Source organism: Pleurodeles waltl, chromosome 3_1, assembly GCF_031143425.1.
Source record: "Pleurodeles waltl isolate 20211129_DDA chromosome 3_1, aPleWal1.hap1.20221129, whole genome shotgun sequence".
In the NCBI taxonomy this organism is placed as follows: domain Eukaryota; kingdom Metazoa; phylum Chordata; class Amphibia; order Caudata; family Salamandridae; genus Pleurodeles; species Pleurodeles waltl.
In genome coordinates this window covers 266,209,122-266,353,300 of record NC_090440.1, presented here as the reverse complement: position 1 = coordinate 266,353,300, position 144,179 = coordinate 266,209,122, and positions in this window count along the sequence as shown.

The window sequence follows — 144,179 nt, the reverse complement described above, 5'->3', positions numbered from 1 at the left end:
ATTCGTATTATTGCGTCCAGTTCTTTAATGAATATCTGCATTACTGGCACCTGAATGGGTTCAGAGATTCGAAAGGCAACACCATAAAATACAGACTACTGTGGGGGAAGGTGGCAGACCTGAAAGAGACGCTACCTAAGGTCCATGTTGTGCATACACTTGGACACCAGCATTGGAATACACGTTGCTGGAAATACCTTGGCTGATGAAGCCGCAAAGTCGGCAGTGGCAGTTGCCACTGTAGCTGCAGTGACTCGTTCGAGTTCCAAACCAGACACAGACATTATGGCTGCCATAAAAGCTATGGTTGATGGTACGCCTTATCCTAAAGAATTTCCTAATAAATACCAATACTTAGTGGGAAGTATGCTAAACGCTGAAGTTAAAATCCCAGGCGTAGGCGTATGCGACATCCCCAATAGAGATGTAAGACCACAATTGATAAAGGCAGCGCATGAGGGGGTGGCATCTGCATATGCTGGGGTGGCAGCTACAATTTCACTATTACTGGCCCACTATTGGTGGCCTGGTCTCTATAAAGAAACCAAGCAGTATGTCCTTTGTTGTGACATATGTCAACAAATTTAAGTTTCAACAGGTAAGCGCCCGCCGCAGACACCCCTCTTAATCTCAAACAAACCATTACAATGTGTGTACCTGGATCATTGTGGTCCATTAACACCGGAGAGGGCATATAAATATATACTAGTCGCTGTTGATTCCTGCTCCAGATTTGTGTGGGTGTGGCCACCACGCTCGGATGACGCTCGGTCTGTTATTAAAGATTTGCGAGTCTTTATCGGTAGATATGCAGTTGCGGCATTCCATTCGGACCAGGGCCCTGCTTTTGCCTCAAGGGCATTCAGGGACACCATGGCTTCATTGGGGGTCCAGCTCCAGTACTCGCCTCCATTTCATTCAAGGGAAATTCTGTCGTGGAGCGATTAAACCGCGATTTAAAGCAATCCTGAACAGCCAGAGTCTTAGGTACGAGTCGTAGTTGGCTAACTCACCTGTATGGAGTTCAGAGAGCACTAAATAACCTGCCTAGAAGGTCCCTGGGGGGTCGTACTTCATATGAGTGCCTGTTCGGAACACAAATGTTTGTTCCAGGTCTTGATGGTCCTGGTGTGGTGGCGGCGGAAACACCTTTTGACATAAATGATCGTGTCACTGTTTTATAGGAATTACGGCAGTTCCGTGAAGATAACTCTTCTAACAGTGCTGCCTCCACAGGAATTAAGGATGTGCCAGTAACACCTACTGGCTGGATTCCCAAGGTTGGGGATCTTGTGCGTGAAAAGGTCGCAGTGAAAAAATAATTTGCCCCTTCTTATCGAGCACCAGTCCGTGTTGCGGATAGACGGAACCAGAACTGTTATTCTACGCCCGTTGCCAGGTGCCAAAGAAAATTGCTTTGTTTCTATTGACAATGTTAAGTTACAACATGTAGCCGATTCTACACAGCCGACCAAGAGGAACGTCCAGTAGTTCCTGAATCCCTCTCACTACTGGAGAAGACATTCCGCTTCAAGTTGTCTATACCAACACTGTTGACTCTCCGAGCTTGGGGAGGGTGGATTATGATCTCGCATTGGTTCCACTAACAACGACCAACTTAGAAACATTTGAACAAGTCACCATGACTACGAACGAGACGGATGGTGCTGTCTACAGTATACCACTGCGGGAAACACCAACTCCTCCATTGACTACGGCAACGTCTTTTGCACAAACTGCCTCTGGTTACTTTGCCAACAACAACAATGGTCTATCGACTTGTTCGCCTCTTCGACTGATGACCTGTCAGGTCCACGTAAGCTGATGGGTTGGCTTAAAGATACGTATTTTGTTCTTCCATGGAACTATATGTGGCTTTTATTGACAATGCTAGCATTTTTTCTTTGGATTGGGTTTGTCGTTACCTTTTTTCTGTTGATACATGGTCATTTTCTTCCCTCAAGATCAGCGGCTGAACAGGTGGAGGAGGTGTTGAAACCACATTTTTCATCACATAAGGTTCGAAGAGACTTGTCCTTTGTGAACATTTCTGCAGTACCGATTCCAGATGGGATTGTGTGGGATAAAGTAATGTTTGATATATACGGTCCCACTGAAATAATTCAAATACCATGGGCCGTATTTATACTTTTTGGCGCACAACTGCGCCAACGCAGTTGTGCGTAAAAAAATTTAACGCCGGCTAACGCCATTCCAAAGCGCCATGCGGGCGCCTTATTTATGGAATGACGTTAGCCGGTGGAGCTGCCTGGTGTGCGTAAAAAAAAATGACTTACACCAGGCAGCGCCGGAGTAGGGGAAAATGGAGCTTGGGCGCCAAAAAATGGGGCAAGTCAGGCTGAGGCAAAATTTTCGCCTCAACCCGATTAGCGCAATTTTTTTTGACTCCCAACCCCCATTGAAATGACTCCTGTCTTAGCAAAGACAGGAGTCATGCCCCCTTGCCCAATGGCCATGCCCAGCTGACTTATGTCCCCTGGGCATGGTCATTGGGCATAGTGGCATGTAGGGGGGCACAAATCAGGCCCCCCTATGCCACACAAAAAGAAAAAATATATACTTACCTGAACTTACAGGCAGGGGGTGTCCCTGGGGGCATGGGAGGGCACCTCTGGGCTCCTTCCGAGCCCACAGGTCCCTTAACGCGTGCCCTGACCAAGCGTTAAAAAATGACGCTAAAACGGCTGGACGTCATTTTTTTGGACCCACCCACTCCCGGGCGTAATTTTTGCCCGGGAGTGTAAATACGGCGCACATGCCTCGGAGTCATTTTTTAGACGGGAACGCCTACCTTGCATATCATTAACGCAAGGTAGGTGTCCACGCTAAAAAATGACGCAAACTCCAAGATCTTTGGCGCTAGACGGGTCTAACGCCAAAGTATAAATATGGAGTTAGTTTTGCATCGGAATTGCGTAAAAAAAAACGACGCAATTCCGGCACAAACAGAGTATAAATATGCCCCCATATGTGCTAAAGTTATCTATGAATGATATAACCATACCAGGCATTTTATCTGATGATTGGGATGTGAGGACAGTTGATTCAATGATGACAGAATTGCAATATTACACTGTCTATGAAAATGAAGATGTTTACCAGTTTAGAGATAATTATGGTGACATGTTTTGCTATAATTATTATGGGCACCACTTCATACATAAAGCCAGCAGTCCCAAAACAATATTTGGCTATGCGCAATGGGAACATTGCCCGACTCCCCCGCAAGGGAGTTCCAAAACTTATTTTGATAAATTTACGTATTTTTCTGGGCCTCATCAAAAGCATGCTGAGTCATATTATTTTAAGTTAACTCCGACTAAGGATAAACAAATGTTATTGACCAACACAAAATGTATATATTCGGACTACTTTGTTTCCCGGTTATCAATTGAAGGTTATGAATATTGGTAAAACAATATTGATTTGAAAAGTGTTTGGGAAACAAAAACTTGGGAAACTCACGGTAGAGAAACATTGTTTAGAGAATGTCTCATTCCCGTTCAAATTATTTTTTTTAATGAAACAGTAAAACAGACCAGTTGCTTAGGTTTAGCTACAATCAGAGAATTAAACATGCCTAGCATCCCTGCCCCTGCTCGATTTGATAACTGGTAGAAGCACACAAATTCAACTTTTAGTGAGCTTACTGAATGGGTCCAGAATGGTACATTTAACACTTCACTGACAAGTCCAGGAGGGTAGTTAGTGTGGCCAATAGATACCAAAGGGTGTCATCAACATTTTGTCACCTCAGGGGTTTCCGAACGAGTAGGTCTGACCCTCGCTATATATCACCAGCACATGCTGAAATAATTACAACATATAGGTGGTCATTGCAACCCTGGCGGACGGTGATAAAGCGGTGGTAAAACCGCCAACAGGCCGCCGGACGTTTTTTTTGCAATTATGACCGTGGCGGAAACCACCAATAAAGACAGCCACTTTAAAACTCTGACCGCCATGTCGGTACAAACAAACAGCGCAGCGGTCACCGCCAACAGACAGGTGGAGGAAAAAGTACCACCCACACTATCATGACAGGCCAATCTGCCACCTTTTACGGGGCGGATTCATCGCGGATAAAAACACGGCGGAAACAGGAATTCCGAAATAAAAATGCTCACTTCTACATACCCCACGAGGAACGAGGACACCATGGACCCGGAACTCCAAATTCTACCTGCGATAGTCTTCCTGCTCCTCTACCAGGAGCACGAACGCTGGCGGCGAAGACCACAGTGAGTACTGCACCTACAACATAGGGGAGGAAAAAAACAGGGACACATACACGCAACGCGCAACACCCCTACTCCCACCCACTACAACACACACACTAATGCATATTAATACATCACAGTTACACCCCCCAAACCCCCTGGAAGAATGCAAAGACAATAGAAAATGAGTGTAACCATTGTAATATATTAAAATCAAGTAGGCAGAAATATATCTATACAACATTTACAAAATATATACCAAGCATAGTAGTCCAGGTAGTGCTCCAATTAAGTCCATGGAACACTGGGACCACAAGGTATGGGCGAGGCCCACACAAGATCCCTGACCATGATGGAGAGAACACTGCAGGGGCATCAGATAGCAACTAAACAGGAACCTCAGGGGGAGGGAAAGGGGGGGCACCTCAGCCTCTTGAGTGCACAATGCAAATCCACGAGGGGGCCACATGCCCACTGACACATCCTGGGGAGTGCAAAGCCACAGTCTCTCAAGTCTCTACAGTGGGTGGCTTGCCCACTGTTCCATCCTGGGGAGTGCAAAGCCACAGTCTCTCTAGTCTCTACAGTGGGTGGGTTGCCCACTGTTCCATCCTGGGGAGTGCAAAGCCACAGTCTCTCAAGTGGATGACAGTCTCCACTGGTTCTGGAGGGGGCATGGTGCCCAGAGTGCTTCATCCTGCTAAGAACAGAGGTAGTGGATGGATCTCTCCACTGGTTCTGGAGGGGGACATGGTGCCCAGAGTGCTTCATTCTGCTAAGGACAGAGGTAGTGGATGACAGTCTCCACTGGTTCTGGAGGGGGCATGGTGCCTAGAGTGCTTCATTCTGCTAAGGACAGAGGTAGTGGATGACAGTCTCCACTGGTTCTGGAGGGGGCATGGTGCCCAGAGTGCTTCATCCTGCTAAGGACAGAGGTAGTGGATGGATCTCTCCACTGGTTCTGGAGGGGGCATGGTGCCCAGAGTGCTTCATCCTGCTATTTACAGAGGTAGTGGATGACAGTCTCCACTGGTTCTGGAGGGGGCATGGTACCCAGAGTGCTTCATCCGGCTAAGGACAGAGGTAGTGGATGAATCTCTCCACTGTTTCTGGAGGGGGCATGGTGCCCAGAGTGCTTCGTCCTGCTAAGGACAGAGGTAGTGGATGACAGTCTCCACTGGTTCTGGAAGGGGCATGGTGCCCAGAGTACTTCATTCACCCCATGACGGACTCAGTAGCGTCAGTGCCGTTGCCGATCATGGGCCAGCAGTGCTTGAGGTGGTGGTGCTCTGTCCAGCGGTGCTTGAGACGGTGGTGCCTTGTTCAGCGGTGCTTGAGACAGCGCTGCCCTGTTCAGCGGTGCTTGAGGCGGCGGTGCCCTGTTCAGCTGTGCTTTTGGCCCAGCTGGGCTTTTGCTGGCTGTCCTTCATGGCCCAGCGGGGCTTGTGCTGGTGGTGGCCTCCTGGGCAGCTGGGCTTGTGCTGGCGGTGGCCTCATTGGCAGCTGGGCTGGTGCTGGCGGTGGCCTCCTGGGCAGCTGGGCTTGTGCTGGTGGTGGCCTCATGGGCAGCTGGGCTGGTGCTGGCTGTGTCCTCCTGGGCAGCTGGGCTTGTGCTGGCGGTGGCCTCATGGGCAGCTGGGCTGGTGCTGGTGGTGGCCTCCTGGGCAGTGGGGATGATGGCAGTCTGCTCTTCCCAGACATGCCGGGTTTCTTGTGGCCCTTCCTCACCTTGGAAGGTGTCACAGCTGACTCCACACTCCCACCGGGACCCCTGGGAGCGGCTTTGGTGGCTGGAGTCTTCCCCCTCCCCCGCCGGGCACTGGCCAACTTCTGATGCTTCACAGGTGGGGGACTGTCTGTGCCGTGGCTCTGTGACACACTGGCTGCCCTGGTGGCCGGTGCACTCCAGATTCCGGTGACTACAGGCACCACTGGTCCCGGAGATGTTGTGGCTGAGGTGCTAGTTCGGGACCTAGGAGACGGACGGGGTGAGGGAGGTGTTGGAAAGAGGTCAAGGTTGGACAGGAAAAGTCTTTCTGACACACTGGGACAGGTAGCTGGAGGGGGTTTGGGAGTGGAGGAAGAGGTGGTGGTTGTAGGAGGTGTTCGTTTGCTGACTTTGGGTGAAGGTGCATGCGCTGGAGGCTGTCGTGAGTTGGATGGCTGTTGGGTGGGTGTGTGCCTGCGTTTGTGTATCTTGGGAGGGGGTGTCACAGACACAGTGGGAGAGGACACAGGGGACGTGTGAATGGTAGTGGGGGTGGTGACTGCACGTGAGCGAGGTGTGGTGGTGGGTGTGCTGGAGAGGGAAGTAGTGGCTGTAGAGATAGTGCATGCAGGTGTGAGTGTAGACGAGACAGGGAGGGAGGAAGGAGACGAGGAGGAGGGGGACACAGTGGAGGCAGTGGATGTTGGTGTGTCTGCATGTGTGTGATGCTTCCGTGAGTGCCTGTGGGATGTGTGGTGCTTATGTTTGCCTGAGCTTCCCTTGGGTGTTGACATGTGTGCATGCTGGTCTGTAGGTGGGCTTGAGATAGGCTGAGGTACAGGGGATTGGGTCTGGGTGGAGGAAGTTGGAGGGGGAGGCTAGACACAGGGACAGTGGCTGCCATCACTGCTGAGGCCAGAGTCTGAAAAGCTCGCTGAAGGACCGCCTGACCAGAATGAATGCCATCCAGGAATGCATTGGTTTGTTGCAACTGCCTTTCTACACCCTGGATGGCATTCAAAATGGTATACTGCCCAACAGTGAGGGACCTGAGGAGGTCAATGGCCGCCTCATTGAGGGCAGCAGGGGTGACAGGTGCAGGGCCTGAGGTGCCTGGGGAGAAGGTGATGCCCACCCTCACGGGTGAGCGGGCACGGGGCGAAGGCTGAGGGGCTGCGGGGAGGGCAGTGCTGGAAGGGGGGGTGGCGGCTGTACCTGTAGATGGGGGTGGCACAGATGTTGCCGCCACTACAAGGGAGCTCCCATCAGAGGACGAGTCCGTGTCACTGGTCTCAGCTCCAGTCCCCACAGTGGAGCTCCCCTTGCCCTCCGTCCCACTGGTGAACTCCGAGTCTGTAGTGTGGCCCTCCATGGCCATGTGGGATGCAGCCCCCTGGTGCTCCGGTGCCACTGCTCCTCCGCCTGATGATACTACTGCACACAAAAACAGGGAGACCACAAAAAGGGGGGGGACGACAGAAGAAAAAACATGTTGAGTGCATGCAGTGCCGCTACCGTTGGTGGACACGACCGACACAGAAGCCCCCTGCACTATGCCACGCACTTGGGGTCCACTCTTCAATCCCTAGGAAATGGCCTACAAGGCTATGGACGACATCTGCACACATAGATGACACAGGGGCCTGACTAGGTGTACTTGGCCCTCTACAGACGTGGGGTGGGGTGCCACATGGGCTGCCTAATGGAGGGACCTTGCCTACGGAACTCGCCCTGGCCTAGGGAAACCCACAGCCCACCTCCCCCACCCAGACCCCAACACTGCGCGCAAAATCAGCAGAATAAGAGTGTACTCACCCCCTTGTGGCTGCTGTGATGCCCTCAAGCGCCCATCCAACTCCGGGTAGGCCACAGCCAGGATCCTGCACATCAGGGGGGTCATGGTGCGATGGGCACCCCTCCCACGTTGGGAGGCCATCCCCAGCTGAGCCTCTGCCGTCTTCTTGCTCCAGCGGCGAATGTCCTCCCATCTTTTCCGGCAGTGGGTGCTCCATCTGTGGTAGACCCCCAGGGTCCAGACGTCCTTGGCGATGGCACGCCAAATATGTTTTATCTGGTGGGCGCTGACCTACATGAATTATACAGGGGGAAGAGAAACTTATTACCAACTGCACCGTCAAAGTGATTGGCCCCCATCCCTACCCTTGCCATGTGGCACATCCATTCACCGTTGTTTCATGCACGCCGCTCTCTCCCCCCTTCCATCTTACATCCAGCCCTCTCCACACAGGCATAGCCCATACATCATGCTCCCAGTGTACTTACCTGTTTGTCTGGGGGACCGTAGAGTAGCGTGTACTGGGGCAGGACCCCATCCACGAGTTTCTCCAACTCCTCCAATGCAAAGGCAGGGGCCCTTTCCCCAGACACTCGAGCCATTGTCTCTTCCAGACCGAGGTCACAGCAGCACTTGCAGTGTAGGTCCTCTCCTGTCGAAGATCAGGTATCGAGTGATTGCACAGACAGAAAATGGCGGTTACGTCCACGGCGGTGCGTACCGTCACCGCCGGCGTACATCGTCATTGGCTCCTGGGACCCATAGGGTCCAATGTTAACCAATGCAGCATTGCGCCGCGGTCTTCAACCGCCTAACGCAACGGTGTACAACACCAGCGCAGTTACCTCGCATCCCATTGTCCCACTTTAGAGGTCAGGCAGCCACCATTTCAGGGGCCCACATGGCTTCCTTTTCAACTGCGTCACACATACCTAGGCGTAGACTCAACACACATACAGGCCACTTTTTGAGTATGAATGTTGTTCTGTGTAAGCTTTGGGTACGTACCTCTGAGTTGTTTGACTCTGTGCTCGCTGTTGTCCTTCATAGGCACTGTCCGCTGGGACATGTGAGGAGATGGCTGCATCCTCCAGTGTACCGACCTTTGGTGGACCTGTCGACAATGGAGGAAAGACATGTCATTATAACATACAGGCTTGACCGTGCCACAATCAGGAACTGTGTACCCAGTTGGAGCCAGACCTGATGTCAGCTATCCTCCATCCAACAGGAATCCCCCCTCAAGTGCAGGTGCTGTCAGTGCTCCATTTCCTTGCAAGTGGGTCATTTCAAACAACAGTGGCCATAGCATCAGGGATGTCCCAGGCTATGTTTTCCAACGTGTTGTCCAGAGTGTTGTCTGTCCTTCTGAAACACATGCGGAGCTACATCGTTTTCCCTCAGGTGGAGGATTTGCCTACAGGGAAAGGTGTTTTCTATGCCCTGGGGCATATCCCCAGCATCATAGGTGCCATTGATGGGACCCATGTGGCTTTGCCCCCCCCCCCCCACAGGAGTGAACAGGTGTACAGAAACCGGAAGAGTTATCATTCAATGAATGTACAGATCGTATGTTTGGCAGACCAGTACATCTCCCATGTGAATGCCATGCTCCCTGGCTCAGTGCATGACACCTACATCCTGCGGAATAGCAGCATCCCTTATGTGATGAGTCAACTCCAGAGGCACCGTGTGTGGTTATTAGGTGAGCACCTGGAAGCTAGTCAGTGGGAATGGTTGGGTCTGGGGTTGTCCCTAAGAGTTAGTGTGTGTCTAACAGTTGTCCTTCGATATTTGCAGGTGACTCTGGTTACCACAAGCTGTCATGGCTACTGACCCCAGTGAGGAATCCCAGGACAAGGGCAGAGGAACGCTACAATGAGGCCTATGGGCGAACTAGGAGGGTGATCGAGCGTACCTTCGGCCTCCTGAAGGCCAGGGTCCGGTGCCTCCATATGACAGGTGGATCCCTATTCTACTCACCAAAGAAGGTGTGCCAGATCATCGTGGCCTGCTGTATGCTTCACAACTTGGCTTTGTGATGACAGGTGCCTTTTCTGCAGGAGGATGGTCCAGATGGCGGTGTTGTGGCAGCTGTGGAGCCTGTGGACAGTGAAGACGAGGAAGTAGAGGAAGAAGACATGCCTATTACATGTACTTAAACACTACTGCCTCTCTACTGTCTGTCGTTTTCACCCAGTGTATGGTCACTGAGTGTTCAATTTCCCTTATGATTTCACACATGTGGGTCCCACTGTGTGACATCTGCTTTGATTCCTCATGGACTAGAGCTGTGTGAGATAGGTATGTTGACATTACATTTGAATGAACATTTTGCCACTGTTATTGCTAATACACTATTTCAAAATCACAGACAGAGTCCAGATAGTTTTGTGCAGAGTCCAGTCTATTAGTCTCACAAGTACATTGTCCAAAGGGGCATAGGAAGTGGAGCTGGGGCAGTTTAAGTGACAAAGTGGGACAGTAGGATGACAATCAGGGTGGTCTCATTTCTTGGTGGGGGTCTTCGCATCGTCCTCTGTCTTGTTCCTGCAACTCAGGGACCGTTTGCGAGGTGGTTCTCCCTCTGCAGGGCCTGGGGTGCTGGTGTGGTGGTCCTGTGGCGGGGCGTCCTGTCCACTTGCGCCGGCGGAGGTGGTGGGCAGTTCATCGCCCAGGCTAGTGTCAGGGGCCCCTTGTTGTGCCACAGTGTCCCTCCTGGTGTTGAATACTTCCTTCAGCACCCCTACGATGGTGCCCAGGGTGGAGTTGATGGTTCTGAGTTCCTCCCTAAAGCCCATATACTGTTCCTCCTGCAGGCGCTGGTTCTCCTGAAACTTGGCAAGTACTGTTGCCATTGTCTCCTGGGAGTGGTGGTAGGTTCCCATGATGGAGGAGAGGGTCTCGTGGAGAGTGGGTTCCCTTGGCCTGTCTGCCCCCTGTCGCACAGCAGCCCTCCCAGTTCCCCTGTGTTCCTGGGCCTCCATCCCCTGGACCGTGTGCCCACTACCACTGCCCCCAGGTCCCTGTTGTTGTTGGGGTGGTGGTTTAGCCTGGGTTCCCTGTAGTGGTGGACACACAGCGGATTGACGTGTCCTGGGGACGGAGGCATGGGCCCGCTGGGTGGGTGCTGTGCTGATGTTTCCAGAGGGGGGAAGCTCTGTAGTGGCCAGTGACTGTGTGATGGGAACCGACTTGGTGTGGACATGTGTGGACCCTCCTGTCCGGTGACATTGGGTAGGGGTCCTGCAGGGGTATAAAAGGATGGTTATTACATCTGTGTGTGGCATGGTGTGCAATGGGTGGGTGACCGTGTACCCCAGTGCTTGCATTCCTGTGTGGGGGCTTGTGTGATGATGGTTTAGGGGGGTGTTTTGGCATGTGCAGTGGGCATGCTTTAGTGATGGGTGTCCATGCTTTGTTGTTGCATGCAGGGCTTGGTGTTGGGATGGGTGGTTTGTGATGTTGGGACATTTGTGAGGAGTAGGAGTGCTGGGGGTGAGGGTGAGGGTGGGGGTATGTGCTGGCATGCAGGTAGGGTGGGGGATGTAATAGTTAAGATTTGTCTCACCAGAGTCCATTCCTCCACCTACTCCTGCGAGGCCCTCAGGAGGCTGAATCGCTAAGACCTGCTCCTCTCATGTTGTTAGTTGTGGGGGTGGAGGGGGAGTCCGCCGCCAGTCCGCTGAACCACCAGGTGGTGTCTTGAGACCACGGAATGCACCTTCCCCCGTAGGTCATTCCACCTCTTCCTGATGTCCTCCCAATTTCTTGTCCCTGTCCACTATTCTTTGCCATAGCTCCATCTTCCTAGCAATGGAGGTGTGCTGCACCTGTGATCCAAATAGCTGTGGCTCTACCCGGCTGATTTCCTCCACCATGACCATGAGCTCCTCCTCTGAAAACCTGAGGTGTCTTTGTCGTGCCATGGGGTGGTGTAGGTGATGTGTTGGGTGGAGTGTGGGGTGATAAGTGTGCTGATATGTAGTGGTGTGTTATGTGAGGTGCGTGGATGTTCTGTCGGTGATGGTGTTGTGTGCCTGTGGATGCTAGTATTCTTGCTGGTGCTGTCTCTCTCTGGCTTTCGTTTGTGAATTGTTGTCGTGAGGGTTTGTGGGTGATGTGCGTGTGTTTTTTATATTGTATTGGGTGTGTGGGAGTGGTGTGTGTATGTGTATCAGGTGTGTGTATTTCGAATTGTCCAATGTGGCTGTGTTTTGGAGATGTGTGTGTATTTTGAGCGCAGCAGTGTGTACCGACAATGGAATACCACGATTGAAAGACAGCCGTGTGGATTCGTGGGTCGTGATAGTGTGGGCATATTTCTGTTGGAGTAACGGTGGAGGTTTTGTTTTCGCCAGTTTATCACTGACCTTTGGTGTGGTGGACTTGTGTGGGTGTCTAGATTTTGGCAGATTCTGAACTGTGGGTCATAATAGCTGTGGCGGAATTCCGCGGTCGCGGCGGTGTGTTGGCTGTCTTCTGCACGGCGGGAAGCTGGATTTACCGCCAATGTTGTAATGAGGGCCATAGTGTGGGAAAATTGTGCCAGAAATGGCTAAAATCATCCTCGCTAGATGCAGTTAAGACACATCTCACTCTCCTGTCTAATAACACTGACTTACAAGATTTTTTGTCAGGCCCGAAGGCACCACGTAGGAAGCGTTTCTTGTATGAAGTACACAATGAAATATGGAAACTTTCCCAACAAGAGGCTGCAGCACGGTTAAGGCAGATAGATCAGGATAATATGAAAAATGCATTAGCTGTTGTGGATAATGGAATTAACACCTTGTCCGACTGGATATATACAATTAACAACATTGTTTCTTCTGCTATAGACATTATAAGATCTGATATGTCTTCTTTATATCATGGACAGAGTCAGACCAGGTCCATTATGCAGTTGGGTTGGACGCTTCAGACATTGAAGGCGGGTCGCGTTCCGTGGCAGCACATCAGTGCCAGGGAAGTATTTTTTTCCTTTAATTTGACGTGACAACAACAACTAATGGCTAAGAAGGAGGCGACTTATGTCATGCTCAACATTGAAAAGTTAGAAAGATTGCCGTTCACCGTGGCCGAGATTCCCTCGGCAGAGTGATTGATACACGGGGTTATTAATTTGCCTATTTCCACATTACAATTTACTTCTTGTTTGAAGCATGTTCCTGTAGGCAGATATGAAAGGTTGGAAGATAGTTACATCCATGAGGTGTGGGACCTTCCGTTCTCGTACAAATGCCTCAATGGCATGAAAGAGGTCTTTCTTAGCGGTAGTGAATGTGAGACTTCAGTCAGCCATTCGATGATTTGTAAGCAGCTGTCCTTGCTTGGGGCATGTAATGCCTCGGTTGTGAACTTGGCTTGCTATCTGAAGGGAGTTCCAGTCCCTTTGATTAAACGCACGTTCCAGGTGCTTTCAAACGGCAGCTACGTCCTCCTCAATAGTGAAGACTGTTGTGGCATGCGGGCCGGAATAGTTTACGTTGTTTTGGTCACTAAGGTTGTTACTTGCTGCGGGAACGTGTTGTTTTCCCCCACTAAAATTAGGGAGGTAGCAGATATTTTGCCTCACATTGCTACTTCCAAGGTAAATTTTGACAAGTTAAGCAGACTGAAGGCTTTGTTGTTTCAGAAGCATGTGGCCCTTACATCTGCACGCGAGACCTACGCACTTCAGGTGGCAAGGTCATCGGTGGAAATACAGTCCCTGTTAAATACAAACTTTCCGAGCCACTTTGGTGAACTCGTGGGACGTATATTTAATGCTTCCAGCATGGCTGGATTGGCACACTTTTTCAAAGCCCTTGGTGTTGGATTTGTTCACACCTTCTCTTCCATATTCGGTTTAATATCTTCGTCTATTCATAAAATTTTCGGAAGCATTTTTTGGGGATTTCCGATAACTTTGGCTTTATTAGCCAGCATTTTGCTGTTGCTGTTGTTTTTCCGCAATGACTGTCCCGCCGCAACAAGGACGAATGTGGGAGCTCCCATCAGCGCAGCTGTGTCGTGAAGGCATGATGCAGCTCTTTGGAGCAACACTCCTGGAACATTTGGAGTGTAACTGGCCGCTGTCATTCAGACCGGTTTTGGATTGTGTGCAGCTCGTTTTTCGGTGCCGTTGGTGCTCTTTTGAACATGCACTGACCGTTTGTCTCTCACAGCAATGCCCCCCAGTGGTTGATGCTGATTTTTTGATGTTCTCGATGAGGGCTCATTACCAGACATGCGCTCTGCGGCTGCGTTTGCTTCAAGAGGCTGTTTACGAGATACCCTTCCTGGAGGGAGTTGATATTAACCCGTTCATAGGCACTGCACGGGATGCCGCCTTGGTTGATACTGGGGCTTTGGAACACACCTGCTCCTTGACGTGGATTTTTCGGTTTTGTCATCTGCCGAAGTGGAGACGCTCCTGCTTTCCATGAACACTGCTTGATTTGGACTTATTCTAAATTGACATTGTCCTTTGAATTTGGCATTTGGCCGCATGCTCATTTTTTAAATTGACAAATTACTATGCTTGTCTGTCCTCTTAACTTGTTGAAATTGAATAGGGTTTTACTTATATTTTAGTTTTGGGCATTTTTAGCTTCGGCTTAAACCACTTTCTACCAACAAGGGGAGGATGTAGTGTAGCCATTTTTTAATATAGCTTCATGCACGTTAGGTTAACATATTAGGCCTTTGTGTACTTTGCCCTAGATACATTTTATTCAACCTCGCACTGTTATTTTATAATAACCAGTTTTACGGTCTTGTTTTATTTCTTTCTATCACACTGTTTAGCTTAGTTCAGCACTGTATTCTCAAACAATGCATTCTTGCTCACCCTGTGCTTCAGTCAAGGCTACAGTCTGGTACATTGCCGGTACACGTGGTAGAAGATTAGTCTCTAGTGTTCATAGACAAAACGCATCCTTACGTAGGGGCATTTTCTTAGAACATCTGCGTGTTAGTTATAAAAACTCTTTCTAGTCCTAGTACACGTTAGAGGGAGATTCCGACCAGGAACCTACAACTAGATGCTGACTGCCCCGTTGCAGATGCTGATGCAGATTACAGGCCTTTGCTCAGGTATGAGGGTTGATGTCCCCCCGGGGGAACCTGAAAGGCAGGCTTAGAGCTCTACATGCTGTGCTCAGAATATAACTTAGAGAGGACCTAATCAGTTGCACTATGATAGCATTATTCTTGTGCTTCACTCTCATTGTTACTATTTTAATCCTACTGTGTTGTGTAGTTCTGGTTATTGCAGCTCACGCTTTGCTATCCAAAATGCAGTCGTTTTATTAAACCAATCTTTAAAACTCAAACTGCCTTTGTCATTTATATATGAGACCGCCCTGTGTATGAGAGAACTGGTTGGGGCCTGAGTTACCACGGCTTCCCTGGGAAGTACTAAGATGCCATGTGCTCGGCTGCCCAATTGTCTCTTCCCTTTGGGAGAGATGAGGCACCGCTAGTTAGCCAGAGCAAAACCTGGATTTAGAGTGACAAGGGTCCGTGGGTCAGACTCAGTCCCCCACTCTGTGAACGATCTTGCTGCTCAAAATCCAGTAGTCTCATTAGGAGAATGAGAGCCTACGCGACAGTCTGACCTCCATCTCCTGATCTGGCTGTAGAGATGAGGCTGAGGTCGACTGCAAAATGGCGTGCAGCATCGATGGAAATTCCTGGCCGGAAGTACTCCTCAAACTACGCTTGGCCACATCAGGCCCACTTCTGTGAAGTAGGCCTGATGTGAACATGTGCCTAAGTGTCAGAAGCACTGCCTTGAGGTGATTCACGTAGACATCATTATTATCATTAGGGCTAAAGATTGCAATGTCATCTAGATAGGGGGCACAGCAGTCCTTTAACCCAACCTGGCTGACCAACCTCTGGAAGATGGCAGGGGCATTATTTAACCCAAAAGACATCACCCAAAACTGGAAGTGGCCCTCTAGAGTTGAGAATGCAGAGCTCTCCTTGGCCCCCTCGGTTAAGGCAATCTGCCAGTACCCTGATGTCAAATCAAAGGTACTCAGGAGGTTGGCAGTTCTCAACATATCTATGAACTCATCTGCTTGGGAGGTTGAGGTGTGCATCAATCTGCGTTGAGCCATCTATAATCCACATAGAACCAGTGTTCTAGTGTAGCTCCCATTTGTGGGGCCTTGGTACCCACACCACTGAGTTGGACAAAGGGCTGTTGGAGTACTCAATCACCCCTACCTCCAGCACCCAGGCCACCTACTCCTTGGTGTTGGCTCTAACCTTGCCAGATAGCCTCATTCTTCACAGGCATATTGTCATCCTGTTTAGGGATCAGAGAGGGGTGAGAGGTTCACTCCCTCTACTGATCAATCATGCTCACTTGAGGAGAGGAGCTCCAGAAGAGATTCACTCTCTTCCTCCTCCCCTCCCTCTATCTGTCATCAATAGCATTGTGACCTTGGACTTGTCATAGTGGGGCTTTAGGTAGATCCTAAAGGGATCCTGGGGATCCTAGAGCTGGGTGTCCACCTGGTAGGTGTCCTCCCCCTCACACTCCTTGACCTCATATGGCCCAGTCTACCAGTCTTAAAGGGCCTGGGACTCCACTGGATACACCACCAACCCACCCACACCTTCAGACCAGTCTGAAAACTCAACCAGAGTGGCCTTCTGGTCATACCAGAATTTCATTACATTCTGGCTGGCTGCTAAGTTCTCAGTGGCGGTCTTCCAGAAGGGCTTCATACGGGTTGCTCGGGCCAACATGTAGCTGACTACAACCTGGGGGGTATCTTGGGAGCTTGCTTCCACTCCATCTTCACAAGGCTGAGAGGCCTGCTAACAGGGTGGCTGTACAGAGGTTCAAATGGTCTGAAGTAAAATAAATGTGCCAATTAGGTGTGGGAATATTTTACCATGGTTTAAGGAGAGGACACAAGTTGGCAGTGGCACAGTACACAGAGAGAACAAAAACAATTTAAGTAAAATAGGAGGGGGTAAAGGCAATAGGGTTGGATGGCAATCACCCAAGGGTGTCAGGTTAACATGTGCCCTCAGGAGGAAGCAGGGACAACTGCCCTCCATCATGGGAGCTCTCATCACTAAGCATTGGAGACCCTGGATGGTGTAAAACCATAAAGTCCATTCCCTGTAGAGAGATGGACGACCTTAACCGTTTAGGATTCCCACCCCTCACATGCATTATCCACCTTAGTTGTCTTTGGTCCCTTTGGTTAGTGCAATCTTCCTATACCCTGATATCAAATCAAAGGTGCTAAGGAACTTGGTTGCTCCTAAACTACAATGAACTCATCTGCTTTAGCAATGGAGTGAGCATGAGTCTTGTTAACTAGAGTGCGGCCTGCTATAGTTTACACAGAACCTGAGTTCTGTGATCTGCCCAGGGAGGAGGGGGTGTGAAGCCTTAGGTACCATGAGCACTGGGCTGGACCAGGGACTGCAGGGTGGTACAATCACCCCTAAAGCCAGAATTCTCTGAATTCTGGTTCATCATCCTTCATATTGGTTCCAGGTCTTGGAGGCAAGGTAGGAGAAGGATCTGCCTCAGGAGGTGGTGAGTTAGAAGCAGGGGACTGTGGCGAGGGCGGGGTCAGCAGAGCAGAGGAGACAAGTGGGTGTGTGAAAGTTCACTCTTTCATTGAGGTAGGCTGGTCCAGTGTTGTAGAGGGATTTATGGGCGTGGATGAGGACTTTGAAAATTATGCTTTTGCTGGTGGGGAGCCAGTGAAGGGATCTGAGGTGGGCGGAGATGTGTTCATGGCGTGGGAGGTTCAGCATGAGACGTGCAGCTGCGTTCTAGATCTGCTGGAGTTTCTGCTGAAACTTGACTGTGGTACCAGCGTAGAGGGCATTTCCGTAGTCTAGTCTGCTGCTGATGAGTGCATGGGTGACAGTCTTCCTGGTTTCTATGGGGATCCATTTGAAGATCTTTCACAGCATGCAGAGGGTGTTGAAACAGGAGGAAGCTATGGAGTTGATTTGCTGGGCCATGGAGAGAGATGAGTCTAAGATGATGCCAAGATTGCGTGCGTGGGTGGAGGGGGTGGTCCTACGGCAGTGGGCCACCAGGAGTCATCCCAAACTGTCTTGTTGGGGCCGAAGATGATGATTTCTGTTTTGTTGGAGTTGAGTTGGCTTGCTGTCATCCATTTGACGGTGTCGAGGAGTATGGCGTGGCGGTTTGTCTTGGCGGTGGTGGGGTTCCTGGTGAGGAAGATGACGAGCTGCGTGCTGTCTGCGTACAATATGATGGTGATTCCGTGAGGGCGGAGGATGTTCGCGAGCGGGGCCATGTAAATGTTGAAGAGGGTAGGGCTGAGGGAGGACCCTTGGGGGACCCCACAGATGATCTTGGTTGCAGGGGACTGGAAGGGAGGGAGGCAAACTTTCTGGGCTCTTTCGGCGAGGAAGGAGGCTAGCCAGTCCAGGGCCTTGTGTCGGATTTCTGCGTCGAAAAGGTGTGCTCTGAGGATTTTGGGGCAAACAGTGTTGAAGGCTGAGGAGTGGTCCAGGACGATGAGTGCGACGGTCTCGCCCTTGTCAACTCTGGTTATGATGTTGTCAGTGCAGGCGATGAGGGTGGTCTCAGTGCTGTGGTTCTTGCGGAATTCAGACTGGGAGGCGTTGAGTGTGTTGTTTTCCTCTAGGAAGTGAGACAGGCGGGCGTTCACTATCTTCTCAGCGACCTCGGCTGGGAAGGAGAGAAGAGAAATGGGGCGGTAGTTTATGAGGTCTTCTGCGTCTGCTTTGGGTATTTTGAGGCGTGTGCTTACTTCGGCGTGCTTCCAGGAGTCTGGGAAGGTGGTGGCATCGAAGGAGCTGTTGATTATGGTGCGAAGCTGGGGAGCGATGATTGGGCTGGCCTTGTTGAAGGTGTGGTGGGGGCATGGGTCTGTGTGGGAGCCTGAGTGGATGGAGTTCATGTTTTTTTCGGTTTCTTCACCGTTGATAGGGGCCCAGGTGTGCAGTTGGTTGGAGTGGGGGTGTGGTGTTGTTGGTCGTGTCAGTGGTGGTGATGGTGGGTACAGGGGGTGTGAAGCTGTTGTGTATGTCTAAAATTTTGAGGTGAAAGTGGTTGGAGAGGGAGTTGCAAAGGTTTTGTGTGTGAGTGGGGTTGATGTTGCAGGATTTGGGTTTGTTGAGCTCTTTGATGATGGTAAAGAGTTCCTTGCTGTTATGTGAGTTACTATCTATGCGTTCTTTGTAGTAAGCCCTTTTGGTGGTTCGGATGAGTTGGTGATGTTTGCGTTTGGTGGTTTTGAGGGTGGTGAAGTTGATCATTGAGGGTTCTTGGCGCCAAGCTTTCTTGGTTTTGCGGCATTCACGCTTGGAGGCTTGGAGTTCAGTGGTGAACCGGGGGCGGTCTTGATGTTGCGGGTGGTGTTGTTGATTTTCAGAGGGGTGAGTGAGTCTGCGCAGGTTGTAATCCATTGTGCGAGGTTGTGGGCAGCGATGTTGGGTTCGTTGGTGAGGGGGGAGTTTGTGCGAGCTTGGCATTCAGGTGTTCTGTGGGGATCATGTCCCACATATGGTAGGGTGTGGTGTGTTGTCAGTAGTGGGTGGGGGGTTTCGTGAAGGAGAAATGGACGCATTGGTGGTCGGTCCAGTGGAGTTCGGTGGTGTGTGTGAATGTTATGTGGTTGCTGGAGGAAATAATTGCATCCAGCGTGTGTCCTGCTGAGTGAGTGGGTGAGGTGACCAGTTGTTTGAGTCCTAGGTTCGTGAGGTTGTCCAGCAGGGTTGTGGAGTTGTGGTTGTGGGGGTTTTCCAGGTGAAAGTTGATGTCACCAAGGAGGATGTAGTCTGTGAGGGCGTGGGGGCTGATGGTGTCAGCGATGTCGTCACAGGAAGTGGGGCGAGTTCCTGGTGGTCTGTAAATGAGGGTTCCTCTGAGGGTGGTGTTGGCATTTATGTGAATTAAGAAGTGTAGGTGTTCTGCGCTGTCTAGGGCGTCGTGGGTGTCGGTGGTGATCTTGATGCTGCTTTTATGTATGATGGTGATGCCTCCTACTGGTTTGTTTAGGCGGTCTCTACAAGAGATTTTGTAGCCTTCTGGGCTGGCTATTGCTATGTCGGGTTCAGATGAGGGGTTCATCCAAGTTTCCGCGAGGAAGGCAATGTCAGGAGAGTGTGTTGTGATTAGGTCCCAGAGCTCGATGGCATGCTTGTGAACAGAACGGGTGTTTAAGAGTATGCAGTTGAGGTGGTTGTGGGGGACTGTTGTTGTTGCGGTGTATGTTGGTGTTGTTGTGGAGCGTGTTAGTGTTGTTGTGGAGCGTGTTGGTGTTGTTGTGGAGCCTGTTAGTGTTGTTGTGGAGCGTGTTAGTGTTGTTGTTGGGTGTGTTAGAGTTGGTATGTGGCATGTTAGAGTTGGTGTGGAGCGTGTTGGTGTTGTTGGTGTTTGTGGGGGAGCAGGAGAAGCGGCATGCATGACATGTGAAATGTCCATGTGTGTGCTTGGGGTTAGCTTGGGTGCAGACGGGGTGCTGTCCTGGGTTAAGGGCGGGGAGTTTAGTGGAGGAGTAATGTTGCCTTGGGGGTTGGGGCAGCGAGGGCCAGGGGGACTAGCGCTACGCGCGGGCTAGGCACTGCCGGGCGCGGCAGACGCGGATGGGCGCAGACGGGCCTGCTGTGCACGCCCACCATTAATAGGGGAAGGGGTGGGAAGGTGGAGCAGCTGGGAGGCGGGATGAGAAGGGCAATTGGGTGCGCGAGGGGGGCGGGGCCACAGGGGACGCAGCGGCAGGGCAAACGGGACCAGCGAGAGCTGGCTGAAAAAAAAGGTGAGCACAGCAAACGAAGCGGGTTGCAGAAGGGACACAGGGGCAGAGATACACAATGCCGAAAAACACAATGGGTCAGAAATACACAATGCAGAAATGCTTTTAGAATGAAAATGAAAAAACAAGGAAAATAATAGCAGAGCACAGCGAGATATGCCTACCACTAGGCACCAGGGATGAGGCGCAGGCGGGTGCCTGCGTGTGGTGGAGGGCCTTGAACTTCAGTCCAGGCGGCAGTCCGTGGGGTCAAGGGCATGGAGGCAGGCTGGTGGAGCCAAGTGGACTCCTGGCCAGAGCCAGGTCAGGGAGTCACCAATAACTGGCAACAATACCTCTGCTCCCTTCACTGACTCACCTTGCTCCTTGAAAGACAGTAGGTCTAGGAGAGGCTCACTCTCTTTCTCCTCACCAGTGCCTATCACCATGAACATGGTTAACTCAGACCTCTCAAAGTGAGGATTGAGGTTATTCACAAGTAATGGTGGGTGGGACCCACAGAATATGACTTTGCAGATTTCCGTGCAATTATAAAAAACTGTGCAGAAATAAGCATGTTGAGCTGCTTAAACTGTGATTTTGCACTAGCAGCATCACGTGGCACACCTGACGGTGCATCTACTCAATTTGATTTTGCTGCCGCTCAAGTAGATTTTCCACTTAGGCAGTAGCCTCTTGACTGTGAACCGTTGTGACTGTCAGCCTTGGAAAAATCTTGCATGATGCCTACCTAGCGACCACAAATTGCACTAGGGGATGCCAAATCGTGCTTACCAACTTACTGTTTTTGATCCGCATATAAAAAAATGTTCTGCCATATGGTGATTGGCCGAGTTTTGCAGGAACTCCATCTTACAAGCCTAACACAGCATCAACAATATTCTGCCAATTCCACCACCAAAATAGAATATTTTGCCCACCTCTATTCACAAGCAGTACCCTTAAGTTATTCCAGGTTCTCTGGAGGTTCACCAAGTAGGTGTCCTCACACTTCTCCTTGATTTCATAGGGTCCTCTCTACTGGTCCTCTAATATGCAGGGCTCCACAGGCTAATGGCCCACACTTTTGGCCAGGTTTGTATGACACTAGAGTGGCTGCCTGGTCATTTTATTTTCTTTAAAAGTATTTCATTGTTTTATTCAAACAAGATGCAAACATTTGGCATACAACAGTGGTTCAGAGCCTGTGGTCTGGGGACCCCTGGGGGTCTGCAAAGCCTCCTCAGGGGGTCTGTTAGTGCTTGGAAAACTAAATAATATTAACTGATTAGGACCCCAGCTTTCAGTAATGACCCAGTGGGGGTTCCCGGGGTTCCAATAATGATTCAGTGGGGGTCCCCATGTTCCAGTAATGAGAAACTGGGAGTCCACAGAAGTCAAAAGGTTGGGAACCACAGGCATACAATATTAAACATAAGTTTTCCATGTACATCGTACAGGTTTAAGGGGTAGGGGACCAAATAGTCCTGCCCACTAATAATGTGTGGTAGGAAGAGGTGCTGGGGGGGAAACCTGCCATTGTTGGTGTTTTGCCTCATGGTGGCCTAGTGTAATCGCTGGGGTGATGGCTGAAGTGGGTGAGAAACATTGACCAGTGGTGTGAGATGGGGCGGCCACCTCCTCTCTACACAGGACCCCCTCTTCCGCCAATCCCCATTTAGCCATGGCTTCTCTCCAGGCCTCCCCCGGGGGCAGGACAGGGGATCCCCAGTGCAATATGATCTTGCAAATTGCCAGCAGGAGAGCTAATGCTGCAAAGCAAGATTATACTTTATGTGTTTTCTTATGTTTGAAAATGCCAAGGGCGTCAGCCTCCCATGTGTTGAGGTCGGGCAGCTCTAACAATTTCTTCAGGGTATCGTGGGTGGTGGACCAGTGAAAAGTGAAGCGTTGGGCAGGCCTTGGGCATATGTTGGAGGTCTGCCTCCTCTTGGGGGCAGCGCGGGCATGCTAGGTGTGCCATGGGATAGTACTTGGTCGAATGGGCTGGTGTTTGGTACGCCTTGTGTAAGAGATAAAATTGAATATTCTTTAAACTTGAATTACGAGAGACTTTCCTGGGATGGGACAACGCCATCTCCCATTCCCTGTCACTCAGCTCCCTGCCTAGATCTGTCTGTCATCGGTGTCTGAGTGGTGCTATGGTAGTACATAGGACATCAATTATGGTGCTATGTAGCCAGATTAAAAAAGTGGCACCAAGGCCCATGGTGTGTATTGTCCCCATGACAGGGTGGTGCTGTTGGTCAATTTCCACTGGCCTCCATAGTGTCTGCATTGTGGCGTGCAGCTGTCCGTGGGTAAGTAATTGCCCTGGTGGTCTATCAATATTCACAGTGATTTTGTCAAACGTAAGTAATTGGCCATCTAGGTCCCCCACTGTAATGATATCCACCCCACCAAGCAGTGAAGGGAAGGCCCACCAGTGGTATTCTAGGTACATAGCATGGTCGTTCTCAGGACAGTGGTTGGACTTATAGCATACAGGTGCAGGCTATCGAGGCCTGCAGGGGCCAGGGAGAGGCGGGCTTCAGACGTGGGAATAGGAGGCTGCGTATAGTGACTATGTCCAAAGGACCTTGGGGGCCTGTAGCCTCACCCATGTATTGGCCAGCTGTCCAACATGGTAACGATTGGAACTGTGCAGCCAAGAAGTAAGTTTCAAGAACAGGAGCTCCCACCCACCCCAATCCAGAGGAAGCTGCAACTTCAAAACAGCCACCCTGTGGCCCTGCTGGCCCTAGACCAGAGTCCCCATTAATGAGTCCAGCTCCTTAAAGAAGGCGCAGGGGGACATCAGGAGGTTTGCGAAGAAATATAAAAACCTGGGGAGGATAAGCATTTTAGTAAGTGCTATCCTTCCAAAGGGGGCAAGAGGGAGGGTCTGCCGGGATGCCATTTGCGCCCTGGTGCCTGCTAATACTCAGTAGAAATTGCCTTCATAGAGGTCCACTGGGATGTGGTATAGGTGGACTCAAAGGAATCGGACCACCAGTGGACTCCACTGAAGGGGTGTGCGGCCTAACTGAACCACAGGGCATGGAGCTTCTGGGTGTAAAAGGTAGACCACAGACTTGACCCAGTTAATTCGGAGGCCTGAAGTGGCTGCAAATTCTACCAGAGTGTTGTATAGTGGAGTGAGGGGCATTTGTGCATTCTGATGGTACACCAGCATGTCATCCACATACAACAAGGTAATGTGTACCCAGTCGAGTAATGGGATGCCCCAATTAGTTACCCTCTTGCCACAGGCGAATCGCCACTGGCTCCATTGCCAGAGCAAATAGGAGAGGAGACAGTGAGCAGCCCTGTCATGTGGCCCGCTGGACAGGTAATGAGTTAGAGACCAAGTGGCCCAAGCAGACTTAGGAGGAGGGATTACTGTAGAGGAGGAGGGTGTATGCTAATAGACAATCCCTAATATCCATTCGGGTCAGCACCTGGAATAAGTAGTCCCGTGATAGTGTGTTGAACCCCTTCTTCACATCTAAAATGAGATCTGCAGCATGTGGGAAGGAGTCAATGATCTGATCCTGGATATGAAACAGGCACAGAGGTTTTAGGAGGTGTTCCGCCCCAGGACATGTCTGATCATACCACTGTTTAGTCACTTCCTGGATTTCTTCTAGGTTCTCAGTGGCTTCTTTCCATAGGTGTGTCATCTAAGACCAGAGAGCTAACATGTAGTTCTCTAATTCTTGAGGTGATTTGTGGGAGCTTGCTCACACCCCACCTTGGCAATGATAAGACTTTCTCTGATAGGGTGGCCAAACAGAAGCTCAGAAAGGCTAATGTTCACCCCAGTCTGAGGCATCTCCCTGAAGGTGCACAACAGACATTGTAACAAGACTTTCCACTCATGTCTCATATGTTCTGGTAGGCCCATAGTCATGCCTTTCTGGGTCTTGCTGATGCTTTCAACAAGCCCATTTGTTTGTGGGTGGTATGGTGTGGACAACTTGTAGGTTACCCCACACTCATCCCACATGCCCTTTATGAGGGCAGACATGAAAATTGTGCATCTGTCAGACACCATTTCCTTGGCGAAACCCACTTGGGTAAAGATCTCTATCAATGCTCTGGCCACCATGGATGTAGTCGCTGACCTCAGAGGGATGGTCTTGTGTTACCAGGTAGCATGGTTCACCAAGACCAGGATGAACTTGTTGCTTATGGCTGTCTTTGGGTCCAGCATCTCAAAAATATCAATTCTTACCCTTTTGTTCAAGGGAGCCTTATGCTTTACCCCTGACTTACCACTGGCTAGGCAGGTAACAAAGGACCAACAAATAAAATCTGTTTTGGTCCTCTCCTGGGCCAATAAAAGAGGGTGATCAGGCAGTCAAAGGCCTTAGACCATCCAAACAATCCTGCATGGTATCTCAAGTGTCATCTCTAGTAGGATGGCCCTATTGTACTTGAAGAACACCAACACTCTGGTTGTTACAGGCGCAGGGACCTTATACTCACTATACAGGAAACCATCCTCCAATTAAGTGTGGTGATCACCAGTGATCAGAGGTGTCACATTGGCCTGCACCTTAGCCTCTCGTCTGAGGCCCTCAGGAGTGAGTCACTTCCTCTGCACCTTTCAAAATTCTGCCTGGGATGATCATCCTACAGCTTGCCACTCTGCTAGCTCAGCAGGCCTCTCACAGCAGAAATGTCTCGCTTGATGGTTGCATGGCCCACCTTCAGGCTAATTCTCTCCCCAGATCATGGAAACATGTGGGGTAAGGTTTTCTGTGCCACTCCTCTTCCTGGCATCCACTTGGGGAAAAGCTTCAAGCTCAAAGTCCTTCTGACTCCCCTTTCAGGCTGCCAGGTACTGTGTGATCATAAGCACCCACTCAGGCAGTTCCAACATCTCTAGATGAGACCTAAGTTCTTTCTTTCCAGATACTGTGCTCTAGGTCATTCCCCATCAGACATTCCACAGGTATTGCTGGATGTCAGAGTGCCCGAGACCCCTTGCCCCTCACTCTAGGGGAATAAAAACTACTTGATAATGGCTTACTGGTGTCTGCTGTCACAGCCTGGTGGACTGCATTAGGGATAACCTACTCCGAAGACACTAGGTGACACCTCACAGTAGTCATGTTGGCTTCTGGGTCTCATAGAGCGTCCACCTTCTGCTGATTGATTGTGATATACTACCTATACTTTTCTGTGTTATAAGGTATGTGGTGTAAGCGCCATCTCTCTGTCACCAAAGGACACTAGGTCAACCTCAATACTCCGCTCAAAAATAACTGGGACCACCTCCTCCCCAGCATTACACCTGCAATTCTCAGTGTGGGCCATCAGTGGAGGGCTGTTTCCTGCAGGGGCAGGTGGCCTCTGATTATGTGTGCCCATGGCACTTGAATAGGAAGATCTTCCTACAGAAACCTCCCTTCTTATGGTCAGATAATGACTGGGACTCCTTCCCCTGAAAACTGTTTGTGGGTCTTTAGAGAACTCTGTTTGGTTTTCCCTGTTTCCCCATCCCTCTGTTGAGTGGGGCCTGATCCATCTTTTAGGGCCATTTGTGTTGCTGCCCTCGTCTAACCATCCAGTGACTTACTTGATGAGTCCACAAAGTCTACTCATGACTGGTAATACTACTTATTGCTCTCTCTGAACTTCAGTTGAAACGTCTCTGGGGTCAGACCAAACTTGATGATAAGGGCTTCTGTGATGGAGGCTTAGGCCATCTGGTCAGCTAGCTTCAAAGCCGAAGCTGCGTTTCTCCCAACAATTGCCACATGCCTTCATGGATCAGCCCCTCAGTGATCCTTTGGGACTCTATGCATGGGCAGGGTCACCTCAAAACTTATTAATGTCACCCTCTATTACAAAGTTAAGCCCCAGGCCTTTGGGGTTGTGGACTCCTTTACCTTACATCTCCACTGTCACTGCCACTTTCCTTACTGGACTCAGAAGCCCTCTTAGCTCCCAGGCCCAGGTACCTCTGGCCCCACTCAGGCACTCTTCCAAGTCCAAGGGCAATCTATTCTCTTCTAATGTAAAGGTTGCCAGTTGTGAATTCTGATCTCTTCTTGTCCATCTGGGTCAGGGTGCTGGAAGATGCTAACCTCCCTGCTCTAGACATGTCAGGGAATCTGGCTCCTAAAGGCTCATTCTTTCTTGAGATTGGAGTCTGCTCATCCTTCACTTCTTCCTCCCCTTGATCTACAATCCTCTTCCTTCTGGGTGCAGGCCTGCAGCAGATGAATCTTCTGCCAACCTCTGATGGCTCTCTGGTATTTCACCTTAGTGGTTCCTTTTGCAATCTTCAGCCCTCTGTCCTTGCACAGCATCATCAGCTCTTCAGCCTTAAGACTCTCAATGTTTCTCAGGTTCACCTCCATTCTCAAGAATCACAGGTGCAAAAAGTCAGAGGATAGGAATGGAATTTATGAAAAAAATAAAAAATGCCAGTCAAGTATATGTTGATTTCATCATATTTAAGGTTGGAGCAAAGGCACTTTACCACTGGTTTGTGGGGTAAAGTGAACAGATTGCAACAGCCAGCAAAAACAGTTGAGGTAAAAATCTGGGGGTACACTACATAAACGATTATCATTTCCAACAAAAGGAGAGTTGGGGTGGGGGGTCAGTGGAGGTTGGACACTCACAAGCACTTGAGCACCAGGAAGCAAAAACTCTGTCCCTCATTGCCAAAGGGCAAGAGAGATGGAAAGTTGGACACAGACATATTGAAATTTAAAGGTTAAAATGGAGGTATACCTAAGTAATGCAGTATGATTAACTGTGTTAAAAACAACTTAGACATTCACTGAAAAAAATAAAGGTTAAAGTGGAGTTTTACATAGTTCTTCAAATAGTAGAAAGACACTGAGGGTGAACCGCCAAATAGCCGCTCCGCGGTCAGAAGACCGCGGATGCCATTCTGGCTTTCCCGCTGGGCCGGCGGGCGACCGCCAAAAGAGCGCCCGCCGGCCCAGCGGGAAAGGCCCTGCAACAAGGAAGCTGGCTCCGAATGGAGCCGGCGGAGTTGCAGGGGTGCGACGGGTTCAGTTGCACCCGTCACGATTTTCACTGTCTGCTAAGCAGACAGTGAAAATCTTTATGGGGCCCTGTTAGGGGGCCCCTGCACTGCCCATGCCAGTGGCATGCCAGTGGCATGGGCAGTGCAGGGGCCCCCAGGGGCCCCACGACACCCGTTCCCGCCATCCTGTTCCTGGCGGAAAAAAACGCCAGAAACAGGATGGCGGGAAGGGGGTCGTAATCTCCATGGCGGCGCTGCTTGCAGCGCCGCCATGGAGATTCAGCCCATGCAGGGGAAATCCGGCGGGAAACCGCCCGATCCCCTTTTCTGACCGCGGCGGTCAGAATGGGCTGGGAAGCACCGCCAGCCTGTTGGCGGTGCTTCCGTGGTCACCTGGCCCTGGCAGTCTTGGACCGCCAGGGTCGGAATGACCCCCACTGTTTTAAACTAAAAAAAACTACACTAAAATTTACCAGTTATACGTACCTGACAAATTTCATTTGCAACTCTGTGATGCACTGCTTATGACCTCACACATTATATCACTAATGACATGTGGTGCAAGTTACACTTCCTACTCTCCTACATCTGGGAATCCACATAGACATCTAGTCAGGCCACCCCAGATTACAAATAAAAAATGTGCAACACATTAATGTATCTATATGTGTAAAAAATAATCATACTTTACATTATTTTCTTTGATAATGTGAAACGTTCACATACCTCAAATCACTCTGGTAGATTGAAAATGAACATTACATTGAAAGTACAGCTAGTATATTAATTGCTTCCAATATATTTAGTGTACAACAAATATGCAATGCCTTTAAAATCAGAATTCTGATAACAAACTGTTGGAAATGACCACATTTCAAGAATTGTACCCCCAAATTGACCCCGTCAAGGCCGCCTGTAATTTAAACACCTCTACTGGACTGCAGCACCAATTCTGTCATTCCGGTACTTGCACCAGCTCTCCTTGTGACAGGTCTTCCGACACTGCCACCCTGCGCCCACCTCCTCCACTTGTTCTCTTGTCTTATTGCCATTGCTTTGATAATCAACAGGAACTGCAGCAAGCAGGAAGTTATGAGCTTAGCTAAGATCTTGCTGTCTATGTTAATCATGGATAGGGGGCTTTATGATTTATAGTGTGGAGTGTCCTTTCCCGGCTTAAGAATCATCACGGTAAGGGCTTCCCGCAATATGGGCAGCAGAACACCAGAGGAAAGAGATTCCTCGTACATAGCATGGAGGTGGGGAGCCAGCATATGTAAAAAAATTGTAGAAAAAGCAGCCGTTAGGCATTAAGGCCTGGCACGTGCCCGTCCGCATCCCAGATATGACCTGCACTTCTTCTTCCACTCAAAAAGGCTCATCCAGATATTTCCTACAACTATCTTCCAGCCACAGGAGCTGTATGGAATCAAAGTAATCTACTACCAGTCCTTCTCAGGAGGGAGTGTCTCCTGCATGGTACAGTAGAGCGCAGAGAAAAATGTTACCATTATGTGTTTGATAGGTTCATCCCTCACACATTTTGTTTCATTGTCATCCTGCAATTCTGTGATATAATCACACACCCAAGGTTTTTGCAGCATGTGTGCTAGGGTCCTAACCACCCTATCTCCCCCACCATAGTGACCAGCACATGCTTCCTTACTTAAATAGTTAACTTCTTTCTGTACCACCTCCTCATATTCCACCAGTTTGCTTCATATGGATGCAAGCGCTGCAGCTCCTCTGCTGCCATCATATTGGAGATCCAGTACTCTAATCTCCCACTCCAGGTGGGCCAGCTCATTTTGCAGTGAGCAAAGCACCCTAACCTGTTTAGCAATGCAAGCTCCTCTGCTGACAACTTTAAAGGCCTCCCACAGAGCGTGACATCTCCGGCCTATCATTGTGCTCAAAGTAATCTGCAATCGTAGCCCTAATTTCCTCTCTGAATATTTGGCTTTGTACCATTCCCAACAGCAACCTCCGCAGAACTGGAGCATGATATGAGAGCATCCACAGTGAGTGTAAAACATCTCTAGTCCATGCATCTACATTCCATTCCATTGGCTAACCAGAAGTCAATACGCAACCAGGTGGCATGCGCTGCAGTAAGCCATTTTAGTGATGTTGGTGGGCACGGTATTTCATAGATTTTGCCTGCTGTCTGTGCTCTTACGCCTTGTACCGTTTCATTTTATTTAATTTTATTCTTTTACAAACAATCATATTTGTGGTGATGTTTTATTTTCCTTTATCTTGATGTCCTTTCGCTTAGGAATGGATATAAATTTTTTAGCATGACATTCTTTTGCTCTGTACTTTATTTAAGTCTGTAACAAGATAGGGTTTTCCAGCACAAGTGCCACTCCATGTGTCTAACATTTCACAGACACACACATATATTTACATGGGGACACATTTTTCAAATTACTAGCAGTTTTGTTATAAAAACATCTCTCTGTCTCCTGCACATTAGAGGGAGGTTCCACTCTCATATGAAGACCTCTCCAACATGAGAAGCAACTTCTGCAATGCCATGACCACCGTAACTGACTGGATGAAAACCGACTGCCTGAAGCTCAACTTCGACAAGATAGAAGTCCTGCTCTTCATGAAAAACACCTTCATATGGGACCATAGCTGGTGGGCAGTCGAACCTGGACATATTCCTGCGCCTACAGACCATGCTCACAACCTTGGCATTATCCTCAACAGTGAGCTGACCATGAGGCAGCAGATCAACGCAGTCACATCCTTCTGCTTCCACACTCTCCTCATCCTCCTCAGAGTCTTCACTTGGGTCCCAGCCAACACCAGGAAAACTGTCATCTAGGCCATCGTAACCATCCGCCTGGACCAGAGTAATGCTCTCTAAGCTGGCATGTCCTCCCATCTCCTAAAGCGACTCCACACAATTCAGAACACTAGTGCCAGACTCTCCCTGGACCTTCCCAGGGGCCCCACATCACCCCCCACCTAAAGAACCTCCACTGGCTCCCCATCCAGCAGAGATGTATTTTCAAGACCCTCAGGCACGCCTACAAAGCCCTATACAATCAAGGCCTGGACTCCTTGAATCACTGTCTACACTTCCATCAACCCATCAGACACCTCTGCTCTTCTTTTCTGGCCTTCACACACACAAATACACAGTCTGGGGCAAATGCAGTGGTGGCTGCTCTTTTTCCTACATCCCCACCAAGTCCTAGAGCGACCTATCTCTCCCCCTCCAAACTGCACCCTCAACCTTACGGAGGAGATTCTAGACTTGGCTCTATGACAGAGACATCGCACCTCAGTGCCCAGTTACCCCCATGGGTGACAGCTTCATGCTCTAAAAAATCAATTAGTAATTGATTGATTGACTACAGAGGCAGTGCAAACACAGCTTCTAGTCTACCATGGTAACCTGGCTGAAGCAATTTTAAAACTGCAAATTGATATGTCAAAATAAACCCCTCTGACATATCAAATTATTCCTTTTAACTGTTATTAGGTCACCCATTATTTGACCTCATAGGCCATAAGGCAGGGTGCCACAAACAAATCACAGGCATGAATTGTTGCACCTATCCAAAATAGGCACCTGTTTGTGCACTGGGTGCAGGGAACCGAAATACCCACCCCTCTCGTCTTTCCTATGCAATAAAAAGGCCTGTATACATATGAACCAACATATTGTCCCAGCACCACCTCTTCCCTGTATTCCAATTACACGATTTCTATAAACGTTTATTCAAACAACAGCTTTGATATCAGGCATATGAGAAAGAAATGTGTCCTCAGTCTACTCATTTCCATGAAAATTTATTGTTTATTCGCTCTTCTTAAAAAATCTTTATGTTTTATTCTTTCTCTCATAGCGAACGTGTTTCATCCCTATCAAGGACTTCTTCAGGGATATAAGACACAAAATATAAAAATTTAATTCACAATAATCCTTTTAAAAACAAAATAAACTTCTTCATCACAGAATAGAATACCACAGTCAAACATATCACATTTGTGATAAAGAAAGCTTACTTTTTATCATATGGCTTTAGGTAAACAGCCTTATTATCAATGAAGACTTCATATCACATGGGTCATTAACCCAAGGTTCTTCAAAGACGTTCTTGTAGCATCTTTAGGTAAGCAACCGTATTATTAATAAAGGTTGAGCCTTGACATTATTATACATTCTTGTTACCAATCCAACCAACTCAATATCCACAGTCATTAATTAATTTTAAAAAAGTTTCTTTCAAACTGGATTGTACATGATAGTCCCACAAACCACCTATTTCCCATGCAGGTTCCAAGATCGTGTCAAACTATATTTAACAATGATTGGAATATAGAGCAGAGGTGGTGCTGGAACGACAATTTGGCCTTCATAAGGTAGGGTACATGGTATATAAAAGGTAGGACATATAGGATGATAATGATAAACATGCGCAATGTCTAGCACCTGAAAGATATTTTGACTCTAGTAAGGTTGCCTGTTCCACTGGGAAAACACTAGGATACATTATTAAATTTAAAAATGGTATTCTTGACTAGGAAACACCTAGAAAGATTATTCAAGAACTGTTTTTAATATTTTTGAAAAACCCAAATCAGTAGTGAAGTTGAATGTGTAATAATATTAAGGAAAACAATATTTTAGAAAGCTACCTTTTCCTAGCTTAAAGCCTTTGAAGGCTAATTTGTTTATGGCCTCCAACTGCAACCTTCTCTGTTCAAGAACTGAATACTTTGTGAAAACCATTCCCAGAGCAGAGACAAAGGCTTAGGCATGGAGAGGTGTTTTGTTGACCATTTAGGCAGTGTCAAGGAACTTATTTTATTTCAACCAGACATCCACTGACACAGGGTGATGTCAGAAGATAACTGCACAGGCTGCTTCTTTTGTTCACCTAGTCAGGCAGGGTACACTTCCAGTGAGAATAGGCTTACTCCCAGAATTGGTTTGGGTTAGCGGTGGGTGAAAAATTCTGCACAGCCGATGGAGTTAGTAAAGTTTTGCCCAGTCCACATTCCTCTTGGAGTGTGGAGTTCTGGCAAAATACCACTAAGGCCCTACCACTGTTTTCTCATGTGTGGCTTGCCAATGTTAAGCTTGTGAGCGCTAGCAAGAGTTTGCATCCCATAGCATGATTTTACTAAAACAGGTCTAGGTGGGATATTTCAACATGGGCGGCAACAACGGATCACAACCATTCATATTGAGAAAGCTGCAGTTCGAGTAGAAAATCTATTCAACTGTCAGAAAGAAGCAGCACCCTCTGAATGGGGCAGTTTGTGCTGATTTTGCAGAGGAAAAAAGCTCCTGGCATTAAAAATCAGTGCAAGCAGCACAACATGCATGATTCCACCCACTTGTGGAACACCACAGATCCTCACAGAGTTTTAATATGTCCAGGTGGCAAAATTCACTCTGCTCATCGAGTGTCGCAGAGTTCCCGAATTCTGCCATCCGGCGCAGTGAAGAAATTTTATTTTCTGTTAGCACACGTAAGAATTGTTTTTGGCACTTATGCATGAGGGCCTCAATAGTCTCAGGATGCTTATAAGCATGTGTGAGATTTTGTACCCGTTTGTGCAGCTTCTGGCCCCAACGGGCCATTATAGTGCCACTTGTGAGAGACCCCAGGTGTGTCTGTTTTTTGCTGTTTTTTGCTCGTTTTCAGTGTTTTTGCCCCTTGTGCGCTCCCCGTTCCCTGCCGCTGCCTCCCTGCGGCCCCGCCCCCCTCGCGCCCCCATTTGCCGCTCCCTCCCGCCTCCCAGCTGCTCCTCCCTCCCCCCTCCCTTCTTAATGGCTGGCGCTGCGCGTCGCGAGTGAGCGACCTCTGACCTGTTTCAGGTCCTGAGCTCGCCCCCCACGACCGCAGCACCAACCTGCTGCCTCCTGCCTCGGTCCCCTGACCACGCTGCTGTTTGCGTGTTCGAGGCCCTCCTCCACCCGCAGGCATCCTCCTGCGCCTCATCCCTGGGGTCTAGTGGGCTCTGACTAGCTTCACTTGACCCGTGTGCCGCTTTCCGCCGTCCCGTAAGTGTTTTTCGTTTTTCTCGCTTTTTTTCAGCGCCTCGCCGCCGGCGCTTCTGCCCCCTTTGTGCCCCCCTGATTGCTGTCTCCCCGATCGTATATTGTGCCATTTTGTTTTTTCTGATTGTGTGCTTTTCTTATTGTAACTGCTGTTTTTTGCTCGTTTTCAGTGTTTTTGCCCCTTGTGCGCTCCCCGTTCCCTGCCGCTGCCTCCCTGCGGCCCCGCCCCCCTCGCGCCCCCATTTGCCGCTCCCTCCCGCCTCCCAGCTGCTCCTCCCTCCCCCCTCCCTTCTTAATGGCTGGCGCTGCGTGTCGTGAGTGAGCGACCTCTGACCTGTTTCAGGTCCTGAGCACGCCCCCCACGACCGCAGCACCAACCTGCTGCCTCCTGCCTCGGTCCCCTGACCACGCTGCTGTTTGCGTGTTCGAGGCCCTCCTCCACCCGCAGGCATCCTCCTGCGCCTCATCCCTGGGGTCTAGTGGGCTCTGACTAGCTTCACTTGACCCGTGTGCCGCTTTCCGCCGTCCCGTAAGTGTTTTTCGTTTTTTCTCGCTTTTTTTCAGCGCCTCGCCGCCGGCGCTTCTGCCCCCTTTGTGCCCCCCTGATTGCTGTCTCCCCGATCGTATATTGTGCCATTTTGTTTTTTCTGATTGTGTGCTTTTCTTATTGTAACTGCTGTTTTTTGCTCGTTTTCAGTGTTTTTGCCCCTTGTGCGCTCCCCGTTCCCTGCCGCTGCCTCCCTGCGGCCCCGCCCCCCTCGCGCCCCCATTTGCTGCTCCCTCCCGCCTCCCAGCTGCTCCTCCCTCCCCCCTCCCTTCTTAATGGCTGGCGCTGCACGTCCGCGCAGCGGGCGCGCCGCTGGCGCGCCGGAAGCGCGCCAGAGGCAAGCCCGTCCGCGCCTGGACCGCGCACAGCGCCACACCCCCTGGCCCTTGCGCCCCCCGCATCCGCTACTCGATCAACGAACTCCGCGCTTCAACCCCGGCCCCTCCACTGAATGCTACCGGGCATCCCCGAAGCACACTAAAGGACCTTTTTCCTGCCGTACCTGCAACTTCTCCTGCATCAGAACGACCATTCCAACTACGAAAACATCCAACCCCAACCACCTGAACTGCATCCTCATCAACACCCGCTCCGCACGGAAACACGCCATCGAGCTCTGGGATTTGCTCGACACCACTGCTCCTGACGTGGCTTTCCTGACCGAAACCTGGTGGAACGACTCCTCGTCTCCGGACATCGCCATCACCATACCGGACGGATACAAAATCACCAGACGAGATCGAACCAACGGAATCGGCGGCGGAATAGCCATCGCTAACAAAGCTACCCTCAAAATCCACACCCACTCAGACGACACCCTCAAGACAGCCGAACACCTCCACTTCCAGATCCACACGGACCCCAACACGACCCTCAGAGGAACCCTCATTTACCGCCCTCCAGGACCAAGACCCCCCTTCAACGACACCATCGCCGACCTTGCAAGCACCCACGCCCTCGCTTCCCCGGATTACATCCTCCTGGGAGATCTGAACTACCATCTGGAAAATGCCAACGACGTCAACACCGCGTCACTGACCTCCAACCTCCTCAACCTCGGTCTCCGCCAGCTAGTCAACACACCTACCCACATCGCCGGACACACCCTTGACCCCCTCTTCACCTCTAGCAACCACATTTCCTTCAGCCACACCTCCGAACTCCACTGGACTGACCATCACTGTGTCCATTTCACCTATAAGAAAACCACAGAGCAACACCGCATCCAGCTTCCTCCCCACCGCCGCTGGGGCAAAATCACCCAAGAACAACTGACCAACACCCTCGTCAACAACCTTCCACCCGACGCAATCGACCCGAGCACAGCCGCCATCAACCTCCATCAATGGATCCTCGACTGCGCCAACACCCTTGCCCCTCTCAAGAAACCCACCACCACCCAAGGAAAGAGAAAACCAGCCTGGTTCACAGACGATCTCACCACCTCCAAAAGCAACTGCCAGAAACTCAAAAAGAAATGGATCCAAGAACGCACACCCGACAACCTCGCCGCCCTCAAAAACGCCAACCGCGAACACCACCAACGGATCCGCACCGCCAAGCGCGCCCACTTCACCGAACGCATCAACAACAACGCCCACGACTGCAAAGAACTCTTCGGCATCGTGAAGGAACTCTCCAACCCGAAAGCCAACTCCAACGACATCCCGCCCTCCCAGAAACTCTGCGACGACCTCTCCACCTTCTTCCACCAGAAAATCACCACCATCCACGACAGCTTCATCACCGGTCCACCGCCAGACCCCACCCCCGACGTCTCCTCCCGCGACTGCCGCCTCACCGCCTGGACCCACGTGGACGAGGCAGAAACCATAGCAACCATGAACACCATCCACTCAGGCTCCCCCACGGACCCCTGCCCCCATCATGTTTTCAACTCAGCAAACGCCACCATCGCCCCCGAACTCCGCAAGATCATCAACCTCTCCTTCACTTCTGCCACCTTCCCGGACAGCTGGAAACACGCAGAAATCCAACCCCTCCTCAAAAAACCCAAGGCTGACCCCAACGACCTCAAAAACTTCCGTCCGATCTCTCTCCTCCCTTTTCCAGCGAAAGTCATCGAGAAGATCGTCAACACTCAGCTCACCCACTTCCTCGAAGACAATTCCATCCTGGACCCCTCACAATCCGGATTCAGACGAAACCACAGCACTGAGACCGCCCTCCTCGCCGCCACAGATGACATCAGACATCAAATGGACAACGGCGAAACCTCAGCCCTCATCCTCCTCGACCTATCAGCCGCTTTTGACACCGTCTGCCACCGCACCCTGCTAACCCGTCTCCACGAAGCCGGCATCCAAGACAAAGCCCTCAACTGGATCTCATCCTTCCTCTCCGACAGAACGCAGAGAGTCCGTCTCTCCCCTTTCCGCTCCAAAGCCACCAACCTCCTCTGCGGCGTCCCCCAAGGATCCTCCCTCAGCCCCACGTTGTTCAACATCTACATGGCCCCCCTCGCTCAACTGGCCCGCCAACATCATCTCAGCATCATCTCCTACGCCGACGATACCCAGCTCGTCCTCTCCCTGACCAAAGACCCGCTCACCGCCAAAACAAACCTCCACGAGGGACTAAAATCCATCGCCGATTGGATGAACGACAGTCGCCTGAAACTCAACTCCGACAAGACGGAAGTCCTCATCCTCGGACGCACTCCCTCGGCCTGGAACGACTCATGGTGGCCCTCCGTCCTCGGACCCCCACCCACCCCTGCCAGCCACGCAAGAAACCTCGGCTTCATCCTGGACTCCGCCCTCACCATGTCCAAACAGGTCAGCGCCGTCTCCTCCTCCTGTTTCAACACCCTCCGAATGCTCCGCAGAATTTTCAAGTGGATTCCAACAGAAACCAGAAAGACGGTGACCCAGGCCCTCGTCAGCAGCAGACTTGACTACGGCAACGCACTCTACACAGGCATCCCAACCAAAGACATCAAACGCCTCCAACGTATCCAAAATGCCTCCGCCCGACTGATCCTCAACATACCCCGCCGAAGTCACATCTCCCCTCACCTAAAGGAACTCCACTGGCTCCCGGTAGACAAGAGGATCACCTTCAAACTCCTGACCCACGCTCACAAGGCACTTCACAACACCGGACCCTCCTACCTCAACACCAGACTTCACTTCTACACCCCAACACGTCAACTCCGATCCGCCAACCTCGCCCTGGCCATCGTTCCCCGAATCCAGCGCAAGACATCCGGCGGCAGATCCTTCTCCTTCCTCGCCGCCAAGACCTGGAACTCTCTCCCCACATCCCTTCGCCAGACCCAGGACCTCCTCGCATTCAGAAGGCTCCTCAAGACCTGGCTCTTCGACCGATAAACCAGCAGCGCTCCCCTCCCCCCCCCCCCCCTCAGCGCCTCGAAACCCTGACGGGTACATAGCGCGCTTTATAAATACTTTGATTGATTGATTGATTGATTGTCTTAAGCAGATTCTCTACCCGAGAAGCAGCTAATGTCAGACTCTTACCGGCCTTTTTCACAGGAGTGTAATGGGCACAATGAAAATTCCCGACTTCTTTACAAGTCAAGCAGGCCAAAGGTAACAATCTGTCTGACCCACCAGGACAAATGGACAGGAACAGATGATTCCAGACTGTAACTTCAGGACTTCAGCAAAGTTGATTCTGAATGCATCTATAAGGTAGACATCAATACCTTAGCATTTAGTGATATGATGAGTAGACTAGTTCGGGAAAGATCTGAATCTTACCTGATGTCCCTTTCTCTGTCTGTCTGCTGCACTGATATCCAAACATTCATTCATAATATCCAAATAGAATAATAAGGACTACAATTGTAATTTCCATAAAACCAAACATTATTGAAATCTGCCTATACAATTATACTGATGCAATCACACTTCCACATCCCTATATGTATTTTGGGTGTGAGGATATTTTCGTCTACAACATGAGTTGCTTAAAACAAAACAAACAAAACAACAGATTATTACAAACTAATGCACATGAAATAATTCAGTAATATGGAGAGCAAGAACATAAGTCATTGAATAGGAACTTGAATCTCAGATTCCACAAATGTCCAAGGATCCTGAATTATGACAAATGATATAAGATAGTCTTAAACAAAACTGTACTGAAAGTCAAAGTTATTCACACACTTTTAACAATTCAAGTGCAAATAAAGAGATTGCTGCATGGTGTTTTGACTTTTTCTTTTCTTTCTTTCAAGTAGTTGCAGCATTTCAGTGGAAAACGAGAAGAAAATGAAGCCCAACGAACCCAACGAAAGAATAGTACGAACCCAACATGAATCCAGCAGGGAATGGAGAACACGAAGATCCCGAAGCAGGGACACAAATCCAGCAGGGAACAGAGGACCCGAAGACATCAGAGCAGGGATGTGAAGAAACACTAGAGGAGAAAGATGCGATTACATTTAAAATATTCATTTTTTTTACTATGTGGTCTAGTCTGTCAAAGGGCCATCCAGCAAGTAGGCCCAGTACTAGTCATCAGTGCAGGGAAAGAACTGTTTGTATGGAATATGTTTTAAAAACATCCCCTGGACACCCTGCCTGCCAAAAAGTAGGTGCACAGCACACACACCAGCATCATTACATTTTTTATGATTATACCATTTCCCCCGGACCACCTTGTCTGCCATAGGCATACAAAAGCCTTCATTTTTTTGATGATTATTTGACTTACCCATGTACCTCCCTAACGGCCATAGATGTCTCCTTTAGAATAGATGCACATAGAACAAAGAGCTATATCTATATGCTGTGTTATCTTGACTGGAAATTGCATTGTATGTTACTGTGGTATGGTTTGACTTTAAAATGGTTGAATAACTTTTTGTTAATTATTACGCAAGTAACCAACCATACTAAAGTAGATTGCCTTTGTCTGTACTAATTCAAACTGCAACAATGCTGCAATTCACAACATGTATTTCTTGCTTGTTGGCTTTTAAATGCACAGGGGAAGAGATATTACACACATTTCTGCCAAACAGAAGGGCAGTTCAAAACACGTGATCAGATAACATGACGTCAGTACTCCAATCTCTTCCGCTTGTACAGCTCAGTGCCATGGCCAACTGACAGCTTTAAGATGACCCCAAAGAAAGGTGCTGCTGAGAAAGTGGCCAGTAAGCCCTCCACTGGCGTGGCAACCACAACTTTTTTCGGTACATGTGTGCCTGCTGCACTGGCCTCCAGGATGGAACCTGGGAGCAGCACTCCTCCATCAACAGCACCTTTGCAACATCAGCCGAAGCCCGTGTCTGTCAGCAAGGCAGCAAGGCAGCCACTGAAATCATGGTAACGCTAATGAGCAGTGACTTGGAATTTGAATTGCCCCTTTCACAAAGTAGTACCCAATTGTTTCAGGAAACAGAGCAAAGTGTACAGCAGCCGCAGTCAGCAATAGTAGATCTTCCTGAAGTTGGAGCAGAACAGGAGGTTAACCTTCCTGCCAAGCAATAACCTCCTCTTTTAGAACTATTGGCTCCCAGTTCTCCTGCAAAAAAGGGGAAGGGTCCTCCACCATCCTCTCCAAGCACACCTTCTGATGATGATCTGGACATGAATTGAATACTGGCAGAGTCCTAGAGATGCTAGGAGAGGCAAGGGAAAAGAAAGGTTCCTGAAAACCTTAGAATAATGGAAGGAGACGAAGAGGAGGAGGATGACCTCAAGTCAGTATTGTTATGGAAGCACGCACAGAGGAGTCCTTCATTATCATCCTATTCAACCTGCTCTGAGGGATGTGGCACAGGTATCATCACCTGTTCCCATATTTGTAAAGTCCCAGATGAGACCTGCACTAACTTGTACCTCAATAGAAGTATGCGCTGCAGAGAGGTGACACACCTACCTATCTCCAATTCTTCTTTAGGGATTGGCACTGTCACACTAAGAAAGTACTCCTCCCCAGTTTGGGACTTTTTTACACTTAGCAAGCAGGAGGAGGACATTGTAATATGCACCATTTGCCACACTAGTGTTAATTGAGGTAAGCCTGGCTCACACTATGGTACTGGTGGCCAAACAATCCATATGAAAAAAACCTCATGGAAAATAGTGGGAGGAGTACTTTAACAAAATTGCTGAACTTTGTGGTTGTGTAGGGGAGGACAGCCGGAAAACATCAAGTCCAATCACAGTGGAAGTCATGAGGAAGAAGTAGGTGACATCTTTACGGAAAGTATCCCTGATCCCAGAAGTTCACCACATCACCTGCCTCAGCAGCCTCAAAATGGCACACGACTCAGAGTGAGGTGGTCACAACACAGAATACAGTGACTGACCCAAGGCTCATATTGAGTCTACCAACTTCTCTGAAGTCGCCTGAGTTAGTGAACTCAGAAAAGTAGAAAATCCAGGCCACTATTACGGGATTGTTTAGGCAGGTGGGCCCTACGAGTGCAACCATCCAATGGCCCATTTGTACAATGAGAGGCTGACTAAAGTTTTATCGATGGACCTCCTCTCTTTTTCTTTTGTGAAAGGAGTGGGATTTTTAGAATTTGTGGCAGCCATCTTCCCAAAATGGAAGGTTCCAAGTTGGATCAATTTAGCCAGAGTTGCTGTTCCAGCACTCCATCATGATGTGCTGCAATTGGTTGGACAAGCTTTGCAGCAAAGTGCTGTTCACACTATCCATCTGATGACAGATATGTAGACCAGCTGTCAAGCAACTGATTACATGTGTATCACTGCACACTGGATCTCATTTGTGGGAGTAAGGCAACAGCTATCTACAGGTCTTGGCCCTCAAGAAAGTTTTAAGATTGTTTGGTGCCATTCAACGGAAGCCATGTTCGTCATGGAGAAATCCCAAGCAGCTGACATCTTGTACAAATTTAACAGCAAGGTGTGTGAATGGCTGCAACCCAGCGGTTTCAGAATAGTATTTGTTGCCACGGACAATGGTAGTAATATAGTCAAGGCCATGGCAGAAGGTGGCTGTTTCAGGGTCCTATGTTTGGAGCATTGCATGAACCTGGTTGTGCAGCAGTTTCCCAAAAAAGAAGACATAGTCAGCCACATACTGACCACCTGCAAAATAATCTGTAGTCATTTTAGCCATTCTTTTAAAGCCCGCAAGCATTTAAGGATTATTCAACGTGCTTATAGAGTACCAGTTAAAGCCCTCATAAAGGAGGTGCCAACACATTGATACTTGACCTATTACATGTTGCAATGTCTGCCTGAGCAGTATAAATGGCTCAGTGACTGTGTCATTCAAAGAGGAGAGGCTGCGATTGGGAAAGTTATGACCAGGAATGCGGACAAATAGTGCCCAGTCAAATGCCTGACACAAATGCTACTCCCTTTTGAGCTTTTCACATGGGACATTATCAAGGAGAACAGTACATTGGGCCAAGCTGTCCCATTGTTGCATCTGCTACAGGACCAGCTAAAGAAGGTTTGCAGGTGTGAACGAACATTTAGAAGGGCATACCTTGGTTTAGAGCTTAATCCTTCTCTTGGCTTTTAATGCAAGGCTGCAAAGTGAGATCATGTTGTGCAAAGTGTACATCTGTGCCAAAGTACTTGATCCACTGTACAAAAAATTCTAGCCACTTTCATTACTTTTTCTGAAGAGGATGTTTGAAAATACAAGCGTTGGATTATTGCTCAAGCCAGATACCTGGAAGAAGAACTGCTAGGAATAACTAGAATTCCACTAGTGGGCAGAAATTTTGGGGTGCTGCCTTTAACTTCCAGAGAGGGAAGTCTTGTCTCACAGCAACCAACACCAGCAACAAGAACACTGGCAAAATCCACAGCTTCAGGAACAGAAAAATTGGCCCCATCCTTTGCATCTGCTTGGCTTCAATTACCAGTTCTTCATTCCAGTGCAGAGGTGAAGGCAAAAGAGGTCAAGCTAATGGTAACACCAATGATCATTGAGAGGATGTTCCAGGAGTACTGGATGACCTGAAAGAGGTCTATGTGGATCAAAACGCATTAGTGTATTGGTATACGGAGATGCATCAATGGCCAGTGCTCAGCAGGCTGGCAATAAAGTATCTAGCTTGTCCTGTAGCCAGAGTGTCTGCTGAGTGTGTGTTTGGTGCAGCTGGAACTGTTGGCACAGTGAAAAGGACCAGTCCCTTGCCTCAAAATATGGAGAAATTGACCATGATCAAAAGGAACCAACAATTCGTACCACACAATTACCCAATTCCTGAAGCAGCAGAGGAGGAGGATAATTGGTCAGAATTAAGTGTGTTATCTGACCAACTTCTGGGTGAACCACCTGAGTCTGAGGACAAACTCTCTTTCCCTGACTGCATATGCCACCATAGTACTTTTTAATCATTTATCATCAAACCTCTTTCTTTGCCCCAAAACAATTGTAGCTAGTGGAACATTATGTATGTGTCGGATTTTTGATGCCCCACTATTTTTAGTTGGACCAATGTGCAGTGAAGAAGCCTCCATATTCCCTTCAGGGCATTGGAGATAATGTCTGCCTCCCTTGCATGCCTATCCTTTTTTTGCATCAACTAGCAGGGTTGCCCCAGAAGATCACTGATTTACAAGACTGGCAAAGCCCAATTCCAATGTGTTTCTAGCATCGAGGAGGAGATACAAGTGTGTATCTACCACCATGCTTGGATTGGAAGAGGTAACTACAACTAATGCACCAATGAGTGATGATATATTTCTGCGTGATTGTGAGTGATGAATGATGATTTATGTAATGGCAGACAGGGCAGGTGTTCAACTATTTTGTAAACTTGATATAGATGATTTGCAATGTTTGGTGCATGATGGGTCATTATTTGTCCTGAAGGTGATTGGTTCTTTCAAACGGAGCCAAAAGTTACCTGCAGTGTCTAATCCTTTTTTTCTGGTTCTTCAGAGATCAGAGCAATCACTTTAGTTAACAAACACCAATCTACACAAAATGCTTCAATTATGTTTCTCTGCTTGTTTTTCAACAGCAGTGCACAGCAGTGCACTACAGGTCTATCTCTTTTGGGTTAGGACTGGAATGGAGTTACTCGCAGTCAGGAGGAGGATGGAAGGACTTAGAGCATGACTACCTCAACGGTTAGAACAAGAAAGTTATTGACTTCAAAGGCAACCAAAATGATGAGGACTCTGAGGCCTAGTACTCAACTATGTGGAATGGAGAGAGGGGCAGTAATTTTGGAAACGCTGCTGAGTGTGTTGATGCACTGCTTGCAAACATGAAACACCTCTTGTTTTTGTTCTGAGTCTTCTTGATACACTCCTCATGAAGCCTACCTTCCTTCTGTCCTTTTCCTTGACTCTACAATACAGTTTTTGTTTTACAATCCGTAGGCCTTCTCCTCTCCTGCACGAATGAAAGGTGAAAGCTTAGCTCAACACTCCTGTGTAACTACCAGACTGGTTCAGCCACACAACCAAGAGTGACGGACAGCCTAAGAAAAATGCTGATGCACCGCCCATTGGGGCAATACAGTATAATTTTTCTTTTAACAATCATATTTGTTAGAACTGGGTAGGTTCAATTCACTCCACCTAGTTTTAATTTTTCAAACATAGATGACAGAATATTTACATATCCAATAACTTGTGTCTCTGGGGCAAAAGGACTGTATGCAATGCATTTAATTGAACTTGTCATACTCATTACTTCATTGATGATGCTATTCATTGTCCTGATGAATATTGTTGCTGTGTTGTGTTTGTCTTTGTCATACCTTTCCCCAAATCCTCTTTCCCATCCATTCAATAAAACCCCTAACTATCTTCCCCGGGCTTTGTGATGTATTGAGGTGTGACTTAATTTACACCAAATGGATCACACACTTGGTGGGGTGGATGTGGGTAAATGCAACACCAACTCACTGCAGGATCTTCTACCACCTGAGCAATAGCCCACACCTGCCCCACTTACACGACCACACCTAAAATAATGTCATTCATCAACATCAACACCAACATCCATACTTTTGTAATGCAAAAATGCTTAATTTTGTCCACTCAAGACTTTTTGTACACTTTTCCTGACTTGGGGATTTCATAACTTTGGTTTTCATTAAATTCAGTGTTCACCATTGCTCAGCTAGTTTTTGGTATATTAACTAGTATTATTTGTGGTGTCGTGGTAGTAGTCTGGTTTCAATCTTTCTAAAGCTATAATATAAATCTAATTTTATAACCCACTAACTTTGTGTTTTTCTTTCAATTTAGTTGCCTGTGATGGATAATCCTCTTGATTAATCCTTCAGTTGGAGATCCCCTAGTTTGGAGAAGGACCTAACTTGTGAGGCCTTCCCTGTCAGTGCACCGCCCTTACCTTTAAGAAGGCACCTTGGGAAACACTCCAATAAGGTGCTAGAAGATTGAGAGAGGGAACAGCCATTGCTTCATCTATTCAAATAAGATGGGATGAATTGAGCTGGTTTAGTTAGTACATAACTAACTTCTAGTGCAGATGAGATAAGTAATTGTTTATCTAGGTTTCTGTAGGCAATAGAGGGCATGGCAGAATGCTCCCCAAATTGTAACATTGTTACAGAGGACAGTAGGACAAAGGTATAACCAACTATGACAAACTGGCATATACTCTGAGAAGCAGATTAAAAAGACAGGCTGTGGGAAATGGTATCAGTGCAAAGTTAAACACATGAAATCTTCTTCAGACATGAAATATAATTGAAATGCTTCCCTTTACTAAAAAACATAAAAAGTAAAGCCCCCCTCTCCACCCACAACAGGCAAACCCATGTCCCAAAGCAATATCACCTCATCCCCAACCAGTGTCTGAAATGTCAATGTCCATAAAGGTCCAAAAGAATAAAAAGCCCTGCCCAATTCCCACCCTCTCCACCCACAACAAAACTCCTTCCCACCAAAACAAAAAATTAAAAAGGGCTTAGAAGAGGGCATTCTCCAGGACAGTCCACATGTCTTCAAGAGGGGTCCATGGTCCAAGTGAGCCTGCTCATGCATCACTTGGGGATGTAGTAGTCGGTCTGAAGGGGGGGCAGGAAAGGTGATACAGGTGCAGGTGGCTCCAAGTTGCTGGTGGCTCCGGTACTGACCTAACCTGAAGGCTGGAGGCATAGGCGACTAGCTTATAGAACTGGGGCCCAGAGCAAAGGCATGTGCCTCACCTCCTCCACCATCAGCCATTGATATTCTGCCAAGGTGGCCTCCAACCTCTGCCACCGGATCCTGGCCAATATCTCCTGCTGGGTTTGTGGTGGACCAGCAGGATTAATTATATCAAGAAAGAAAAAAAAGACTAATTTTAAAGAATGCTCTGTGCAAACACTTGTTTGAAAATATATAGTGGCACAGTAGCTGAACATTTCTAGTCCATTGGGGCTATTGGAATTTGGCTGTGATTAGATGATAACTACATTTTACTGCAGATGAGATAAGTAATTATTTATCTGGGTTTCTGTAGGCACTAGAGGGAATGGCAGAATGCTCCCCAAATGGTAACATTGTTACAGAGTACAGTAGGACAAGGGTATAACTAACTATGACAAACTGGCATATACTCTGAGAAGCAGATTAAAAAGACAGGCTGTGGGAAATGGTATAATTGCAAAGTTAAACACATGAACACTTCTTCAGACATAAGATATAATTGAAATGCTTTCCTTGACTAAAAAACATCAAAAAGTAAACCCACCCTATCCACCCTCAACAGGCCCACCCCTGTCCCAAAGCAATATCACCTCATCCCAAACCAGTGTCTGAAATGTTAATGTCCATAAAGTTCCAAAAGAATAAAAAGCCCTGCCCAATTCCCATCCTCTCCACCCACAACAAAACTCCTTCCCACCAAAACAAAAAATTAAAAAGGGCTTAGAAGAGGGCATTCTCCAGGATAGTCCACATGTCTTCAAGAGGGGTCCATGGCCCAAGTGAGCCAGCTCATGCATCACTTGGGGATGTAGTAGTCGGTCTGACGGGGGGCAGGCATGGTGGTACGGGCGCAGGTGCCTCCAAGTTGCTGGTGGCTCCGGTGCTGACCTAACCTGAAGGCTGGAGGCATAGGTGGCTAGCTTTTAGAACTGGGGCCCAGAGCAAAGGCGTGTGCCTCACCTCCTCCACCATTAGCCATTGATATTCTGCCTGGGTGGCCTCCAACCTCTGCCTCCGGATCCTGGCCGATATCTTCTGCTGGGTTTGTGGTGGACCAGCAGGATAAATTATATCAAGAAAGAAAAAAAGACTAATTGAAAAGAATGCTCTTTGCAAACACTAGTTTGAAATTAAACAGTGGCACAGTAGCTGTACATTTCTGATCCATTGGGGCTATTAGAATTTGGCTGTAATTAGGAGAGTCACAGGGACATGATTTTACCAGCATATGCCTCACATAAAAGCACTGACTGGCTGAAAGGAAGCAGCATAACCCCAGATTAAAAAGGCAGATTGATTGTTTTTGTTTTATAACGGAGTTCTGAAAAAAAGTAAACAACACAGACACTTTGGAGGTCATTCTGACCCTGGCGGCCGGTGGCCGCCAGGGCCCCGACCACGGGAGCACCGCCAACAGGCTGGCGGTGCTCCCACGAGCATTCTGACCGCGGCGGTTCAGCCGCGGTCAGAAGCGGCAAGTCGGCGGGCTCCCGCCGACTTACCGCTGCTCGGGGGAATCCTTCATGGCGGCGGAGCGCGCTCCGCCGCCATGAGGATTCTGACAGCCCCTACCGCCATCCTGTTCATGGCGGGAAACCCGCCATGAACAGGATGGCGGTAGGGGGTGCCGCGGGGCCCCTGGGGGGCCCCTGCCGTGCCCATGCCAATGGCATAGGCACGGCAGCGGCCCCCGTAAGAGGGCCCCGCTAAGTATTTCAGTGTCTGCCTTGCAGACACTGAAATACGCGACGGGTGCAACTGCACCCGTCGCACCCCTGCAACTACACCGGCTCAATTCTGAGCCGGCGTCCTCGTTGCAGGGGCATTTCCTCTGGGCCGGCGGGCGCTCTTTAGGAGAGCGCCCGCCGGCCCAGAGGAAATGTCTGAATGGCCGCCGCGGTCTTTTGACCGCGGTGCGGTCATTTGGCGGCGGTACTATGGCGGACGGCCTCCGCCGTCCGCCATAGTCTGAATCACCCCCTTTGCGTGGAAAAAGAAAAATAACTCTCATTAATGAGTAGGTCATCATCCACTATGAAGTACAAGTGTTCTATTCTTGTGCTACATGAATGGAGGTATGCTAGGTAGAGCTATTGTACTAATATGCTACGCTATGCCATCTGCAGCTGGGGAACCTGCAATAGACATTTATCTTACTTTTCTTTCAATGGATCTGCTCTTCTCCAATTGCCTTTCATTTCTACCCTAACTCAGCAGATGAATAATATATATCCCAATTGTTATGTATAACATGTGGAAAATAGATATCCTTTCTGCTATATGTAGACAGTGGTATAAACGATGTACCTCAGTATGGGGAAATAAATGAGATATATAGTTTTTATTGGACTTGTTTGTCACAGAGTATCCCTTCCGCAAAACACAAAATCACAGGCACTTAACTCCAATTTACCTCCTTGCCTGCCCTCAAAAACAAATTGTTCCCAACAAACACATTTGGGTAGCAGTAAGGGAAGGAAACTTTACTTATTCTACTGCAAGGTAAGGTACAGGGAAATGTTGGCTAGGTACTGCAGAGATTTTGCTATATAATAGTTGGGTGCCACTGATCATCATGTGCCCAAGCCTAGACTTAGTTAGTCAATGTAGTTGAAACTGAAACTTGACGAATTTCAAAAAGGAAAAAATTGAACAGGCTAAGTCCATAGTGGAATCCATGAAATAAATATATGAACCACTTGGCCTGTATCATGTGGCACATGCCAAGACTGTTTTTTTCAATGTTTTTGGTAGGTTGGGACAGAACTTAGAAATGAATAAAGGAGTGAGTTACTAGGAGGTGAATGAGTGTGCTCTAGGCTCATTTTGGTTTGAAAGCCATTGACAGTTTTGTAAATGCGGTATTAATGCTGCACATTGCACAGCCAACACTGCAATGCCGAATTCAACCATGATACAGTTAGGTGGGGTCATGTTCTATGGGTTGCGATATGCTCTGGGCAGGAAGGTCATGAGTGGGATCTGCCTTGCTTAACAAGTACAGTGGGTATAGTAGTAATTGTCAATAACCAAGCAATGTGACTTATCACCACCTGTCCCCGCCCCTGAAGTGACTCCCCCTTCAAATGCTTTGTCATCAGGTACACTGACACTGGCCCCAGCAATGGTGGTCTGTGTGGCTACACAAAACATTACACAGTTTAGATGCCTGATAAGCCTACTCTTTATATTTTTTTTTTACAAAATACATGACTACAAGTTGGTTCTCATTATCTTCTCCTCTTGCTAGAATATCACTTTGAGCATTTTGTTGGTTGACAATGTTATAAATAACAGGTAGTAAAGCCAACTGAAAACTCTACAATCTTTATAGTAGAGTACCTAATCTATTATCTTGATCTTACAGCACCAGTCCACAAGGTACATAAGGTACAAGAAAGGGAAATCCTAATAACCAAACAGAAGAAAGCTACATATTAGTACAGATAGGAGGAAGTCAGCTACAGAAACAAGAAATACAGAAAAAAGGATAATTCATGAAGGAATAACCAGAAAAAGCAAACATTAAATAGAACAAAGAGAATATGAAACAAGGAAAAATATTCTAATGGGGAGAGGTAAAAGTTAGAGAAATAAATAATTTTAACGAGAACTTACGGGCCAACAGAGCAGTCAGTCGCTGCTGTGGCGCTGATGATGGCGGTGGTACTTTCACCCGCCACGCGACTGGTAGTGACAGCCTCAGCCTAACCCTCTGATGCCCTCTTCTTGCCCTCGGGTGCTGATGTAAGGAATAAAGCAGATAACAAAATAGATTAATGGTACAATTAATCTCCAAAACAATATGGTGACAGTCAAAGGCAAACATAGTATTACATTGGCATTGTACGTTCGTAAATCAGATTAGCTATATCACTAGCATCGAGTTGACCTACTCCTAATTTCCGAAACCTTACCTAAACCCTATTCCAAATTTTATAAACTACATTTGAAACTACTAATGCATTGCAATGAATGATCTTTGCTCCACAACCCATTTTTCATAGGCCTCCACAGTCAGTTTCCCTTTTCAGTACACTAATGCATACTACACATCACTTGGAGATTGCTTAGGATTGTACTAGCTACATAAAAAGAAAGACAAGGAGAAAGCTAACTCACTGATATTACTACTACTACTACAGTAGCACTATCTTAGTGGCAGAGCAGTGGAGTCTGCATGACTTCTTAAAAAATCATTGACAAGTACAACTGTGTAGCACCAAGCACCTGGCTGACTCAAATTGGATCACATAATTTTCCTAACATTACCTGAACTTAACGAATGCTTGAGTGTGAGCAGCATGCTATTTGAAAAAATATTAGCATTGTAGGACACAATAAATACGTAATCAGTAATTATGCACCAAACCCCACAACCTGTGCATCCAGCTAGTCGAGCAGGTCCTGCTCCCGGTCGAGGATGTCGGCCCAGCAGTGCACCAACTGTTGCTGGGTGCTCCGAACTCCAGTACACCTCTGCATACACTTGTGCACCCTCCCCCACAGCAGCTGATGTTACACTAACTGTACGTACTCCCTGCCACCTGCTGTCAGCATTTAGGGGAGATGCCATGGTACCAAAAAACTAGTATAGCCACCTCCACTTCAGAGAAAATAGCACTGGGCTGCATCCCTTGGTGGCATCGGTGACCACAGGGTATGTGGTTAGCAGCACCTCCTGCACTGGCACCATCTTGCCCATGCTCTGCCATGGTGCTGTGTGGAGAAAATAAAGAGAGATAGGAAAGTGAAGTAACAGAAAGGAAGAAATGAGGAAGTCAAGGGAGAACCAAAAAAAGGACAAAAAGTCACAGAAGACCCAAAAAAGACAAAAACATAAAATACACAAACACAAATACACACACTAATGTGAAAAAGGTAAAACAGGGGTGGCTAAGTGGGATAAGGAAAGTAGTACAGAGATAGAGACTAGGTTGAAAGTTAGGGCCAGCACCATGCACCGTACAGGAAATACAAAATGGCCACGTGTGCATGCGACCTTGTGGTATCGTTCATACATGCTTTGCAATGTGGAACGTGCTACTCCCACCAGTCAATGCAAATGAGGGGCCAAGCACAACTCCAGCTGTTCTCAGAGTCAGGTGGAGTGCTACCTGAGTTTTTCAGTCACTTTGCAGAATTTTATGTAACTCAGCAGAAATCCGTGTAGTGAAACTCTACTGATTTGGAATGACCTTAGATGAAGGGTTTATCACTTACCTAGCATCTCCTAAGGGTTGGGCACACTGGCATTGTTCAAGGGGAGAAGGGTTTTAACCTCCTGGATTTAGACAGAAAAGGGGACTGTGGAATTTTTTTCAGTAGGGCACACAAGAAATGCTCCAAAAGTGGTTAGAGTAACCCCTGGGAAGATTTACCTCATTGGTTACAGGAGAGCTAGGACCCAGAATAAGACTGACTGAACCTGTTGTCTGAGATTTGAGAGGAGCTCTGAAATTCTGGACCTGCTCCTATTTGTTCCCAGGACAAAAAAGTGGAGTCCAAGTGCCATAAGGCTGATCTTCTGTTTAAGCTACACAAACAAGAGTAACTACAAGAGGCCTTTTCCGAAGATGTCCACCTATTTCCATACTTCCAACTGATTTGTTCCTGAACCCTGCTGGTAGACTCTGCTGGAGTAAGTTTCTGAAGTCTCAAAACCCTTGGTTATGTCTTGCTCGACTCCTCTTACCACCCATGAAAACCTGATACTTAGAAGCATTTTGGCTCCAAAGATTTCTGGAGGTCAGGGACAGATCTTTCAAGCTCATCTGACCAAGGTGTATTGCACTCATTTGAAAATGTAGGTTTGCTGTACTCAGAGCCTTTTTCGCAATAGCAAATCCCCTGCAGTAGAACTTCATGGAGAACGTATCCAGCCTAGTGGTGCCCTCTTCTGTGACCCTGGTTTCTGATACCGACCTCAAATTGTGTGTAGATCATAGTCTTCTGTGACTAGATGACTGATTTTGATGCTTAACACTTTTTAGTGCTATTTTTCTTTAACTTTAGAACCTTAAATATGTATATCTGTGGTTCCCCTCATTGGATTTTTGTAATTATCATTTCTGTTTATTTATGATTTTTTACTTTAATATTCTAAACTGGTTTGGATTTTAATTGCTTGGTTCTTTTAACTTAATCACTCTTTTGGCACTGCATAAATAATGTGCACATTGCTTTTAATTTAAGCCTTTCTGCTCTGTACCATAGCTACCACAGGGTTGAGAACAGGTTAATTCAGTGATTTTAGTAATTCACTCTGACAAGGATTATATTTGTTATTTAAGGTCGAAGTCACTCACCTTAACTAACAACCATATTTCTTACATAGAAAAATTTGCCTGGCAGCCCTTCCAGTTTGATGTACTGAGATATGCATAAGTATTAGTAATCTTTGACACTTGCCTGACCTTTACTCTACAAATCAAGGTTGTTGGTAAAAGTGCATTGCATAATCTAGGACTTCTAAAAGGAATGCTTTGCTTACTGACTATGCCAGAAATTATAATTCTCATCTAAATGGCAATGAAGCCACCCATCTGGTTTTTACTATACTTTCTAAGCAAAACTTCCACAAAAAGCACAAAGTACTACAGAATCATATGGTATTCTCCATATTTAGACTAAATCACAAATACTTCTTCTAAACTGCCTTGTTTCATGAGAATGATCACAGTTTAATAATTTCTGTGTGCCGCACTTATGTATGATCTGCTATCCTTGCTAACCAACTAGACACCTATGGTTGAAGAATCACAAACTAGTCCTATTCTGCAAGCAAATTCCAAAAGGAATTAAAGCATACATTTCTGAGTGGAGAAACAGCCTCATTTGACTCTCCTCCCATTGGTGAAGAATACGTCTTAACTTGGGCAGGAGTATGATTAACAGCTGCTTATGGTCCCTACAATATCTCCACCACATAAAAGAACTCTAGTTATTCAAGACGCTAATGACCATTATCGCAAAACCATCCCCTCATCCCAGTCAAAAGCACATGAGGAGGATCTCCTTGCAAATATAGCTCTGAATGTCCTTTTCCTTTATTCATGAACCTGCCTTCTTCCCACAAAAGGCCACTCTTCATGCCAAGAAATGTTTTGTTGTTGTTGTTAGACCCAGTAACAATAAACACAAATACTTGATAATTCTCTTTCTAATTTACATTTCTCACAATTTAGAACTGTTGGTTTGCGTTTGGTTTGCGTGAATCTCATTGTTGGAGTGTTTTTGGTGAAGCAAGTCAGCCTGGTGCATCTTCAGGGCTGTGAAGTGGGGATCTCACATAAGAAGGTAATTTTGTACTGTAGTAACTCTCTTTGCAGTGGTGGAAATAAAGCTTTGACTGTACCCCTTGGCACACACTAGATTGAAGCTGTCAGTGCACCATGTATTTGTTTCTACAGGGACAAGATATTGTGAGCTCTTGTTACCATAGAAATTCCCCACAATAAAGAAGTAGTTGCTGACTTAGGAGATCTAATTCAATCCCTTGTGGAGGGTTGAAAGGCTACTGAAAAGAGGCATCATGTAAAACTGGAGGAGCAAGGAGAATCTGGTGGCTTTATCCAGGTCTGACCTCCAATCTGTTATTGAGAAGGCAGTCTCATCTGCTTTGAGGGAGCCTGCTGCAAAAACGCCTCAATGGACTCCAATGACAGTGAGCTGGAAACTGCCCCAAAAGGGAAATATGTACAGGGAGTACATTTCCAAATATGCTCAAACAAATTAAAGAAGTCCTGGAATTTGAATGTTCACCACCTCCTGGACAAGGTTTTTCATACAATTTGAAGAGTGCAATGGCCCTTCCATGTTGTTTTGAGGTAAATGGTGCTTAAAGAGAAGAGAGATGGGGACAAATCAACAGTTACACTTTTCCTGAATGATAGATATACATTGGAAAACATTGGCTTCCTGAATACCCCTAAGGTGACAACAAAGTAGAGGGTGCCTTGAAAAGAGTATATACACGCTACACATGTTATCACTAAAATGAATGCCAATGCAGCATAGGCATCACAGACCACCACAAACAATGTTGAAAGATTTCCAAACCCTTCTTCATTGCTGGAATCAAAGAAACAAAGAAAAACTCTTGGGAACATGGATTGTTGATGACATTCTTATCCATAACTACTTTTGTGAGCTGCACACATGGAGACAGGTGCATCAATTGCATCACCAAGGCTGAAACTTTGGAAAGCAGAATGTAAGAAATTAGGTTATTGGCTGAAGGGGTGAAACCTTTCTCAAAGAACAACCACAATTCTTCTCAAGGTGAAGTCACAAGCAAACTCCAAATCAACCTAAGCTCATCCCTTGGGTAGTTTCACACAGAGCAGTCAGGCTTAACTCAGAGGCAATGTCTAAAGTATTGGTGCAAAATTTCAACAGTAACAGTAACACAGTGAAAACACACCATAAAAGGATCCCACAACAGATTTAGAAACATGGAGTGATTTTTCAGGAATGAAATAAGCTTAAAACAACAAAAATCCAATCAGTAGAATTGGAGATATTCAGTTTTAAAGAGTTTAGTCAGAATAGCATTGAAAGGGATACAGCATCAACTATGGACAAAGTCACAAGTTCAATCAAACTGTGATGGAATGCAGGTTGGCAACCAGGACCCTGTTAGGCCCACTGAACAGAGTACCTTAAATGAGATGCGGTGAGGTTGTAGAGTGAGGTCCTGTGTCATTGTCAAGAATCCCAAAAATGAGAGCTTGTAATAAAAAGACTGGTATTGATGATGGGTTGCGCAGTGGGAGATGCATCAGTTCCAGGGAGCTGGGAGGATGCGATACAGAGTTCAGCATTGTCATCGAGCCTGCCATCATCAAGGATGCATCGCACAGTGACAGTTCAGATGTACCTAAGGGCTGTGATGCAATAAGGGTCTTTGTGATGGTTCTGATTCAAGTAGCAGCAGCGATGCGTTGGTTCTGCTCGGGGTTGCACCGTACAGCATAGGAGATGCAACTGTTTTGCTGGAATCACAAAGGTTGGTAGAGCACCTTAAGACCACGTCCAATAGACCAGTACTGGGGTAGCACCACTTGGCAGGTTAGGCTCACAGATGACAGAGTCCAGGTGCAGTTGCAAGGTTATTGGAAGCCTATTGTGTTCCTAAGGCTTCAGATCAGGAGGCCAGGGAACTAGCCCTTGGAATCACTCTGGGTTTAAGTGTTCAAGAGATGCAGGTCCAGTCCTTCTCACTCAGGTAAGAGGGCAAGGCAGCGAGTGAGCACAGCAAGGCAGCAGCCCAGCAAGGCAGTAGTTTAGCAGGAAAGTAATCCAGCTGATGGGCAGCCCTACAGGAGCACAGCAGTCTTTCTTCCTAGCAGAATATCCTAAAGTCCAAAAGTGTACTGAAGAGTTGGTGTCTGAGGTATGTATATATACATGGATACCTAGTTGTGCCTTTGAAGTGGGGTAAGAGCTTCAATAGTTTTCACTTTGAAGTCCACAGGAATCCTGGCGTCTCTATCCTAGCTCCAGACTAACTACAGGTGGCAGGCTTACCTTAATGTGGAGGCAGGACACAGCCAATTAAAGTGCAAGTAGGGCTGTGCTCAGCTCTGTCCCCTCCATTTTGCCAGTAATGGCCCATCCAGGCACACCTAACATCTCTATTGTGCGTGGCTGTCTAGGAGGAATAAACAAAGCCCAACTGTCAGCTACACCCAGTCACGTGACACAGGGACAGGCTACAGGTGCTAAATGGAAAAGGCAGGAAAATGACAACTTTCTAAAAGTGGCATTTTAAAATTTTTAATTTAAAATCCTACTTCACCATAAGTGTGGAATTTTTGTTACAATTCCAGAGACATCAAACATGAATTGATGACCTGTTCCCATTTGGAAATTACAGCTTATTAAATGTAAAAAGGTAATCCCAATGTTAGGCTAATGGAGAGGTAGGCCTTGCATTAGTGAAAAAGGAATTTAATAATTCTTCACTGCCAGGACATATACAACTTAAAAGTACATATTCAAATTATTAAACATACTGCACCCTGCCATCTTGGGTATCCAGGACCTACCCTAGGGGTGACATATTTATTAAAAAGGAAGGCTTATTTTGCCAGGTCTAACTGGCAGTTTAAAACTGAACACACAGGCTGCAATGGCAGGCCTGAGACATGTTTAAAGGGTTATTTTAGTAAGCAGCAAAATCACAGCTAAGGGCCCACTAGTAGCATTTAACATACATGCCTTGGTCATCTTTAGTGCCACTTAACTAGGGATGTACAAGTAAAAAAATATGCCAATTGTGAATAAGCCAAAGTTACCATGTTTTGAGGAAGGAGCACATGAACTTTATGATCATTCCAAGGTTCTTGGCATGCATTCTTGGTGTGGGTCCGAGCTTGGCCTGCCACAAGTTGGAGTCCTATGGTGAGGTGTCCTTGCCAAAGATCACTACTTCAGTCTTGTTAGTGGTGAGCTTGAAACACCTGGCTTTCATCCCGTTTTTGACTTCAGTCATGCTTGTGTGTTTGGGGTATTGTCCAAGAGTGAAAGTTTTAGTTGAATAGGAGAGGGTGTTGATGTTGTGTGTGCACATGACGTTGGACAGAGAGATTATGTATGTGTTGAAGAATGTGGGGCTGATCCATGAATCTTGAGGCACTTCTGATATGTAAAGTAACAGGCTGTCAGTTTATATTCCATCCATTACGAAGGAGCAGATCCAAAGGTAAGTAGGTCCTTTGATGCCAATCTCATGCAGGGGCCTGCAGAGAGCACTAGAAGAATGAGAACTGATGTTTCTCCTCTCCAAGGATCATGTGAATGTTATCTGTGGTGGTGGTGAGTGGTGTTTATGTACTGATTTCTTAGTCTCTAACCTGGGATCTAGCCTGGTGGTTAAATGTAGAGAATTTACAAAAAGGTGTAGCACTTACCCTACATTCCCCAATTTAGTATGTCTTTACCACTGATGCCAGTCTGTGTAGGCTGGGGATTGACTCTAAGGAAGGAGGAAGTGAAGGGTAAGATTTCAGTAGAGGAATTGCTCCAATCTTCCAATTTCAGAGAACTAGCGGCCATCCATACAGAGAGCCCTGCTTCATTTCTCTTCTAGAATTTACCACAATGCTGTGATAAGATCAGACTAACAGGTAACCAAAAGCCATATAAACCTTAAATAGAGAACAAAGGTAGATTCCATTACATCTAGCATACGGAATTTGACGATGGATGGTGTCTCACCTATTGTCACTCACAGCAATATACATTCCTGTGGAAGAAAACTTCCAAGCCGACTTGTTGAGCCGAACATGCTCTCCTCAGTAAATATCAGCTTGAGTTAGTCATCATTCAATCAGATTGTTGAAACTTTCAGTCATCCGTGGCTGGACCTTTTCACATTTCGACCAAATGCCCTGCTTCCAAATTATTCCTGAGGCACTAGAGATCCTCAAGCCTGGAAGCCTTCCAATAGCCTCAGGGACTATTGTACACTTTTCCCCCATCCGCCTCCTGCCAAGGCACTGAAGAAAGTTCAAGAAGAGGAAATGTTAATTTTTGTTGCCCCATTCTTGGGAGGAGTTAGTGTTTTTCTTTCCTGTCTCAGATGTCATTACAAAAGGCGACATAAATTCCTGTGCATTCTTTGCCAATTCTGCATCCGCATTTACCTTGCGAGATTCAATGGGGCCACAGCCTCTCGATTAGGAAATTGACAGGACAGTTTTGCTAACATTAGGATGCTGCAGAGAGGTAACCTTCTCTATTAAGTAGTCACAAAAGCAATCTACTTTGGCTGATTGTGCAAACTGTTTGGGTTAGTTTTGAGAAGTGGCCTAGTAACAAGAGTTTCACAGCAGAAATTATTGATTCTTTCTTTTTTAACAGTTTCTTTACGACCGATTTGAAAAAGGTCTAACTCCACCAACATTGTCTTCCCAATGGGCAGAAATAATGTGGGAGGGTGAATCATTTTAAAATTTATCACAGATAGTTCCTCTAGTTGAGATTTTATTCAGAGGGTTTCCAATAAAAAACAGTTTGACACTAATGGTTTCACTGTGGGATTTACCTGTAGTTCTGCGTGGTCTTCAAAAGTCCCCTTTGAACCATGAGAATCTACAACACTTTAATGGCTTACAATAAAGGTTGTGTTCCTAGTGACAACCACGTCCACAAGACAAATAGGAGAATTGGAAATGCTTTTAGCATCTTATCTATACATACGTTTTTTTCTGACAGAGAAGTGCTTAAATTAGACAAAAATGTTCATCCTAAAGTGCACCCTCAGTTTCACAAACAACAGTAGGTATATCTTCCAGTTTTGTTTCCTGGACAAATCCTTATACCTATGGGGTCTGAACCAGTTTACTTGGAACGGACAAAGGAGGTTCGTAAACCATTTCATTGTTTGTTGCTTTTGGCCTGCAAATGAAGAAAAAAAACATCCACTATCACTACTGGTAGGTGAGCGTATCAGGCATGCCTATTTTTTTTGGGGGGGGTCACCTGGACTATCAAACATGAGAAAATTGGATTCGCTTGTCCGCTGCTGCCTTAAATCATATAATATCTGTTCACTTTACACCTACTGGGATGATATAGGATATGAGGCCTTGAAATCATTGAATGAACAAATAATTGTAAAGTGCCGATACTAGTATATAGAGACATGAGGGGAATTACCATCCTAACATGGCAGCCATGAAACATCATTTGGATAAGAGGATGTTAGTCCTATTTCGGTGCCATAGATTCAATCCTCCAATAGGAACAACGTATTTGAACCTTTTAAATGGAGCTTGTTGCCTGTGCTATTGTAATTCATGAACAGTGAGAAAGACATTGCCACGTCTGAGCATGCTGAGCAGATTCAAGTTTTATGGATGCCCCACAAGAGCCCCTGTTTTGTTCTTTGACATATATATGTATCTATATCTCTATATATATCTATATACTTATATATTTCCATATATTTCTATATCTATATATGAACGTTATAGTTAGGCTAACATTTTAAATGTGCCAAGACATAGAAATTCACCTGCTATAGTGGGAGTTATCTGAAGTAAATATAACTCACGCCCCCGCCGTGCACAGCTTTTTCATCAAAATTTTACTGCAAATATTACAATGTTACAAAGATGTCATGCGCGTTGTAATTTGTGGGGTAATTGGCAGTGCATGGCGAGGGCACGAGTTATAGTTTCCTTGGGCACGAGTTATAGTTACTTGAGGTAGCAATAACTATAACAGGTGAAATACTATGATTTTGTACGTTTAACCCCTTCGCTGCCAGGCCTTTTCCCCCTCCTGTGCCAGGCCTTTTTTTTGCCTATTTGGGGCAGTTCGCGCTTAGGAACTCATAACTTTTTGTCCACATAAGCTAACCAAGCCATATTTGCGTCCTTTTTTTCCAACATCCTAGGGATTCTAGAGGTACCCAGACTTTGTGGGTTCCCTTGAAGGAGGCCAAGAAATTGGCCAAAATACAGTGAAAATTTCGTTTTTTTTTTTAAAAATGGAAAAAGTGGCTGCTGAAGAAGGCTTGTGGATTTCCCCCTGAAAATTGCATCAACAAAGGGGTTGCAGTGATAAACTCAGCAGCTTCCTAGCTTTCAGGAACAGGCAGACTTGAATCAGAAAACCCAATTTTTCAACACAATTTTGGCATTTTACTGGGGCATACCTCATTTTTGCAATTTTTTTTGCTTTCAGCCTCCTTCCAGTCAGTGACAGGAATGGGCATGAAACCAATGCTGGATCCCAGAAACCTTACAATTTCTGAAAAGTAGACAAAATTCTGAATTCAGCAAGGGGTCATTTGTGTAGATCCTACAAGGGTTTCCTACAGAAAATAACAGCTGAAAAAGAAAAATATTGAAATTGAGGTGAAAAAACCATCAATTTTTCTCTACGTTTTACTCTGTAACTTTTCCCTGCAATGTCAGATTATGGAAAGCAATATACCGTTACGTCTGCTGGACTCCTCTGGTTGCGGGGATATATAGGGCTTGTAGGTTCATCAAGAACTCGAGGAACCCAGAGCCAATAAATGAGCTGCACCCTGCAGTGCGTTTTCATTCTATACCAGGTATACAGCAATTCATTTGCTGAAATATAAAGAGTAAAAAATTGCTATCAAGAAAACCTTTGCATTTACAAAAAGGGCACAAGATAAGGTGCTGAGGAGCAGTGGTTATTTGCACATCTCTGAATTCCGGGGTGACCATACTAGCATGTGAATTATAGGGAATTTCTCAAATAGATGTCTTTTTTACACACTCGCCTATATTTGGAAGAAAAAAATGTAGAGAAAGACAAGGGGCAATAGCACTTGTTTTGCTAATCTATGTTCCCCCCAGTCTCCCGATAAAAATGATACCTCACTTGTGTGGGTAGGCCTAGCGCCCGCGACAGGAAACGCCCCAAAACGCAACGTGGACACATCCCATTTTTTTGAAAGAAAACAGAGGTGTTTTTTGCGAGGTGCCTACCTGCAGATTTTGGCCTCTAGCTCAGCCGGCACCTAGGGAAACCTACCAAACCTGTGCATTTCTGAAAACTAGAGACCTAGGGGAATCCAAGGAGGGGTGACTTGCGGGGCTCGGACCAGGTTCTGTTACCCAGAATCCATTGCAAACCTCAAAATTTGGCTAAAAAAACACATGTTCCTCACATTTGTGTGGCAGAAAGTTCTGGAATCTGAGAGGAGCCACAAATTTCCTTCCACCCAGCGTTCCCCCAAGTCTCCCGATAAAAATTGATACCTCACTTGCGTGGGTAGGCCTAGCGCCGGCGACAGGAAACACCCCAAAGCGCAACGTGGACACATCCAAAATTTTGGAAGAAAACAGAGGTGTTTTTTGCGAAGTGCCTACCTGTAGATTTTGGCCTCTAGCTCAGCCGGCACCTAGGGAAACCTACCAAACCTGTGCATTTCTGAAAACTAGAGACGTAGGGGAATCCAAGGAGGGGTGACTTGCGGGGCTCGGACCAGGTTCTGTTACCCAGAATCCTTTGCAAACCTCAAAATTTGGCTAAAAAAACACATGTTCCTCACATTTCTGTGGCAGAAAGTTCTGGAATCTGAGAGGAGCCACAAATTTCCTTCCACCCAGCGTTCCCCCAAGTCTCCCGATAAAAATGATACCTCACTTGTGTGGGTAGGCCTAGCGCCCGCGACAGGAAACACCCCAAAGCACAACGTGGACACATCCAAAATTTTGGAAGAAACTAGAGGTGTTTTTTGCGAAGTGCCTACCTGTAGATTTTGGCCTCTAGCTCAGCCGGCACCTAGGGAAACCTACCAAACCTGTGCATTTCTGAAAACTAGAGACCTAGGGGAATCCAAGGAGGGGTAACTTGCGGGGCTCGGACCAGGTTCTGTTACCCAGAATCCTTTGCAAACCTCAAAATTTGGCTAAAAAAACACATGTTCCTCACATTTCTGTGGCAGAAAGTTCTGGAATCTGAGAGGAGCCACAAATTTCCTTCCACCCAGCGTTCCCCCAAGTCTCCCGATAAAAATGATACCTCACTTGCGTGGGTAGGCCTAGCGCCCGTGACAGGAAACATCCCAAAGCGCAACGTGGACACGTCTAAAATTTTGGAAGAAAACAGAGGTGTTTTTTGCGAAGTGCCTACCTGTAGATTTTGGCCTCTAGCTCAGCCGGCACCTAGGGATACCTACCAAACCTGTGCATTTCTGAAAACTAGAGACCTAGGGGAATCCAAGATGGGGTGACTTGCGGGGCTCGGACCAGGTTCTGTTACCCAGAATCCTTTGCAAACCTCAAAATTTGGCTAAAAAAACACATGTTCCTCACATTTGTGTGGCAGAAAGTTCTGGCATCTGAGAGGAGCCACAAATTTCCTTCCACCCAGCGTTCCCCCAAGTCCCCCGATAAAAATGATACCTCACTTGCGTGGGTAGGCCTACCGCCGGCGACAGGAAACACCCCTTAGCGCAACGTGGACACATCCAAAATTTTCGAAGAAAACAGAGGTGTTTTTTGCGAAGTGCCTACCTGTAGATTTTGGCCTCTTGCTCAGCCGGCACCTAGGGAAACCTACCAAACCTGTGCATTTCTGAAAACTAGAGACCAAGGGGAATCCAAGGAGGGGTGACTTGCGGGGCTCGGACCAGGTTCTGTTACCCAGAATCTAATGCAAACCTCAAAATTTGGCTAAAAAAACACATGTTCCTCACATTTCTGTGGCAGAAAGTTCTGGAATCTGAGAGGAGCCACAAATTTCCTTCCACCCAGCGTTCCCCCAAGTCTCCCGATAAAAATGATACCTCACTTGCGTGGATAGGCCTAGCGCCGGCGACAGGAAACACCCCAAAGCGCAACGTCGACACATCCTATATTTTGCAAGAAAACCGAGGTGTTTTTTGCGAAGTGCCTACCTGTAGATTTTGGCCTCTAGCTCAGCCGGCACCTAGGGAAACCTACCAAACCTGTGCATTTCTGAAAACTAGAGACCTAGGGGAATCCAAGATGGGGTGACTTGCGGGGCTCGGACCAGGTTCTGTTACCCAGAATCGTTTGCAAACCTCAAAATTTGGCTAAAAAAACACATGTTCCTCACATTTCTGTGGCAGAAAGTTCTGGAATCTGAGAGGAGCTACAAATTTCCTTCCACCCAGCGTTCCCACCAGGTTTCCCGATAAAAATGATACCTCACTTGCGTGGGAAGGCCTAGCGCCGGCGACAGGAAACACCCCAAAGCGCAACATGGACAGATCCAAAATTTTGGAAGAAAACAGAGGTGTTTTTTGCGAAGTGCCTACCTGTAGATTTTGGCCTCTAGCTCAGCCGGCACCTAGGGAAACCTACCAAACCTGTGCATTTCTGAAAACTAGAGACCTAGGGGAATCCAAGATGGGGTGACTTGCGGGCCTCGGACCAGGTTCTGTTACCCAGAATCCTTTGCAAACCTCAAAATTTAGCTAAAAAAACACATGTTCCTCACATTTGTGTGGCAGAAAGTTCTGGAATCTGAGAGGAGCCACAAATTTCCTTCCACCCAGCGTTTCCCCAAGTCTCCCGATAAAAATGATACCTCACTTGCGTGGGAAGGCCTAGCGCCGGCGACAGGAAACACCCCAAAGCGCAACATGGACACATCCAAAATTTTGGAAGAAACCAGAGGCGTTTTTTGCGAAGTGCCTACCTGTAGATTTTGGCCTCTAGCTCAGCCGGCACCTAGGGATACCTACCAAACCTGTGCATTTCTGAAAACTAGAGACCTAGGGGAATCCAATATGGGGTGACTTGCGGGGCTCGGACCAGGTTCTGTTTCCCAGAATCCTTTGCAAAACTCAAAATTTGGCTAAAAAAACACATGTTCCTCAAATTTGTGTGGCAGAAAGTTCTGGAATCTGAGAGGAGCCACAAATTTCCTTCCACCCAGCGTTCCCCCAAGTCTCCCGATAAAAATGATACCTCACTTGCGTGGGTAGGCCTAGCGCCGGCGACAGGAAACACCCCAAAGCGCAACGTGGACACATCCAAAATTTTGGAAGAAAACAGAGGTGTTTTTTGCGAAGTGCCTACCTGTAGGTTTTGGCCTCTAGCTCAGCCGGCACCTAGGGAAACCTATCAAACCTGTGCATTTCTGAAAACTAGAGATCTAGGGGAATCCAAGGAGCGGTGACTTGCGGGGCTCGGACCAGGTTCTGTTACCCAGAATCCTTTGCAAACCTAAAAATTTGGCTAAAAAAACACATGTTCCTCACATTTCTGTGGCACAAAGTTCTGGAATCTGGGAGGAGCCACAAATTTCCTTCCAACCAGCGTTCCCCCAAGTCTCCCGATAAAAATGATACCTCACTTTCGTGGGTAGGCCTAGCGCCCGTGACAGGAAACACCCCAAAGCGCAACGTGGACACGTCCAAAATTTTGGAAGAAAACAGAGGTGTTTTTTGCGAAGTACCTACCTGTAGATTTTGGCCTCTAGCTCACCCGGCACCTAGGGAAACCTACCAAACCTGTGCATTTCTGAAAACTAGAGACCTAGAGGAATCCAAGGAGGGGTGACTTGCGGGGCTCGGACCAGGTTCTGTTACCCAGAATCCTTTGCAAACCTCAAAATTTGGCTAAAAAAACACATGTTCCTCACATTTCTGTGGCACAAAGTTCTGGAATCTGGGAGTAGCCACAAATTTCCTTCCACCCAGCGTTCCCCCAAGTCTCCCGATAAAAATGATACCTCACATGCGTGGGTAGGCCTAGCGCCCGTGACAGGAAACACCCCAAAGCGCAACGTGGACACATCCAAAATTTTGGAAGAAACCAGAGGTGTTTTTTGCGAAGTGCCTACCTGTAGATTTTGGTCTCTTGCTCAGCCGGCACCTAGGGAAACCTACCAAACCTGTGCATTTCTGAAAACTAGAGACCAAGGGGAATCCAAGGAGGGGTGACTTGCGGGGCTCGGACCAGGATCTGTTACCCAGAATCCTTTGCAAACCTCAAAATTTGGCTAAAAAAACACATGTTCCTCACATTTCTGTGGCAGAAAGTTCTGGAATCTGAGAGGAGCCACAAATTTCCTTCCACCCAGCGTTCCCCCAAGTCTCCCGATAAAAATGATACCTCACTTGCGTGGATAGGCCTAGCGCCGTCGACAGGAAACACCCCAAAGCGCAACGTCGACACATCCTATATTTTGCAAGAAAACCGAGGTGTTTTTTGCGAAGTGCCTACCTGTAGATTTTGGCCTCTAGCTCAGCCGGCACCTAGGGAAACCTACCAAACCTGTGCATTTCTGAAAACTAGAGACCTAGGGGAATCCAAGGAGGGTTGACTTGCGGGGCTCGGACCAGGTTCTGTTACCCAGAATCCTTTGCAAACCTCAAAATTTGGCTAAAAAAACACATGTTCCTCACATTTCTGTGGCAGAAAGTTCTGGAATCTGGGAGGAGCCACAAATTTCCTTCCACCCAGCGTTCCCCCAAGTCTCCCGATAAAAATGATACCTCACTTGCGTGGGTAGGCCTAGCGCCCGTGACAGGAAACACCCCAAAGCGCAACGTGGACACGTCCAAAATTTTGGAAGAAAACAGAGGTGTTTTTTTGCGAAGTGCCTACCTGTAGATTTTGGCCTCTAGCTCAGCCGGCACCTAGGGATACCTACCAAACCTGTGCATTTCTGAAAACTAGAGACCTAGGGGAATCCAAGATGGGGTGACTTGCGGGGCTCGGACCAGGTTCTGTTACCCAGAATCCTTTGCAAACCTCAAAATTTGGCTAAAAAAACACATTCCTCACATTTGTGTGGCAGAAAGTTCTGGAATCTGAGAGGAGCCACAAATTTCCTTCCACCCAATGTTCCCCCAAGTCTCCCGATAAAAATGATACCTCACTTGCGTGGGTAGGCCTAGCGCCGGCGACAGGAAACACCCCAAAGCGCAACGTGGACACATCCAAAATTTTGGAAGAAAACAGAGGGTTTTTTGCGAAGTGCCTACCTGTAGATTTTGGCCTCTAGCTCAGCCGGCACCTAGGGAAACCTACCAAACCTGTGCATTTCTGAAAACTAGAGACCTAGGGGAATCCAAGGAGGGGTGACTTGCGGGGCTCGGACCAGGTTCTGTTACACAGAATCCTTTGCAAACCTCAAAATTTGGCTAAAAAAACACATGTTCCTCACATTTCTGTGGCAGAAAGTTCTGGAATCTGAGAGGATCCACAAATTTTCTTCCACCCAGCGTTCCCCCAAGTCTCCCGATAAAAATGATACCTCACTTGCGTGGGTAGGCCTAGCGCCGGCGCCAGGAAACACCCCAAAGCGCAACGTGGACACATCCAAAATTTTGGAAGAAAACAGAGGTGTTTTTTGCGAAGTGCCTACCTGTAGATTTTGGCCTCTAGCTCAGCCGGCACCTAGGGAAACCTACCAAACATGTGCATTTCTGAAAACTAGAGACCTAGGGGAATCCAAGATAGGGTGACTTGCGGGGCTCGGACCAGGTTCTGTTACCCAGAATCCTTTGCAAACCTCAAAATTTGGCTAAAAAAACACATGATCCTCACATTTGTGTGGCAGAAAGTTCTGGAATCTGAGAGGAGCCACTAATTTTCTTCCACCCAGCGTTCCCCCAAGTCTCCCGATAAAAATTATACCTCACTTGTGTGGGTAGGCCTAGCGCCCGCGACAGGAAACACCCCAAAGCGCAACGTGGACACATCCAAAATTTTGGAAGAAACCAGAGGCGTTTTTTTGCGAAGTGCCTACCTGCAGATTTTGGCCTCTAGCTCAGCCGGCACCTAGGAAAACCTACCAAACCTGTGCATTTCTGAAAACTAGAGACCTAGGGGAATCCAAGGAGGGGTGACTTGCGGGGCTCGGACCAGGTTCTGTTACCCAGAATCCTTTGCAAACCTCAAAATTTGGCAAAAAAAACACATGTTCCTCACATTTCTGTGGCAGAAAGTTCTGGAATCTGAGAGGAGCCACAAATTTCCTTCAACCCAGCGTTCCCCCAAGTCTCCCGATAAAAATGATACCTCACTTGCGTGGGTAGGCCTAGCGCCCGTGACAGGAAACACCCCAAAGCGCAACGTGGACACGTCCAAAATTTTGGAAGAAAACAGAGGTGTTTTTTGCGAAGTGCCTACCTGTAGATTTTGGCCTCTAGCTCAGCCGGCACCTAGGGAGACCTACCAAACCTGTGCATTTCTGAAAACTAGAGAGCTAGGGGAATCCAAGATGGGGTGACTTGCGGGGCTCGGACCAGGTTCTGTTACCCAGAATCCTTTCCAAAAATCAAAATTTGGCTAAAAAAACACATCTTCCTCACATTTGTGTGGCAGAAAGTTCTGGAATCTGAGAGGAGCCACAAATTTCCTTCCACCCAGCGTTCCCCCAAGTCTCCCGATAAAAATGATACCTCACTTGCGTGGGTAGGGCTAGCGCCGGCGACAGGAAACACCCCAAAGCGCAACGTGGACACATCCAAAATTTTCGAAGAAAACAGAGGTGTTTTTTGCGAAGTACCTACCTGTAGATTTTGGCCTCTAGCTCAGCCGGCACCTAGGGAAACCTACCAAACCTGTGCATTTCTGAAAACTAGAGACCAAGGGGAATCCAAGGAGGGGTGACTTGCGGGGCTCGGACCAGGTTCTGTTACCCAGAATCCTTTGCAAACCTCAAAATTTGGCTAAAAAAACACATGTTCCTCACATTTCTGTGGCAGAAAGTTCTGGAATCTGAGAGGAGCCACAAATTTCCTTCCCCCCAGCGTTCCCCCAAGTCTCCCGATAAAACTGATACCTCACTTGCGTGGATAGGCCTAGCGCCGGCGACAGGAAACACCCCAAAGCTCAACGTCGACACATCCTAAATTTTGGAAGAAAACAGAGGTGTTTTTTGCGAAGTGCCTACCTGTAGATTTTGGCCTCTAGCTCAGCCGGCACCTAGGGAAACCTACCAAACCTGTGCATTTCTGAAAACTAGAGACCTAGGGGAATCCAAGATGGGGTGACTTGCGGGGCTCGGACCAGGTTCTGTTACCCAGAATCCTTTGCAAACCTCAAAATTTGGCTCAAAAAACACATGTTCCTCACATTTCTGTGGCAGAAAGTTCTGGAATCTGAGAGGAGCTACAAATTTCCTTCCACCCAGCGTTCCCACCAGGTTTCCCGATAAAAATGATACCTCACTTGCGTGGGTAGGCCTAGCGCCGGCGACAGGAAACACCCCAAAGCGCAACGTGGACACATTCAAAATTATGGGAGAAAACAGAGGTGTTTTTTGCGAGGTGCCAACCTGTAGATTTTGGCCTCTAGCTCAGCCGGCACCTAGGGAAACCTACCAAACCTGTGCATTTCTGAAAACTAGAGACCTAGGGGAATCCAAGGAGGGGTGACTTGCGGGGCTCGGACCAGGTTCTGTTACCCAGAATCCTTTGCAAACCTCAAAATTTGGCTAAAAAAACACATGTTCCTCACATTTCTGTGGCAGAAAGTTCTGGAATCTGAGAGGAGCCACAAATTTCCTTCCACCCAGCGTTCCCCCAAGTCTCCCGATAAAAATGATACCTCACTTGCGTGGGTAGGCCTAGCGCCCGTGACAGGAAACACCCCAAAGCGCAACACGGACACGTCCAAAATTTTGGAAGAAAACAGAGGTGTTTTTTGCGAAGTGCCTACCTGTAGATTTTGGCCTCTAGCTCAGCCGGCACCTAGGGATACCTACCAAACCTGTGCATTTCTGAAAACTAGAGACCTAGGGGAATCCAAGATGGGGTGACTTGCGGGGCTCGGACCAGGTTCTGTTACCCAGAATCCTTTCCAAACCTCAAAATTTGGCTAAAAAAACACATCTTCCTCACATTTGTGTGGCAGAAAGTTCTGGAATCTGAGAGGAGCCACAAATTTCCTTCCACCCAGCGTTCCCCCAAGTCTCCCGATAAAAATGATACCTCACTTGCGTGGGTAGGCCTAGCGCCGGCGACAGGAAACACCCCAAAGCGCAACGTGGACACATCCCAAATTTTGGAAGAAAACAGAGGTGTTTTTTGCGAAGTGCCTACCTGTAGATTTTGGCCTCTAGCTCAGCCGGCACCTAGGGAAACCTACCAAACCTGTGCATTTCTGAAAACTAGAGACCAAGGGGAATCCAAGGAGGGGTGACTTGCGGGGCTCGGACCAGGTTCTGTTACCCAGAATCCTTTGCAAACCTCAAAATTTGGCTAAAAAAACACATGTTCCTCACATTTCTGTGGCAGAAAGTTCTGGAATCTGAGAGGAGCCACAAATTCCCTTCCCCCCAGCGTTCCCCCAAGTCTCCCGATAAAACTGATACCTCACTTGCGTGGATAGGCCTAGCGCCGGCGACAGGAAACACCCCAAAGCTCAACGTCGACACATCCTAAATTTTGGAAGAAAACAGAGGTGTTTTTTGCGAAGTGCCTACCTGTAGATTTTGGCCTCTAGCTCAGCCGGCACCTAGGGAAACCTACCAAACCTGTGCATTTCTGAAAACTAGAGACCTAGGGGAATCCAAGATGGGGTGACTTGCGGGGCTCGGACCAGGTTCTGTTACCCAGAATCCTTTGCAAACCTCAAAATTTGGCTCAAAAAACACATGTTCCTCACATTTCTGTGGCAGAAAGTTCTGGAATCTGAGAGGAGCTACAAATTTCCTTCCACCCAGCGTTCCCACCAGGTTTCCCGATAAAAATGATACCTCACTTGCGTGGGTAGGCCTAGCGCCGGCGACAGGAAACACCCCAAAGCGCAACGTGGACACATCCAAAATTATGGGAGAAAACAGAGGTGTTTTTTGCGAGGTGCCAACCTGTAGATTTTGGCCTCTAGCTCAGCCGGCACCTAGGGAAACCTACCAAACCTGTGCATTTCTGAAAACTAGAGACCTTGGGGAATTCAACATGGGGTGACTTGCGGGGCTCGGACCAGGTTCTGTTACCCAGAATCCTTTGCAAACCTCAAAATTTGGCTAAAAAAACACATGTTCCTCACATTTCTGTGGCAGAAAGTTCTGGAATCTGAGAGGAGCCACAAATTTCCTTCCACCCAGCGTTCCCCCAAGTCTCCCGATAAAAATGATACCTCACTTGCGTGGGTAGGCCTAGCGCCCGTGACAGGAAACACCCCAAAGCGCAACGTGGACACGTCCAAAATTTTGGAAGAAAACAGAGGTGTTTTTTGCGAAGTACCTACCTGTAGATTTTGGCCTCTTGCTCAGCCGGCACCTAGGGAAACCTACCAAACCTGTGCATTTCTGAAAACTAGAGACCAAGGGGAATCCAAGGAGGGGTGACTTGCAGGGCTCGGACCAGGTTCTGTTACCCAGAATCCTTTGCAAACCTCAAAATTTGGCTAAAAAAACACATGTTCCTCACATTTCTGTGGCAGAAAGTTCTGGAATCTGAGAGGAGCCACAAATTTCCTTCCACCCAGCGTTCCCCCAAGTCTCCCGATAAAAATGATACCTCACTTGCGTGGATAGGCCTAGCGCCGGCGACAGGAAACACCCCAAAGCGCAATGTCGACACATCCTAAATTTTGGAAGAAAACAGAGGTGTTTTTTGCGAAGTGCCTACCTGTAGATTTTGGCCTCTAGCTCAGCCGGCACCTAGGGAAACCTACCAAACCTGTGCATTTCTGAAAACTAGAGACCTAGGGGAATCCAAGATGGGGTGACTTGCGGGGCTCGGACCAGGTTCTGTTACCCAGAATCCTTTGCAAACCTCAAAATGTGGCTAAAAAAACACATGTTCCTCACATTTCTGTGGCAGAAAGTTCTGGAATCTGAGAGGAGCCACAAATTTCCTTCCACCCAGCGTTCCCCCAAGTCTCCCGATAAAAATGATACCTCACTTGTGTGGGTGGGCCGGGTGCCTGCAACAGAATAAGGCCCAAAACCTGAAGGGATAGAAGGGATAGCACAGCAAGTTTATAAGGGCATATTCTTTTATACATCTTTAGACGGACTCTGCTTTGGGGACTCACATAAGTGAGGTGTCATTTTACTTGGGAGACTGAGGGAAAAACTCGGGAGTAGGAATTTTGTGCTGGAGCGGTGATCCTACTAAGAAAAATCAGGAAATAATGCTTTTTTATGCAAATTTTGAGGTTTACAGAGGAGTCTGGGTAAGAAAATGTTGGGGGAGCCACGCAAGCCTCACCTCCCTGTGTCATGCCGCGGCGCTCGCCGCGGCTGCGGGCTCAGGTTGCCGTGGCGCGCCACGTTAATTCTGCCGCGGCCGGCGCCCGGGTCGCGGTAGACGCCGCTTCCCTTCTTTAAAATTCTGCCATAAAGGCAGACGCGGCAGAGCCTGAAACCCCGAGGGGGTTTCAGGCATGGCCGCACACAGCGCATCATGCGCTTAACATTTATTTTTCCTGCATGTCATTCCTGCCCACCACTTACCGATGTTCCCAGGACAAACCGAACCCTTACACTTGGGGTTCTTTATACTCGCCTTTTTCTCTTCCCAGCATGCTTACCACTTCCTCTCTGCCCAGCATGCATTGTTAAACACACATACCTAATTCTTTATTGTTTTCTTTTTCCCAATCCAAGATGGTGGTGTTCTACTTCCTGTTTTCTATTTCCTGTCCAGGGGTATATAAGGGGATTCCAACTGCTTGTCCATTGCGTTGCAACACTTCTTGGTGGTATTCACGCTCCTATTTGATTTCCTTCTGCGAATCTTGTCTGTTCCTGATCTGCCTTGTTTTCCTGCCTTCCTGATCTACGGTCCTAATACCCTGGTGTCCTCCTTTTCGTTTCAGGGAGTTCCTGTGGAGGTTTTTTACCCTACTGGGGTTTTTCCTCTGGGACTCCTTCTGGAGGGCACGGACTGTAGTGGTTCGCTCATACCAAACAGCACCGTGGCTACCGGAAGGGGTCGCCCCTACCTCGGCCAGAGCAGAACCCGTCGGAACAAGGACCGTTCCCCTACACCTCTCAGCTGCGACGTTAAGACCATTGAAAACCGCGACACCCTGGACTCCTTGGGGTGCCTAGTTTTAAAAAGTTTCTGGGTTTTGTAGGTTTCCCTACATGACGGCCGCACCCAGGACCAAAAACATAGGTGGGCCCTCCCCCCCAAACACAGGTATTTTTGGAATATATCACTTTGATGTGTGCACATACGTCCGTGATGTGCCAAACACTAAAATTGTGAAAAGAAACACACTTAGGTTATGTGAAGAAGACCCCTCACCCACCAACCAAGTTGGTGGCATGCTTCATCATCGGGGTCCCACCCAAGGCACCTAGCGTGTCACAGGTGTGCTGCGACGCCTGATTACAGCGGAGCAGGTTTTGTCATTTTTTACAACACATACTGGTTGGATTTGGCACGAGGGTGAGTGATGGTTCAGTGGATCAAATTTTATTAACAAGAGATTTCACAAAAATGAAATGCACTGCTAATAACTGAAAGGCAAAAAAGTGAACCAATGACTCACAGCTCGTGAGCTTTAAAGCCGCGACAAGGCACCAACCGCTTTACAGTCCATTCACACACCTTTCATACATGACACGCACAAGACCATTCACACCGCCAGCCACGGGCCCAGCACATTACAACACTCACATCGACAGACCGCGCCACTCAAGGGCCCATCATTTACATACGCCCACATGCCTGATACAAGAATCACACCAGCTGATGGGAGTGTGGACTGCCGTTTGGCTGGCACCACCAGCCAAGCGCCACCCCATGCACACCGCAAGCCAAGCGCCACCCCAAGCACACCGCCAGCCAAGCGCCACCCCACGCACACCGCCAGCCAAGCGCCACCCCACGCACACCGCCAGCCAAGCGCCACCCCACGCACACCGCCAGCCAAGCACCACCCCACGCACACCGCCAGCCAAGCGCCACCCCACGCACACCGCAATCACTTTTTTTAATTTATAAACAACAAAGAAAATACTAATTATAAAATAAGCACATAACTACAAACACAAAAGCTCTAACTAAATACACGACAGATGCCAACCGTGAAACATATGAAAATATAAAACAGACAGCTTACGCTCACGGTATTTCCCAAAAGTTTTTCCTTGTGTGGTAACTTCTAAAACAGCTGGGCACACACAGCCCAGGCTTTGAAGGGCATTCGGGGCAGTACATCCGGCTCTCCCTCCGGATTGATCTCCAGGCACATACTCTACATTTCTTTGTGGGCATGTCTTTTTTGGGAGTGGGAGGAATGTGATCTGGAAAGTGCCGATCTTTCAATCTAGCCACATCCTCCACCACTTCTACTCTAGCAACTCTTGCCGGTTCCACCACAATAAGGCTTTCTATCACCGACTCCTGAAATTTAACAAATGTCATCCTTGACTCGGGTGAACAATCCTTGTATACAATAAAGGCATTAAAAGTTGCCAAATGAAATAAATGTAGGGCCAACTTTTTATACCACACATATGACTTACGAAGAGCAGTGTAAGGTTCTAACCTCTGATCTACTCTATCAACACCACCCATGTGCCTATTGTAGTCCAAAATGCCCGCAGGTTTGCGCACTTCCGCAACCTGACCCCAAACAGCCACAAGGGAAGTACTCTCATCATGGATGGTCGATAGCATGTACACATCCCTCCTGTCTGAAAATTTCAGAGCTAGCAGCTCATTATTCCGCAAGGTACTGCACTGTCCCCTCTCAAGTTTTTTACAGACAAGCTCCCTTGGATAGCCTTTCCGGTTAGAACGGATTGTGCTACAAGCAACAGTGTCCACCCTAAACAACTCCTTGAACAACTGCACTCCAGTGTAGAAATTATCTACTTACTAATGGTGACCTTTGTTAAACAGCCGTCTAGCAAGTTCCCACACAATTTTTTCGCTAACTCCAAAAGTGGCCGGACAACCAGGAGGGTCAATACTGGAATCCCTACCAGTGTAGACCCGGAAATTATACACATATCCTGTACTGCTTTCTGACAGCAGATACAATTTAATCCCATACCGTGCCCTCTTACTAGGTATGTACTGCTTAAAAACTAAACGCCCCTTGAAAAGGACCAAAGACTCGTCCACACTTATCTCTTTGCCTGGAACATAGACCTCTGAAAACCGATCCACAAAATGATCAAGGACAGGCCTAATCTTAAAAAGGCGGTCACAATCAGGGTGATCTCGTGGCAAGGCTAAAGCATTGTCTACAAAATGCAGCATACGAAGAAGAAGCAAATACCGATTACGTGTCATAGTTGCAGGAAATATAGCAGTTGCCATCAAGGGACTAGTAGACCAATAAGAAGCCAGTGACGGCTTCCTGATCAACCCCATCAAAAAAGACAAACCTAAAAACCTTTTCATCTCTTCCAGATATGTGGGAACCCAATGAGTAGCTCTAGACTGAGGCTTAAGTCTGGCAGCGTTGTCCCGCAAATATTGCTCTGCATACACATTTGTCTGCTCCACAATCTCTTCCAAAAATACATCGTCCATAAACAAGTGAAAGAAATGGACAGGCAGAAAGTTTTCTGTATTAACTCTACACCCTGGGAGACCAGTAAATGCAGGTAACTGTGGCTGCTCCATGTTTGGGGCAATCCAGGTGTCAGGTCTTCCAATGGGAAACCCTGCAGCCCCAGGCTGCTGCACTCTTGGCACATCAATGTCCTCCTCTAACACAGGCCCTTCATCTGCACTGAGAGTAGCTTCCTCATCAGAAGAATACTCTTGGACAGAAAACTCACTTCCAGAATCTCCTGCTTCCTCCTCTGCCTCAGATGCAGAGTCAGTGTCGTAATCATGTCTGAAGACGACTCAAAGAGCATGCGAACAACCTGCTGAGCGGTCACTTTGCGGCTAGCCATGATCCTAACAACAAATGGATTGCCAACAACAACTAGCACTAAAATAAGTAATAAACAAAGTGTAGCTTTATCACAAGGAGTTATGTACTACAAAAAACTATACCACTCAGTTGCCTGAAATAGCTACTCACCAAGCAACTACTCTGCACAGACAGCAATCACCAATGATATCCCACTAAAAAGAAAAAAGAAAAAAGCAAATTAGACATATGACAACACAAACATCACTGTGCTCAAATCTAAAGACAATGTCAAACACACAATACTGCATTTAGTACACCACCTACAAACATGTCAACAATACTCCTTCGGAGTAAATTGCTTTCACTTACCTAAAACATGCAACTATGCAAACCACAGGACAACTACTGCCAAAACCGCAAAGATCCACAGCAAAGGAAGCAAAAGCGTTGAACTAGAAGAAAAAGAAGAAATAAATTGTTATAATCACAAATACAAATACTTTGCCAGTTGACAAACACCCCACCACCAAGAACTTAGAAGTTGTCCCTGGTACCTAAGTGGATCCTGCCCCCCTCGGGGGCAGATGGGCGTAAACAAATTGGCCAATCTGCCCCCAAGGGGGGCAGAAATGGGCAACACCTCTGTCCCCCTTTCAGGGGGCGACCCTTCCCAAAGGGGGCACCCCCAGCACAACACAAAACAAAACAAAAAAATCCCTGCCGTATTGGTGGTTTCTGCCCTCCTTGGGGGCAGATGGGCCTACAAAATTACGGGCAGAGATGGCCAATACAAACTTTCCCCACCTTAGGGGGGCGACCGTTGCCCAAGGGGTGCCCCCAAACACACACCACACACACAACACAATCCCTGGCGCCTAGTGTGCTTCCAACCCCCCCCCCCCGGGCCAGATCGTCCAAAAAATGGCTGGTCTGGACCCTTGCCCAAGGAGTTGCCCCCAAAATAAACAATAAAAACAAAATCCCTGGTGTCTAGTGGTTTTCGCCCCCCCCAGCCCAAAAATTGGCAGATCTGCCCCGGGGGGGGCGAAATACACAAAAAAATGGCCCCGGGGGGGCCACCCTTGCCCAAGGGGTCGCCCCCAAAATACGCATAACAATATCCCTGGTGTCTAGTGGTTTTCGCTGCCCCCAGGGGGGGGGCGAAATACAAAAAAAAATTGCCCCGGGGGGGGGCGACCCTTGCCCAAGGGGTCACCCGCAAAATAATTATAAATAACAATATCCCTGGTGTCTAGTGGTTTTCGCCCCCCCCTGGGGGCAGATCCGCCGAAAAATCGGCGAATCTGCCCCCAGGGGGGGGCGAAATACAAAAATAAATTGCCCCCGGGGGGGGGCGACCCTTGCCCAAGGGGTCGCCCCCAAAACACACATAAACAAACATATCCCTGGTGTCTAGTGGTTTTCGCCCCCCCCCTGGGGGCAGATCCGCCGAAAAATCGGCGGATCTGCCCCCAGGGGGGGGCGAAATACAAATAAAAATTGCCCCCGCGATCGTGGAGCAGGAATATTGTGAAAACAGACACAGGGGGAAAGGAAAAACCCTTTCCTTTCCCCCCGTGTCTGTTTTCACCACCCCCCACCCCCCAAAAAAGGAGAGGACTCACCTTTAGCGTCCTTCTCCTAAGACGCGCTGGAAGCAAATGGCTTCCAGCGCGCCCGGCAACACTAGAAGGTCTTCCCCTTCCATCCCCGCCTGGGGGGGGAGGGGGGTGCACGGGGGCGCGCTAGCGCTCCCCCAAGTTCCCCTGTGCCTAGGACGAGATGATCTCGTCCAAGGCACAGGGGAACTGTAGCCTTGGACGAGATCATCTCGTCCAAGGCACAGAAGGAGTTAAAATGTGAGCCTAACTATAAGGTCCCTGTAACCTTTGGTTTCTTCTGTGAATTTCTATGGGTTTTTAACGTAACGTAATTTTCATTACTATACCAACCACTGCTTTTTGGCCGTGTGGGGCAGCAGTCGACCGCAGGGCCTGGCCAGACCCTGCATACAACCCCTCTAACCACTCAACCCTATGCCGCACACGGCCTTTCCCTCTGGGTGTGAGAATAAATGTGGGGGTTGTATATAAAAGAAGCACATAAACCTTCACGAAATTCCACAAGAAAACTTGATGCACACTTCAGAGTCTGACTGAAAAGTTCTGGGGTGATTCGTTAAGTGGGTGCTGAGAAAAACTGGGGTCCCAAAACATTTTTCCCCATGCATTTTTCCACAGGGATTTTGAACAACATTTGAGCTTGATCCACTGGTCGAAATTACACCAAATCTTGCAGAAAGGTAGCTCTTTGTTCACAAAGCACCCTTTTTCTTATTTGGTGTAAATCTGTTCAGTCATTTTAGAGAAATTAAAGAAAATATAAATTTGTACAAATAGGGACCTGAAGACTCCCAATCTTGTGTGAGATCTGATTGGCTGACAACTCTTAAATAAGAGTCACAGAAAAAAATATGAAAAAAAGAAAAGGGGCCAGAGTAGGGACACCCTGACCCCTTAGCCCTGGTGCTGGGTTCCCAGAGAGACCCCTCCAGAGCAAAAAAACATGTTTTTAAACATTTTTGGTGTGATCAGTGGATCTGCTGGAAATTAAAAAAAAACAATCTCGGGCTCTGGCACTTGTTTAAATTCTGCCTTAACCCCCTTGGACCACCACCTCCCCAGGGCATATTTATTTATGAAATGTGGGTGTGAGTCCTTGGCCCCCCTGCAGCCCTGGGGACGACCACCATACAGGGTACAAAGTCAAAATCAATGTAGGGGGGCCACCCAACCCCTGTAGACCCGGGGCGCAGATTGGTAATTAAATGCAGGGGGGCCCTGGGGAGGGCCTCCTCCCTGAGGCAAATATAAGCCCAAGTGACCGTCACCCTGGAGGTCACCCAGGAGGCGTGGCCCCCTCTCCAAAAAATTTAAATAATTAGGCTGGACCCCGGGGATGGGGTTCCTGAGGCCAAGATCAGCCTGGGGTGAGGGGCCCAAGGCCCCCCTAACCAAAAGAAAATGAAACATTTAGGCCTAGCCCTGGGGATGAGCTCTCCGGAGCTGAGATCAGCTTCGCGAAAAAAATATGTATATTTAAGCCGCACCCTGGGGTATGAGGTCCCGAGACAGAGATCGGTCTCGGGAGGTGGGCATGCAGACGTGCTGCCAATTACCGATGTGTATGGCCAAAGGATGATTGCAGCATGGGGTTGGGTGGTTAGGGGTTGGCCGCAGGGTTTTAGGGTCATGCGCAACGTGGGTCTGAGTAGGTATAGGGGCCAACGCCCACTGTGCAAGGCCAAAGGCCGTGCACAGGGTGGGGTTGGGTGACTATAGGGATTGGCCGCAGGGCCAAAGGCCATGCAAAATGCTGGTTATATTAACATATAGGGCCTCATTACAACTCTGGTGGAAAATCCCGCTTTCCGCCGTGCAGAAGACCTCCAACATACCACTGCGACTGTGGAATTCCGCTACAGGAACTACGACCCACAGCTTGGAATCTGACACAATACAGACACCCACACAAGTCCGCCACACCAAAGGTCAGTGATAAACTGGCGATACCAAAACCGACACCGTCACGCCAACAGGAATACGCCTGAGAGAGCGTAGCTTATATACTCAATATTAACATGAAATGTTTTATGAACTAATGCGTAATAATGCTGCATAGAAAATGTATTAATGTATTTTGCTAAACACGTGCTTGAAATGTGCCCACAGGGAGTGGCCGCCAAAATATACTGGGACTAATGAAACTGATTAATAATGATGAAATGTTATGTTAAAGTATGTTTTTGCACTAATGGAAAAGGTTATATGCTAAAGTTCTGCTAATAAATCATTAGGCCTTAGTTAGCATGAGTCGAGGCCTAGGTGCCTGGTTTTGATATTAAATGTGTTTTTCTAACGTGCAGTGTGCTGACTTGCTGAAGGTCATGAACTCGTGTTTTTTCCAAAAGTTAGAAGATGAATGTAACTGTAGCAGATCCGGTCTCATGAAATTCGACTTGCCCAAGGAAACATTTTAGCTGAATGCAACAGTGTAGACTAGTCCCAGGTACAAGGTCGCCTGAACCGGTACAAACAATGGAGCCACTGACTGAAGATGTGCAAAGGACCATGAGCATATGAAATCATACCGGACATTCTACCCGCTGGAGACGTCAATCATAAGGACCAATAAACTACATGAGAACTGTTATGGGGTGACAAATTTGATGAGCTAATTGGTAACCTATTGGATGGAGATAGTGCGGTGCAAACCCTCAACCAATGGAAAATTAGGGGACTGTACAACAGAAAAGGGATAAAAACCCTTGACACGAGGAAGTAGTTTAGACCAGGAGACAAGGAGACTAGGAGAGGGGAGATGCTATTGCGAATTGCTATGACCCAGACACTTTGGGGGTCATTCCAATATTGGCGGGAGGCGGGCGGCGCCTGCCAAGCGGAAGCCGCCAATTGGCCGCTCCGCGGTCAAAAGACCGCGGAGGCCATTCAGACTTTCCTGCTGGGCTGGCGGGCGCCCGCCAAGGGAGCGCCCACCGGCCCAGCGGGAAAGGCCCTGCAACACAGAAGCCGGCTCCGAATGGAGCCGGCGGTGTTGCAGGGGTGCGACGGGTGCAGTTGCACCCGTTGCGATTTTCACTGTCTGCTATGCAGACAGTGAAAATCATGCTGGGGCCCTGTTAGGGGGCCCCTGCACTGCCCATGCCAGTGGCATGGCCAGTGCAGGGGCCCCCAGGGGCCCCACGACACCCGTTCCCGCCATCCTTTTCCTGGCGGTAAATACCGCCAGAAACAGGCTGGCGGGAAGGGGATCGGAATCCCCATGGCGGCGCTGCTTGCAGTGCCGCCATGGAGGATTCTCCCAGCCGGGGGAAATCCGGCGGGAAACCGCCGGACCCGGCTGGGCGACCGCGGCTGTCGGAATCCCAAATGAAGCACCGCCAGCCTGTTGGCGGTGCTTCCGTGGTCATCCACCCTGGCGGTCGATGACCGCCAGGGTTGGAATGACCCCCTTTGTCACTCTGCATAGAGGCTTTGCTGTTTGGTTCTTAAAACCATCCTTGCCCTTACATTGCCCGTTTATACTTTACCTCCTTACGAGGGAAGTACCATTTTATCTTTTTTAACCGACTTGCTGAGTTCCTGGCTGATGGCGAATCAAGTGAGGTCCTGAGGACGAAGACTGAATCTGTATGCTGACCCAATACGGAGGGTAACTATATGACAATGGAATTGTGATTGTCTGTTTGCTTTTCTTTTCTAGGTACCAACTGCTTCTTTTGACAGAGACCTTAGAGTTTTTCCAAATTGATGTTGCTAAATTTTTTTGCATGAAGCCCAACATGTCAATGCTAATTCGAGGGTAGGTGAGGGGTTCATTAATCTGACGCAAATAGACAAATAACTGAATCTATGCTTTGTTGAAAGATGCGCCAATGTTACTCTGCTAAGGATAATCTATGTTGACGCCGTGTTATGTTCTAATATTCGTGATCCTTGCTATGATGAAATCTTATCAGAGTTGCCATATTGTGACTATGCTAATGTGTTTCTTGGTTTTGAGATTAATAAACTTACTAGTAGAATTGTAATCAATAGGGAATAAATATCACAAAATCGTGCTAAACTGGTGTGGTTATTCATGGCTGAAAGGTCATGGTGGTTCCTTGAGTCTTACTAATGTCTTTCACTAAACTGAATTGTCTTATTATAGTAAATATTCATGACGTTATTGACATATTGATTGACATGTTAATTAGCTATCTCATCCTGAGGTGTCTTCAATCAGGGTCAAAAGATTCATTGGCCTAAAAAGAGTCCCAGAGTGAATAAATTAGTCATAAAGGGACGTGTTGGCATGCCCACACTATCACAACCCACGAATCAACGGAGGTATCATTCAACCGTGGTAATCCATTGGCGGTACACACTGCCACGCTCAAAATACACACAAACTTACAAAACACAACCACATTGGACAATTCGAAATACACACACCTGATACACATACACACACCACACCCACACACTCAATCCAATATAAAGCAAACACCCACATCACCCACAAACCTTGCTACCAAAATTTTGATAGAAGGCCAGAGAGAGAGAATACCTAAAACAACACCAGCATTCACAGACACACAACACCATCACTTATACAACATCCACGCACCTCAAACAACACACACCAACACATCCCCTCACACATCATAACAGACACCACCTCACACATCACCCACACCACATCATGGCACCCCAAAGACACCCCAGGTTCTCTGAGGAGGAGCTCAGGGTCATGGTGGAGGAAATCGTCCGGGTAGAGCCACAGCTATTCGGATCACAGGTGCTGCAGACATCCATTGCAAGGAAGTTGGAGCTATGGCGCAGAATTGTCGACAGGGTTAACACAGTGGGACAGCATCCAAGAACACGGGATGACATCAGGAAGAGGTGGAACGACCTACATGGGAAGGTGGGTTCCATGGTATCCAGACACCAGATTGTTGTACAGAGGACTGTGGATGGACCCCCACCTCCTCCCCCACAACTAACAACATGGGAGGAGCAAGTATTGGCAATTATGCATCCTGAGGGCATCTCAGGAGTAGCAGGAGGACTGGACTCTGGTGAGACATATGTTTACTACTTTATACCCCACACCACACCTGCATGCCATTACATACTGTCACCCTTACCCTCACACCCATTACCCCAACAACCCACAGATACCCCACTAACACAACCCACACATCCCAAAACCAAGCCCTGCATGTAACACCAATGCATGGACACCCATCACCAAAGCATGTCCAGTACAGAGACTCACTCATGCCCCAAAATCACCAATCACACAAGGACCAAGCCAATAATGCTAGCATAGGAGTAGAGGGTCACTCACCCATTACACAAGATGTCACACACAGATACAATAACCATGCATTTACACCCCAACAGGACCCATACCCATCGTCACCGGACAGGAGGTGCCAGACATATCCAGTCCCCCCCACAGAAGAGACCCACAGTGATGAAAGCAGCTCTGCACGGCTAGATCAAGATGACCAGCCCGACCCATCATGGACCACGGGACAGTCGGTTCCCCTGACACAGTTACAAACCACTACAGAGCCTCCCCCCTCAGGAAACACCAGCACAGCTCCCACCCAGCGGACCCATCCCTCTGTCCCCAGGACACGTCAATCAGCAGTGTGTCCCCCACTACAGGGAACACAGGCAACCCCACTAACACAGGACGATCAGGGACCCGGGGGCAGTGGCAGTGGGCACACGGTTCAGGGGACAGAGGCACAGGATAACAGGGAAGCTGGGAGGACTGCTGTGCGACCGAGGGGGGACAGGCCCAGGGAGCCCACACTCCACAAGGCACTCTCCAACATCATGGGAGCTTACCACCACTCCCAGGAGACCATGGGCACGGTACTGGCCAAGTTTCTGGAGACCCAGCGGCTGCAGGAGGAACACTACCTGGGGATCAGGGAGGACTAGAAGTCCATCAACACCACCCTGGTCACCATTGCAGGGGTGCTGGCAGACCTGCTCAACACCAGGAGGGACACAGTGGCACACCAACGGGCCTCTGACACTAGCCTCAACGATGAGCAGCCTTCCACCTCCGCCAGCGCTAGTGGACAGGAGGCACCGCCACAGGAACAACAGGACACCAGCACCCCACCCCCTGCAGATGGAGAACCACCCCGCAAGACAGAGAACATTGTGAAGACCCACGCCAGGAAATAAGACCCTCCTGAATGTCACCGTTCTGTCCCACTATGTCACCCTGTCCATCCTTAAACTGCCATTGCTCCACTTCCTATGCCCCTTTGGACAATGCACCCGTGAAATAAATAGACTGGACTCTGCCATGGACATACCTCACCATCACCCCAGCCCATTTTAGAACCCCCTCCACTTATTTGCACAGGAATAAACACACTTTAATCACAAAACAATCTGGAGTCAGTCTGTGCTTTCACAAATGTGTAATTGCAATATCTATGGAATATAGCAATGTCAATGTACTTTTTCACATACCAATGTAACACAGCTGTAGGCCAGGAGTAAACATAGCAGAGGGCACGAAGTGGGACACAGATCTGTGAAATAGAACGTCAAAGTGACAAGTCAGGGTCCATAAACAGAGTGAAAATGACAGACTTATGCTAGCTCCAACAATAGTATGAGATGTGGGAAGCAGTGACGTCTTCTTACCTGTGTCTCACTGGAAGTATTGCATGATGATGTTGTTTCAGTTGTCGATATCCTCTTCTTCTGCTTCCTCTTCTTCACTGTCCACAGGCTACATAGCTGCCACAAGACCACCATCTGGCCCATCCTCCTGCAGAAAAGGCACCTGGCGTTGCAAAGCCAGGTTGTGCAGCATACAGCAGGCCACGATTATCTGGCACACCTTCTTCGGTGAGTAGTATAGGGAACCACCTGTCAGATGGAGGCACCGGAATCTGGCCTTCAGGAGGCCGAAGGTGCGTTCTATTATCCTCCTAGTTCACCCATGTGCCTCATTGTAGCGTTCCTCTGCCCTTGTCCTGGGATTCCTCACTGGGGTCAGTAGCCATGACAGGTTGGGGTAACCAGAGTCACTTGCAAATGCCATTGGACAACTGTTAGACACACACTAACCCTTAGGGACATACCCAGACACCTATGTCAACTGTATTGGGACCTTGGACTCACCTATTAGCCACACACAGTGCCTCAGGAGTTGCCCCATCACATGAGGGATGATGCTATTTGTCAAAATGTAAGCATCATGCACAGAGCCAGGATACTTGGCATTCACATGGGAGATGTACTGCTCTGCCAAACACACTATCTGCACATTCATCGAATGGTAGCTTTTCCGGTTTCTGTACACCTGTTCATTCCTGCGGTGGGGGACAAATGCCACATGTGTACCATCAATAGCACCAATGATTTTTGGGGATATGTCCCAGGGCATAGAAGTCACCTTTCACTGTGGGCAAATTCTCCACCTGAGGGAAAACGATGTAGCTGCGCATGTTTTTTAGCAAGGCAGACAACACTCTGGACAACATGTTAGAGAACATTGGCTGGGACATCCCTGATGTCATGGCCACTGTTGTTTGAAAAGACCCACTGGCCAGGAAATGGAGTACAAACAGGACCTGCACTAGAGGGGGTATCCCAGTGGGATAGCTGACATCAGGTCGGGCTCAACTGGGCACACAGTTCCAGGATTGTTGCACAATCAAGTCTATATGTGATTATGATGAGTCTCTCTTCTATTGTCGTCAGGTCCATCAGGGGTCTATACACCGGAGGATGCCGCCATCTCATCACCTGCCCCAGCAGACGTGCCCTATGGAGGAGAAAAGGGAGCCAAGAGTAATCCAACACTAAGGTATCACAATGTGTTATTTGCAGAAACGTTATTAATCCGCAATGTGCTGGTATCTGTCTATATTCCCGGCCTAGATAGGTGTGACACAGTTTTTATCCATCACATGCTGCCCCCTGAAATGGCAGCTGTCTGACCTGTAAGGTGGGACAAGGGGATATGAGGTAACTGCGCTGGTGTTGTACACCGTTGCGGTGGGCAGTCGAAGACCACAGCGCAATTCTGCATTGGTTAACATTGGGCCCTATGGGTCCCAGGAGCCAATTACGATGTACGCCGGTGGTGACAGTACGCACCGCCGCGGACGTGACCGCCATTTTCTGTCTGTTCACTCACTTGATACCTGACCTTCAACAGGAGAGGACCTACACTGCAGGTGCTGCTGTGACTTGTTTCTGGAAGCCACAATGGCTACAGTGTCTGGGGAAAGGGCCTGTGCATTTCGGAGGAGTTGGAGAAACTAGTGAATGGGGTCCTCCCCAGTACACACAACTGTATGGTCCTCCAGACAAACAGGTAAGTACACTGTGAGCATGCTGCATGGACACTGCCTGCTTTGAGTGGTGTGCATGGAAGATATATGGGGGGGGCTGAGGCCTGCATGTGCGGATGGTGAGTGTATGTGTGTCAGGGCATGGGTGGGACCTGGTGGGCAATGAGTATGACGGTCCGGATGGATGAGTAATTTCCTTTCACCCTGTACCATTCCTCTAGGTCAGCACCCACCAGGAGAAGGGTATTTGGCATGCCATCGCCAAGGACGTCCGGATCCTTGGGGTCTACCACAGACAGAGCACCCAACGCCATAAAAGATGGGAGGACCTGCGCCGCTGGACCAAGAAGACGGCAGAGGCCCAGCTGGGGATGGCCTCCCAACTTGGAAGCGGTGCTCGTCGCACCATGATTCCCCTGATGTCCTGGATCCTGCCGGTGGCCTATCAAGAGTTGGATGAGCGCTTGAGGGCATCACAGCAGCCACAAGGGGGTGAGTACACTCTCATTTAGCTGAATCTGCGCGCATTACGAGGTGTCTGGGTGGGGGAGGTGGGCAGTGGGTTCCCCTAGGCCAGGGCGAACTTGGTAGGCAAGGTCCCTTGTGAGGCAGGCTATGTGGCACCCTAACTCCACCAGTGGTAAGAGCCATTTACACCTAGTCAGGCTCCTGTGACTTCCAGGTGTGCAGCAATTGGGCTTAGTCCTCGTACCCCATGGTCAGGTGAATTTTCTAGGAACTGTTAGTGCATAACTTAGTGCTGATCCCCGTGTGTTGTGTCCGCCAACGTTAGTGGTGTTGCATGCACTGAACATGTTTTTCTTCTGTCTTTCCATCCCCTTTTTGTGGTCTCCCTGTTCTTCTGTGCAATAGCATCATCAGGCGGAGGAGCATTGGCACCGGAGCAGGAGGGAGCTGCAACCCACTTAGCCCTGGAGGGTGAAGTAACAGAGTTTGAAGCCACCAGTGGGACGGAGGGTGAAGGGAGCTCCACGGCGGGGACAGGAGCAGACACCAGTGACAGCGACTCCTCTTCTGATGGGATCTCCCTTGCGGTGGCGGGCACATCTGTGCCCACTGCATCAACAGGTACAGCCGCCACTCCCCCACCAGCACCGCCCTCCCAGCAGCCCCTCAGCGTGTGTCCCGTGCCCGCTCACCCAGGAATGTGGGCATCTCCTTCGCCCCAGGCACCTCAGGCTCTGCCCCAGTCAGCCCTGCTGCCCTCAGTGTGGAGGCTATTGACCTCCTGAGATCCCTCACTATTGAGCAATCTACCATTTTGAATGCCATCCAGGGTGTTGAAAAGCATTTGCAACAAACAAATGCATACCTAGAGGGCATTCATTCAGGGCAGGCGGCCCAACAGAGAGCATTTCAGGCTCTGGCCTCAGCACTGATGGCAGCCATTGTCCCTGTGTCCAGCCTCCCCCTCCAACTTCCTCCACCCTGACCCAATCCCCTGTACCTCAGCCTATCCCAAGCATACCATCTGACCAGCATGCACACACATCAACACACAAGAGTGGACATGACAAACATAAGCACCACACATCCCACAGGCACTCACACAAGCACCATCCCCATGCAGACACAGCAACATCCACTGCCTCCACTGTGTCCCCCTCCTCCACATCCTCCACCTCCCTCCCTGTCTCATCTCCACTCACACCTGCATGCACTACATCCTCAGCCACTACCTCCATCACCAGCACGCACCTCACCACACACCGCTCACGTGCAATCACCACCCCCACTACCATTCAAACATCCCCTGTGTCCTCTCCCAGTGTGTCTGTGAGCCTTCCTCCCAAAGTACATAAACGCAGGCACACACCCACCCAACAGCCATCCACCTCACAACAGCCTCCGGCCCAGGCACCTTCTCCCAAATTCAGCAGACGTACACCTCCTACAACCACTACCTCTTCCTCCACTCCCAAACCCCCTCCATCTTCCCATCCCAGTGTGTCTAAAAAACTTTTCCTGGCAACCCTTGACCTCTTTGCCTCACCTCCCCGCCACCCGTCCCTCCCCTAGGGCCTGGCTTTCCAGGTCCCAGCCCAGCACCTCAGCCACCAAATCCCCAGGCACAGAGGTGCCAGCAACTGCGGGGTCATCGAGTGCCCCACCCATCAGGGCTGCCAGTGTGCCACGTAGTGAGGGCAAGGACATTTCGCCACCTGCCAAGGTGAAAAAAGTGCGCACATCCCGGACGGAGAAGCCGAAACTACCAGCCACCAAGGGGTCGGCAAAAACAAATGGGGATAGTGGCAAGACAACTGCAGCACCATCAAAGGTAGGGAAGGGACAAATGCAGAAGAGCAGGTCAGGAGAGGGCATGGTGGCACAGACTGGGGGACCAGCATCACACCTTCTGTCCTTGACCACACCAACCTGTACGGCAGCGAACATTGCTAGCTGCCCTGCCACCACAACCGCCACCTGCACCGCCACAAGCACAGCCACCTCCACAGCCACTGGCATGTCTACAGCCTCAGCAACCGTCCCCAGCCTCTTCCCCAGTGGGCAGCTGTCTGAGGCTGCAGGAGACAACCTGCTGTGTCCCTCAGCTGGTGCTGATCCATACACCACTGCCAGCACCACCGCCACAGACACCGCCGCAAGCACTGCCACCACGACGTGCCCCGCAACGTGCTCGGACAGTGGCACCACTGCTGACATGGCTACCATCCCCAGTGGTTAGTCATCCGAGGCTGGAGGAGAGTTCCTGGACCCTGGGCAGCTTCCATGAGGCATGACTTCCATCACTGTTTGCACCTGCAGGTAGAAGGCAAATCCGCAGCAGTGTGGGGTATGTTGCTGTGGTGTATCATGCTACCTGTACCTCAGCAATCTCGTGGCACACACACCCAGGTGAGGGAATTGTACCAGCCACACTGCACGTGGAGCACTCTGGGCACCATGCCCCCTCCAGAACCAGTGGAGAGATACATCCACTTCCTCAGTCCTTGGCAGGATGAAGCACTCTGGGCACCATTCCCCCTCCAGAACCAGTGGAGAGATACATCCACTATCTCAGTCCTTGGCAGGATGAAGCACTCTGGGCACCATGACCCCTCCAGAACCAGTGGAGAGATACATCCACTACCCCAATCCTTGGCAGGATGAAGCACTCTTGGCACCATGCCCCCTCTAGAACCAGTGGAGAGGTACATCCACTACCTCAGTCCTTGGCAGGATGAAGCACTCTGGGCACCATGCCCCCTCCATAACCAGTGGAGAGATACATCCACTACCTCAGTCCTTGGCAGGATGAAGCACTCTGGGCACCAGACCCCCTCCAGAACCAGTGAAGAGATACATCCACTTGAGAGACTGTGGCTTTGCACTCCCCAGAATAAAGCAGTGGGCAAACCACCCACTGGAGAGACTTGAGAGACTGTGGCTTTGCACTCCCAGGATAAAGCAGTGGGCAAGCCACCCATTGGAGAGACTAGAGAGACTGTGGCTTTGCATTCCTCAGGATAAAGCAGTGGGGAAACCGCACACTGGAGAGACTTGAGAGACTGTGGCTTTGCACTCACCAGGATAAAGCAGTGGGTAAACCACCCAATGGAGAGACTTTAGAGACTGTGGCTTTGCACACCCAGGATACAGCAATGGGCATGGAGCCCCCTCATGCAGCAGTGGCGTTGTGAGTTCATCTGGCTGAGGTGCCCCCCTCCCCCTGACGTGCCTGTATATTTTCGTCCTGATGCCCCAGCAGTGTTCTCTCCGTTTCCAGTCAGGTATCTAGTGTGGGCTTCGCCCATGCATTTTGGGACCAGTGGTCCACGGACAATGATTGGTACACTATCTGGACTTGTGTAGTTGGTGTACATATTTTTATATACTGAATTTTGATTTTTGACTATCAGATTTTTCATGATTACACTGGTTACAATCATTTCCTTTTTTCCTTGTGTTCTTCCAGAGGGTGATGGGGTGTATATGTAATGTTGCTGCATGTATTTGTGTGTATGGTGTTGTGGGTGAGGGTGGGGATATTGTGTGTTGCGTGTGTGTGTCACTCCCTTTCCCCCATCCCATGTGTTGTAGGTGCAGTATTCACCGTGGTCTTCGACGGCGTCTGTCCTGCTCCTGATAGAGCAGGAGGAAGAGCAGCATTGGTAGCACCTGTAGTTCGGGCTCCATGGCGTCCTGGTTCCTCGTTGGGTGTCAAGAGGTGAGTGTTTTTTCTTCTGTGATCTGTTTCCACTGTGCTTTTGATAGCGTTGGTTCCACCCCGGAAAAGGTGTCGGATAGACATGTTGAAATACAATGGGCGGTACTTTGTCTTCCGCCTGTCTGTTGGCAGTTACCGGCGTGGTGTTTGTTTCTACTGCCGTGGCGGTCTGAGTGTTAAAGTGGCTGTCTATGTTGGTGGTTTCTGCCATGGTCGTGATTCAATTTTTTTTGCCGCCGGCCTGTTGGCGGTATTACTGCCGCTTTAACACCGACCGCCAGGGCTGTAATGAGGGCCATAGTATTGAAAATTACTTTAATTTAGAAAAAACTTAAAAATTCACTGAAAACAACAAAGGGGGTCATTCTGACCCCGGCGGGTTGGCGGGAACACCGCCAACAGGCTGGCGGTGCCCCGCAGGGCATTCTGACCGCGGTGGTTTGGCCACGGTCAGAAGAGGAAAACCGGCGGTCTCCCGCCGGTTTTCCGCTGCCCAAAAGAATCCTCCATGGCGGCGCAGCTCGCTGCACCGCCATGGGGATTCTGACACCCCATACCGCCATCCTGTGCCGCCAGGAACAGGATGGCGGTATGGGGTGTCGTGGGGCCCCTGGGGGCCCCACAAAGAATTTCAGTGTCTGCTCAGCAGACACTGAAATTCGCGACGGGTGCTACTGCACCCGTCGCACCTTCCCACTCCGCCGGCTCCATTCGGAGCCGGCGTCCTCGTGGGAAGGTTGTTTTCCACTGGGCTGGCGGGCGGCCTTTTGGCGGTCGCCCGCCAGCCCAGTGGAAAACCCAGAATCACTGCAGCAGTCTTACGACCGCAGTGCGGTGTTCTGGCGGGGGTACTTTGGCGGGCGGCCTCCGCCGCCCGCCAAGGTAAGAATCACCCCAAAAGGCTACAGGGACATTATAGTTAAGAAATAGAATCGAATAAAAAAACAAGCATATTTAAGAGACGTTTGCGCCACCTTTTCATCATTCTTTTTACATAAAAGTGGTGCTAAACTATCATCACATTTATATTTTGGTGCTAGACCCATCTAATATCAGACTTAGAGTCATTTTTTGGGTGCGCCAACCCACCTTATATCGTTTTGTGACAATGATATGCAAGGTAGGCGTTCCCTTCCAAAAAATTACGCTTGCCTGCAGCGCCATATTCACACCCCAATGCTAAAATGACTAACAGAAAGGAACCGCTCCCCAAAAATGACACAAAGCCCGATTTGGGTCAAATTTTTTAAGCCATGGTCAGACCAGGTGTTAAAATGAGGCCCACACACCACTTCTCATGGAAAACACACAGAAGGAGCATTGGCAACCTCCTGGACAACATGGAACTGTTATTGCACCAGCTTGGCACACGCTGCAACAACAACAGGTCCCTCCAGCACAACCACAGCAACCCCAAACACCACCACAGCAGCCACTAAGCAGACGCAGAAGGTGGGAGAGGATCTTTCAATAGGGTACAACCATCCTTGGGCTCAGGGAACAAGATGTAATCAGGAATTACCATCTGAATCGGGAATCAATTGTAAGGCCCCTGCATCACATTGTGCCAGACATCACTGTAAGGGTGGAAACTCCAACAAAAATACCACCCATGACAAAACCTATTGCTGTCCTCTATATGCTGGAATCAGGGTATTTTCAGAGAAGGGGTGCACAAGTGGCTGGTATCATCCAGCCATCCCTATCCATCCTCCTACCAAAGGTCCTTGAGGCAATCATCCACCTCACACCCAACCACATCTGCTTACCCAACACCCAGCACCTGCACCAGGAGACCAAGCAAGGTTTCTATATAATTGCTGGGCTCCGGCATGTGCTGGTTACAATGGACTGCACCCATGTTCAACTGGTGCCAACTGCAGAAACAGAACACCTATACAGGAATCACAAGCACACCCATTTAATAAATGTGCAGGCCATTGTGAACCACCACGGGCTCTTCTGAAACATCATTGCCAAATCCCCATCAGCATCCATATGCATACATATTCTGGCATTCCACCATCAATGAGTGGTTCCAGGATGGGAAATATGGCAATGGGCTACTCGTATGTAAGCCACCATATCAATCAGTACACAGACAACACACCAACCTTGTGGGACAAACAAGACACACACCACACTAAACACACACGTGCAGGGGAACACAGATGTACAGACAACAGCACAATGCCACATGCCACACTACACCACAAACATTGCTCATCACACATACACCCACATGTACATAAAATAGCCACAACCTGACTGGTACACCACATGAGGACAGGTGGAACTATGGGGGTCATTCCAACCCTGGCGGTCGGTGTTAAAGCGGCGGCTAACCCGCTAACAGGCTGGCGGTTAAAAAAATTGAATTCTGACCCTGGCGGAAACCGGCAACAGAGACTGCCACTTTAACACTCCGACCGCCACGGCGGGACAAACAAACAGCGCGGCGGTCACCGCCAACAGACAGGCGGAAGACAATGTACCGCCCACCCTATCACAACCCACCAATTCGCCACCTTTTCTGGGGCGGTAGCCCGGCCGATAAAAACACGGCGGAAACAGACATTTCAAACCGAAAACGCTCACCTCCATACACCCCACGAGGAATCTGGACAGCATGGAACCCGAATTACACATCCTACCAGTTATTGTATTCCTGCTCCTCTACCAGGAGCACGAACGCCGGCGCATAAGACAACGGTGAGTACTGCACCTACGACACAGGGGAGGGGGGAGGAGAAAAAATTACGGGGACACACATACGCGACACACCCACCCCCACCCACTACAACACACACATCAATGCATAGCAATACATCACTGTTACAACCCAAACCCCCCGGAAAGAATGCAAAGACAAAAGGAATAGATCATAAACAGTCGAATATATTGTATTATTGCCTTATAAAAATATCACACATTTAAAACTAATATATACATAAATATTAAAAGTCCGATAATTCTAGCTGTCATTGTCCGTGGACCACTGGGCCCAAATCACATGGGCAAGGCCCACACAAGATACCTGACACCAACGGAGAGAACACTGCAGGGGCATCAGATAGAAAAACTACAGGCACCTCAGGGGGAAGGGAAGGGGGGGCACCTCAGCAACATGAGTACACGACGCCAGATCCACGAGGGGCCTCCATGGCCACTGTCCCATCCTGGGGAGTGCAAAGCCACAGTCTCACAAGTCTCTACAGTGGGTGGGTTGCCCACTGTCCCATCCTGGGGAGTGCAAAGCCACAGTCTCTCAAGTCTCTACAGTGGGTGGGTTGCCAACTGTTCAATCCTGGGGTGTGCAAAGCCACAGTTTCTCAAGTGGATAACAGTCTCCACTGGTACTGGAGGGGGACTAGTGCCCAGAGTGCTTCGTGCAGCCCTGCCCGACACAGATGCGGGCCTGCCCCTTCCGCCAATGGGCCAGCGGTGCTTGAGATGAAGGGCCCAGTTCAGCGGTTCTTGAGACGGCGGTGCCCAGCGGAGCGGTGCTTGTGATGAAGGGCCCAGCGGAGCGGTGCTTGAGATGAAGGGCCCAGTTCAGCGGTGCTTGAGATGAAGGGCCCAGTTCAGCGGTGCTTGAGATGAAGGGCCCAGTTCAGCGGTGCTTGAGACGGCGGTGCCCTGTTCAGCGGTGCTTGAGATGGCGGTGCCCAGTTCAGCGGTGCTTGAGACGGCGGTGCCCTGTTCAGCGGTGCTTGAGACGGCGGTGCCCAGCGGAGCGGTGCTTGAGATGAAGGGCCCAGCGGAGCGGTGCTTGAGATGAAGGGCCCAGTTCAGCGGTGCTTGAGATGAAGGGCCCAGTTCAGCGGTGCTTGAGACGGCGGTGTCCAGTTCAGCGGTGCTTGAGACGGCGGTGCCCTGTTCAGCGGTGCTTGAGACGGCGGTGCCCAGCGGAGCGGTGCTTGAGATGAAGGGCCCAGCGGAGCGGTGCTTGAGATGAAGGGCCCAGTTCAGCAGTGCTTGAGATGAAGGGCCCAGTTCAGCGGTTCTTGAGACGGCGGTGCCCAGCGGAGCGGTGCTTGAGATGAAGGGCCCAGCGGAGCGGTGCTTGAGATGAAGGGCCCAGTTCAGCGGTGCTTGAGATGAAGGGCCCAGTTCAGCGGTGATTGAGATGAAGGGCCCAGTTCAGCGGTGCTTGAGACGGCGGTGCCCTGTTCAGCGGTGCTTGAGACGGCGGTGCCCAGTTCAGCGGTGCTTGAGACGGCGGTGCCCTGTTCAGCGGTGCTTGAGACAGCGGTGCCCAGCGGAGCGGTGCTTGAGATGAAGGGCCCAGTTCAGCGGTGCTTGAGATGAAGGGCTCAGCGGAGCGGTGCTTGAGATGAAGGGCCCAGTTCAGCAGTGCTTGAGATGAAGGGCCCAGCGGAGCGGTGCTTGAGATGAAGGGCCCAGTTCAGCGGTGCTTGAGATGAAGGGCCCAGCGGAGCGGTGCTTGAGATGAAGGGCCCTGTTCAGCGGTGCTTGAGATGAAGGGCCCTGTTCAGCGGTGCTTGAGACGGCGGTGCCCAGTTCAGCGGTGCTTGAGACGGCGGTGCCCAGTTCAGCGGTGCTTGATTGAAAGGGCCCAGTTCAGCGGTGCTTGTTTGAAAGGGCCCAGTTCAGCGGTTCCGGCCCAGGCATGGGTGTCACTCGCCACCTGGCATGTGGCTGGCAGGGCCTTCCTGCCCATCTGTCCGTTGGCTTGCGGGGCCCTCCTAGGCTGCCGTACCGGGCCTCTGGGTGTCCTCCTGCACACCTGGGAGGGGGCTGGTGGGGCACTCCTGGGCAGCTGGCCTGCTGCCGGACTTGTCGGGCGTGCTGCCCTTCCCACCCTTCCCTGGTCGTCTGTGGCCCTTTGACACCTTTGGCGGTGTGCCAGGTGGCACCCCACTTCCAGACGGAGCCAGGGTAGGGATTTTGGTCCCTGGTGTCCGTGGCCTCTCGCGCCGGGCACTGCTGACTTTTGGGTGCGTTTCTGGGGGTGGGCTGGCTGTGCCTTGGCTCCTCGCCGGAGTTGTTGCCCTTGAGGGTGGGGGACTCCACAGTCCTTGGACAACAGTCCTGATAGGTCCTGGTTTGGTGGTGGCTGAGGTGCTGATTGCAGTCTTATGAGATGGACGGGGTGGGGGAGTTGTTGGAAAGAGGTTAAGGTTGGCAAGGAAAAGCAATTTGGAAAGAGAGTGACGGGTAGGTGTAGTGGGTATGGGAGTGGAGGAAGAGGATGTGGTTGTAGGAGTGTGAAGTCTGGTGTCTTTGGGTGCAGGTGCTTGGGCTGGAGGCTGTCGTGAGGTGGATGGCTGTTGGGTGGGTGGCTGCTTGCGTTTGTGTGGTTTGGAAGAGGGGGTGACAGACACACTGGGAGAGGACACAGGGGACGTGTAAATGGTAGTGGGGGTGGTGACTGCACGTTTGCAGAGTGTTCTGGTGGGTGTGCTGGTGAGGGACGTAGTGGCTGAAGATGTTGTGCATGCAAGTGTGAGTGGAGACGTCACAGGGAGGGAGAAGGGAGACGAGGAGGAGGGGGACACAGTGGAGGCAGTGGCTGTTGGTATGTCTGCATGTGGATGTTGCTTGTGTGAATGCTTGTGTGATGTGTGGTGCTTATGTCTGGATGAGCTTCCCTTGGGTGTTGAGGTGTGTGCAGGCTGGTCTGATGGTGTGTCTGGGATAGGCAGAGGTACTGGGGATTGGGTCTGGGTGGAGGAAGTTGGAGGGGGGAGGCTAGAGACAGGGACAATTGCTGCAGTCAGTGCTGAGGCCAGAGCGTTGAACGATCGCTGATGGGCAGCCTGACCCAAATGAATACCCTCCAGGTATGCATTACTCCGGTGCACCTCCCTTTCTACACCCTGGATGGCATTCAAAAGGGTAGACTGCCCAACAATGATGGTCCTCAGGAGGTCAATGACCTCTTCACTGAGGGCAGCATGGGTGACTGGGGCAGGGCCTGAGGTGCCTGGGGCGAAGGAGATGCCCACCTTCCTGGGTTAGCGGGCACGGGGCGAAGGCTGAGGGGCTGCTGGGAGGGCGGTGCTGGTGCGCTGGGTGGCAGCTGTACCTGTTGTTGCGGGGGGCACGGATGTTGCCGCCACCACAAGGAAGCTCCCTTCAGAGGACGAGTCGCTGCCACTGACATCAGCACGAGTCCCCGCTGTGGAGCTCCCCTCGCCCTCCGTCTCACTGGTGAAATCCGAGTCAGTTGCATGGCCCGCCATGGCCATGTGAGATGCAGCTCCCTCGTGCTCCGATGCCACTTCTCCTCCGCCTGATGATGCTGATGCACACATGAACAGGAAGGCCACAAAAAAGGGGGGGGGAGAAATAAAGACATGTTGAGTGCATGGATTACCACTACCGTTGGCGGACAAGACAGACACAGAAGCCCCCTGCACTACGCCGCGCACTTGGGGTCCACTACGCAATCCGTGGGACATGGCCTACAAGCCTATCGACGACAACTGCACACATAGATGACACAGGGCCATGGATACCTGTACTTGGCACCCTACAGAGGTGGGGGGCGGGGGCACAGGGCCATGCCTTACGGAGGGGCCTAGCCTACAGAATTCGCCCTGGCCTAGGGAGACCCACAGCCCTCCTCCCCCACCCAGACACCTCCACTGCACGCAAAGTCACCAGAATGAGAGTGTACTCACCCCCTTGTGTCTGCTGTGATGTCCTCACGCGCCCATCCAAATCGAGGTAGGCCACCGCCAGGATCCGGGAAATCAGGGGGGTCAATTGACGACTGGCACCCCTCCTATGTTGGGAGGCCATCCCAAGCAGAGCCTCCGCCGTCTTCCTGCTCCCGCGGCAGATGTCCTTCCACCTCTTCCGGCAGTGGGTGCCCCGTCTGTTGTGGACCCCCAGGGTCCGGACGTCCTTGGCGATGGCACGCCAAATCACGATTTTCTGGTGGCGCTGATCTATGTGACATGTACAGGGAGAGAAAAATTTTCATCACCTTCTGCATGCTCGATGTGAGTGGCCCCCCATCCCCACCCTTGCCATGTGGCACATGCTCTCATCTGTCGTCTGATGCATGACTCAATCGCTCCCCTCCCCACCATCTTTCATCCACCGACTCAACCCAGGCATTGCCCACAAAGCATGCTCCCAGTGTACTTACCTGTTGGTCTGGAGGACCGTAGAGTAGCGCATACTGGGGGAGGACCCCATCCACGAGTTTCTCCAATTCTTCAGAAGTGAAGGCAGGGGCCCTTTCCCCAGTTGCAGCAGCCATTGTCTCTTCCAGACCGAGGTCACAGCAGCACTTGCAGTGTAGGTCCTCTCCTGTGGAAGATCAGGTATCGAGTGATTAAGCTGATAGAAAATGGCGGTCACGCCCGCGGTGGTGCGTACCGCGGCGGTGCCTACCGCGACCGCCGGCGCACATTGTCATTGGCTCCTGAAACCCATAGGTTTCAATGTTAACCAATGCGGCTTTGCGCCGCGGTCTTCGACCGTCTACCGCCACGCTGTGCCACGCTGTTGTCCTTCCTAGGCACCGTCCGCTTGGCAATGCGAGGAGATGGAGGAATGTTCCCGTGTACAGACCGCTGGTGGACCTGTCGACAATGGAGGAATGACATGTCATTCTGACATACAGGCTTGACCGAGCCACTATACATGAACTGTGTGCCCAGCTGGAGGCAGACCTGATGTCACCCCCCGCCAACCCACAGGGATCCCCCCTTTAGTGCAGGTGCTGTCAGTACTCCATTTCTTAGCAAGTGGGTCATTTCAAACAACAGTGGCCATATCATCGGGGATGTCTCAACCTATGTTTTCCAAGGTGTTGTCCAGAGTGTTGTCTGCCCTGCTCAAACACATGCAGAGCTACATCGTTTTCCCTAAGGTGGGGGATTTGCCTACAGTGAAGGGTGACTTCTATGCCCTTGGACATATCCCCAACATCATAGGTACCATTGATGGGACCCATGTGGCTTTGGTACCCCCCAGAGAAAGTGAACAGGTGTACAGGAACAGGAAAAGTTATCATTCGATGAATGTACAGATGGTCTGTTTGGCAGACCAGTACATCTCCCATGTTAATGCCAAGTTCCCTGGCTCTGTGCATGACGCCTACATCCTGCGGAATAGCAGCATCCTGTATGTGATGGGTCAACTCCAGAGGCACCGTGTGTGGCTATTAGGGGACTCTGGTTACCCCAACCTTTCCTGGCTATTGACCCCAGTGAGGAATCCCAGGACCAGGGCAGAGGTACGCTACAATGAGGCCCATGGGCGGACTAGGAGGGTGATCGAACACACCTTTGGCCTTCTGAAGGCCAGGTTCAGGTGCCTCCATATGACAGGTGGATCCCTAATGTACTCACCAAAGAAGGTGTGCCAGATCATCGTGGCCTGCTGTATGCTTCACAACCTCGCTTTGCGCCACCAGGTGCCTTTTCTGCAGGAGGATGGTCCAGATGGTGGTGTTGTAGCAGCTGTGGAGCCTGTGGAGAGTGAAGAAGAGGAAGCCGAAGAGGACGACATAGACAACAGGAACACAGTAATAGAACAATACTTTCAGTGACACACAGGTAAGAGACACACAGGTAAGAGTAGACACCGGCATATTACATTTACTTAAAGACTCCCACCTCTCTACTGTCTGACTTTTTCCCCCAGTGTATGGTAACTGTGTTGTGACTTTTCCTTCCGTTTTCAGAGCTGTGGGCCCCACTGCGTGACATCTGCTTAGTTTCCCCATGGACTACAGCTGTGTGACAGCGGTTTTTTGGCAACACAATGTGAATAACAATTTTGGCACTGTCATGTCTAATACATTTTTTAAAATCACAGACAGACTCCAGATTGTTTATGTGCAATAAGTGTGTTTATTCAAGTGCTCTAATTTGGATGGGTGGTTGCAAATCGGTGAGGGGTGATGGTGGAGGATTGTCCACGGCAGAGTCCAGACTATCAGGTTCACAGGTGCATTGTCCAAATGCCTGTGGGAAGTGGAGCAGGGGCAGTTTAAGGTTGGACAGGGTGACAATGTGGGACAGTGGGATGACAATCAGGGCGGTATCCTTTGCTGGCGGGGGTCTTGACATGTTACTCTGTCTTCTTCCTGGATCTCAGGGCCCGCTTGCGGGGTGGTTCTCCTTCTACAGGGGGTGGGGTTCTGGTGGCCTGTTGGTCTTCTGTCGGGGCCTCCTGTCCACTAGCGCCGGCGGAGGTGGTAGCCAGTTTTTGGTCCATGCTAGTGTCAGGGGCCCTTTGAGGTGCCAGAGTGGTCCGCAATGTGGAGATTAACTCATTCAGGGCCACTACGATGGTACCCATGGCGGTACTGATGTTTCTCAGTTCCTCCCTGAACCCTATATACTGTTGTTCCTGCAGAAGCTGGATTTGCTGAAACCTGGCTAGGACCATCGCCATCGTCTCCTGGGAGTGGTGGTATGCTCCCATGATGGAGGAGAGGGCCTCGTGGAGAGTGGGTTCCCTTGGCCTGTCCCCCCGTCGCACAGCTGCCCTCCCAGTTCCCCTGTTTTCTTGGGCCTCCGTCCCCTGGACCGTGTGCCCACTTCCACTGCCCCCAGGTCCCTGTTGTTTTTGGGGTGGTGGGTTAGCCTGGGGTCCCTGTAGTGGTGGACACACCGCTGATTGACGTGTCCTGGGGACAGAGGTATGGGCCCGCTGGGTGGGTGCTGTGCTGGTGTTCCCAGAGGGGGGTAGGTCTGCTGTGGCCTGTGCCTGCCTGAGGGGAACCGACTTTCCGGAGGTCCCCGATGGACCGGGCTGATCATCTAGATCTAGGGAGACAGAGCTGCTGTCATCACTGTGGGCCTCTTCTGGGGGTAGAGGGGACATTTGTGGACCCTCCTGCTCGGTGACCTGGCGTTCGGTTCCTGCAGGGGTATAAAAGTATGGTTATTGCTTCTGTGTGTGCCAATGGCGTGCAATGGGTGGGTGCCCGTGTACCCCAGTGCTGGCATTCCTTTGTGGGGGCTTTTGTGACGGTGTTTTGGGGGGGGGGGTGATGGGTATGTGCATTGGGCATGCTTTGGTGATGGGTGTCCATGCTTTGGGGCCGCATGCAGGGCTAAGTTTTGGGATGGGTGGGTTGTGATGGTGAGACATTTGCAAGGGGTAGTTGTGAAGGGGGTTAGGGATGGGGGTATGAGTTGGCATGCAGGTGGGGTGGGGGGGATAAATTAGTGAAGAGGAGACTTACCAGAGTCCATTCCTCCAGATACTCCAGCGAGGCCCTCAGGATGCAGGATGTTCAAGACTTGCTCCTCCCATGTTGTAAATTCGGGGGGAGGAGGTGGGGGTCCGCCGCCAGTCCGCTGTACCGCGATGTTGTGCCTTGATACCATGGAACGCACCTTCCCCCGTAGGTCGTTCCACCTCTTCCTGATGTCATCCCGATTTCTTGGGTGCTGTCCCACAGCGTTGACCCTGTCCACTATTCTGCTCCATAGCTCCATCTTCCTGGCAATGGTGGTGTGCTGCACCTGTGTCCCGAACAGCTGGGGCTCTACTCGTAGGATTTCCTCCACCATGACCCTGAGTTCAGCATCTGAGAACCTGGGGTGTCTTTGAGGTGCCATGGGGTGGTGTGGATGATGTGTGGGGTGGAGTGTGTAGTAATAGGTGGGGTGCTATTTAGTGGTGTGTTGTGTGAGGTGCGTGGAAGTTCTGTGGGTATTGGTATTGTGTGCCTGTGGATACTTGGTAGTTGACTGTGGTGTTTCTCTCTGGTCTTCGTTCGAAAATTTTGGCCATAGGGGTTTGTGGGTGATGTGGGTGTGTGTTTTATATTGTATTGGGTGTGTGGGAGTGGTGTGTGTATGTGTATCAGGTGTGTGTATTTCGAATTGTCCAATGTGGTAGTGTTTTGTAGGTGTATTTGAATTTCGACCGCGGCGGTGTGTACCACCAATAGAATACCGCAGTTGAAAGACCGCCGCGTGGATTCGTGGGTCGTAATGGCATGGGCGTATTTCTGTTGGCGTGTCGGTGGAGGTTTGGTCATCGCCAGTTTATCGCTGACCTTTGGTGTGGCGGACTTTTGTGGATGGCGGTATTTTGGCGGTTTGCCTGTTGTGGGTCAGAATGACCGTGGCGGTTTACCGCGACCGCAGCGGTGTTATGGCGGTCTTCTGTCTGGCAGTAAGCGCCTTTTACCGCCGAGGTTGGAATGACCACCTATGTCCTGTTTACATACAGAAGCTGGCCCAAACCACTACTAGTGGCCCCTGGTTGACACCTAAATGCCGATCCCACACACATTACACCTAATAATGAATAGCTCAGCTATGTAAGTGGCATAGGCCATGTCAATGTAAAGAAAGTCACACAGAGGCATAGCCCCACATTAGTCATTGTGTTCAAGCTTCTGGCAGTACCAATATCAAATGCCACCCAGGTGTTGCCATTACCAACAACATATCACCTACACATACCTGACATACCTGTAGCGTGCACATTCACCTGTCTGCTGCATTGTGTTGCACACATAGGAATACAACATTACCTGCCATGAACGACCATGGGGCAGAATAATGAGAAGTGGTACAGCATCTAGTCTAGTGCAACTTCACATGCACCCCTTAGAGCCCCCTAACACCACCATGTATCTGCTCTATACAAGAAATAGCCCAAAATGGCTCTGCGTTTGTGCAATACTGTAAGGATGCCATAGTAGGACTCTGTAAGAGTATAGAGGACATACCTGACCTTTCATGCACCATACATAGGGACCCATGTAAAAAGAATGGTGTGCCCCTTCCCAACGCCTACACTGTGCATGTGCTGAAAGTGTCTGTGATAAATCATGGATAGGAACCTAGGAGATTCCACTACACCAATGTTACTCATCCTCCAATTGTGTGATTCACACCCTAGTACGCGCTCTACGCTGGCACCATGACGAGAAACATCAAAAAGCTGCAACTCATCCAGAATTCCACTGCCAAACTTGACTTTAACCTCCTATGCCAAGAACATATCTCCCAGCACTTGAGGAACCATTACTGGCTCCCAATAGAAAAACGAATCGCCTTGAAGCTACTCATCCACACGTACAAAGCCATACACAATGGACCAGCACACCTGAACCACTACTTCTCCTTCCACAGTCCCGCCAGATCCCGCTGCTCCATTCAACTGGTTCTGGCCACTATCCCTTGCATTCGTAACAAACCAATGCCAGAGGACGATCCTTCACCTACATCACAGCTAAAAGCTGGAACAACCTGCCCCTAGACCTCTGGCAAAGCTCATCACTCACCATCTTCAGGTAGAACCTCAAAACGTGGCTCTTCGGATGATGCTCCACCCTTCCCTCCACCCCCCAGTGCCTTGCCCTCAGACCCTCACGGGTGAGTAGCCTCGCTTTACACAAACTGATCGATTGATTGACTTGAGGGCTGACACAGCCATCATCTGCCACAAAGGGTCGCTAAGTGTCACATTGCATGCGTAGTGCCACATGGTAACATGGAGACCAGAGTTTGGCTTTGTAGAGCTACCATAGAGTCTCTATATATGACACTACTGTGGTGCAAGGAGGAGGTAGGTTCCACCAACAATAGCTCACTGCCTCAAATATGTACAACACATATTTGCAATGGCTAAACAAGCAGTTTGGATTTCATTTGACAATTCCCAGGTCCCTGAGCCACAACCCAAGTTTATAATGCCCATCAACACAGAACAATGAAACCATTTCACATAACAGGAACATACACAATACCAGAAGCAAGTCCATCTAAAACTAACATCTGGCAAGGTACATACGAAACCACTGTTAAGCATTACCAACACATGTTCTCTCATTCCTTTGCAGCCGACCAAGGTTACGGCATACAGCCATGGGTGATGACTCCATTTGGCAACCCCACAATGGTGGAAGAGCGTGCATATAATGAAGGGCACAGATGGACACAAAATGTGGTGGAGAGGCCATTTGGGCTTCTGATGTCAAAGTTCAAATCTCAGGCCCTGACAGGAGGAAGCCTGGTGTATGCACCTCCACTGGTATGCAAGATGATACTGGTATGTGCAATCTTGCATAATATATGTGTACGGACCAGTGTTCCCTGGGACAAAGTAGATGTCCCCAATGAGAAAGAGGATGACAATGCTGCAGCACATTTGGAGGGGGAACTACAAAACACTGCTGAAGGAGTTCGCAGTAGACTACAAATTGTACAGAACTTCTACACATAGTCACTATACAAATATCATCACTTTGTAAATATCACCAATAAATAACTTTGCACCAGAATGCCCATGGTCTACTTATTCTCCACTACAAATACCATTGGAATGTTGCTCATACCTCAGAGAGCAGTAAAGAAACACAACAGTTGCAAGTATGGTTGCAACATAGTTTGTGATGTAAGAGGGTCTAGCGCCTCCATGCCGCACATCAGTGTCACATAACTCACAGTCATGTGGCTCTCGGAGGCCCAGATCCACGCACCACAAAATATAACATGGCATTAAGTGAGCAAGGGGGCATACTTAAGGTAGGCGTTCTTAACGAATGGTGCTTTAGTAATGAAGGAACTGAACTGTTTCATATCTCAGGTGAATCGCAGCTACTCCAGCATTGTGCACGTGTGACAAGTGGGGAGACCATTGTAACAATGGACCTTCATTTACTGTTCAGGGTTAGTAACCAATGTTAGAGCCAAAGCCTGCAGTGTATATCAATGGGATTACATCCTGGAACTGCTATTAGGCCCAACTGTGCCACATGGTGTGCTGTATCTCGAATATGGCACACACACATTGGCTGTGGAGTGTGCTACAGGTTTCTGGACAAACGAAGCAGCAAAATGGGTGCTGAATCACTCTCCATACATATGGCCTATTGTCAGGATTGAAGAATAAAATGGGTAACGCACCACCAAATTAATGTCTGGGTGGAATGTAGGCAGAGTGTGTTTCACTCCCTATGTGCATTGTATACACACTTGTCACACAAAACCGCTGTTTTGACAAATGCCTACGGCTAATCTGGATTTACAGGTGAAGACTGATGTACAGTATATGGCCTAAGTAGGACAGGGTTTGCAATTACTTACAATGGTTGACGTGTCAGAAAGGTAACCTAGTATAGTCAGTATTATACCATCACACACCATACCGCCGCCAGACTTGTCTTTAACCTCCTATGCCAAGAACATATCTCCCAATACACACCTCTCATTGACAGTCACATGCCAGACCAAGAGAAAGTTACCAACAGTGACAAAATTACCAAATATTTCTAGGTCTCCAACATGCCACTCAGATGTGGGATTTGTAAGTATGTCCAGCAATGTCCAAACATGTTACAGATGCATCCAAAAAAGTATGGGAGAAGAAGGAGACAGGTAGGTTGCATGTGGCTAATAAAAACATAGCACTGAGATGATTTCACACACTAACATCATATACTCATGATGAAAGTGACATTGGTTGTGGAATGTAGGATTTATTGCATACCCATGTACAACGAAGCATGTGGAAGGACAGCTGAGAGATACCTACAGATACTTGGAGATACAACATGGGGAGGTCACTTGGAGACCACAGAAGTGCTGTGGCAGGTATAATGTCATGTGTGTGTGGAAGTCATGTACTCTAGTAAAGCCAGGCAATGGGACAGTAACTATCATGTAGCCAGTAGTAGAAGATGTGTACATCTTCAATTTACACAAGTCATACGTTGCATCCTATCCATGTATGACCTGACAATGTTGCTGTAGAAGATGTGTACAATGTGAAAGCAGCCTAAAGAGTGGCAGCAATGTAAGACATGATCTATTCCTAACAAGATATGCGGTAAAAAATGGAGAAGGTGCACTCATATCAATACTGACTGTGCGACACATCATTGTCACCACGTGATCACCCAACATATGTACAGAGATGGTGCCTAGGTCAGTATATAACCCACTCATGTTTTCCACTACAATAACCTGTTAGTTGCCCATCGCATACTATTCTGATAGGAGGCAGTGACAGATGACATCATCTGTCCACTGGCTCATTCCAAAATTACAGATTACAACAGAATACAAGCCCTAACCAACCTGCTAATGGAAAGGACTAAGGACGTAAAATCATGTCTGTCTGTCGGACCATGCCAAATGATGAAACATGTCCTACACCTACAAGTCGCCAGTCCTCAGTACATGATAGGGCACGGCTGACATCAAGTACCCCAAAGGAAAAAGAAAATCCAAGTTGTTTTGATCACAATTGTGCATGTGTCTGCCAGCAGGGGACTGTGCATTGCTCTGCTGAAAAGCTATCATTAAGAGGCTACATCCTCACCCAAAATGCCCTAACCCCACTGCTGAGGCTACATTGACTACTGGCATTGTCAGGGGCCTGATGCATGTGCACAGTGGACTCTGTAGATTGGAGCACCATAAACCTGCACCTAAACATGCAACCATGGGTCTGTGTGGGTATGGAAACGCCCACAGTAATGATGATGACAAGGCTGCCATCTTTGCCTGACTGCAACATTGCTACACAATGATATGCCATTGTATGTGACGCTCATAACAAACATGATGTGGTTGATTGTAAGTACTTAGTTGGTGGCATGCATACATATGCCAGTTATCTCAGCACACATGTACCACTTAAATGGCAAAGGCCTGGTAATGTGTATTGCAATGCGTGAAAAAGGCAACTTTCAACAACTTAAAAAACATATGTATCACAAGATCATTGACAGAATAAAATGACCTTCAGATGTGTTCCAACATTCGGAAACATAGGTGGTATTGATATAACTACACAGGCATTTGACAAAGTCCAACATGTGTCCATGCAGGAAGATGAATATGTGAGGTCTTTAAATCCCATGAACACACCGCTGTGGTCCTATTTTACTGATATGACACTACACGTGTCTTTCCACACATATGGCACATACCAACCTTCATTGACACATGTGTAGATCATCTCCTGCATCTAAGATGCATGGGGAACTATATGTCACACATGTAGCAGAGTATTGTGAAGCCTGAACCTAACTACACACCACAGTGTGGACACACAAATACTCACATTGCCAGGGTAATGTGAAATGAAACCAAGCCGTAGTCCACTGCATCCTCTGAGTAAGATTTGTCATGGGTATCACATGCATTACCATGTACTGGACATAACCCATCATATCTACTGTGTTGTTGGTAAAAGTACATTGGTATTTCTGACATTACAATGTGGTAGACCCACACTTATGTGTTAGATCTCATATGTACACTTCTAGTACACATGTTGTAACATGTATGTGGACACAGTCTAGCAACACATGCCCATATGCACACGGTATCAGTCATCACATGCATCACACACATATACAAACATATTGGAAACACATACCGCTGTTACCGTGAAGATATGAATGGACATGGACACAGAGGTAGCCCTACCATACTGACTACGGACATGCACAGCCCCTGTGACATGGTATGTGAATCTGGGAGCACTGTATGCATTCTCATTATGAGTCCAAATACTTTGACACAAACAGCAATATTCCATACTCTGCAAGGCGAAAAAAATGACACTTGGCCTGTGCGCATCAAGCCCAAGTCCACAGGTGTTGTCAGGCTTCATGGAAAGGAATACTCTGCATGACCGTCATACGTCAAAATTGTAGACACAAATGCCACAATTTCATACTTTCCTATTCAGAAAATTGATGCCTGGCCCCTGCGTGTCAATTGCAAGTCTTGAGGCCTTGTCAGCCTCAATGGGAAAACTTGACGCACAGGCCCAGGAAGTGATGAACAGGAGATCCTGCCTGCATACATGGTACAGTGAGTTCACTTTCACTTCACACCCCTATTGTCTGTGACTGTATGAGGGTGTGTGGAGCTGGTGCTGTTGGAGGTTTGGAGTTGTAGGAGAGTTTTGTGCTGTGTCCTGTTGCTGTTGTACTATATTTGTCATTTTCTCAGTCTTTTGTAGTGTTTTTATAGTGTATTTGTCACTGTATTGAGTGGTGTCTAGGGCTAATATAGTTTGTTGGGGTACTTGGGGTTAGGCGGGGTAGTTTTAGAGTAAATATATTTTTGGGCACTTACATTTGCAGTCTCCTAAAACTGCATTATGCCTGGGAAAGGGAGGGTGACTAAGATGATGGCAGTTGAACTGGTTTTGGGTGGCCGCATGATCAAGGGCTACCCCACAGAAGCCCACAAGCTGTGGTGGAGCAAGGTGCTCCACCACCTGACCCGAATATATAGGATGCAAAGTCAACCTAAATTTTATTAATAGTATACAGATCTGAGCCGCTGACAAATTAAGCATTACTAGATTCAGGAAGTCCTAGCCTTATAATGAATCAATGTATAAAAGCTGCATATAATATGATGGACCCATAACAACAAAAGGATTCAAGACAAAAAGATACACATGATTTCATTCTATGTTCTCATTTTAATTTTCAAGTCAAGTAACTGGAGACTTTAAAGAGAAATTAAATTATCTTCTGAGTTATTGGCTTGTGGCTCATATACTTTATGTGTGTTTGATTTGCACAATGCATATACATTAAGGCAAAGTAATTTGGAGAGGTAAAACAAGTTGTAAATATTGCACATAACATCCCTTCATTTCCATTGCCATTTTTTATCAACCTATTAAAGCAACACACATATATTTTAAGAAGATAATAGCTGACTCATTTGGCATATGTGTTCATAACTTTCCATATGAAAACACACAATTCATAGGAAATCTCTATTACTCATCTTGAGTCATGTTCCTGCGATGTTCTTCCAATGTTACCATTCATGAATGTTGCTTAACTTGAATGTTTAAATAAAGTTTAAATTCTATCTTCAGACGTTGAGTCATACATATATTTATCAAGACTTAATGCAGCGTGGAAATTTCACCAACTAACATTGACACCAGGACCTCTTGGTGACCAATTTTCCTCCATATAAGTATCCTAATGGCAGGCCCCATTATGTAGGTGATCAAGGTATTGAAACATAAAGAACATAGGCACTTCTTTTCTGCTTTTTGATGGTTTGTAAGACTGCAACAATCCATGGGACTGGTTGATTCCCATCTGGTACCTGGCTCCTCCGTCCATTACATTATGGAACTGCTGATACTAACATCAGGGCCACCTGACAGCCATCGTGACTCTAGATTCGATCCTATGGCTAGCCCGCATGACATACGTGATCACATGAATTGATTAACCCAGTATTTCCTTTTGTTGAAAGGAGCCCATGCTATGGCACCAACATATAGACTAGATAAACATTGTATGAAAAGACACAGCAACACGTGTTTTGTCACAACATGTGACTTCTTCAAGGCTGCAAAATATATATAACAAGTTGTAGTATTCGAACCTAATCCACATGTCTTTGAGGATGATATCATATAGAGTGAGTCCTGTGACTTCTGTGAGGTTCACATAATGAAGCGTGCATCCAGCTCAAAAAGGGGGACAGGAAGTAAATTACCCCTCTATTGTCAGGCAAGGAAAGTCACCAGACGTGATTGTGAAAAGACATACCAGCATGGGCAAAAGTATCATAAGTGTCCACCGCATAACAGTGTCAAAGGAGGCAATGTGGTCATCATGAACCACAGTGACTAAATCAAGGTGATAGACAGACAACTTGGGGGCAACCTAGCATATGCCAAACTCAGTGGCCTTTCCTCCATCACTAACTTAATCAGGGACAAATTGACATACTGGCAAGATCACTGCATCACCACAGACCTAGAATTCAAATATATGCTTAACATGACTCCACATGCACCTTATATATACATTTTACCAAAAGTACATAAGGCTGGACCATTTCCACCAGGACAACCTATCATATCAGGGATAGGCTCATCCACTGAACACATCTCAGAGTTCATTGACTTATACCTGCAACAGCTGTCTAAAATCTACCATCTTAGATCTGCAACACTAAGCATTTACTATGCCAACTTGAGGACATCGATTGGACACCAGAGTGTTGGTTCGCCACACTAGACGTTGTCTCCGTGCACACTTGTACTCCACTAGAAAAGGGCATCACTGTACATGCTGCTTCCCTCTCTGATAGAGATGCTACCCTCTTTGAGGACATTGAGATGCTCATCAAACTTACCAGATTGGTACTGGAAAACAATGTGACCCTCATTATGACATTGGTGGTAAATTCAACTTACTGCCACGCTGATGGTCGCCAACTTACCGCCGCAGCGGAAGATATCCATTCACCATATTATGACACACACACACCAATCCAACAGAATTCAGCCACACGCACAAATCCGTCAGCCCAAAGATCAGTGAGAAACTACGGTATCAAAACCCACACTGTTACGCCAACAGAACAACGCCCATCACATTATGACCCACGAATCACCACGGCGGACATTCAACGGCGGTAAAACATTGGCGATACATACGGCCATGCTCACAATGGACACCCACAGACAAAACAACACTACATTGGACAATTCAAACAACACACACCTGACACCCATACACACACCACATCCACACGCCCATACCACTATAAAACATACACCCACATTACCCACAACCCTTTACGACTACAAACCATTGCCACCAGAGAGACACCAAGACAACTGACACAACTAGAGCCACACACTACCCACACCTATAAACCACTCACACACTCCACATCACACACCCCAACACATTACCCAACACACCTTCACCAACACACCTCACATAACATCCATGACACCACAAAGGCACCCACGTTTCGCAGAGGAGGAGTTAAGGGTCATGGTAAGGGAAATCATCTGGGTAGAGCCACAGCTATTTGGAGCACGGGTGCAGCACATATCAATAGCTAGGAAGATGGAGCTATGGCGGAGAATCGTGGACAGGGTCAACGCCGTGGGACAGCACCCCAGAACTAGGGCTGACATCAGGAAGAGGTGGAACGACCTACAGGGGAAGGTACATTCCATTGCAGCAAGACACCAGCTCGCTATCCAGTGGACTGACGGTGGACCACCACAACTCACAGCATGGGAGGAGCAAGTCTTGGCAATACTGCATCCTGAGGGCCTGGCTGGAGTCGGAGGAGGACTGGACTCTGGTAAGTCAACTCTCTACTATTATCACCCCCCATACCTGCATGCCATCACATACCCTCACTCCCATCACTCCACTACAGGCCAGACACCCCACCATCACATCTCACTCATCCCAATGACAAATCCTGCATGCTGTACCAATGCATGGACACCCCGACAGCCCTGCATGGACACTCATCACTAAAGCTTGCATATCATAGAGAACTAACAGTCCCACCATACATTAACATACACAAGTGACAGCTGGCAGGGGAATCCAACCATAGAGGGGAAGCCACGGCTGTACAGTATGTCAGACACATAAACAATAACACATCATTCACATCCCCACAGGTACCCCAGCCAATATCAGCGGAGAGGAGGTGCTAGCACTATCCATTCCCCCAACTGAAAAGGCCCACAGTGATGACAGCAACTCTGGTCTTCAGGATCTGGATGACCTAGCTGGCCCATCAGGGACCACTGGACAGCCAGTTACCCAGGCCCAGTCACACACCACCACAGAGCCTCCCCCATCTGGAAACAACACCACAGCACCCACCCAGCAAACCCACACCTCTGTCCCCAGGACACGTCAATCAGCAGTGTGTCCACCTCTACAGGGACCCCAGGCCACACTTCTCACCCTAGACAATCAGGGACCTGGGGTCAGTGGTAGTGGGCACACGGTTCAGGGGACAGAGGCACAGGCCACCAGGGACACTGGGAGGACTGCTGTGCGCAAGGGGAGGACAGGCCCAGGGAACAAAACTCTCCAGGAGACACTCGCCGAGATCATGGGAGCCTATCAACATTCCCAGGACACGATGGGCCAGATCCTGGACAACGTGCAGGAGAACAGGCGCTGCAGGAGGGACAGTACCAGGGGGTCAGGGAGGAATTGCAGGCCATCAACAACACCCTGATCTCCACAGCAGGGGTGGTGGCAGACATGGTCATCAATATGAGGGAGGCAGTCTCACACCAGCGGGCCCCCACCACTAGCCAGACATGTGAACAGCCTTCCACCTCCACTGCCGCTAGTGGCCAGGAGGCCCTGCCACAGGACTCACAGGCCACCAGCACCCCTCCCCCACAGAAGGTGAACCACCCTGCAAACATTCCCTGCGATCCAGACAGAAGCCAGAGACACTTGCCAAGACTCCCGCCATGAAATGAGACTCTTCTGATTGTCACCCTTGTGTCCTACCCAGTCACCCTGTCCACCTTGAACTGCCAATGCTCCCCTTCCTATGTCACCTTGGACAATGCACCTGTGCTACAAACAGACTGGAACAATACCCTGGACTGTCCTCCATCATCACCCCATCTCATTGCACTTTCCCCCCCATATGTTAGCACTTAAAAAACACCCTTTGAAAAGAATCAATTTGGAGTATGTCATGTATATAAAAAATGTATTCAGTGAAACAGGTACAAATATTGCAAATTAACTGCACATAGAATAAGCATATATTAATGACCAGTAGCTGGCTGTAGTGGTCACAACAGGACTATATGTTAGGTCACCAACATCTGCCAAATGAATTGCCAGAGGGAACAGTAAGTGGGCATAGAAGTGGGAAACATCAGTATGCCCTTCCTGCACAGATTACAACCAAAGTCATTGAAATGTAAAGTTACTCTGTCCTACCAGTGTGTCATTGGAAGTATTGTTGAATAACTGATGTTCTGTTGTCCTCATCCTCATCCTCTACTGCCTCATTCTCACTATCCACAGGGTCTACTGCTGCCATAAAGGCATCTCCAGTCTCCTCTTCCTGCAGAAAAGGGAGATGTAATCTGAGGGCCAGGTTGTGCAACATGCAGCATGCCACTACTATCTGGCAGACCTTCTTGGGTGAGTAGCACAGGGATCCCCCTGTTAGATGGAGGCACCGGAACCTGGCCTTCAAGAGTCAAAAGGTCCTTTCAATTACCCTTCTTGTTCGCCCATGTGCCTCATTGTAACGTTCTTCTGCCCTTGTCCTGGCATTCCTCACAGGGGTCAGCAGCCATGATAGGTTTGGGTAACCAGAGTCACCTGCAAATACTGAGGGACAACATTTAGCCACACACTATCCTATATGGCCCATACCATAGGCATACACCAACATATACTGGGTGGGAACCAGGGCTCACCTATTAGCCACACCCTGTGCCTCTGTAATTGGGCCGTCACATTTGGGATGCTGCTATTCCTCAGGACAAAGGCATCATGCACCTACCCAGGATACTTAGTATTGACGTGGGAGATGTACTGGTCTGCCAAGCACACCATCTGAACATTCATGGAGTGGAAACTCTTACGATTCCTGAACACCTGTTCATTCTGCCGGGGGGGGGGACACAAATGCAATATGTGTTCCATTAATCGCCCCAATTATGTTGGGGATATACCCCATTGCATAAAATTCAGCCTTCTCTGTAGCCAAATCCTCAACCTAGGGGAAAACAATGTAGCTGCACCTGTTTTATCAGGGCAGACAACACTCTTGTCAGCACGTTTGAGAACATTGGCTTTGAGATTCTTGCAATTCTATAGGTGAGGATAATGTGCCTGTCCTCCAGTGTTTCCACGTCAACCAGGGGTCTGTACACAGGGGTATGTCTCCATCTTCTACTCATCCGCAGCGGTAGGTATCTAAGGGACACAAGAGTGAGGAGGCTGTCACAAATTGAACTTTAGAGCCACAACAGGAGTGTGCAATCTGTAAACTTGTAACGGGTCAGTGTGATTTGTCCAGTATGTGCCTATTTCTCTTGTGACGCAGCATGAATCCATAGGGCTGCCCCCCAAAATGTCGTCCGCCTGTCCTGTGTGGAGGGACAGGTGGAAGTGAGGTAATTCTGCTGACATTGTGCGCCATGGCGGGAGGCAGTCAGGAACCGCCGAGCAACACCTCATTGGTTAACATTGGGCCCTATGGGTTACAGTGGCCAATGGTGATCTACGCCAGCGGTGACGGTATGCACCGCTGCGGACGTGACCGCCATTTTCTATCATATTCCTCACTTGCTACCTGACCTTCCATAGGAGAGGACCTACACTGCATGTGCTGCTATGTCCTGTGTCTGGAACCTACCATGGCCTGTGTGACCGCGGAAAGGGCCCCAGCCTTCACTTCGGAGGAGTTGGAGAGACTTGAGACCTTCAAGATGAGTAGTGAGCTTTACAAATTCCTGATTGATTGATTGATTGATTGACTGGTGGATGGGGTCCTACCCCAGTACGGACTCCTGAATGGGCCTCCAGACCAAGAGGAGAGTACACTGTGGGTACGATGCATGTGGCATAAATTCGTGGAGCGGTGTGTGTGAAGGCCTTGTGTAAGGGGGTGGAAGGATGTCCTCTTTTGTGGCATACAGCTTGTGTGCTGGGCTATGTGTGTGCCAATGGAGATTGAAACGGGTATGGTGGGCCATATGTTTAACAGGCTGGACTCTTTGTCTAATGGTATTTTCCTGTGTGTACTGCCTCTGCAGGTCAGCACCCATCAAAATAAGAGTATATGGCATGCCATTGCCAAGGAGGTGTGGATCCTGGGGGTCTGTGGGGGCACAGACTGTTGCAAACGCCAGGAGGACCTGAGATGCTGGGCACAGAAGATGGTGGAGGCCCAGCTGGGGATGGCCTCCCAACGAGGAAGGGGTGCCTGTTGAACCCTGACCTCCCTGATGGCCTGCATATTGGTGGTGGCCTATCTAGAGCTGGATGGGCCCTTGAGGGCATCACAGCAGCCACTTGGGGGTGAGTACAGTGCCTATCATTACAACTTATGCCTGGTGGGGTGGTATCCGGGTGGTGGATGTGTGTCAGTGGGTGCCCCTAGGCCAGGCCTGACACAGCAGTGCAGGTCCTCTGGTGGCTAGAGTTCTGAAGGGATAATCCTGCCTACCTAGCTTGTAAGCAACCACAAATGGTCAGGGCTGCGTGGGTCCCAGCTGTGCTGCAGTTGGCGGTATGTGCCCCTTCTCATGCTTTGGTGGCTAGCGAGATCAGTGGTGGTGCAACGCACAGTGCGTAGGCCAGTTCCCTGTGTGTGAGGGTGCTGTGTATGCCAACGGTGGTGTTAGTGCAGTCATTGACCCTGTGTATCCTTGATCTCTCTTCCCCCTTTTTTGTTTTGTTATCCTGTCCTTATGTGCATTAGCATCATCTGGCGGAGGAGCAGAGGCACCGGTAGGAGCTGTATCCCACAGGACCCAGGAGGCAGTCAACCAACGCTGAGGGCACCAGTGGGACTGAGGTTGAGGGGAGCACTATGACAGAGACTGGAGGGGACACTTCAGACACAGATACCTCCTCCGATGGAAGCTCCCTGGTGGTGGTGGACACTTCTGTGACCACCCCAGCTACAGGTACAGCTGCCACCCCCTGTACCAGCACTGCCCTTCCAGCAGCCCCTAATCGAGCTGCCCGTGCCCGCTCACCCAGGAGGGTGGGCATCTCCTTTGCCCCAGGCACCTCACATGCCCTGCCCCAGTGAGCCCTGCTGCCCTGAGTGAGGAGGCTATTGACCTCCTGAGATCCATCTCTGTAGGGCAGTCAACCATTTTGAATGCCATCCAGGGGCTGGCAGCCCAGATGCAACATTCTAATGCATTCCTGGAGGGCATTCACACTGGATTGGTAGCCCAACAAAGATCGATCCAGGCTCTGGCCTCCTCTCGATGGTAGCCATTGTCCCTGTTTCTACCGTCCCCCTCCAACTTCCACTTCCCAGGCCCATTCTCCTCAACCCCAACCCATCCCAGGCACACATACAGAGTGGCACAGGCAAACACAAGCACCACACTTCATCCCCAGGCACTCACACAAACACCATCCAGTTGCAGACACTACAACATCCACTATTTCCACCTTCTCCCCCTCCTCCCCTCCACCACCTCCCTCCCAACCACATACACACTCACACCTGCATGCACCACATCATCATCTACTACCAGCATCATCACCACACCAAGCAGAACACACACCTCACAGGCAGACACCTCTACAACATCTATTCACATGTCCCCTGTACCCTCACCCACTCTGTTTGTCCTCCCTCCTAAAGTACACACACGCAAGCACTCAGACGCCCAACAGTCATCCACCTCACAACAGCATACAGCCCATGCACGGGCACACAAATCCTGCAGACAGACACCTCCAACAACCACTCCCTCATCTTCACTCCCATTCCTTCTCCCTCTTCCCGCCCCAATGTCCCTAAGAAACTTTTCCTATCCACCATTGACCTCTTCCGTACCCACCCCCCATCCTGCACGTATGGCCAGGGTATCACGAACCCAGCCAAGCACCTCAGCCGCACAGTCCACAGGCCCAGTTCCATCCGAACCTACTAGTGTTGGAAAGAAATCCAGGCCAAATTTACTGGAGGGGAAGGAGCCTGCTCCAGCAGGCAAGAATGGCAAGGAGCCTGCACCTGCCACCCCAAAGGGCAAGGAGCCTGCACCAGCAGGCAGGAAGGGCAAGGTGCCTGCACCGGCAGGCAAGAAGGGCAAGGAGCCTGCACCTGCCACCCGAAAGGGCAAGGAGCATGCACCAGCAGGCAGAAAGGGCAAGGAGCCTACACCAGCAGACAAGAAGGGCAAGGAGCCTGCACCTGCCACCCAAAAGGGCAAGGAGCATGCACCAGCAGGCAAGAAGTGCCAGGAGCCTGCACCAGCAGCTGTCACAGAGCCCCAACCACCAACCATGGTTGGGCCTCTATCTGTGGGTGCAGGGGATGTGCAGGAGCCTCCCACCACCACCACAGTGCATCCATCTGAGGGTGCAAGGGATGTGCAGGAGCCTCCCACCACCACCAGCTCCACTACAGTGCATCCATCCGAGGGTGCAGGGGATGTGCAGGAGCCCCCCACTACCACCACAACCACCACAGTGCAGCCGTCACCGCCGGCGGATGCAATGTAATCCTGCCTCCATGGGCTGTTGTGTGGCCTGTCCACTCCAGAACCAGTGGGAAAGTCACCCACTCGAGAGACTGTGGCCTTGCACTCCCCAGGACAAGCACAGGGCATGTTGCCTCCTCCAGAACCAGTGGGCGAGGCACCCACTCCAGAGGCTGTGGCCTTGCACTCCCCAGGACCATGCACAGGGCATGTTGCGCCCTCCAGAACCAGTGGTTTTGTTTCAGGTCCCGGCTGAGGTGCCCTCCCCATCCTCCTGAGGTGCCTGCCTATTTGTCAACTAATGCCCCTGCAGTGTTCTCTCCGTGTTGATGTGGGGCCTTGGATTTTGGCCTGTGGCCATGTGGTCCATGCGAACTGAGGACTGTGCAGTGTCCCTTGTTCTGTACATTTGTAAATAACTGTTACATTGGCTAAAATATTATTTATACTGTGTTGATATTATTACAATCACCTTGGTAAATTTGCTTTGTCCTTGCATTATTCAGCTGATTTAGGGGGATTACCTTGTTTTCTTGTGCATCTGGTTGTGTGTATGGGGTGGGTGTATGGGGTGTGTGTTGGGAGTGTGTGTGTCACTCTCTTTTTCCTCCACCCCTCCCTTGTGTGGCAGCTGGCTGTACTCACCGTCGTCGTCTCCACTGGCGTTGGTGTTCATGGTGGAGCAGAACTTAGAATTTCATCGGAAGTACATGCAGTTCGGGTTTCCTGGCGGCGTGGTTCTTCCCTGTGTCTCGAAAGGTAAGTCTTTTCACTTCTGTGCAGTATTTCCACCATGCTTCTGATGTTGTTGGTACCGCCCCGGAAAAGGTGACGGATTGTGTTGTTGTAATATGGTGGACGGAACTTTGACTTCCGCCTGGCTGTAGGTGGCTACCACCGTGGTGCCTGTTGTTTCCGCCCTTGTGGTCGGTGTGGTACATTGGCTGTCTTCCGGAGATCTTTCCGCCATGGTCATAATTTGGCAGTAATTACTACCGGCCTGTATTACCGCCACTTCATCACCGTCCGTCAGGGTCGTAATGAGGCCCTGTATTCCTACATTATGATGAAAGGTTCAGGCAAATACAGGGCGTGGGGGTAAATTTCTCTTCATCATACGCGAACCTATACATGGGTCATTTTGAGAAGCACCACCTATGGACATATTGCCAACATGACCTGACCAACTACATCCTATACTGGGGGAGATACATAGATGACATAATCATCATTTGGACAGACAGTTCTGAGCAGTTCAAATCAATATGTGAGCACTTTAATTGTAATGATTAGAACATACGTTTCACACAACATTTAGATAATAAACAAATCGAGTTTCTTGATCTCACCTTGTACCATGAAAACAATAAGATTATGTTCAAACTCTACAGGAAACCCATGGCATGTAATTAAATACTGTATGCACATAGTGCACACCCATCATCACGGATTAGTGCTATCCGATTAGGGGAACTGACCAGAGTGTGACGGAATTGCAGCAGTGACCATTTATTAATGCAGGAATTGAAAGTGGTGGACAAACACTTTCTTCAAAGAGGATACTAAGGGAAGGTTCAATTCAAAGCTAAAAACAAAATTCTTAGCACTCCATGACCATCCCTTCTGACCCAGGGAACTGACACACGGTCCAAAAAGAGACATGTTAATATGATTACTGCATTCAGTAAACAGAGTCATGTTTTGCACTGGCATCTTCTGATATTGTGTAATACAGTACACAAACACATCAAGGATGGACCCCAGATTACCTATTGCCATGGGAAAACACTTAGGAATAAATTATGTACCAGCTACATTGAGACCAACAAACAGAAACAGTCCATCGCCTGGCTACCCCTCCAACCTTGTGGTTTCTTTAGATACTCATGTTGCAATATCTGTCAATTTGCCATGGGTAAACTGGTGACGTTTTCTTACAACTCTGCACATGTATATGACATACATCAGTTTATCAATTGCAACAGCAAATTTATGGTTTACTGCATCATTTGCCAATGTGATCTAATCTACGTGGGTAGTACTATTCACCCTCTAAAGGAAGGGATCCAGGAACATTCACCTTAATTTCCCCCTGGCTGCTCATTACAATTCGCCTCATGCAGGCTCTGAGGTCATGGGTATCAGATTCCATGGCCTCACATGCATCACTAGGGATACGAGGGGAGGGGGCTTGGTCTCCAAGCTCAGGAAATGTGAAGCTAAGTGGATCATTAAACTTCGTACAGTTGACTTTGGTTTGAACGTTGATAGGGAACTATATGTGTTTCTGTAGTGCATATGTTGTACCTCTACGTGACTATTATATTCTTTCCCATGTGACACTACCTATCGATGACCCCTACAGCTCTTTCGCTTGGCTCGTTCTCTCTATTTTATTCATTTTTCTCAAATGGGTTTCTCTCCTGTATTACTTATACATTGTCGTTTGGCATTACGTCACTGCAGTGACCCTCTTTTGAGTCATCCAACAACAGAATGTAATATTATAATTATCTTTATTTCTTTTATGTACTTCTGTTTACTAGGCAGTACATTATTGCACTGTACACGCTGACGTACACTGTTCTCACTTTTTGAAACTTTCACTGTTTCTAATTGTCCTGAGAGTTGACATTGTTGACATTACCTATACATACTTATGTTCTGTTTGATGAAAGATTTCTTTGCTTACTCCCTTAATCATTTCACAGGTTCAGCATAACTGAATGTCATGTGTACACTTTGCATGGTCACAACTATACCACTGTCACCAGGTCTTGCTTTCCCATCACTTGATATCCTTCTTTCTCACAAGCCTTAAAGTACAGGAACTAACTGCTTCTTACCTGTCCAGCCACACTCCAAGATGGCCGCCTAGGTTTCTCCTAATTCCCTCCTCAGGCTGTCATCAGGCCTTGCTTTCCCATCACTTGATATCCTTCTTTCTCACAAGCCTTACAGTACAGGAACTAACTGCGTTTTACCATTCCAGCCACAATCCAAGATGGCTAGCTCAATTTCCCCTAACGCCTGCTTTGGGCTCTCTGCCGTTTCCCTACTCCATGGCAACAGTCTTTATTAGCTTCCTGACGACTTCAGCAGCTTCAGACTAGACGTCCTCACTTGCACCACTTACGTTGTTTGTTTATGAGGTTGGGGACCACTTCTTACTATGTGTACATTGTTTGTAACGATGCTGCCAGTTTCACAACCACTGGGCACACTTTGGTCCCATTTTTAGCTGCACCCCCTCGCTCCGGCTCCAGTTTTCTTACATTGTTTACTTTGTGAACGTGCCATGAATGATGCTGTTGGTTTCACAACACAGCGCACACTTGGGTCCAATTTTAGTAGCACCCCCCTCGCCCGGACTCCTCTTTCTCACATTTTTAACCTTGTGAACATGGCATTTACGATGCTAGTGGTTTCACAACCACAGTGAACACTCGGGTCCAATTTTAGTCGCACCCCCTCGCTCCGGCTTCCTTTTCTCACATATGCATGGCCATTGCATACTGGCACAGGCTGATGCTATACAGAGGGTCCTCAGCAGTCATTGCATGCCTGTGGGGTCAGATTTTAATACACCTGCATACCATTACAGGAAGTCATGTTCTTATGCTTATTGGCTACACCAAGATCACTACGACCCCACAGCCTACCCACTGGAGGGTTTGCTCTTTGCCCATAGGTTGCCAAGCTACAGTGGCACCATTTTGCAATACCTTAATGGCTAACTTCAAAAGCTGTTTTGGTCGCATCCTTGTCTCTGTATTACAGCATCCCCAATATATTTCCCACTTCTTGATACACGTTCACTGTTACTGTTTCACATACCACTGCCTGTTATACCTGTGATGCCTCTTATACCCCCGGTACTCACTGTTACGCGTACATCTTTTCTCTTTATCTATTTTTGTTTCCCCTAGGCTAGAGACTTACCATGTTCTCAGGGATTTGGGTCCTTTTTTAACGCTGAGTGACCCTGAATATATGAAGGGCCTACTGCGCCCAACAAATGGTGAGTTCCTTTCACTTAGGCTGACATGTACACTTGGGCCTATTTTTGCATACCCAGGAGTCATTCTAAACTCCTTATGATAAATTCCCTTTTCACATACTTACTGACAATACTTAGAACGTGTTCACTACTTAAGGTATGTCTGCTCTGCTCCTTCATTGTTGTGATTCACCACTACTTCCTTATCTTTGGTGGATCCAGCATAGTACTGAACTAATGTTGGTGATGGGCCAATACATTTACCCACCACAAATTTCCTCTTTTGACACTGTTATGCGGTGGACACTTATGATACTTTTGCCCTTGCTGGTGTGTCTTGCAAGCAAACAACTTGTGTGTTTTCACAATCAAATCTGATGACTTTCCTTGCCCGACCAAAGAGGGGTAATTTACTTCCTGTCTCCCTTTTTGAGCTGGACGCACGCTTCATTGTGTGAATCTCACAGGACTCACAGGACTCATTCTATATGATATCATCCTCAAATATATGTGGGTTAGGTTTGAATACTACAATTTGTTATGTATTTTTTGCAGCCTTGAAGAAGTCACATGTTGTGACGAAACAAGTGTTGGCTGTGTCTTTTAATACAATGTTCATCCTATGATTACGATGGCTGTGAATATGGAACAACGACCAATCTATGGATATGATGCCCGTGACTACTCAACTTCATTGGAGGACCTATTTACTTATGATCATTCTTTTGAGGGCTGCGGTGTCTTAGAATTATTCTGCTTGGTGTTTCATTTGAACACCAGATTACACTCTGGGGTAGTGGAGCTCATCTCACCGCATTGCACCATAGCTTCCATTTCAACAATAACTCTCATTGACTTTTATGCACTTGTTTGGGAAGTGCACCCTGTTGACCCACCACTACCCATTTTCTTTGTGTATATAGACTGGATAGATAATGAGTATCTTGTAAGAACTTGCACTTGTATGCGTCTTAAACACCAGAGAAGAGAAATTAGGACATTCCACAAACATATTTCAGCACTAATTATTCTGCAGCTTTGTAAAGGTGTTGGTTGTCAATGCTAATTCTATTCATGTTGATTAGGAGATTATTCTGTTTCAAGATACATCTTTGCAGCCATCTCATTATCAGTTAACACTGGTTCCCAGTAGGCCATCAGAAATAAAAAAATAATACTTTAACGTTTGGCAGACTAAACATTCCACAATGAATTGGCAAAACTCCCAAGTCATTTTAGATGCACTTTTGATGGAGAACATGGCGGTGCCATGATGGCCGCTCGCTGAGCGCGTACCTGGGTTCACCAGCTGACGCATGAGAAGCAGACTCCCTCGCAGTCTGAGGCTGAGCATCCTGTGTTTGGGGTTTGTCCAAGTGAATGCACAAGGGAGCTGACAACTGAACCTAGCCAGACGTGGATTGTAATGCACAGAATGTTTTAAGTGCAGAGAAATGCTCACTTTCTAAAAGTGGCATTTCTAAAATAGTAATATTAAATCCAACTTCAGCAGTCAGAAGGATTTTGTATTACCATTCTGGCCATACTAAATATGACCTTCCTACACCTTTCAGATCAGCAGCTACCACTCAACCAGGATATGAGTGTAGCCCTAATGTTAGCCTATGAAAGCTAGCCTCTGAAAGGAGCAGGCCTCACAGCAGTGCAAAAGCAAATTTAGGAGTTTTACACTAGCAGTACATGTAAACTACATAGCTACATGTCCTGACTTTTGTCTACACAGCACCCTGCCCTATGGTTTACCTTGGCTTGGCAAGTACTTTTAAATGCCAAGTTGAATTGGCAGTGAAGCTGCACACACAGGCCTTGCAATGGCAGGGACATGGTTAAGGGGCTACTTAAGTGGGTGGCGCAATCAGTGATGCAGGCCCACTAGTAGCATTTAATCTACAGGACCTGATCACATATAGTGCACTTTTACTACGGACTTACAAGTAAATTAAATAACCCAATTGGGTATGATCCAATGTCATCATGTTTAAAGGGAGAGAGCATATGCACTTTAGCACTGGTTAGCAGTGGTAAAGTGTGCAGAGTCCTACAACCAGCAAAAACAGTATCTAAAAAGTGGATGGAGGCAGGCAAAAAGATAAGGGTGACCACCCTAAGGCTGTCAGGTCTAACAAGGAGGAAATTATAACCTTTTTTAAAATTCAGAAATGGAAACGATGGTTTGTTAGTACTAATTATAACTTTAATACTAAAGTTGTTGCGATTTTAGTTAAACAGCAGGTCAATGCAACCCTGTCAGAGGTGGTATATGATGGATTAGGTAGATGGATTATAGTTAGATTACTCTGGGGACTTTAATGTGGTTTAAGATAATAAATTGGATAGAATAGTAAAATGTAGATCAACGGGTACTCCGAAGTCTCAACAATACCTCAAAGCGATGATGAAAGACTTTGGCCTGTGCGATCTGTGGAGGCAGAGAGTTGGGGGGAAGCAGGGATTCTTGTTTCACAATACAAATTATGGTCATGCTTCACGGATCAACTATTTTTTAGTAGACCACCCATTGTGGGGTCTCATAGAGGACATTATGTATTCACCTGCTCATCAATCAGACCATGCAGCAGTAATTTTGAAAATCATTTGCCCCCAGGAAGCAGGTGGGAGGAGATGGACTCTTGATCGGGCCTTGTTACTGGAGGAGGAGGTTACCTTCGTAAAGAGACAGAAGATTTTTTCAGAGTTTAAGGTCTGCCTCTACAACTGTAGTTTGGGATACCTTTAGGGCTGTGATGAGGGGGAGATTATAAGTCTCGTAAGCTATAGAAATAAGTGTTACAGGGATGAACTGAATGGTATAGAGCAGGAAATTCTGCTATGTAATAGTCAGTATGCTGAGGTGGGGACAAGCAGTGTTTGAATAACAGGATAAGTCAGTTGAGGCAGCAGATGGAACTTGTATTGCAGACTAGGATTGCAAAAAGATGGGAAGCAAGTAAGCATGCCCATTTTGAATATGGGGAAGGTATAGGGAGACTCAGGCCTTGGAAGATTAAGAGGGAACAAATGTGGAACAGTGTAAAGGAGATAGTGGATAACCAGTCAGGGGTTAGACTTATCACCTCAGAGGGTATAGAAGAGGCTTTACAAAAGTTCTTCTCACAACTCTATACAGAGGAGAGGGAGGTACGAGAAGATGCGGTTAGTGATTGGCTGGGTACAGATACGCTCCCCTGTCTTACATAGGGCAAGCAGACTCTTTTGACTAAACCTCTTTCTCAGGGTGAGATAAGAGCGTTTCTAAAAGAGAGTAAGAGGAGGAAAGCAGCGGGACCAGATGGCATCCCTGTTGAACTTTATATAGCTTTGGGAGACTCCATAGTTCTGGCAATCTCACAACTATTTTCAGAATTTTTTGAAAAAGGAGTCCCATTACCAGTTTTCTGGCATGAGGCAACAATTTCTCTTATTTTAAAGCCAGGGAATTCCCCAGTCAGATGCAAATTATGCAGACCAATATCTTTGTTAAATAGCGATTGCAAGTTATTTGCTAAAATATTAGCTGATAGGTTAAGTGGTGTGATAAGCGACTTGGTACACCCGGATCAAAAAGGTTTTATTAGAAATGGACTTCTGTATGAACAAACGTTTAATTTAGTTGGCGCCATTGATTTAGAAACTGCCTACCGAGAACCCCTGGCTGTTATAGCTTTGGATACGATAAAGGCTTGGTCAGAGTTAATTGGAACTATTTAATCCTGATCCTTAAACGGGCAAATTTGGGCAAAATGTTCTGCCGGGCGATTCGTCTTATTTATCATGTTCCTGAGGTCAGGGTATTGGTGCATGGGAAACTAACTGAGACCTTTAGGATCACTAGGAGTACTAGACAGGGTTGCCCCCTTCCCCTTTGTTGTTCGGTTTATACATGGAACCTTTTGCTAGAAAGATTAGGCAGAATTCCACAATTCCCTCCTTTAGCTGCAAGGGGTGGGTGAGGAAAGTTGCTTTATACGCCGACGACCTCTTAGTTTATACCTCTTACTTATCTATAGCCTTGCCTACTTCATTGAGTATTGCAGAGGAATTTGGGAAGATCTCAGGTTATCATGTTAATTCTGGCAAAACAGAGATAATGGCATGGAAACAGAAGCGTGACAACCAGCGCATTAAAGAATCAATGAGGTATTTAAGGCTAATAATTGTGCAGGAATTGGAACAATTAGCTGTGGTTAATTTAAAGAAGGCATTAACAAAGTGTAGCAAGCTAATGCAAGGATGGGCACATCTTCCTTTTACAATTATTGGAAGAGTTAATCTGGTCAAAATTATAATTTTACCTAAGTTGAATTTTATTTACAATCCTATCCTTCTACAAATAGATTAAAAAAAAACTTCTGGCTAAACTTCAACAGAACATAAATTGTTTTATTTGGGCTCAGAAAGGCCCCAGGATTTCTTGGAAGAAATTGTGCAGAAGAAAAGAAAAGGGGGGCCTTATACTCCCTAACATGCGTTACTATGCGTGGGCATTCCACCTCAAAAATTTTAAAATGTTATTCTCATCCCTGGACCGCTCAGCGATTGAAGAGATGTTTAAATTCATGGTAGGCATGGAAAAAGGCGCAGCAAAATATTTTTTATATAAATTCAGCGACCCCAAATTCTTCAAAAAAGTGAGATTAAAAATACTACAAGATGCAGCAAAGGACTGGTACAAGTTGTGGCAAGCAGCGAGACTAGAGTATTATAGTCAATGGGCTCTGCTCCGGGACTCCCTGGGTTTGATAGATATATTGGCATTGCCTCTTAAGAATGCGGGGGTCGAATATTGGGGGGACCTAGTTAGGGATGGCTCTCTATTATCTTGCTTAGAACTTACGGAGCGGCAGGAGGAGACTTTACTAGGTTGAAGTGCATTCAATTGAGAAGCTGGGCACAGAGGCCTACAGTTAGTTTGGGGTCTGATAAGTTAATTAAAGACCATTGGCATTTTAAAAGGTATCAAGCTGGTACTGGGGAATCTTGGACATGTTAGGTGATGACTTTCAGCTACCAGACACCCTCCCGGGGGAAATTATGTCCCCAGGACAAGTACGAGACAGATGGCAAGCATCAATGTGCACACTATTTAGGGTAGTTCAACCTGCCTCATTAAGGAGAAACCATCTCTTCACTCTGCACGGGGCTTATTTCTCTCCCTATGAGCTTTCTAACATGAGAGGGGGAAGCAGTTAATTGTGCGAAATGTGGTTTGCAAAGTGTGTGAGACATTCTCATGTTTATGGAATGCCCAGAAGTGTACTATTTCTGGGAAAAAGTATGATCAACAATCTCAAACATTGTGAAGCAAGGTATCTCAGCGAGTCTACCTTTAGTAATCTTTGGTTAACCGGAAGAAGGGGAAGTATGAAGTAGAGAGACAAAGACAGTATTGTTCTGTGCGATACCCCTGACTAGAAGAGAAATTCGCTGGAAATGGGTATCTGAATCCCCTCTCCTACAGGGAGTGCAGAATTATTAGGCAAATGAGTATTTTGACCACATCATCCTCTTTATGCATGTTGTCTTACTCCAAGCTGTATAGGCTCGAAAGCCTACTACCAATTAAGCATATTAGGTGATGTGCATCTCTGTAATGAGAAGGGGTGTGGTCTAATGACATCAACACCCTATATCAGGTGTGCATAATTATTAGGCAACTTCCTTTCCTTTGGCAAAATGGGTCAAAAGAAGGACTTGACAGGCTCAGAAAAGTCAAAAATAGTGAGATATCATGCAGAGGGATGCAGCACTCTTAAAATTGCAAAGCTTCTGAAGCGTGATCATCGAACAATCAAGCGTTTCATTCAAAATAGTCAACAGGGTCGCAAGAAGCGTGTGGAAAAACCAAGGCGCAAAATAACTGCCCATGAACTGAGAAAAGTCAAGCGTGCAGCTGCCACGATGCCACTTGCCACCAGTTTGGCCATATTTCAGAGCTGCAACATCACTGGAGTGCCCAAAAGCACAAGGTGTGCAATACTCAGAGACATGGCCAAGGTAAGAAAGGCTGAAAGACGACCACCACTGAACAAGACACACAAGCTGAAACGTCAAGACTGGGCCAAGAAATATCTCAAGACTGATTTTTCTAAGGTTTTATGGACTGATGAAATGAGAGTGAGTCTTGATGGGCCAGATGGATGGGCCCGTGGCTGGATTGGTAAAGGGCAGAGAGCTCCAGTCCGACTCAGATGCCAGCAAGGTGGAGGTGGAGTACTGGTTTGGGCTGGTATCATCAAAGATGAGCTTGTGGGGCCTTTTCGGGTTGAGGATGGAGTCAAGCTCAACTCCCAGTCCTACTGCCAGTTCCTGGAAGACACCTTCTTCAAGCAGTGGTACAGGAAGAAGTCTGCATCCTTCAAGAAAAACATGATTTTCATGCAGGACAATGCTCCATCACACGCGTCCAAGTACTCCACAGCGTGGCTGGCAAGAAAGGGTACAAAAGAAGGAAATCTAATGACATGGCCTCCTTGTTCACCTGATCTGAACCCCATTGAGAACCTGTGGTCCATCATCAAATGTGAGATTTACAAGGAGGGAAAACAGTACACCTCTCTGAACAGTGTCTGGGAGGCTGTGGTTGCTGCTGCACGCAATGTTGATGGTGAACAGATCAAAACACTGACAGAATCCATGGATGGCAGGCTTTTGAGTGTCCTTGCAAAGAAAGGTGGCTATATTGGTCACTGATTTGTTTTTGTTTTGTTTTTGAATGTCAGAAATGTATATTTGTGAATGTTGAGATGTTATATTGATTTCACTGGTAATAATAAATAATTGAAATGGGTATATATTTTTTTTTGTTAATTTGCCTAATAATTATGCACAGTAATAGTCACCTGCACACACAGATATCCCCCTAACATAGCTAAAACTAAAAACAAACTAAAAACTACTTCCGAAAATATTCAGCTTTGATATTAATGAGTTTTTTGGGTTCATTGAGAACATGGTTGTTGTTCAATAATAAAATTAATCCTCAAAAATACAACTTGCCTAATAATTCTGCACTCCCTGTATATGTAGAATGGCTTAATGCCCTTATCCGCACATCAAAGATGGACATGGTGGCGGAAACTTCAAATAAGAAAAAGAAAGAAAAAATATTGTCACGGTTGGTGAGATGGAGGGAAGCTGCAGGGTAACACATTAGGGGTGTGTCATCACATTTGTGTTCATTGACTAGGGGCCACACTACTATCCTCTTCGGGTGGCAGATTTCTGTACCAAGGAACAAGTGAGAGAGATTCTGACTCACTGCCATTAGTCATCTCCATGTACAAGAGGGTGTGATCAGTTGGTATGGAGTCGACTTAGAACCAGAGGTGTATGAAGACAAAACAAAACTCCCATCCCACCAAACCTACAGATTTGCCCCCACATTTAGAAGTGAGAGCTCCATTAAATTTCTGATAGCAGAGCTTTAATTGGCTCTGCCATCCATTAGCTATAATCAAGTGTTGCACAAGTGCACAAGGACACCTGATCAATGCATCAGAATGACACATGGCTTAGGACAGGCATTTCAGCATCTAATTTTAGTGCCTGTGATTTCCATTTAAGGTAACTCTCTACAGGTCAAAGATATACATTATTTTTGTATTTCAGAAACAAATATCTCTGACCTATTTCTGATGAGACTTCTTGTGAGCTATACATCATCTGCTGTAACTTCTTTTAAAGTATTTTCTATACTGGTTATCACGCCTCCGAAGGAATATGTCTGCACCTGCACCATCTCTGTAACATGAATGGTGGCATTAGTGCCTAACTCTGTGAGCTCTTGTGGGTGAGATTCAGTAGAGGCCGACAGGAGGTGCAAGCACTTGGCAATTACCCAGCATTTTGGGTGCCAAGTTAGATGACTTACTTGGTTGCAAAAACAAACACCAGGATTTTACAACAGATTCACATACCTGAACTTCATGACAAATCTGTCTAACCTGCGGGAGAGCTCAACTGTTTATGACCTGAAATTGTGGGATCTGTGTAACGTTTGAATTTCCCAACCTGCCTCTTCGAAATCTCAGCCATAATATGACACTGGGAAGATATGTGGAGGGGACAAAATAGAAATATAAAGGTAAGTAGATGGTACAAGTTAAGAAATATTTTATGTCCATCTTGAAGTATAACAGGAGTGCATGTCCAATTGCATGCCCAAATTAATTACTCTGAACGTAAAGCCTGTTGCCATTTGATAGTTGTATTAAACGATACACCATTTTGCCACCATGTTTTCAGAGGCATTGAAATGCTTCATGGGTATAGATTTAAAATTATCTTTACAACCAATGACTTTTCAGCCAATTTATTTGAAATTTGTACTGTGAAATACATGACAGTAAGGTGGTCTACCCTGGTGCTCCAAATGCAGTTTGACAATAACATTGAAGGGTTCTAATCCATAGCTTTATTTTTCAATACAGCTGGTAATTTAAACTTCTATTGATTTGTGGTTTCAATTTTCTAATCGAAGGTACAATTACAGTAAAAATAAATCTTGTTATTTTTGAAAAAAACTGGACATAAACTTTAAAATGTTCAAGGCTAATAATTATATCCACATGTTTGCATTTGTAAACTAAACATCATGGTGGCTCATTGGCTGTGTCCATAGGTTTTTGATCTTAACGTTGCAGGGCTCTAGTCTCCTTTTATCAGATTAATTTTCATTTAGGTTGGCTTTAACCTTGGAGCTGCTAATGAAAAGTAACGTCATGGTTGTGTGTCTTGTGTACCCAGGGGCATATTTACAAGAAACTGATGCATCAGTGCTTATACGCCAGTTTTCTTGCGTCAACCCTGCCCCACCTAACTACACCATGGGTGTGCTGTATTTATAATATGGCACACCATGGCAGTTGTTAGCACAATAGTGTCAACATTTTTGAAGCTATTGTGGCTCTTTGATACACTACTGTCAAAAATGTTGACGCTAGTGCAGCAAAGTGCAAGGAGGCCCATAGGTTTCTGTGGGTGCCCTATTATAATGCCTGCTTTGAACAGGCATTAAAAACGCAAAAAATGGTGCAGTGAAATCTTGTAGATTTCACTGCACCATTTTTGCGGGCCTTCTAGCACTAGAACGCCTCCCTTACATACATTATCCCTGGTGCAGGCATAATGTGGTGCAAGGGGGTGTAAATTGGCGCAATGCAAGCATTGCGTCACTTTGTAAATACTGTGTGGCAAAAAGCCTTCCGAGGACCACATTAGTGTCAAATAAATGATGCTAATTTGATGCAGGAAGTTGATAACGGCTTGTAAATATGTCCCCTATTCTGTTAGTGGCTTTTAACCTTGCATTGTAGGGTGCCAGTACCATATTAGGATTTTTTAATAGAGTTGTCTATTTAGACTTACATAATTGTTTCATTTATTTTTTTAAATTAATAAATAATTCATAATACTGAAAATCACTGACCTTTTTACTTTACAATCCGGCAAAGCCAGAGAAGAAACCAAACCTTTACTTCTGGCTGTATTTGTTGCGTACATGACAGGGTATAACACCCTTCTGATTAGTTCAATAGTTCTAGCTATCAGATAGCTTAAAAAAACTTTTGGAGATTAATCCTTATTTTGTATTTGAGTCTTATTAGCATTTTGTTATATTTTTCATCAAATAATTTTCAATTATATACTTGAATTTTTCCCTAAAAAAAAGAATCCTTACTTTTGTGACGAGGATATCGATTCTTAATTTAAATGAGTTAAGAAGTGTTTATTTAAATAAAACCTTTTTCTCTTTGGTTCACTTTTGTAAATTGAGTTGTACTGTTTCATGTTGCCTTTTTTGTAAAAACAAAATATACTTTATATTTATTGCTGTCCATGCTGATTGGCTAATGTGAGCCTTTAGAATATCCAGAGGCAATGTAATATGATACAGCATGTTTGTAGAGGCCAATTAAAATATATATTCTGGCAAGAATTCTTGGTTTCCTCGTGTTACACTTTTAATACAGTCAATATAAATTTAGGTTGCCCCCATTTTAGTTCTTCCCTATACACAGAACCGTTGGCAATGAAGTTTTGGTGTTTTTGAGCAGGCGTTTAAAATCCCAGAAAAAATGGCAAAGAAATCTGTTAGATTATTTTTGTTCCATTTTTACTCCCCCACTAATGGGAGAACGCCCCCTTTGCATACATCATGCCTGCCGCAGGCATAATGTAGCACAAAGGATTACAAAGTGGAGTAATGCATGCATTGCACCACTGTGTAACTATGGTGTGGCGTTTTCAGGCTCCAACGCCACATTAGCATAAAAAATGACGCTAATCTGGCATTGGAATGGCGCTAGGCCCTCCAGAATATGGGCCAACGTGCTTACCACGTTTTTCTGAGCGGGGTCAAATGTGCTTAAAGAAATTCACAACCAGCTCGCTGACTCAGAAATTTGCAAAGGCATCACAACGAAAATTAGGTGTGTCATTAATTACAGGTTTATATTCTGCATTGCTCTCTTCTACTCTCCTGCTCACCCAACTGTTCAATTTAAAAAATGTGCGCACCACTAAGCATTTGGCTAAGTCGATCTTGAAAGAGAAACAATGTTAACTAACGCGTTTAATTGCTTTAATTAATGAAGATAATGTATGCTTCAGCTTCAACTCTGTTGCAAATGATTGTTGTCATTCTACTGAGACCTCTCCCAGTGAATGATAAAAGGGAGCATGCTCCATTTGGTATGCTTTTGACGTTTTGTTTAAATTAATTTATTACTGTTAACTCTAAGTGCCCTTCTCCTCTGACAAGAACACTTAGGCTGTTCAGAGCCTTTTTAATGGATTTTATTCAGACATTTCAGTACGGTTTTGCTGAAATTAGCAAAACCTGAATATCTGTCTTTGTGCATTTCCAATGGTGGCACCATATTCTCCATCCGCCATATTATACGAATCAGTAAGAAAGCTTCCACTTTTAATTTCATAAATCGCGTCCCATTTTGGTTATGGCTCATAGAGCTGGAGCTGAGCTGCGCTACATTTCCAGCCTTGATTCATTTTGTTGATATGGATGCATGCACTCTGTTCCCTGGGCATTGTAATTGTCTTTTGCAAGCAGTCTGGCCATCTGTCACTACCAATAAAGAATTACAACCTTAAATGGTGACATGCAGTATATGAGCTCACCGTTGGTAAATGCAGATATATTATTTTATGGCTTAAATCATCACTCAGAAGAGACAGAATTATAATGTAACAGAGGGAGCAGATTACTATTCTGTACACTGGATATAGCCAGTATCCTTATAATTCCAATTTTCCATGTTTAAATATATACACAGAAATACGCAAAAGTGTGCCTTAGGATGGATTGCGATGAACAAAAAAATGGTCAATATGTAAGGCTTGGAAAATATTAACCCTGCTCAGCAACTTTTCCTTTTAAATTACTTAATTCCCATTTAAAGTTTCCCACTGTTACTCATTTAGCTTCCCTCCCTGGGAAATATTGGTGCTTTTGGCCACTACAGTATTGCTGTGTTTAATTAATATTATTTTTAAGAACTATGAATTTTAAAGCTCAGTTCGAGGAAACAACATTAAGGAAGGACATTTATTTTCTAAATATTTGTAACAATTTTAAGAAAGTGCTTTTCAAAATCATATTTTAGTCAAAATTCACTGAAATTCTGAAGCTGAGATAGCTCTCACGTAGAGGCGATAATGCACAGCTATATTGTTGTCTGATGAGTGTTGTGAGTTTGGACAATAAGAAATGCATCTACACCAAAGCAATGGGACAACTGGTTCGGACGTGCTGGTAGTATCCACTTTGATTGTTGCTCTTCTACGAGTCATTTGGTTGATGAGCAACTACATACTTTACCTGTTAAACTGGAAAACCTGCTACCTACTTTCTGCTGAAGATGGGCAAAAATCTAAAAACACCTTCTCAGAAATCAGAAGTACAAGCACTGGCTTCACCAACACTGATGATAAGCACTACTTTTGAGTATTTCAAAAGCACACTGCGTGTGCCAGACTGTAGAGAGAGCCGGGCGTAATTCACGTCACGCATGTGTAATTATACATGTTCTTCCGAATTTTGCGTTGCAAAATGTACACATAATGCCCAAGAATTAGCCAATACATCGCCTCACGTAAACGAGATGTCCATTAGGGGAACAATCCTACATGTGCTGACCTCACATTCAAAATAAAAACTCACGAGACCTCCCTCAGGAGCTGTCAAGTCTCCTTGGCCATTTAGGCTGTGGACAGGGCAAAGGACACACCCAAGCAACAAGCAACGGCTAGTTCCACCCACTGGTTCATTTATAAACAAATGCGTGCTGGTGCCCAAAACTCTCCTCTGAAACACGAGGCTGCTGCATTTAAATATGCGAGCACAGAATACTGAGGCAGTGTACTTCTAAAGCCACCTTGGGCCACGTTAATCCAGTCACAGCCACTCCCAGCCCCTTAAGGTCACTCTAGCAGCTTTCTGCTATCTCCTGTGGTGATACTTTCCCATCTTTCTTTACTTCGTCTTTCAGTGGTGGCTGTTGACCATTAAAAGACATTTACCTGGAGGGTTCGGGGGGTTGCTCACACTCGCTTGCAGTCTTAATTGCTCACTCACTCTTACCCTGTTTTAGTCATTTACTCTCATTTGCACTTGCAGTCACTTTTACTTACTCTGTCAGTTTCACTGACTCATGCAATCTCACTCTGACCCGCTCAGTCTCACTCATTCTCACTTACGCTCACTCACTCCTACCCATTCTAGGTCATTCTGATTGACTCAAACTCACTATGACTCATTTTGTCCGTTTCATTCAGTCTCACTCAGACTCATTAATTTCCTCTTACTCATTCTCAACTAGTTTCTCTGAGGATTTTCCCCATGATTCACTCGATATCTCTAATTCACTCATCGCCACTTATTCCAATTCACTCACTTTCACTGTGACTCACTCATACTCAATGAGCTCCACTCATTCCCACTCTTTGTCACTGTTGTAATGTAGCCTCTTTATAGCTTGGTTACCCCCACGTTGGGCCTGTTTGTCAGTGTGTTTGACTGTATCTCCTGAGATCCTGTTAACCAGGACCCCAGTAGTTATGGTCTCTCCCTTAAATTCAGTTGTTACTTACTGTTAACACAGTATTTCACCCGCACTAGGCATACTGGTGCCCCCTTATAAGTCCCTAGTATATGGTACAAAGCTACCTAGGGCATTAGGGTTCCAGGGGATCCCTATGGGCTGCAGCATATATTTTGCCGCCCATAGGGAGCCCATGCAAAGGCTTCTGCAGGACTGCCATTGCAGCATGAGTAAAAAGGTGAACCCTTTTACTGCCATTTCCACTGTACCAGCTCACTTATAAGTCACCTCAATAGCAGGCCCTCCAGACCTGAAGGCAGGGTGCAAAGTACCTGTGTGTGAGAGCACCCCTGCACTAGCACAGGTGCCCCCATGACATCCAGGACCATTTGTAGGAGGCTGACCTGGCTTGTAGTGGGCACCAGAGGTACTTACACCTTGTGCCAGGTCCAGTTATCCCTTATTAGTGTAGAAGAGATGTTTCTAGCAGCTTAGGCTGATAGAAGGTAGCTATAGCAGAGCAGCTTAGGCTGAACTAGGAGACATGCAAAGCTCCTACTATACCACTGGTGTCACATGCACAATATCATAAGAAAACACAATACACAGATATAAGAAAAATAAAGGTACTTTATTTTTATGACAATATGCCAAAAGTATCTCAGTGAGTACCCTCAGTATGACGATGCCAAATATACACAAGATATATGTACACAATACCAAAAATATGCAGTAATAGCAAAAGGAAGTAATGCAAGCAGTGTAAAGTTGCAATAGATTGCAATAGGAGCACATAGATATAGGGGCAACACAAACCATATACTCCAAAAGTAGAATGCGAACCACGAATGGACCCCAAACTTATGTGAGCTTGTAGAGGGTCGCTGGGACTGTAAGAAAACAGTGAGGGTTAGAAAAATAGCCCACCCCAAGACCCTGTAAGGTAGGTGTAAAGTGCACCTACAACCCCCAGAGAGCACAGAAGTCGTGATAGGGGGATTCTGCAAGGAAAACCAACACCAGCAAAGCAACAACAGTGGATTTCCGGACCTGAGTACCTGTAAGAAAAGGGGACCAAGTCCAAGAGTCTCAACAGTGTTGTGAGTGAGCAGATGCCCAGGAAATGCCAGCTGAGGGTGCAAAGGAGCTTGGTGTTTTGCAAGAACGAAGAGGACTAGGAACTTCCCCTTTGGAGGATGGATGTCTCATGTTGTGAAGAAGCTTGCAGAGGTGTTCCCACGCAAAAAAACCACAAACAAGCCTTGCTAGCTGCAAGGGTTGCGGTTAGGGTTTTTGGATGCTGCTGTGGCCCAGGAAGGACCAGGATGTCGCCACTTGGATGAGGAGACAGAGGGGGTGCCCAGCAAGTCAGGGAGCCCTCACAGAAGCAGGCAGCACCCGCAGAAGTACCAGAACAGGCACTTAGAAGAGGAGTGAACCGGAGTCCGCCCAAAGTCAGAAAAGAGAGTCCCATGACGCCGGAGGACAACTCAGAAGGTTAAGCACTTCAGGTTGGAGTGTCGGGGACCCAGGCTTGGCTGTGCACAAAGGAAATCCTGGAAGAGTGTACAGGAGCTGGAGCAGCTGCAAATCACGCATACCCAGCAATGCAGTCTAACGTGGGGAGGCAAGGACTTACCTCCACCAAACTTGGACTGAAGAGTCACTGGACTGTGGGAGTCACTTGAACAGAGTTGCTGAGTTCCAGGGACCACGCTCGCCGTGCTGAGAGGGGACCCAGAGGACCGGTGATGCAGTCTTTTGTTGCCTGCGATTGCAGGGGGGAGATTCCGTCGACCCACGGGAGATTTCTTCAGAGCTCCTGGTGCAAGAAGGAGGCAGGCTACCCCCAGAGCATGCACCACCAGGAAACAGGCGAGAAAGCCGGCAGGATGAAGCGATACAAGGTTGCAGTAGTCGTCTTTGCTGCTTTGTTGCAGTTTTGCAGGCGTCCTGAGCAGTCAGCGGTCGATCCTTTGGCAGAAGGTGAAGAGGAAGATGCAGAGGAACTCTGGTGAGCTCTTGCATTCGGTATCTGACGAATTCCCCAAAACAGAGACCCTAAATAACCAGAAAAGTAGGTTTGGCTACCTAGGAAGGAGGATAGGCTAGTAAGAAAGGTAAGAGCCTATCAGAAGGAGTCTCTGACGTCACCTGATGGCACTGGCCACTCAGAGCAGTCCAGTGTGCCAGCAACACCTCTGTTTCCAAGATGGCAGAGGCCTGGGGCACACTGGAGGAGCTCTGGGCACCTCCCCTGGGAGGTGCAGGTCAGGGGAGTGGTCACTCCCCTTTCCTTTGTCCAGTTTCGCACCAGAGCAGGGCTGGGGGATCCCTAAACCGGTGTAGACTGGCTTATGCAGAGATGGGCAGCATCTGTGCCCATCAAAGCATTTCCAGAGGCTGGGGGAGGCTACTCCTCCCCAGCCTTCACACCTATTTCCAAAGGAAGAGGGTGTTACACCCTCTCTCAGAGGAAATCCTTTGTTCTGCCTTCCTGGGCCAGGGCTGTCTGGACCCCAGGAGGGCAGAAACCTGTCTGAGGGGTTGGCAGGAGCAGCAGCTGCAGTGGAGACCCCGGAAAGGCAGTTTGGCAGTACCCAGGTTCTGTGCTAGAGACCTGGGGGATCGTGGAATGGTCTCCCCAATGCCAGAATGACATTGGGGTGACAATTCCATGATCTTAGACATGTTACATGGCCATGTTCGGAGTTACCATTGTGACGCTATACATAGGTAGTGGCCTATGTATAGTGCACGTGTGAAATGGTGTCCCCGCACTCACAAAGTCCTGGGAATTTGCCCTGAACAATGTGGGGGCACCTTGGCTAGTGCCAGGGTGCCCACACACTAAGGGCCTGATTCCAACTTTGGAGGACGGTGTTAAACCGTCCCAAAAGTGACGGATATACCACCTACCGTATTACGAGTTCCATAGGATATAATGGACTCGTAATACGGTAGGTGGTATATCCGCCACTTTTGGGCCGGTTTAACACTGTCCTCCAAAGTTGGAATCAGGCCCTAAGTAACTTTGCACCCAACCTTCACCAGGTGAAGGTTAGACATATAGGTGACTTATAAGTTACTTAAGTGCAGTGGTAAATGGCTATGAAATAACGTGGACGTTATTTCATTCTGGCTGCACTGGCAGGCCTGGGTAAGAATAGGCAGATCTCCCTATGGGTGGCAAAAGAAATGCTGCAGCCCATAGGGATCTCCTGGAACCCCAATACCCTGGGTACCTCAGTACCATATACTAGGGAATTATAAGGGCGTTCCAGTATGCCAATGTGAATCGGTGAAATAGGTCACTAGCCTGTTAGTGACAATTTGGAAAGCAGAGAGAGCATAAACACTGAGGTTCTGGTTAGCAGAGCCTCAGTGAGACAGTTAGTCATCACACAGGGAACACATACAGGGCACACTTATGAGCACTGGGGCCCTGCCTGGCAGGGTCCCAGTGACACATAGACTAAAACAACATATATACAGTCAAATATGGGGGTAACATGCCAGCCAAGATGGTACTTTCCTACACCATTTTCCCAGACTTTGTGAATGCAGGGATGCCATTTTACGTGTGTACTGGACATAGGTCACTACCTATGTTCAGCCACTTAATGGTAACTCTGAACATAGACATGTTTGATATCAAAAATTTTGGAATCATACCCTAAGGCTTTTGCAAGCTTTAGTTGTATGATTCCATGCACTCTGTGGCTCCTTAGAGGACCCCCACTATTGCCATGGCAGCCTTCTGAGGTTTTCCAGGCAGCTCCAGGTTCTGCCACCTCACAGACAAGTTTCTGCCTCCTTGTTGCTTGAAAAGCTCTAGCTCAGGAAAGCAAAACAAAGTATTTCCTTTGGGAGAGGGGTGTTACACCCTCTCCCTTTGGATATAGGTTTTACAGGTTCGGGAGGGGTAGCCTCCCCAAGCCACTGGAAATTCTTTGAAGGGCACATTTAGTGCCCTCCTTGCATTAACCAGTCTACACTGGTTCAGGGACTCTTCAGTCCCTGCTCTGGCGTGAAACTGGACAAAGGAAAGGGGAGTGACCACTCCCCAGTCCATCACCTCCCCAGGAGTGGTGCTCAGAGCTCCTCCAGAGAGCCCCTGGGTTTTGCCATCTTGGATTCCAAGTTCGCAGGGATCTCTGGGAGCAACTGTGCCAGCAGGTGATGTCAGAGCCCTCCCCTGATAGGTACTTACCTGGTTAGGTGACCAATCCCCCTTTCAGTGCTATTTAGGGTCTCTCTTTTGGGTGGTTCTTCAGATTCGGATTGCAAGACTCCAGCAGGGATCCTCTGCATCCTACACTTCGACGTTCCACTGAAGAAACTGCATCTGGACCCTCCAGGAACTCTATAAGCTGCAACAAAGAAGCAAGACACCTTCTACAACATTATATCTAAGGCTCCTGCTAGCGACTGCAACTGTTTCCTGGTTGTGCATCCTCTGAGGACAGCCCGTCTTCAGCCTGCACCAGAAGAGCGAAGGAATCTCCCTTGGGGTGAAGGAGTCACTCCTTGTCTTCAGCAGGCACCAACTGCAATGATGACTGACTGCATGGATTACCTCTCCTGAAGAACTGCGTGGATCCTGATCCTGGTGTGTTATTAGAGGTGCCTTATTGATCTCTCATTATTCAGGTTATAGAATATGCCTCCAAATGTAATCTGTTTTGTTCCAGTTCTTATTATAATATATCCTTTTTAGGATGGTAGGTGGCAGCATGGTTGACAGACCAGACTGAAGTAGTCCGGACGGTCCCGCTGTCCAGCTTTGGTGGAGATAAGAGCTTGCCTTCCGACGCAAGACAGTAGCCCTGTGCACTACGTGTTTTGCAGCTGCCAAGGCTTGTTGACATCCTTCCTCCAAGTCCTTCATGCATTTCGTAGCTCTGGCTCCCAGCACCCTATCCTGCGACGCACAGCTTCCTGAGTGGTTCTCAAGTAGCATGGGAGCCTTTGTCATAGTGCTGCATGGACTTCTTGTGCAACTTCTTTGTCCCTGTGCTGTGGGACTCCTGCAAATGACTGCCTGGTCTTGTGTGGGCTCTCCGAGTTGCTGAGAGTCCCCTCTGACTCCACCTCCTGGGTAGAGTAAACCTGGTCCTTCCTGGTCACGGGCAGCGCCATTTTCCACTAACCCCAAGCTTTGCGTGTGCCAAGGCTTGTTGGCAGACTCCAGCGACGCAAACCAGACTGCAATCCTCCACCTTTCATGGGACATCACTTGCACCAACCAGGAACCCGACTCCGTCTTCTTGGGTACAGTGCTGACTATTCTTCTTCACCGGTGGTTCTTCTTTTGCACCTTCATCTTAGAAGAGGCTCCTGTTCTCTCTGGACTCTTCTGTGGTTCTTGGACTTGGTCTCCTTCTTCCACAGGTCCTCAGGTCCTCAGGTCCAGGAATCCACTGTTGGTGTCTTGCAGTATCTTCTGGTTCTTGCATAATTCTTCTTTTCGTTTCTGTTTGTGTTCTGGGAAAGTTACAGAGATTTACTCCTGCTTCACTGAGCACTGGGGTGAGTTCTATTACTTACCTTTAGGGTTTTCTAGTACTCCCAGCACCCCTCTACACACTACACTTGCCTAGGTGGGAGACCGACTTTCGCATTCCACTTTCTTAGTATATGGTTTGTGCTCCCCCTAGGCCCATTTCTAACTATTCTGATTTACACAAATTGCACTGTTTTGTAACTGTCTTTACAACTGTTTCTGCACACTAGTGTAAATAATTTGTGTATTACTTACCTCCTAAGGGAGTATATTCACTATTGTATTTTTGGTATTTGTGTCACTAAAATAAAGTACCTTTATTTTTGTAACACTGAGTATTTTCTTTCATGTGTGTGAGTACTGTGTGACTACAGTGGTATTGCATGTCTCCTAGATAAGCATTGACTTCTCATCCACAACTACGTCTAGAGAGCATGGCTTCTGGACACTGCCTACATTTCACTAATAAGGGATAACTGGACCTGGTATAAGGTGAAAGTACCATAGGTACCCACTACACACCAGGCCAGCCTCCTACAGTCACTCATTCTGGTACACACAATGCCACTCTGACTCACTCATTCTCACTCAAACTCACTCAGTTTCACTCTGTCTTACTCTGACTCACTCATTCCTGTTCCATATCATTCACTCTTACATAGTTTCCATGAGTCTCCCCATAACTCACTTGTCCTCCCTGATTCACTCAGTCCTACTTATTCAGATTCGATATCACTGTGACTCACTCATTCACACTCACTCCCACTCATTCTGACTCGCACATAGTTACTGTGACTCAGTCTTATTCGCAATCAACCTTAGTCAATCTTACTCAAACTCACTCATTCTCACTGATTCGCTCAGTCATACTCATTCTGATTCACTCTGATTCGCTCATACTTACTTATTCACACTCATTCTACCTAAAACTCATTCTCACTCAGTCTGATTCAATCACTCTCACTCACTCTCACACTGACTCACTCAATCTGACTCCACGTCACACCAGAACTAATCCTTACACTAGTGACATAACAATGAGAGCTTTCTAATGTGGTATCAAATTGGAAACCACCATTAATTTTGTGGCATCACACGAAGAGCTACCCTCACTAAACTGGCATCACATTCAGCTGCACTTACTGCAGTTAACTCACACTGAGAGCTACCCTTGCTAAAGTGACATCAGACTGCAGGCAGCCCTTGCAGATATTCATCACACTGAGAATTCTCATTACCCCCTGACATCACACCTGGAGCTGACCTTATTCCATTGACATCACATTCCGGTACCTTTTCTGTAGTCATGTCACTCCGAGAGCTGCCCTTGATACTGTGGCATCACATTGCAAGGATTCCTTACAACTATGCATCACACTGAGAACCGTCATTACTGACAAGTCTGCCCACGAAAAGCTGCTCTTACTGCTCCTACTGCTCTGACATCACACGCCCTTCCTCTATTGAGATCCTACTGAGTGCATCACTTGTTGATGAGGCTACACACACTGAAACCAGGTCTTACTGACTTAACATCACACTGAGACCTGCATTTACTGCTTTGGAAACACACTGAAAGCTGCCCCCTACTAGGAGATGTCTTATTGGGTTGCTCTAACTGACATGGACACCTACCGTACACCACTTCACATAGCACTAAGAACTACCCAGTCTGATCAATAGAGCAGATTTTAATGAATGCCTTGGTCCACAGAGAAAACAGAGGTCTTCAGTGCGCTAAATTTAGCATCCTTCAGAGGATGGCTCACCACTAACTTGCTCACCAGAAAAATGGTTAAAAACTATAAACAGAAAAATCACAAAGAATTAGGGGAACCGAGCCTCAGCTATGAATGAAAGGAGACACTGAAAGCAAGAGCACTGAATGGTGGAGCATAGTATAATAAAGCACTATGAAAATTCTGTTCTTGTTTGAAATGCAGTTGGAGTCGGGAAGTATTTTCTGCACACAGAAATGACGCACTAACCGGCACATGTGAATTCTTCAACGAGCAGGAGACACCTTCAGCACAACATATAACTCTAAGCAGGTATTGTCAACCTCAGGGCATATGACATGATGCAAGTATAAAGAGGCCTTCCATACCATGGTGGGTGTCTCGCGCCATGTCAGTGGGCTGCCTTTGATCAGGTTAGAACTTGGCTAGAAAAACCAAGGGCCTTATATATACTGCGTTAGTGCAGTTTTGCACCAAAACGTTTTGCACCAAAAAGTTTTGCACCGGCTTGCACCATTTTTTAGCGCCAGCTGGGCACCATATTTATGGAATGGTGCAAGCCGGTGCAAAGGGTAGGCTAGCTTAAAAAAAAATGACGTTAGGCAGGTTTGAGTCAAAATAAATGACTCTAACCAGATTAGCATCATGTTTTGACGCTAAGGGGCATATTTATACTCTGTTTGCACTGAATTAGCGTAATTTTTTTTTACTCTAATTTAGTGCAAAACGAACTTCATATTTATACTTTGGTGCTAGACCCGCCTAGCACCAAATGTATGGAGTCAAAGTCATTTTTTGGAAGTGGAAACCTACCTTGCCTTAATGAGATGCAAAATTGAAAAACTCGCAGTGTAAACAATATGTATAGCGTAAGCAAAGGAGCAGTGCAAAAAACATAAAGACACTTTTAGACTGGAAATCAGTCTTGAAAAATGCTATTCTCACCTTGTGTGCAAGTGGGTAAATGTCACACATGGGATTACCAGAAGAAAAGAAAGCATATGGCATTAATCTGTGACCAGGTGGAGTGTGAAAATACTTTTACAAAGATTGTTGAAAATTAACCCAGTCTTTGGTTTCAAAAGGGCATTACAAGGTACAACTTTAATGATACTGCATTGGGAAGTTTTAGAAAAACTCATAATTGTAATTGATTTGACTGCAAGCCTAAAGGTAACAGTATCTGTGCCTTTGATACAGGTGACATTGAGGGTCGTGAGAGAACTACTGAAGTTCAAGCCACAAACCTGGGAAGACGTCCACCCAAGACAAGCAAGCTGAACCCTCAAATGCCTGCCAATACCACATTGGCCATATGGCCTTCTCTCTCATCCCAGCCCGACATCCCTGTTGTACAGCCAGAGTTCGCAGATAACTAACTAGGACAATGGTTGTTAAGCGTTAAGCTAAGGTTTGGAAACAAGTATCAGGTTAATGGTCTTAAGTTCTGTAAAAAAAAGTAATTTTGCATTGTTTTCTTGAGTGGGTGGTTGAACAAAATGATTCTTTTTAATATTGGGTTACACCTGGGAAGTGCGATAGACGATGAGGCTACGTTACAGACAGTATCAACTTCTTCATCTTGTCATTGAGCTTTTTGTTCCTTTTCCTCCCCTTGGTTTGGCCAGCCATTGGTCATCTTGAATTGGCTTTTGGAGGGAAACCATCTTCTTTTCGCTGCAATCTCTGCTGCATCATTGTGAGAAGGTAGCCTCTTTCTAGCCTTGTTACCCCCACTTTTGGCCTGTTTGTGAGTGTATGTCAGGGTGTTTGTCACTGTTTTCACTGTCTCACTGGGATCCTGATAGCCAGGCCTCAGTGCTCATAGTGAAAACACTATGTTTTCAGTATGTTTGTTATGTGTCACTGGGATCCTGCTGGTCAGGACCCCAGTGCTCATAGGTTTGTGGCCTATATGTATGTGTCACTGGGACCCTGTCACACAGGGCCCCAGTGCTCATAGGTGTGCATGTATGTGTTCCCTGTGTGGTGCCTAACTGTCTCACTGAGGCTCTGCTAACCAGAACCTCAGTGGTTATGCTCTCTCGTTACTTTCAAATTGTCACTAACAGGCTAGTGACCATTTTTACCAATTTACATTGGCTTACTGGAACACCCTTATAATTCCCTAGTATATGGTACTGAGGTACCCAGGGTATTGGGGTTCCAGGAGATCCCTATGGGCTGCAGCATTTCTTTTGCCACCCATAGGGAGCTCTGACAATTCTTACACAGGCCTGCCACTGCAGCCTGAGTGAAATAACGTCCACGTTATTTCACAGCCATTTTACACTGCACTTAAGTAACTTATAAGTCACCTATATGTCTAACCTTTACCTGGTAAAGGTTAGGTGCAAAGTTACTTAGTGTGAGGGCACCCTGGCACTAGCCAAGGTGCCCCCACATTGTTCAGAGCCAATTCCCTGAACTTTGTGAGTGCGGGGACACCATTTACACGCGTGCACTACATATAGGTCACTACCTATATGTAGCTTCACCATGGTAACTCCGAATATGGCCATGTAACATGTCTATGATCATGGAATTGCCCCCTCTATACCATCCTGGCATAGTTGGCACAATCCTATTATCCCAGTGGTCTGTCGCACAGACCCTGGTACTGCCAAACTGCCCTTCCTGAGGTTTCACTGCAGCTGCTGCTGCTGCCAACCCCTCAGACAGGCAGCTGCCCTCCTGGGGTCCAGCCAGGCCTGGCCCAGGATGGCAGAACAAAGAACTTCCTCTGAGAGAGGGTGTGACACCCTCTCCCTTTGGAAAATGGTGTGAAGGCAGGGGAGGAGTAGCCTCCCCCAGCCTCTGGAAATGCTTTGTTGGGCACAGATGTGCCCAATTCTGCATAAGCCAGTCTACACCGGTTCAGGGACCCCTTAGCCCCTGCTCTGGCGCGAAACTGGACAAAGGAAAGGGGAGTGACCACTCCCCTGACCTGCACCTCCCCTGGGAGGTGTCCAGAGCTCCTCCAGTGTGCTCCAGACCTCTGCCATCTTGGAAACAGAGGTGCTGCTGGCACACTGGACTGCTCTGAGTGGCCAGTGCCACCAGGTGACGTCAGAGACTCCTGCTGATAGGCTCCTTCAGGTGTTAGTAGCCTTTCCTCTCTCCTAGGTAGCCAAACCCTCTTTTCTGGCTATTTAGGGTCTCTGTCTCTGGGGAAACTTTAGATAACAAATGCATGAGCTCAGCCGAGTTCCTCTGCATCTCCCTCTTCACCTTCTGATAAGGAATCGACCGCTGACCGCGCTGGAAGCCTGCAAACCTGCAACATAGTAGCAAAGACGACTACTGCAACTCTGTAACGCTGATCCTGCCGCCTTCTCGACTGTTTTCCTGCTTGTGCATGCTGTGGGGGTAGTCTGCCTCCTCTCTGCACCAGAAGCTCCGAAGAAATCTCCCGTGGGTCGACGGAATCTTCCCCCTGCAACCGCAGGCACCAAAAAGCTGCATTACCGGTCCCTTGGGTCTCCTCTCAGCACGACGAGCGAGGTCCCTCGAATCCAGCGACGCTGTCCAAGTGACCCCCACAGTCCAGTGACTCTTCAGCCCAAGTTTGGTGGAGGTAAGTCTTTGCCTTACCTCGCTGGGCTGCATTGCTGGGAACCGCGACTTTGCAGCTACTCCGGCCCCTGTGCACTTCCGGCGGAAATCCTTCGTGCACAGCCAAGCCTGGGTCCATGGCACTCTAACCTGCATTGCACGACTTTCTAAGTTGGTCTCCGGCGACGTGGGCCTCCTTTGTGCAACTTCGGCGAGCACCGTTTCACGCATCCTCGTAGTGCCTGTTTCTGGCACTTTTCTGGGTGCTACCTGCTTCAGTGAGGGCTCTTTGTCTTGCTCGACGTCCCCTCTCTCTGCAGGTCCAATTTGCGACCTCCTGGTCCCTCCTGGGCCCCAGCAGCATCCAAAAACGCCAAACGCACAATTTGCGTGTAACAAGGCTTGTTGGCGTCTTTCCGGCGGGAAAACACTTTTGTACGACTCTCCAAGGCGAGAGAGATCCGTCCACCAAAGGGGAAGTCTCTAGCCCTTTTCGTTCCTGCAGAAACCTCAGCTTCTTCTGTCCAGTCGAAGCTTCTTTGCACCCGCAGCTGGCATTTCCTGGGCATCTGCCCATCTCCGACTTGCTTGTGACTTTTGGACTTGGTCCCCTTGTTCCACAGGTACCCTAGATTGGAAATCCACAGTTGTTGCATTGCTGGTTTGTGTCTTTCCTGCATTATTCCTCTAACACGACTCTTTTGTCCTTAGGGGAACTTTAGTGCACTTTGCACTCACTTTTCAGGGTCTTGGGGAGGGTTAGTTTTCTAACTCTCACTATTTTCTAATAGTCCCAGCGACCCTCTACAAGGTCACATAGGTTTGGGGTCCATTCGTGGTTCGCATTCCACTTTTGGAGTATATGGTTTGTGTTGCCCCTATCCCTATGTTTCCCCATTGGGTCCTATTGTAACTATACATTGTTTGCACTGTTTTCTAAGACTATACTGCATATTTTTGCTATTGTGTATATATATCTTGTGTATATTTCCTATCCTCTCACTGAGGGTACACTCTAAGATACTTTGGCATATTGTCATAAAAATAAAGTACCTTTATTTTTAGTATAACTGTGTATTGTGTTTTCTTATGATATTGTGCATATGACACTAAGTGGTACTGTAGTAGCTTCACACGTCTCCTAGTTCAGCCTGAGCTACTCTGCTAAGCTACCATTATCTATCAGCCTAAGCTGCTAGACACCCTATACACTAATAAGGGATAACTGGGCCTGGTGCAAGGTGCAAGTACCCCTTGGTACTCACTACAAGCCAGTCCAGCCTCCTACATTGGTTGTGCAGCGGTGGGATAAGTGCTTTGAGACTACTTACCACTCTTGTCATTGTACTTTTCATAAGAGAAAAATATACAAAACAAGGTCAGTGTATATACACATAGCCAAAAAGTTTTGCATTTCCTCTTTTCACTCTTTTCTAAGTGCTGAAAAGTACTTCTAAACTTTCAAAAAGTTCTTAAAAGTTTAAAAAGTTTTTTTCTGTCTTTCCAAAAAGTTCTGAAAACTTTTTTCTATTTGTCTATCACTTTAACTCTCTCTAAAAATGTCTGGCACAGGCCAAAAAGTTGAACTGTCCAAACTTGCATATGATCACCTTAGCTGGAAAGGAGCAAGGAGTCTCTGCATAGTGAGAGGTTTGAGTGTAGGGAAGAATCCTTCCTTAGAACTGTTAATTAATATGCTTAGAGTACAGGATAAGGCCATAAGTGCCCAATCTGTAGAAAAAGTAGCTAATGGTTCTCAATCTGATCCAGGGACTCCCCCAGGAAAAGGTTCAGGAAAGAAACTTCTCAGCCTGCCAATTACTAGACAGTCTAGCATAGTTGGTACAGAGGTTGAATCACATCATACTGATGATGTGCTCTCACATTATGCTGGTAGCCAAGCTGTTAGGGTGCCCTTGGTAAGGGACAGGTCTCCTTCTGTTCATTCCCATCATACCTCTGTATCTAGAAATGTCCCTCCCACCCACCCTGATGACAGATTGTTAGAAAGGGAGCTCAATAGATTGAGAGTGGAGCAAACCAGACTGAAGCTCAAGAAGCAACAGCTGGATTTGGATAGACAGTCTTTAGAATTAGAGAAGGAAAGACAGAAGTTGGGTTTATATACCCATGGTGGCAGCAGCAGTATTCCCCATAGTCATCCTGCAAAAGAGCATGATTCCAGGAATCTGCACAAGATAGTTCCCCCTTATAAGGAGGGGGATGACATTAACAAGTGGTTTGCTGCACTTGAGAGGGCTTGTGTTGTACAGGATGTCCCTCAAAGGCAGTGGGCTGCTATCCTATGGCTATCATTTAGTGGAAAGGGTAGGGATAGACTCCTTACTGTGAAAGAAAGTGATGCCAATAATTTTACAGTTCTTAAGAATGCACTCCTGGATGGTTATGGCTTAACCACTGAACAGTACAGGATAAAGTTCAGAGAGACCAAAAAGGAGTCTTCACAAGACTGGGTTGATTTCATTGACCATTCAGTGAAGGCCTTGGAGGGGTGGTTACATGGCAGTAAAGTTACTGATTATGAAAGCCTGTATAACACAATCCTGAGAGAGCATATACTTAATAATTGTGTGTCTGATTTGTTGCACCAGTACCTGGTAGACTCTGATCTGACCTCTCCCCAAGAATTGGGAAAGAAGGCAGACAAATGGGTCAGAACAAGGGTGAACAGAAAAGTTCATACAGGGGGTGACAAAGATGGCAATAAGAAGAAAGATGGTGAAAAATCTCAAGATAAGCATGGGGATAAGGGTAAAACC